Consider the following 144,179-nt stretch of genomic DNA (forward strand, 5'->3'; position numbering starts at 1 on the left):
AACATATTAGTAAAAAAACAGCAGAAGATCAAAAAAAATGTCGTCCAAGAAAGATGTTGTTAAGAGGAAGTTCAGTTAAAAGAGCCTTCAGAAAGGTCTCCATCAACAAGCATAAGGTGAGACAAAAGCAAAATGTTGAATCCGCTTCATAAACGCTGGCGGTACCATTTATATAGCCAAAATCTATGCAATTACATGTGTTTGTACATGTTGACAATTGAATACACTTAATGGTCAAAAGTGAGGAATAAAAACAAAAGAGAATCTCAACTGTGCTGTGTTTTATGTGAACGGCTGCAGCTGTGATAACAGCTAACGTCTGCAGAACTATTTACGCCCCTGCATGAAAGATTGATGCAGCAGAACCCTGATGAATTAGACATGAAGCAACCTCTCAGCTGCTGGACACGTGCTACGTTAGCGCCGACTCCCAGTCCTCTGAGGAGAAGCTTCTTCTCCGAGAAAGCAGCTGCTGATTGGCTAAGATGGCTGCTGGTTTTTTATTTATTTTTTTATTTTTTTTAAAGCCTGAAGAGTACAATCACAGCAAAAGTCACCCTTAAACATAGTGATTTCTTACACCACAGTAAACAGAGACTTATTGTGGTTCCTTCTACTTTTTAATATCCAGAAAGCTCACAGGTCATCAGTACATTTCTACATCAACACCAGTCATTCAGTTTATTAGATTTGTCCTCTGGAGGCCTCAGTGCAGACGATGAGGCTGATATTGTAGATGATTTAACAAGGATGAAGTGTTTGTTGATGAGATGAGTTATGAACTACGAACAGAAGGGATGGCAGAGCTGTGAGCTGAAAACTCCAGGTTTTTTGAGGCTTTTCTGACTGCAGCTGTTGATTCTAAGGAAACCTAACAGTGACGTGATGTGGGCTTTGGTCTGGGACTCTGTGACTCAGAGTTACATTGACAAATCCATCATATCTCATGTTCTTTTTATAAGCATAGCAGGTTCCTATTAGGCCAAGGAGGACTGTAAAAGCGATTCAGTGTGACTCTTAAAACACATTAAGGTGAAAGCTACAGACTATACCACAGACACAGCAACATGGAGGAGGCTGTTTCTCACACTCTCTCACAAATGCACACACACATGCACAAAATATGCACACTGGTTTTACATTAACTTGTAATGAAGTCCATACGCTTCTCCAGCACAAAAATCGCAGAAACTTTAGCGTCAAAGTCCATTTTATCTTCAATCCTAGTCTCAATGAAGATGATTGTTGGTCTGGCATTGATGCTCCATTCATATCAGAACCAAACACTAATAATAATGATAATCCATTTTATTTAAAGCGCCTTTCACGAAACCCAAGGACAAGTTACAAAACAAGGGTTAAAAATAAACATTAAAAGCACAATAAATATAAAAAGACAAACATCACGAGTGAATCAGGATGATGCATGCGTGGGTTTTCTCCGGCTTTCTCCCACCATCCAAAAACGTGCTTCATAGGTTGATTGGCAACTCTAAATTGACCATAGGTATGACTGTGAGAGTGAATGGGTGTGTGTTTGTGGACATTCTACCCTGCAACAGACTGGCGACCTGTCCAGGGTGTCCCCTGCCTTCTCCCACAAGTGGTCGGGATAGGCTCCAGCAGCCCCGTGACCCCGAAAGGGAAAAACTGTTAAGAAAATGAATGAATGAATGAATGAATGAATGAATGAATGAATGAATGAATGAATGAATGAATGAATGAATCAGGATGAGAAGGCAGAAATTAACAGATGAGTTTTGAGTTTAGATCTGAAAGTAGGCAGAGAGTCTATGTTACGCAGATCGGGAGGGAGGGAATTCCAGAGTTTGGGGGCCGAGCAGCTGAAGGCTCGGCTTCCCATGGTGACGAGTCGGGCCGTAGGGACAGAAAGCGGAACAGAGGAGGAGGACCGAAGAGAACAAAAGGGGGTTTTGATGTGGATGAGGTCGGAGAGATAAGGAGGAGCCAGGTTATGGAGGGCCTTAAAGGTGAACAGGAGGAGTTTGAATCGGATCCTGGAGGTTATGGGAAGCTGTGCAGCTGGTGGAGAACCGGGGTTCTGGAGATGATGCGGGCAGCTGAGTTCTGGACCAGTTGAAGCTTATTGGGGATTTTTTTGGGGGGGACCAAAGAGGAGAGAATTACAGTAATCTGAACGGGAAGTGACCAGACTATGGACGGTGAGGGAGGGGCGTAGACGATTAATGTCACGTAGATGGAAATGGGCAGACCGAGCAATGTTATTGATGTGGGACTAAAAAGATAATGAGCTATCTAGGATGACACCCAGACTCTTCACCTGAGGGGAGGGGGAGACAGAAGACGAGTCGATGGAAAGAGTAAGACTTGTGGCTTTGGAGAGGGTGGGTTTGGAACCAACGAGAAGTAGCTCAGTTTTATCACAATTGAGTTTGAGAAGGTTTAAGGTGAACCAGTTTTTGATTTCAGACAGACAGGAGTGGAGGGAGGAGGGTGGAAGAGAGGAGTCAAGTCTGCTTGATACATGGAGCAGGGTGTCATCCACACAACAGTTAAAATTAACATTAAATTTACGGAAGATATTGCCAAGAGGTGGAATATAACTGATGAAAAGAAGAGGACCGAGGACAGAACCTTGGGGCACACCACAAGAGACGGAGGAAGGCTGAGATTTAAATTATTAAGCTGAATGAATTGGGTGCGGCCCGAGAGGTAAGACTGAAACCAACGGAGGGGGGTGGAGGTGATGAGGGAGGAGAGCCTTTGGAGGAGGATGGAGTGAGAAATGGCATCAAAGGCTGCACTCAGGTCAAGGAGGATGAGGATGGTGAGGAGGCCAGAATCAGCTGCAGTGAGAAGATCATTGGTGATCTTGAAGAGAGCAGTTTCAGTGCTGTGTGAGGGGCGGAAACCGGACTGAAAAGATTCCAAAAGATTTTTTTGTTTTACGTGATCATAAAGTTGGAAGGCGACTATTTTCTCAAGAATTTTGGAAATGAAGGGAAGGTTAGAAATTGGACAGAGATTACTGAATAAATTGGGATCTGAACCAGGTTTTTTCAAGATTAGTTTAACAGCTGCCAAAGTGATGGGGCAGTATGATAGTGAGAAATGAATAATGGCGGTAATAAGTGGAAGGAGAGAGGGGAGGCAGGCCATAACTAAGGATGTTGGGAGCGGATCAAGATAAGGTGGTGGGTTTGGATGTTAGGATGACAGAGGAAATGTAATCGTGGTCAAGCAGTTGAAAGGAGGAAAGCAAATGATTGAGAGAGAAAGAGACAGGGATGGGAGGGAGGAGAGAAGAGCTAAGCTGTAACTTGAATTTTCTGATTAAAGAATGACATGAGGGAGTTACAGGTGTCAGTGGAAAAGAAATGGGGAGGGAGAGAGTCAGGGGGGTTGAAATAATGTTCATCAGAGAAAAAAGAGTTTTGGAGTTGACTTTGTTTGTGGAGATGAGTTCAGAAAAGTAGTTTGTTTTTGTGATACAAACCAGGTCCTTATACTGAGTGTTCTTTATAAACGGTTAAGCCAGTTCTTTTATAGAGTCGCTCAAGCTGGAGACCTTTGGCTTTCATGTGACGGAGCTCACGGGTGAATTTGGAGAAGGAAACAGGGCGAGTCTTGACAGGAGCAAGATGGTTGAGAGAATCAGAAAGAAGCTTTCAAGAAGATACAGGTTCATCAGGGTATGGTGTGTTAGGGATCGGAATATCACGTATGAGTGAGGTAAGTGCGTTCACATTGATATTTTTAACATTACGAAAAGAAATCATACAGAAAATGCATTTATACCATTGTCTGGATGAATACTTGCTTCTGACTGGCTGCAGGGTGTCCATTAAAAAGTAATAATGGACACCTATAAAAAAGTTCTGGGTTAGGGTGTAAAAATGTATCCACTTAAACCTTGTGCTATCTTAGATGACCCCCCCCCCCCTTCCATTGACATGTTCTCCCTACCATGACAAAGGTGGATAAAGGTGGAAAGATTTCATGTAATCCATGGACACCAGTGAAGATCACAAATCATTGAAGAAAAAAGGTTCAGAGCACTGTCTAGTGGGTCTAGATGACCCAACTCCCAATGTTACAGTGCCTAGGATAGCACAAGGGTTAATTGATAAATTCAAATCTATTTCTACGATCCAAGCAGATGGATCTGTCTGTGGAAAGTTGGAAATCAAATTCGCCTAAACCAGTAGAAAATAATTCACATTGAAATAAATCAAATATATCGATCTTGGAAAATGTCATTTGGATTGAGACACAGTAGGTTTATTTGACTATAAAGTAAAAACGAGCAAGTGCATCACAGCAGGCAACACACTCGTGATGTCATTAAACACGGATCAGTCCATCATTCCAGTCCAATGTGTGGACAGACTTTGAATAAAGTCATATGACCATCCAGTGTCTAGAATGTTCTAAGAATGTTCCCTTTGGATTCTTTGGATGTGGAAAAACAACAGTGGTGAACTTTAGGAAACTAACATGTGAATGGATTTGACATTCATTCTAGTTTACTTGTTGGTTTGGACACAGATTTCATTTCCACTCTATCTGGAAGAAATCCAAGAATCTCGAATTTCTGTCTGAGTCTCACTGCTGAAAGTTTGGATGAAGATGATCTGGATCCATTTCAGCTCAGAGAATCGCATTGTTCAGAATGAACCAAATTTGACAAGGTAGACAAAAAGACACAAGTGATTAGTAATATAGCGTTTTTCAACCTATTTGGTGAATTTGATAATGACAAATTTTGTTTGTGGATACACAAATTACTGTCAATGGTAAAAAGCAATCTAGGAAACTACTTGATAACTTTGCTCTTTTAAAAGAGGGGTCCCCAAACCTTTTCTTGTGAGGATCACAGCCTTTTTTTTTCTGATGGGGGGGGGGGGGGGGGGGGGGGGGTAACAGAAGAAGTGTAACAATTGCAGGTGGAGCTGAAACGTAGATCGTAATCTTAATAACACTTTCTGGGACCTTGAAAAAAAACGGAAAAAAAAAGTCAGGCAATGAATAACAACCCTTTTAATTAAATAAGCAACACTATTTATGAAACAAAACACAACCAAATAACTCTGTGTCATCTTCACAGAAAAATGCAAAGAAAGAAAAAGCTAAATAATAATAATAATTTCATGATCATTTCAAAAACATCCTCTCCCGTCACAGTCTCTTTGAGACTTTGGAGAGCTGCCAGCTCCTCTCACACCTCAAAGTTTGGGCTAACTTCACGAATAAAAAGAGCAGCTGTGTTGTGTCCTGCATGTCCGTGCTCTCATCCAGCGCTACTGAAAAAAGGTCAAATTATTTCATCTTCAATGCGTCTAGTGATTGTTCATACCGACAGACTCAAGGCATGAAATACTTCTTTCTTCTCGAGGCACACCACCTCAGCAACAAAATTCAACCATTTCTCGATAAATTTTCCCATCAATAAAAGGTTTACCGCTGCTTCCTCTCAGTGGAACAACCGAAAGCTGGCCAGAACGGACAACTTGTTCTCCTGAACCTGTCGTACAAATGTATTTTACTGAGCTAACAGTTCATTTTTTAGCTTGGAGAGTTTGTCTGCTCGCATTTGGCTTTGCAAGCTATGGTCCCTGTGATGCGATTCATAGTGTGTTGGAAAAATGTATATAATCATCTCATATTTCCTTTTATGCATTACCTAGCTATATACAGTGGTGGACAAAATTGTTGGTACCCCTCAGTTAAAGAAAGAAATTCCACAATGCTCACTGAAATGACTTGAAACGTTCAAAAGTAACAATAAATTAAAATGTATTGAAAATGAAATCATCAAAATCAGCCATTACTTTTGAGTTGTTGATTAAGAGAATTATTTAAAAAAACAAACTAATGAAATAGGGCTGGACAAAAATGATGGTACCCATAACTTAATATTTTGTTGCACAACCTTTTGAGGCAATCACTGCAATGAAACGGTTTCTGTATTTGTCAATGAGCCTTCTGCACCTGTCCACAGGTATTTTGGCCCACTCCTCATGAGCAAACTGCTCCAGTTGTCTCAGGTTTGATGGGTGTCTTCTCCAAATGGCATGTTTCAGCTCCTTCCACTGATGTTCAATGGGATTCAGATCTGGGCTCATAGAATCCACTTCAGAATAGTCCAACGCTTTTCTCTTAGCCATTCTTGGGGTTTTTGGCTGGGTGTTTTGGATCGTTGTCCTGTTGGAAGACCCATGACCTGCGACTGAGACCAAGCTTTCTGACACTAGGCAGCACATTTTTATCCAGAATGCCTTGATAATCTGGAGATTTCATTTGACCTTGTACAACTTCAAGACACCCTGTGGCAGATGCAGCAAAGCAGCCCCAAAACAGAACTGAGCCTCCTCCATGTTTCACAGTAGGGACAGTGTTCTTTTGGTTGGATGCTTCATTTTTTTGCTTCAAAATATTAAGTTATGGGTACCATCATTTTTGTCCAGCCCTATTTCATTAGTTTGTTTTTGAAATAATTCTGTTAAACAACAACTCAAAAGTAATGGCTGATTTTGATTACCGGTATTTAATTTTCATTAAATTTAAATTAATTGCTACTTTTGAACATTTCAAGTCATTTCAGTGAGCATTGTGGACTTTCTTTCTTTAACTGAGGGGTACCAACAACTTTTTCCACCACTGTAGGTAATATAATCATGCATGCGGAAGTGTTTGTGTCCAAGTTCTGTTTCACAGGAAGGTGAAGGTGAAACTCTTGGGACGAAACCGACTGTCTTAGCGTCTTCTTAGCGTCTGATAGTGCAGCTGTGTTTTTATCTGTTTCCCCTCCTTAGAGCTCAGCGCATATATATAAATTAGGGAGTACCCAACAAACTTAATAAAAGGGGAAGAGACAGACCAGAGAGGAGAGAGATTGTTGCTGGGTATTATCTCTGTTCGCTCTCCTCGTAAAAGGTACCTTGGTCTGTTGTCTTTCTTTCCTTCTGTTGTTATTCTGATGTTTTAGGTTGTTTTAACCCAACATATAGTGTCAGCGCATTATGTTCTTTGAATACTGCCAATCCCTCTTGACAAATGAGACAAACAGACTTTTCATTGCATTGAGCAAAAATAATAGTCATTTGTCCACTGCAGGTAAATACTCTGCATTTTGAATTAATTCTTCTCTGCCTAACCTTTTCGCCGTGACAGAGTTCCCTGTTTATCGTGTTTTATAAAATACCCGTGTTAGATAAAAGCAGGATTACAGATGCTTTTAAGGATATGAAAATACTTAAAACACACGTTCTACACAGTCTCAGACAGACACACTTTTCTCTCTTGTTTAAATTCTCAAAGTTCAAACCTTCATAGAAAAAGATGTCCAGGATTAATGAAGGACAACAAAAATTTGCTTTGATCAAGAAGACTGTAGTGATTTGGAGAGCTGCACGAAGCTTCACAGCATGAAGGAGCTTGATTGACAAGGTCTCCAGCCAATCAGGATGCAGATCGAGGCTGTTGAAAGAAAAAGGAGTATGAAACATTGCCCTTGAAAAATCCGATATACCACAAAAGGTGAACAGCGATAAAACAAGCAAACACCATATGCTGTTCTACTTGACAGAGGCAGGTCTAGGAGTTGTTAGGGTTTTTTTAGAAAAGGGCACAGACTGCATAAGGGTGGAACAGAATGCCACAGACTGTGTGTATGATTCTCCATTGCATGGCCAGACTTAAATTGAGTAAATAATTTGTCTCTGATATTGTTCAGGGGCCAGGCCAAATGTTGAACCCAGCAGAAAGAGGTGAACTTTCCTTCTGAAATGATGCTTTGTACCAATTACCATGACATTTAGCATAGAAACCACTTTGCTCTGCTGGTTAGTCCTCATGCACCGGCTGCAGCAGAGCAAGTTGCGGGTTCTGTAGCCATTACCGCCACGTGTCACACTGCGTATCAAATAGTCCGCCTCTTGTCAAAAATGTTCTTAATGTCAACAAAATTAAGATTAAAGAATTACTTTTTAATTTAAGATTTCTTTCTTTTGTAAGGGACGGTATAATAAGTGAGAAAATGCCACTTGAAGTGTTTATCATCAGAAATTAATAACCTTCACTGAAGAAACCGTCCTGTGCTTTGCCCTACATGGTTTACGCCTCTGGCATTAGTTTCTGATCAGAGACAACTTATTGGGTGGTATCCCTGTAGGTGCCATGAATTAAGTGTGTTCTTTCTTATGTTAAATGAATATAGATTTGTTTTTTGATTATAGGTTATTGTGTAGGTAATCAGCTGGTGGGTCACATGGTTGCGGGCGGTGACCTTAATTGACTATAACTCACCTGTGGTTTTTTCCCTGTGTAAGATGGAAGGGGGGGTGAGCTGGGTTGCCGTATTTTTTGTTGACCGCTTTATGCGTTTTATACGCTTCATACGCTTTATACGCTTTTGTGCTTTTCCCTTGATTCCTTGTTTTTTCTATTTTTGATCATAATATTACAAGTGAATTTAATTACCTTCATTTCCATTATTAAAAACTACAAAAATACAAACTTCGTTATGCTCTATGGTTTTTGAGCGCGTCATTCAAAACCCGGACCCACCCAGCGTCAGCCTCTCAGCGACTGTTTGGTTTAGTCGCTACAATCCCTTTATTTACAGCACAAATCAGTGGAAAAAATAGAAGGTATCATTATTACATACCTTTAATGATGGCAGGTGATGATGACCACACATTCCTGAATCATTGGCCTCTTCAAGTAGCTTTAGAATAAAATTGTTTTCTGTATGTGATCTGCAACCTGTTCTGCAAACAAGTCAAACAAGGTTCGCACACATTTTTGCAGGCAGACCTTTAGCCGATTCGGCACAAAGTGTCTATTTTGTTTTGAATGGGGATAAATAAAAAAAAAGCTTTTGTTTCCTTTTTATGAACACAATATTGAGTTAATGTTAAAGTTCCATTAGCGGTTGAACATCTAAGTGTGTAGGATTTGTTCTCCACATTTGACCCATCCCCTGAGGGAGCAGTGGTCTGCAGTCACAGCTGCACTCAGCAACCATTTTCAATCATCTTATCTCATCATCAGAGACTCGGTTTGGCTCTTTTGGCTTGGTTCTCAAGCAACTCTGAATTTATCATCACGCTATGTCTTTTCCTGCATTAATGCCTCTTTAAGCAAATATAATTGGTTTGCATGCTTCTAAGCAATAATTCGTTTCATGTTTTCATAAAACATATTTTGTAGAACAAACAAATGCCACAGTCACTGGTGTCTAACATTTCATTGTTAGCGATTGAACACAGAAAACAAATCAACATACATAAAGACCAAAGTATTACATTTACAACATACTCTTGTTTTGAGTGGATGTTGGCATTTAGAAAGCTTCTTTGATGTCTGTGCAGGTTTTTTTTGTGCTCTGACAGTTATTTTCATTTGACAAAATCTGCACTCTGCTTCATCATCTCCAATAACATTGAAAACACCCAGATGCTGCTTTTTTGTATGTTTTTGGCCTTTTGTTCATTTTTTTCTGTGAAACTGCCTGGTACCACTTGAATTTGAATTTGAATCTGCTCCCCTTCCATTTCACTCAATGGTAAATGTCTAGTCTGTCCTCACAGCCCAAGTAATGACCCTTTAAGAATATCTAGTTGTTTTATGAATAAATTTTTACCAGAGCTGAGCAATCACTCAGTTCTCCCCTGATGGTAGCCTTCTCTTTTCTTTCACCACAAACCATCAGCCGTTAGAACCTGCTCATTTGAACAAGACATCAAGACACCAAGACACCAGTTATAGCCCGGTAAAAGACTTGCTTTAGAGCAAAAAGTCATGACTGGTTACTAATGTCATAACTGTAAGATTCTTGTATTTGTTCTCCTAGAAAAGTGATGCTAAGAGGTGAACCTAAGAAGATTCAGCCTTTAAAAGAGGTGCCACTGCAGCTTAACTGAACCTATCAGTGGAACCGAGGGCTTCATTCTCTTTTCCAATGACATTTTGAAACACACAAACAAAAGTTGATGATAGTATTTGTTAAAATAAGAAGAGGACTTGTGGATTGTTACCCTAGACTATCTTCTAGTAATTCTGGACTGTGATGCAAGGTCAGAAGAATGCCCAGACTTTCCTTTCCCTGGCCATTTACTCCGGGCCAACTGAATCACGTACTCTCTTCATTATGTCCTGAGCATTGACTGCACAAGAGGACTGAACTGAGTGAGTGTGACATCATTCATAGAAAAAGGGTTTAATTCTGTTTCTAACAAAATGAAGTCAATTCAGTCGCCTTTTTATTTTATTTTACTATACCGCCATGTTGAAGCCAGACTTTGTCAGTAAGCAGTGATTGGTCCGAATCGGTCTGAGTCTTCCACTCCAGATTCTGATTTTTTGTCATTTGTGCACAGTATTAGACAAGCGAAACCAAATGAAATGATGTTGCTCCAGCCACAACAAAACAGGATCTAGCTATTACAGTCATAGAAGAAGCACAAATGCTGATCAAAAACTGGTCGATAAGACAGATTCAATTTAAATAAAAGACAATCAATACAATAAATACAACCAGGAAAGAGATTTTGAGCAGAATTAGATTTTGTGCAAAATGGCATGTTCAAGTTGAAAAGAAAACAGAATTAGACATCAATGGATGAATAGGTAATTTTAGAACCTGAGGTTTTTACAGAAGTTCAGAAATCTGAAGGCCTCTCTTCTCTGAAAGGCAGGCTGTGGTATCTCCTGCCTGAAGGTTGGGAGGAGAAAAGTCTATGAACTGGATGAGTGGGTTACTGTTGGGGTTGAAAGCATGCTCTCGAGAATCTGTCATTTAAACGTTTCAAACATGACATGCAGGAGGCAGCAGACACCTTACTTACTGCCAATTTTTTGACCCAGAGTCCTCTGGTATTACAGAGACTGTACCAGACAGCACTAAGTATGGCCCCCCGCTCTCCACACTCTCAGATTATCCTCCACAGGACACCACTCAGTCGAAAGCCTTCTCCAGATCCACAATACACATATGGACTGGATGAGGGTGTAGAGCTGGTCCACTGTTCCATGAAAAGGACAGAAACCACACTGTTGTTGCTGGATCTAAGGTTCGACTATCTGACAGACTCTGATCTCCGGTACCCTGTCATAGAGTTTCCCATGGAGGCTAAGGAGTGTGATTCCCTGGCAGTTGGAACCCACCCTTCGGTCATGCTTCGTGAAAAGGGGAACCACCACCCCTGTCTGCCAGTTCAGTGGTGCAGTTCCTGACTTCCACGCAATGCTGCAGAGACATGTCAGCCAAGATACTTCCAAAGCATGCAGAGACTTGAGGAACTCGGGGCGGACTTCATCAACTCCTGATGGACAGCACCACCCCAAAGTCCCCAGTCACTTTTTTCTCAGCAGAAAGCGTGTCAGTAGAATTGTGGAGGGAAGTATTCATTCCACCACCCAACACTATCCCCAGTTGAAGTCAACACCTGCACTGAAAATCTTGCCTGCAGAAAACTGCTTCGCCCCCCTGAGGCACTGGACGGTTTGCCAGAATCTTGTCAAGGCCACCTGATAGTCATTCTCCATGGCCTCCCTAAACTCCACAACAGCCCGGGTCACAGCTTGCTTAGACTTCTGTTAAAGCTCAACAGCCTCCCTGTTGAGCCCTCGTTTAAAAGAGAGAGAGAGCAATCTCTCAAGACTGCAGGTCACAGCAAACCTACCTGCCAACCTGTGCACTGCCTGGATTGGTTACAAGAAAGCCTATGACTCAATGCCACACACGTGGATCACTCAAAACTTGGAGCTGTACAACATCAACAGGACTCTAAGAGCCTTCATAGGAAACTCAAAGAGGCTGTGGAAAACCACCCTTGAAGCCAAAGGTGAACCACTTCCATGAGTATCTAATAGATGCAGCTTATACCAGGGTGATGTTCTGTTCCCACAGTTGTTCTACGCAGGTCTGAACCCCTCAGTCAAAAAATCAGCAAATCTGATTGCTTGAAAATGGATTCCAACCCAGGAATGGGGCCAGTATTAATCACCTCCTCTACATGGATTACATCAAGCTATATGCTAAGAGCGAGCGTGACAGCGACTCCCTGATCCACACCACCAGGATCTACAGTACTGACATGGGGATGTCATTCTGGCTAGAGAAATGTAGTTAGATGGTTATAAAAGAGAGGCAAGGTAGTCAAGAACAAGACCCAGGCAATAAACAGCTACGCACTGCAAGTTATCAGATGCGCTGCAGGAATTATAAGATGGCCAAAGGAAGAGATACAGACCACGGATGTTAAGACACCAAAGATACTCACCGTACATGGAGGGTTCCATCCCAAATCCAGCACCCTGAAACTACGCCAGCCATAAAGGAGGCCAAGGGCTAGTCAGCATGGGAGCCACAATCAAGAGGAAACATCCATCCATCTTCAGAACCCTCTCAATCCCTTTCAGGGTCATGGAGCTGCTAAGCCAACTCAGCTATTGTTGAGTAAGGCTGGCATACACCCTGAAAAGATTGCAGCCCTCTTGCAGGGCCACACACACACAAGCAGTCACATGCAATTTAGACATATCGATTAACCTCTAAAACAGGTTTTGTGAAATAGACGTCCAAATCTACCACACCAGACAAGACCCAGAGCATAGGCTGTGCTCCTGAAGAAACCCCAGTGTTGCAGGGTGTAAGATGCTGGCAGGGAAAGCATACAATCAAATGGCTGGAAAGTGTGAAAGAACATTTGTGTGCACAATATGGACCGTGAACCCCAAGGTCAAAATAGGAAACATCTGTGAAAGTTGTGAAGAATGAGAGAGCAAATGTCCTGTGGGACTTCCAGATCCAGACTGACAGGATGGTAATGGAGAACCAACCAGACATTGTAGTGGTGGATGAAGAACAGAGGAAAGCCTTTTGGTGGATGTGGCAGTGCCAAGCGATGGGAACATCAGGAAGATGGAACATGAGACTCAAGGAAGAACTTGAAAAGACTTGGACAGTGGCGCCTGTGGTAATTGAAGCACTAGGGGCAGTAACCCCTAAACTGGAGGTGAGGCTATAGCAAATCCCTGGAAAGAGCTCAGACCTCTGAGTCCAGAAAAGCACAGTGCTAGGAACAGCGAAGATACTGCAGGACCCTCAAGATCCAGGTCTCTAGCGAGGCACTACTTCTGGTAGATGAAAATACAATTACATATATAAGAAGTGTGAAAACCTCAGTTAAACTTTGCTTAACTAGAAGGAAGCACGATTGGGTTACAGAAATAGTAGGGCAGCAGAATAGTAAATCATTGAGAGAAAGTTTTTTAGCAGTAATGGTCTTTCTTTTGTGTCAATTGAGGCATCTGAGAAAACAGAACACGTGTAAAATGTTTTTAGATTTAAGAGTGAAAGGAAGATGATGTCAGCGAGTGGTCTCACTTAGAACTTATTTTTTCTTGTTTTGCAAAGGAATGGAAACTGAATATTATGAGAGGCCAAACAGGACATAATACATACTTTGTCATACAAACTCTACTATACTCTTTCCACAAAGAGTGGAAGAGTATCCAAAATGGCAGCCATCTGTACAAATGGCCACCATTTGGATTTCTATTGTAGCTAAAATATTTTTCGGAAACAGGGGAAACTAAGATACATCTAAGTCAAATTTGGTGCTTGTACCACATACTGTACAATTTGTGTGAAATATCAACCTAACTGGCTCAGCAAAAAAAGGAGGTGCTCAGCTACCCCCAGACATATGCTCAGTCTGACTGCACCCAGAACAAACTTCCTCTGCCTGCCAGTCTTAGGTCAAGGGTCATCCAGTGGTGTAAAGCACCTAATTTGTGTAAAACTGTTTTCTGTTGTCCAATGGTGCCTGTGGTTGCCCACTCTGCAAAGAGATCTAAAGTACAATGTCCTCCATTGACTTTGTAACAGGCCACCACAGTTTTAACAGTGGTGACCCATTTTATTCCTCTAGCTGAGATTCTCCTTAAATATGTGTTCATATTAGATGGCTTACCAGAAGATGAGGCGTCAGACAGTGGTATCTTGGTATCTGTGAATCTGTTCTTACCGGTCACCAGTTTTCTGACCTCAAGAAAAGGTCAGAAAACTGTTCCGTTGGCCCACATCTCTGTTTGATGTTGTCATTGGACTTGGAGGAGGGCTCCAAGGCTTCTGCTGCAAACAATTCTAAGGCTGGTATTTTGTCGGTCAAAAGGAGTGGCTCTCCACACCGGCCTTTTTCTTTTGTCTGGAGGGTAAATAGTTTACTCCTAGGTCCATTGGGGCCTTTTCCTGTGCTTTGTTATTTTTAGTTTACGCTTTCTATTTTATTTCATATTCATTCTGTAATTTGTTATTTTTATATTCCATTTAGTTTTCTTTATTTTAGGTAGAATAGCTTTATTGTGTAATTATTTATCTACTCCTCATCTCTCCTTCAAATCTATTCTAAAATCCCACCCATGCAATGTTTACCTGTCAGACAGATTCACAAAGCATTTCACTGGATGTCGTATTGCGTACGTTTGACCATGTGACAAATAAAATTTGAATTTGAATATAAATACACTAACACTCACTCACGCAGAAGACTATTTGTGTTGTGATTTAAGCTCTTTATGATTTCTCCATTGTCCTGTTCTGTCTGTCCCTCTCTCCTCTTTTCCATCCTTCCTCTGTAATGGACCATACTGAATCATTGATGAGTTTGAACACACACACATCTACAGTTCTCCACTCACACACAACACAAAGTTTCAGTGTGTCTTCGTCTGCAATCAATATGTCCACAAAAAGCCTTTCTCTGACCCCCCCTCCTTTCATGGCAGATCCAGCTCATCTTCTTTGAACTTGAAACTGTTAAGAGGTTTTAATGACATATGTACACTAAAACAAACAATGTTAGTGATTATATTCTTGAAACTTTTTGATAAAGGAAATAGTGGCTTTGGGTAAACATATGTGGAAATATCAGCTTGTGCTTGTGTGGGGGAGTGTGGGTAGGAGTCTATTTTGACTAATTAAAAAACAGGTAACAGAGTAATAAAGTGTCTTGGGGACTGTAATTTCTAAAACTAATTTGCTTTGGAAAGCAAATGCAAATAGAAATGCGTGTGTGAAGTTCTCCTGGGGGAGTAATGGTGACTAAAGTAAACTGTCCCAGGAGCCCGGACAGCCTCCTCTCAGGCTGATGAACCATTGATTTCTTAAACCACTATTCTTCAGTTTGTTGGGACTTAAAATTACTAACCCTTGTTAGAATCAACAGTCTTCATCAGACCAACCAAGCATGTGATGCTGTGGAATGCACTGCCAGGTTTTCTGGTTGGGATTGTTCATGTTTTAATTAAAAAAGGTTTGTAAGGTCTAGTGACTCATTCATTTTCCCCCCCAATAATTTTCTACCGTTTTGTCCCTTTCGGGGCCATGGGGCTGCTGGAGCCTATCCCGGCCACTTGTGGGTGAATTCAGGGGACACCCTGGACTGCTCGCCAGTCTGTCGCAGGGCCACCTATCACACATCCATTCACTCTCACACTCACACCTAGGGACAATTTAGAGTTGTCAATTGACCTATGAAGCATGTTTTTGGATGGCGGAAGGAAGCCGGAGACCCCGGAGAGAACTCACGCATGCACGGGGAGAACATGCAAACTCCCACTAGTGACTCATAAGGACTTAATACTGTCTGTCCTGCAACAGAGAAGTTAGTCAATAAAGTCATTTTTTATGTTGTTCAAATACTTTTTTACATGTACTTTTCATTTAACCTTTATGTTACCAGGAGGATCAGTTGAGAAGAGTTTCTCACTTTACAATGATGACCTGGCAAACGGAGCCAACAGAAGTGGAACAAGCAAAAGAAAAACAGACAATGAGAATAAGAAGAAGCCAATGATGAAGTCTTCAGGTGTGGAGAGAGGACAAACCGATCAGTTTTTAAACCGTTCCCAATGGAGGATGGAAATGGCTGTACTAGTAACAAAACAGATTGCTGGGTGATAGAGCACATCAAGCCTATTGAGAAAACACTTGGGTGGCATTTTATAAATGACATCACCATAAATGAACATGGGGAATATGGTCATCCTCACTAGAAAGTACTTGGCTAAGTTTAAATGAAACACTGTTACGATAAAGGAGCCCCAGTCTGGGTTTAACTTTAGCCTGAGAGTGAGGAGTGCAGCAAGAGACCAAGGTATTTATTTGTAGGAGCTGACAAACTCCAGTTATTTGGAGAACAAGGTCACGCCCAAGATCGAACCTTGGGGCACACAATGCAAGATGATGAGAGGGTTTGACATGAAGTTTTCTGACTTCACTCATTGTGCATGGTTAGTGAGATTGCTGGTAAATCATTTGATGCAACTTCTGGGCAGACTGATGCTGGAGTTCCCCTGCAAGAGGACTTAATGGTTTACAGAATCAAAGGTATATAAATGCAGCTATGCAGACTTGTTTATTGTCTATTGAGGTTATGATGTCATTAAGGACTTTCAGTGTAGCTGACAAGCAACCCTGGCCAGTTTTGAACACTGACTGCAGATCTGACAGGATGTTGTTAAATTCAAAGAAGTTGGATAGCTGTTTGAGAACAAGCTCTCCAAGAGTTTAGCCAGGCATGGCAGGATGGTTATAGACCTGTAGCAGTTGGAGTCTGAGCTGGTCCTTCCCTTGAAAAACCAGTCAGAAGGAAAAACAGACAGAATGGTCAAATACACAAATGTGTGATGAAGCAGCAGTAATGTGGGCAGCCAATTTCAAACACATTTGCCCTAAGCCATCCAAGTCAGCAGATTTGTTTGCAGTGTGGGGCAGTGTTAGGAGCTGGGGTACTGGAAAGTGCCCTGTTAGGGGGGCTCCATTACCCTACAATCTAGGACTTCAATGCCCACATGGGTCTCTAAAGTGGCACCTGGAGAGGCGTGATTAGAAGGAATGGCCTCCCTGATCTAAACCCATGGGGTGTTTTGATGTTGGACTTCTTTGCTCGCCATAGTTTGTCCATAATGAACATCATGTTCGAACAACAGGATGTCCATCAATACACCTGGCACCAGAACACCCTAAGCAGGAGGTTGATTATCAATTTTAAACAGCTTAAAACAGGTACCAAGGGAGGCTGGGGACATTGAGTCTGAGTGGACCATGTTCTCCACCTCTATTGTTTTTGCTGCTGTTTGGAGATGTGGCTGCAAGTTCTCTGGTGCCTGATGTTGTGGCAATCCCCAAACCCAGAGGTGGACACCGGAAGTAAGGGATGCCGTCAAGCTGAAGGAGTCCTAGCAAACCTGGCTGACTTGTGGGACTCCAGAAGTACTGGCATTCTAAGCGAGCTGCAGCCTGGGCTGTTATGGAGGCAAAAACTCTGCCCTGGGAGAAGTTTGGTGAGGCCATGGAGCAGAACTATTGGTTGGCCTCAATGCAGATGGGGAGTGGTTGACTTCGCCTGGGGACATTGTTGGGTGGTGGAAGGAATACTTTGAACTTGAACTTTGAAAATGATCCAAGTTGTTCCGTTTTTTTATTTCATTCATCATTTTGTCTTTTAACACCTAAACACTTTTTTTGTGTTGAAATGCCTTTGTAGGTCTCGGTTTGCGTTAAGACAAAAAGCAAGAAATACTTGCTGTCAGTATTATAAGTTCATTAAAAGAGTTTCTGAGCCCTGAAGTCAAAGTCTGATAATATCTCGCTAACTTCACTGAGCTGTTTTTGTTAGCTGTTAGCCTCCTGCTCAAATTTCAATCGTATTCCGCTGCACTTTACGACAGTAAAATGTTGAGATTCGTTCATGTGAACGCTTCTGCTCCCCAGTTGTTTGTGGCTTCCTAAGCATTGTTTCCCATGCTGAACACAACGTTTGTCATCTGGTGTACAGTAGTCTGGACTATATTGTTTTCACCAGTATTCAGCTTCAGAGATGTTTCACCTTTGCCCCTGCCAGGACTGCTCCACTACTCAGACATTGTTTTTTTTACCCTCGTTGGAGATATAAATATTGTGGATCCTAAAGAACTTCCAGGTCAACCGCTCTACCAGCATTACCTCATATTGGTCCACACCTAGCCATCATCCCCTGAGCTCCATCCAAGCAGTCAACCACAGCATGTTTGCCAACACAGCCAGGCTGCCTGCCACCTCCGCTCCGCATGAGCACACCGCTGTCAACTTCGGCCTGCTCAGCTGCCACACTCAAGGACAAGGGACACTTAATCCATGAACATCTCACCAATCACAAACTGGATTTCCTCTTTTTAACCACAACATGGCAAATGACTAATGACTTTTTTCCCTCAACAACTCAACTCCTGATGGATTTGTTTATGTTTCAAATTTTCGTGGCTCCTGTGGGGGAGGTCTCACGATAATCCACTGTGAGACATGGAAAGACACACCCGTCTCAGTGCCCGTTTTCTCTGTTGGAGTGTACTGTGCTACAAATATCTGGATCCGCTCAGCAGAGAAATTTCTTCAACATTAGATAGTTTTGGCTTCCTACAACATGCTTATATTCCCACCCATGTTAAAGGTCACACTCTGGATCTAGTTTGCTGTTCTGGCCTGACCCCCTAACTGCACAGCTGCTGATCTCAGCATGTCAGACCACTTTTTAGTTTCTTTTACTGTTTCCTACCACTTTCCTTAATCAAACAGTCCCGTCTCATTCTTTTCAGAACATAAAGAATAGTGACATCACTACTCTCTCTTCTAGTATTTCCAACACTGACATCTTAAATTACTCACTATGTCCTGAACATCTTGCTGAGCAATATTATAACACCCGTCATAATTTTCACCTGCCCCGGTTAAGACCAGATCAGTCCTCTTCACAAAATCTTCTCCCTGGTTTACATCTGAACTGCGCCTCATTAAAGCTCATGGTTGCCAACTTGAGCGCCTCTATAGGAAAACTGGCCTCAGTATCCACCAAGAAAGATAAAGACAATTCCAAAATCTTATTTCAACTGTTCAACAGCATCTTTTAAGTGCTACCCCCCCCCCCCCATGCACACACACACACACACACACATCTTGTCAGCTGACACCTGCGAGGCGCCAGCAGTGTTTTTCAACCAGAAAGTTGTATAAATAGTCTTTTAGCTCTGACGCTTATCCTCCCCTCCACTCTGAACCCATCCCTCATTTGCTGCCCCATGTCCCTTTTTCAACTTCCATTGCTCCCACCATCTTCACCCTCATGATGAAATCAGGCCCAATTCATTAAAACGATAATGTTCATATAGTCTATAGTGCTAATAACTTCTTAGTTCTTTTGTCATCACACCCCCGATATATTGGGAGCATACCTGACAGTTTCGACTGAGACGTTCCGTCTTCACCAGGTGTTTGGGTCTGACATACATAAACAATTGATTTTTGCAGAGTCACCCGTGACAACTATGCCTAAGAAACCTTCGCCACCTGGAAAAATTGGAGCCAAAACAGGCACGCCAAGGAAAACATCTTCGATTTAACATCCGCTGCCGGGATGAGGGGATTATACCAACCAGCCTCAACATAAAGAACCCGATCAAAACCAATAATGCAGAATAGATAATAAAAAGAGTGTGAATGGCTTTGGTCAAAGAAAGGATCAGGTCCACCGAAAACAAGATAAATTACCTGAAAACGCAACTTAAACTAAAAGTACAGGACCTTATTCAATGACAAGGACACATACTATCATATCTGCACAGCGTACACAACAGTCAGATTGAAAAAATAAAAGCACGTACATAGCAAAACTGAAAAAGCTAATAGTCAAAGCGCGGATCACAAAGAACATGACATAATAAACGACTGATGGATATGTAATCTTTTGCAACACAGACTAACCGAAGCCGAATGTATATACCTTTTTAATCCTACATCAATAACTCTGGAACATTCTTTCACCGGATCTGAGAAACTCTGACTCCCTGTCCGTCTTCAAATCCATACTCAAAAAGCATTTGTTCGTCAAATCACATTTTTAACACAATTTCTGTCTCTCACATCTTTTTGTATCGTGTTTTGCCTGTTTTATTTGTACAGCGGCCCAGGGGTACTTTTTAACCCTTGTGCTATCCTAGGCACTTTAACGTTGGGAGTTGGGTCATCTAGACCCACTAGACAGTGCTCTGAACCTTTTTTCTTCAATGATTTGTGATCTTCACTGGTGTCCATGGATTACATGAAATCTCTCCACCTTTATCCACCTTTGTCATGGTAGGGGGAACACGTCAATGGAAGGGGGGGGGGGGTCATCTAAGATAGCACAAGGGTTAAATAAAATGTATTCTTCTCCTTCTTCTTCCTTTTTGTGATCAGAGGGAGACGATTTTTCATGTTTTCATTGAGTGTGAGAGGCTTTTAGAGCTTTTCACTTTTTTACATCTCTATTTGCTCTTTTTAATGTGATTTTTTCCATTTTTTCTTTTATTTATGGGTCAGGGTAAAAAAATTGGACAAGGAGAAGTGACAACTGCTCAATTTTATTGTTGGAGAAGCCAAACTTCACATCAGCAAGAAGCGCAAAATAGCAGATGAAGCGGATTCAATCCGCCGCTACAAAGTCCGTTCCAAACTCAGGCTGGAAGCTCCTTCTTAAAAATGTTGAAGTGTTTGTCCTGTTTTAAAAAATTGTGGTGCTTTAACAATATTTTTTGTTATGTGTCTACTGGCGAACTGTTATGCTGCTATTTGATGCGACTAATTGTTTGTATTCTTGTTATCTGTGTTCCCTGATTAAACTGACGTTGTAAAAATCAAAAATCTTCTTTTTCTTCTTATAATATGCAGACTTCTACTAAGGCATTTATTTGAAATAATAACCTTGAAACATACAGCGCTAATCAAAATAATAAGAAAATAAATATCTGATCCTGATCAGAAGACAACACCCAATTTGATGGACACAATATAATCTGGCCCGATTGGTATGAGGGGAGTAAAGCTCTTCAGCAGCCCAGTCACCCCGAAAGGGACAAAATGGATTAGAAGATGAATGAAGGAACAAGACCATGTGACCTGGCCAATGCAGCAGCAGTCTACCGTCCTGTTCACTGATGAGTGTTCAGCAATCGGAAGATGTCTTCTCAGTGCCCTTCCCGTCAATTTTAACTGCACCCTTCCCTTTAGTACTCACCGCATTGACCCAACATCAATATACACTCCAATACACACATATACAACGAAAAAAGTAAAATCCAACATCACAACACAGTTGTCTCAACGAGCTTCACAACAAATTTGTACAAAAACATAGAATCAGTTATAAAATATGAACAATACCTGATTGGTAAATTAAACTAGAGAGACCCTGGACATCCCTGCCCTTAGACCCTCATTCTCGATTAGGAAAAACTCCTAAAAAAGCATAAAAAGAAGAAGAAGGCTCTGGGATGTCCACATGACGGAGGGATCCTTTCCAAGGATGAACAGAATTAGCTCATCTAACTCTACAACTACCTGTTTGAATGATGGGCTTCATCCAGATGGAACTGGGGGACGGCTGGGGGACGAGCCAGAGATGATGTCCACTGCCAAGTGTAGGAGCAGGAGCAGAGACAAGCCAGATGTCAGAACTCTGCATCCCCCCTCTGGTTGCCATCGGGAACCATCTCCAGAGTTCTAACCACACTTCCTGGATGCTGCACACCTGATTGTCATTTATTTAATCAACCACAACATTTTTAAGCTCTGAACTGAGCTCAATGTGAAGGATTGTTTGTGCCACTCTGCCTTCCTTACCGAGTGTTATATCTGGACCTGATCTTCTGACTCTGTTTGCCTGCCCTGCCTGCCCTGACCCTTGCCTGGATTTTGAACATCCTGTCTCTCCTCTGATGATTTTATGGCTGTTATTGACTCCTGCCTGCTTGACCCTGATTAAGCTTGGTGGACTTTTAGCTGAGCTAATAAACCTGCTGCCTTTGGATCCAGACGTCTGCCTGTTCTTGTGACAGCAGCAGGAGTTCCCAGCCTGACGTACTCAGCAAAGTTTGCTTCTTTGTTGCTGGAGCACGGTCCCCAGCTCCATCGTCTAACCTCTGTAACCTAAGCCATGGTGTCACGGCTGCCAAACAACTCGCCTGTCAGCAACACATCCGCCGCGACTCCTCCGATCACTCAGTCATCAGCGGCCGTCGGAGGCGGCGTGCCTGGAACAACCGTCGTTCACGCACCGGAACCGTGAATGGCGATTCCGGACAAATATAACATGATGTACATGAACATTTTTACTCTACTGGTTAACTTAGTGGTCTACAACCTTAACATTTACTGCAGGCCACTTGTGTGCACCGTACAGGTTTTGCTCGCAGACACATATCCACCTGTGAGGACAGTTGTGACTGAAGCTGGAGCTGAGTGCGCATGTCCTTGGCACTACAAAATTACTCCACTCAAGTGGATGAAAATGCAGTCTGACATGAGCAGGCTGGAATAATGCAGCCCTGGTTTTTCTTTGCTATCTTTGTTTAGTTTAATGTTATACCCACACCCTCAACTGTACAGTGTGGCGAGCTGGCAGCACCGTTGGGGGCCGCCTTTTTTTTTGCCACCAATTTACCCCTTCCTCATTTAATCCCCCTTAAATACTGCTGGAAAGATCGGCTCCCTATGAAGTACTTCATTTCTGGAACACATAAAATATCTACCAATGAACCAGCCCCCAACAAACTGGAAACTATGAACTGACATGTATTCAAGCTTTAATCAGCAATGAACGTACTAAAGTTCCAAATAACATCCACATAACACCAAATAAGGTAAAAAGGTTTTAGGTGATACTGCGGACCATAAACTCCTTCTTGACAGACTGGAAAATGGATTATCAGATACATCCATGGGTAGGTCAGATCTCATCTTGAAGGCAGGGATCTTTTTTTTCTATTTGTGATCATAAATCCGAGAGTCTCATATCATGCGGAGTGAACCAGGGTGTGATTCTTGGAACAATGCTTAATGCCACAGACCTAAAGACGGCACTCAGCTTTAGCTCTTCATCAAACTCTTATGCTCCATCAGCTTTTCTTCTGCTGCTGCTCAGAGCAACTCAGAGTGGAAATCCAGTGCTAACATAAAAGCACTACTAAATCAGCTTTTCTTTTTTACTGTACTTCATTTAAATAGAGACTCAGAAATCTCCTGTTCAGATTTCAAGAAACTGATTCTCCATCTTTTGCAGGCTGGACTGCTGTAACTGCCTTCAAAGATCGGCATCTAGTTCAAAATGGTACTGTCAGAGTTTGGAGCAGAACGAAGGGAACCAACCATGTAATTCCTGTTAAACCCACTCTGATCATCTTTTGACCTACTTTCAAAGTGTTCCCAGTGGTCTTTTAATTAGGATGATGCTGTTTTTAACCAAAAAAAAAAAAAAAAGAGAACCTGTGTTGTTTTAGCACATAGTTTCTGGAGAGCGGCAGGAGTTCATCAGAAATTCAACTTGAGGTGTAGCTGGACTGTTGGCAAGGAGTAACCCTAACCCCTTTCAACCTCCCCATTGCTGAGAGCTCTCTGTTTAAATGTTCTCCCACTAGCTTACAGCCCCTCACACCCCCAAGCTAACATTACTGGTGCAAAAAAAGGGTGAGCAATATTGGAGCTATCCAGTCATGCAGTTTTGATCCAGAGTCCATAATGCTGACCCCTCATGTCACATGACCTCCCCAATAGCAGTTTCATGAACACGGATTTTCATCATATCTGCTCACAAATACAACTATTCCTATAGTTGTAAGACCACATCTTGAGCTGACACTTCTGTGTCCTTCCTGGTTTTCACCACCTGAATGTAACATTTGGGTTTTCTTCTGCCTTTTGATGGAGTCCATGTCAGCATCTGTGATGATGGCCAAAGGACTGTGGTCACCCCCTGCTCCAGGAAACAGCACAAATCTGTCAGACCACCTCCCTGCATTTATCCAGAACATCTATGATCTGCTCCTCTGATGGATTCATCCGCGAGGAACCAAGGCAAAAGGGGAAAAAAAAACTAATTTCAGCTCATTTACTGTGCAGCCGTTGTGTTTCATGAACTTTAAATGAGATGAGTTATACAGAGTGGCTAAAACACTTTCGGAGTCACCAATTCTGCAAGTTGGTCCATGTAAAGCAGACTTTGGTCTGTAATGTTCATCATAGAAACACTTCAACAGTGAGAGACAGAATAAAAAAAAATAATCCAGGAAATCACTGTGATTTATAAAGAATTTATTTATAACACTAACATTAAAGGGCCTATACCATGCAAAAGAAACCTTTTGAGCTTTTAAGTGTGTTAAAATGTTCATTCCTAACAAAACACAATCCCAAAGTGTTATTTTTATCCATTCATTCACTTCTGAGTACCGGTATTCCTCTAAAAACCTGCTCTCTGAGCAATAGCCCCTGCCAACCCATGAAACCGGGTGGGTTCTCACATTCTGACGAAGACCAGTGAGAACTGCCCCTTCCAGGAAGAATCAGTGCTGCCAGCACCGCCCCCAGGCTAACACACACCCACTTTCTCCACAAATCTAGTGGCTCTAGGTCGACGTCATGAAATGGGCGGCACCCACAAGGAGCGAAAGGCGGGGCCTCAGAGATCGAGTCGACTTACTTTCGGTAGGAAAATGAACTGCAAAAATAGCTCATATTTCATTTTAAAAAATCAGCTTTTAGTGAGGCAAAAAAAATCAGCTTTTAGGGAGCTGGTTTAGCTCATGCTGGTTTGCGGCACCTTCCGTCCGTGAAACCAGGGTTCAACTCCAGGCTGCTCCCTGTTCCCTTCTCTACCTCTGTGCCGGTTCCAAGCCCAGTTTGAGAAGGTTGCATCAGGAAGGGCATCCGGCATAAAACATTGCCAAGTTTACCATGCGACTCGTTCGCTGTGGCAACTCCTGATGGGAAAAGCCAAAAGGGAAACCAACCAGCTTTTAGTGAGGCAAAGGTAATATATCATCATATATGTGGATATAGTTTACTCTGAAAGGCTTAAGAAAAGCGTGATATAAAGCAGGGGTCACCAGCCTTTTTGAAACTGAGAGCTACATCATGGGTACTGAGTCACATGAAAGGCTTAAACAACAATTTTGCTCAGTTTGCCTTTAGTTATTAATTATTATTAATGATTTATGATACTTATACATGTGCAGACATTGATCACTTTAATGATTTCTCACAATAATTATCAACAATGAAAACAAGGCAGGAAGCAGATATCAATATTCAGCCCTTTATGAATCTCAGTAATTGTTACATTTTCAGATGATCCCTCACATCACTACATTTCATAGGAAAAATGGCCCATTGTCACTACGTTGCTCCATGTTTCTCAATTACGTAATTTTAAATGTATGTAATTTGGTTTTTCTTTAAGTCTTGTGACATTTAGAACTAATGACCAAATCTGCAGCTTTTTAAACAAAATGATAACTGCTTAATGTCATGAACACACTTTATTATTGAACACATTTCTTTAATATTTTAATCCAACTTGCCTCTGACAACGTCTGGTATGCTTCTTTGTTAGTGGGAAGACTGACTGTTGTTCACCAGTGTGTTGAATCTGGTGTGTAACTTGATACTGCAGCTGTGAGCGGGTCTGTCAGATGTTTACCAGTGAGGCGTGTTCTGTGTTTGTTTTTGATGAAGTTCATGTCAGAAATGCTGATTCACAGAAGACGGTTGAACCAAACAGACTGGCAGCCTTCGCAGCTGCGGTGCAAACACCACGGTGCTTATCTGTGTCAACAAGGCACCAAACGTTTGGTGCAGCCTGGTGTGCTTTGAGGTGGAGGTCATTCTGTAATGTTCTGATTTCAATCTCCACCTGTCCAGCATCCAACTTGAACGATAGTCGCTCAGCAAAAGATGCTGTGTCCACATTCATGAAAGATTAGAAATGAATGACACACGTGGCTCTTGCAGATCAAGGTCACAAAACCTATTCTCAAACTCTTGCCCAAGTCTGTTTGTAACGTCACAGAATTTTCTGCCACTTTGTCAAATGTCTCAGATGCTGAAGAAATGCCTTTCAGCACCGACTGCACAGAGGGAAAGTGCAGCACTCTGTAAATCCACAGAAAAAATGTATATGTTGTCTTTAAATGTATTAAAGCGCTTATCGGATCAACAACAGTTTTACCTTTGGCTTTCAGCTCGCAGTTCAAGTGGTTTCCTAGTAATGCCCCTCAAAAATGGAAGGACAAGTGTCCACTCTGTGTCCTCTAGCAGTGATACAGCTTCGCCTTTGGACTCTATGACCTTTTGCTGAGCCATTGGATTTCTGTGTTGCAACTGGCCTCCATATTCATCTGTAGTGATGGGATTTTTGGCTCTTTTTAAAGCTATTCCAAAGACTGGCTCATTTGACGCTTTTAAGATGTAATCATTTACAAAGCCCCAACCTGGAGTTTCTTCATTTCATCAAGGAAATAGTCACAGAGATGATTGACGGGCTGAGATCTGGATCAGAATAATTGGAATTCAGATTTTCCACCAATAATTGAGTTGAAATTATTTTGGAAATATCAATAATATCTTCATTTGACAAGATGTTAAAGTCTGATATGGATTCATTGTAAATATTCCACTGTCGGCATATACAGTGTGCATGTATGAGGAGTTTCTATGTGTTCTTTGAATTATGTTATTAATGCAACAGGTTAACCAGAGGTCTGCAACCTCTAAAACAGTGTTTTTCAACCTTTTTTGAGCCACAGCACACTTTTACCTTGACAAAAATCCCGCGGCACACCAGCATCCAAAAATTAAAAATAAAAGGAAAAACTCATAGTCTGTATTGATCTACAGCCCCTCTGCAATCTCACATGCATTTTTGTGATAATTGTGGCAGAAAAAGCTGGAAGTTGCAGCTGTTTTTTCCAAAAGTTGTAATAAAAGTTAAGGTAGAAGATTTAAAAACTGTTTGATGTGTGTTCGTTGTGGTTTAAAGACGTTTAACAAGGACAACTCATTGTGCGCTGAGACGCTGTCACTTTAACCCAATGCATCATGGGAGATGTAGTGCAAACAGCCGCAGAACGCAGAAATACTTGCATCTCTGATCTTCATTGTTTTGTCCACTGGTTCTACGGTCTGACTTTAAGCTTCCTTTCAAAATAAAAAATGTGTTTAAAAAAATTCTTCTTAAGCAATAAATTGACTTCCAACTCTGTCGTTGAAGAACTTTACTCTGAGCAGAAACTAAAGGCACTGCTGTGCAGCAGAAGATAGGAACATAAACCTCTAATCTAATAATCTAATGATTATAACAAATAATGATAAACAGTTCTGACAATCATCATTAATCATCTGACATGTTTGAAGGATTGATGAAAAAAGGCCTCTTAATCTAGTGTCATGTCAGGAGGTTAAAAACAAGTTTATTTTGCTTTGATGAGACCACCTCATTAAAAAAACTTAAAAACTGTAACAAAATGAAACAAAAAAAAAAACCATTATTGATACACAATAAGAAATAAATCTGGCCACACTAAAGCTCTGTGCAAAAACTTCTGGTGAAACATTTTAGCACAAGAACATTTTTAACAAAGAGAACAACACTTAAAATCACGACAACAACTGTAGATGGAAACTATGAGCCTTCCTGCCACCTTGGCAGGCTCTACTTCTCTTCTCCTTCCTGCCCCGGTGGCTGCACACACTGTGATTCAGAGACTCTCCCCTCTTTCCTTTTTTCCTGAAGGTACTCGCTTAAATCGAGTGTTCACATCTCATGTGATATTTGCATCTGAAGTCAGAAGGATGAGCTTGTTTGAGCATTTCTGTGAACCTATAAAACTCAGTGCAGAAAGGAGAAAGAACAAATGATGCCGTGGTAATGCAGACATTTGGGAAATCAGCTTTACAGTGAGTGATGAAACCTGTTTGCCGGCCGATCACAGCATGAAGCCCCGTCTGCAGTCACTGCTACCAGCTTCTCCAGTGGTACCTTTTTCTGCAGGAAAGACTCCCTTATAAATGTCAACTCCCCTCGTAGCTGTCTGTAAGGGTGGTTGTGTCAGGAGTCTTCAAACACCATCCTCAGAAAAACCAACAGCTGACACCATTCACAATCTCGTTTAGATTATTTATTAGTCAGTAACTCCCTTTTGAAAGAAATTAAAAGTTCCAACATTCATCCAATTATTATCAGTGACCATGCACCAGTTTCTGTTACTATTTCAAGGGAAGTACCCAGACCCTCGGGTTCAACCTGGAGGTTTAATACGTCTCTTTTAAAAGACCAGGAATTTATTGAATTCTTTAAAAAAGAGTGGGCAACCTTCTTAGAATTCAACAATACTTCTGAAATATCACCAAGTATTCTTTGGGAAGCAGCAAAAGCAGTCATGAGAGGGAAAATCATCTCTTATTCAACGCATAAAAAACGCAAGGAGAAAGCAGATTTATTAGAATTAGGAAATAAAATAAAAACTCTGGAGACTGCTTATGCTGCTTCTGGACAGGAACACATACTGGGGGACCTGAAAAATTTAAAGCTGCAGTTAAATGACATCATCAATAAACAAACACAATTCCAGATACAAAGGCTTCAACTGGAAAGATATGAAAACTCAAATAAATCTGGCAAATTTCTAGCTAATCAGCTTAAAATTAATAAAGAAAAATCAACAATCACTTCGATTATGGACCAAACAGGGAATGTCACCCATGACCCGGTAAAAATTAATAATGCGTTTAAAGACTTTTATCAAAACTTATACACTCCACAGATCAATCCATCAGAACAAAGCATCAACTCATTTCTCAACAATATAAACCTGCCCAAGTTAAACGAAGATCAAATCACAAATTTAGACTCTCCGCTCTCGTTGTCTGAGCTTCATGAAGCTCTGTTACTTATGCCTAATGGTAAAGCACCAGGGCCTGACGGCTTTCCTGCAGAGTTTTATAAGGAATTCTGGGAACAACTGGCACCAACGTTTTATAAAACGGTAAAATTTATCAATGAAAGCCAATCTCTACCACCTAACATGAACTCTGCCAACATTATCCTTCTTCTAAAACCAGACAAAGACCCCACGAGTCCTTCAAGCTATCGCCCCATTTCTTTAATTAATGCAGATGTAAAAATTATCTGCAAAGCACTAGCACAGAGAATAGAAAAAGTCACTCCTCACATAATTGACTTTGATCAAACTGGATTCATCAAAGGCAGACACTCGGATGACAATGTCCGCAGACTCGTTAACATAATAGACTTTGCCACCATCAAAAACCAGGAAATGACTATACTATCACTGGATGCTGAAAAAGCCTTTGACAGAGTAAATTGGAAGTTCCTCATTGCTGCCCTCCATAAGTTTGGGTTTGGAGAATCATTCATCAATTGGATCAAAATATTATATCACAACCCCAATGCATCAGTTAGAACTAATAAACAGACTTCCAACAGGTTTTTTCTTGGAAGAGGAACTAGACAGGGTTGCCTACTCTCCCCCTCTCTTTTTGCAATATTTATCGAGCCTCTAGCTGCAGCAATAAGACAGAATGAGAGTATTAAAGGAATTAAAACCAAACACAGCCATCATAAAATTAGTCTCTATGCAGATGACATATTACTGTTTTTAAGTAATATACATTCTGTAAATGAAACGGCAACAATCATTAATGAATTCTCTTCTATATCAGACTATTTCATTAATTGGAATAAATCTGTTTTATTACCACTGAACAGTAATGCGGAGCAAGGACTCACAATACCAGTTAAATCAGGCAATATAAAATATCTAGGTATTTATTTTTCCCCCAAAATATCAGAACTGGTGCAGCTAAACTACACCCCATTACTGAAAAACATACAGGACGATCTAACACGCTGGACCAACCTGCCTTTGTCCCTTATGGGCAAGGTAGCCACGGTTAAAATGAAAATCTTACCCAAAGTTAATTATCTCTTCTCAATGATTCCCACACAACCGCCATTAAAATGGTTCAAAACATTAGACTCATCCATATCAAGCTTTCTATGGAACAATAAACCTGCAAGAATTAGTCTAAAAACTTTAAAATCTGCAAAAAGCTGTGGAGGATTAGAATTACCTAACTTCCACAATTACTTTCTTGCAAATAGATTACAATACATCTTAAAATGGTTAAAAAATAATCCAGAAACCAACTCATGGTTAGACTTGGAACAAGCGTTATGTGGAAAGATCAACCTGTCAGATCTTCCATTTATTAGTCAAATAGTTAAAAAACAGGATCGTTTCAAAAGTATTAATATAAATGCCACTTTAACAGCCTGGTGGGAATTTCTCAAAATATCAAAATCATCAATTCAACCGTGCAAAATGACACCCATCTGGAACAACCCAGACATCCTCATAAACAAAAAAATTATCCACTTCCCAGCTTGGCAAGCAGGGGGCATAAAACAACTAGAGCACATAATTATTGATAGAAGATTCATAACTCCCCAGGAACTTCAAGACAAACATGGAATATATAACTTCTTGGAATATCAGCAACTTAAATCAATTATTACTAAAAAGTTTAAATACAGAGACAACGATTTAAAGCTACCAGATGTAGTTACCACTCTGATCAATTTCTCAATGAATAAAACTCTCTCCAAAATATACAAACTTTTATGCAATTTAGATAACAATATTTCACTTCCGACAACAAAATGGGATGCGGATTTAAGCATCAGCACAGATGAAAGTTTTTGGTCAGAACTTTGTCTAAACACCTTTAAAATGACAAAAAGTCCAAATCTGCAGCTAATCCATTTCAAAACTCTTCACAGAATTTACTACACTGGACAGAGGATGTTCAAGATGGGTCTCACTAACTCAGACATTTGTCAGCACTGTGACAGTAATCTACCCGACAATTACATGCATGCACTATGGTTCTGCACGCCTGTCCAGGCTCTCTGGCAGCAGGTATGTGCCGATCTATCAGTCTGGCTTAAGGTTTCAATCACAGCTTCACCGTCACTTTGTGTGCTTGGTGACATGAGTGCCATCGATGTAGAAGGAGGATTAGGCTCTATCATTTTCATAACTCTTTGCATTGCTAAAAAAACTATTTTAATAAATTGGAAAAGCAAAAAAAATATAAATATAAGTCAACACAGAAATCTGCTGCTTGATCATATCAGCTTGGAAAAAATGTCAGCCCAAAGTTCAAGTAACTTTGAAAGAATTCGGTCTCTCTGGTCTCCCATAGCTAACTCCGTGACTTAGGGGGTGGGGGGGGCCTGGTCGTCGCTGCTCCTTGCCCTTCTGCCGTGGGCCGGGGTGGGGGTCGGGGCCTCCGGTGCCTGGCCGGGGGTGGTGGGGGCTCCGTTGGTCGGGGGGTCGGGTCCGGCGCCTGGGTGGGGCGGCCTGGGGCGCTGCGTGGTCCTCTGGGCTTGGGTGTGGGGGTGCGTGGTGGGGGGGTGGGGTGGTGGTCTGGCTTGGCTTGGGGGGGTGGTCCCTTTGGCTGTGCTGGGGGGGGTTGGCGGGGGGCGCTGCTCGGGGGGGGGGGGGGGGGGGGGGCGCTGCTCGGGGGGGGGCCAGCGGCGCTGGATGGGCTTCCCGTCTACACCTGGGGCTGGGATCGGCCCTTCCCTGGCTCTGGGGCGGGACGGGGCAACCCTCTTGGGGCCCCCGGTCGCTCTGGGTGTCATCCGCTTCGGCTGCGGGGTCTGGGGGTGGGGTGGGGGTCTTGTCGGCCCTGTCCTGTGGGGGGGCATTCTGGGGGAGGGGGGGGGGGCACTATTGGTACGGGGCAGGGGGGGTTGACGGGTCGGGGTCTCCGCTGAGGCCATCGGCGGTTTCCCCGGCCGGTTGGCTGCCTCGGTCCCGTCGAGGCTTGACCAGAGCTCTTCTAGGGCCGGCGTTTGGGGGTGGGGGCCTGGGCTTGCTCCGGGGGGGGGCGGCGCTTTCTGGCTCCCCTCTCTCTGTGTGGGGGTGGTGGTGCTGGGCCTGGGGTGTCTGCGCCTCCGGGGGTGGGGCCCCGGGGCTGGGTGGGCCTGGCCCCCTTGCTGGGGGGGGGCGGGGGACGGCTGTTTGACCACCGGGGGACAGTCTATCATCTGTCCCCAACTTACCCCCTTCCTCATATAACCTCATAATAGGGTGAGGGGGTGGGGGGGCTTAGCCTGCGATGAGCCTTGGGGGGGGGTTTACTAGGCAGTGGCCCCCCTCCTGTGGTTGCCGTATGGAGTGGGCCCCCCCTCTTTCGGTTTTATTTGCACCTTAGACATGTAGGGCCCTTGGTAGGGGGGTGCTTGGACATCACTGCCAGCAAGCAGCGGATGTCCTCCTAGCACCCTACCCGCCAATTTTAACCGCACCTTAGACATTTAGGGCCCCTTGGTGGGGAGGGTGAGGGGACGTCACTGTGAGTAATCAGGAGATGTCCCCTTAGTGCCCTACCCGCCAATTTTAACCGCACCCCCCTTAGTACACACACCCCTCCCCCCTCAATATATACATCCCAACATAAACACACACACATGCACACACACACTCTCTCAAACACACATACACGCACACACATTTTGCAAGGAAGGTGGGACCTAGGACCATCTGTCCCCTGCCTCTTCCCTGGTGGGGGGTACGGGCCCCTTTGCAACGGCGGCTGTGTCCCCGGGGTGCCGGCTTCCTGGGCCCGGCGGTGCTCTCTCCGCCCGGTGGGGGGGTTCACATTACATCTGAGCCGGGGGTGTTCGTGTCCCTGGGGGGTGGGTTCTGGTCCTTGCTCCTGAGTGTTGGGCCCCGCCAAATTTCCAACTGTGGCCGAGCCTGGTCGGGCCATATTTACAACACCCCTTGTGGGCCCTCTTTTTTCCCCGGGGTTCCCCCCTCCTGGGCGGGGGCGGCGGGCCCCTGCCTCGCTCCTCCCTGGACCAACCGTGGGCCGGGCGGATGGCTGCCTGGAGTGCGGAGTGGGTCTCCCTTGGGGGGTCCTCGCTCGTACCTGGGGTTGGGGCGGGGGGATGCCCGGAACTCCTGGGTGGTGGTGGGGTGCTCGTCTGGGGCTGTGGGCGTCCTTCTCCGGTGGGGCCCTGCGTTGGGTTCTCCCGGCGCGGCGGGGGGGCTGCTCTCCTGGTTGGGCTGGGGCGGCGCCCTCTTTCCCTCCGTGCCTCCCTGCTCTCTGGCTCTGGGGGCCTTGCGGCGGCCCTGCTGGCCCTGGCCTGGGTGGCGGGCTTGGTCGCCCGGGCGGCGGTTGTTCCCTGCCGGTTCCCGTGTGGCGTTGGGGGGATTCCGGCTGCCGCTGCTGGTGCGGTGGGGGTCTTGGGGTGGGGATGGCTGGGCACTCTCCCTCCTTCTTTTCACGTTCCACCATCCATTTTAGAAGAACATAAACACTCACCTGAGCACAGGTGTTAGCTCAACAGACTGAATGACTGAAATATTTCACACTAGTTGGTTTTAAGGATAAGTATGCGTGTGAACACTATCTGTTTTGTGTACATGTCGACAGGTGGACATTTTTGCAACTAACAGGTGTGTTTATAACATTTGAGTGTGTGTGTGGACAGGCTCCGCCCTTTTTTTGTTTTTTTTTACATTTAAACCTTACCATAATGATTAACAACCAGTAAACTTGTTGCTTTATGCTGCTTCATGGTCTTATCCCCCTTCCCCTCCTATTATCACCCCCTACCCCCCCCCTCTCTCTAACGTCCCTCTCTCTTCTTCCCCTCTTTCCTTTTCCGTCCGGTCCAACACCAAAGATTTTCAGACATGTTTGAAATTAATAAAGTTTGGCCTCAATTACAAAAGGGGTTTATTCAGACATACCTTTGGTTTGTCTGAAGATTAATAACCCCTCTTGTTAAAGTAAAATATGTCCAACCCAAGAGGCCCTCAGCTCTCATCTGTCTGCCCAGCTGTTGGACAGGACAAGTTAAAAAAAAAAAAAAAAAAAAAAAAAAAAAAAAGAAAAACCAACAGCTGAGCTGTACTGCTGCTGTCCACAAACAGGTCGCACTGGATTCTAAACCAACAACACTTTGCCAGATCCAGGTCCAGCTGATCAAACAAGTTAGCAGACATAGCTGACACTCTGTAGCCATAGAGCCCCCAGTTTTCTCGTCTTAGAGTACAGTGTTATCATCATTGTTTCTTTGACAACTTACTCTGAAAATGCTTTCTTCTTCTTGCTCAGACAATGTGCAGCTCACCCAAAGCTGCCTTTAGCTCACGGGCTTTTCCTGCCCGTTGTGTGCTTCCTGGTGGGCAGTTAAGCATGGTAGCTTTATTGACACGTAGTGAAGTATCTCTCCACATTTTTTTTTTTATAAGACAGACATTAGGAGTGTCTCTTTGTGCCTTAAAGCCTGTGTTTCCTCCTTCATCAGTTAAGAGCGAGAGGTCATCTTCCTCCAGGAGAACACCTGCTGCAGATGCTAGTTATTCTCCAAAATTATCAATCTCAGTGTTTCAGGATATTTTCTGTCCGTTTCTGAGTCAGCTGATAGATAGATAGATAGATAGATAGATAGATAGATAGATAGATAGATAGATAGATAGATAGATAGATAGATAGATAGATAGATAGATAGATAGATAGATAGATAGATAGATAGATAGATAGATAGATAGATAGATAGATAGATAGATAGATAGATAGATAGATAGATAGATAGATAGATAGATAGATAGATAGATAGATAGATAGATAGATAGATAGATAGATAGATGACTTTATTAATCCCACAATGGGGAAATTTCATTTGATATTTGAAATTTTATTTAATTTCATGATACCATTTCTCCGTGCAGGGGCACAAACTTCGGTTCAGGAACGGCTGGAAATAGCTGTGAAATATTCCTTAGCAGACCAAAAGGAAGACGATGGGCTTCCTTGTGTCTTTTATTTCCACTCTCCTCCTCAGAAATTCTTGCAGCACCTCCTTCACACTCAAAATCTCATGCAATCTTCTTGTTGAGCTTTTGTGATAAACCTGAGGAGTCACGTGACCAAAAAAAAAAAAAAAACGTTTAAAACCGCAAATATTGGAACGCGAATATGCAGGGGAACGCTGTGTAATAAACAAATGCAAGTGTGAATTAAAAGGAATAGCAACAGAATAAAAGTAAACTTTAGACTCAGCTCACTGGTGAGTTGTGCTCTTATTAGAAAACACCTGCTGGACACACTCATGTGGTCTTTGGGGGCGACCTGGTGTCCGTGGGCACCGTGTCGGTGACCCCTGATATGGACCCTTTAAGACCTCTTCACCTTTTTATGTTGAACAACCTGCAAACTCTAAGACTTACAAATAATTTTTTGCCCCACTGTAACTGAACAGCAAGTCTCCATCTTTTCTCTGATTAACTGGTTAAAATTTAACTGTAGGTGAACAGTAAGTTTGCGTCTTCAGGTGTGAGGTTATGTATTATTAAGATCCCCACAGGCCATGCAGTGATGTGTTTCTGTCCGTCATGGCTGAATACCCCCATGTTTGCTACACCTTAGAAGTAAATGTCCAAAATGACCTTTTTAGAGATGTAGTGGAAGCTGAGAGCATCAGGAACACAAAATGTTGAGTTTTATCTCTTTCTGTTCTCAGAAAACCCCACTCCCCCATCACTGCTGTCACTGGTTTGTTAAAACACAACTAACGTTTGGACTTTTGAAAGATAAAGATGATTTGAAGGTTCATCCTGTGGTTTTACTAAAGCAGACTTCAGCTGGTTGAGCTGATGAATTTGGCGAGGAATGAAGCTCCACCCTAAAAGTACGGTATGTAGAACATGCTGGATCCTGGATCATGCAGAAATCTGCACAGGTCGTGCTGTCCCCGGCTCAGGTGGCCACTTGCTGTCGAGTTTCAGCTTGCCGTTTAAATGTTGCAACACGCAGCTCGGGTGTCCAGCTGTGTGAGTGTAGACAGTGTTTTGTTTGACTAAGTGATTCACCTGCTTGTGTTTCCTGTGTAAGAAAAAGAAACTGCCATTATTTACAGAGGAAGGTGGTTGGAAACTCGATTGAAATGGAATTTACAAATACTTCATCAATACTTCAATCAAACTTCATTGTTCTGAGTTTAGTTTTATTCATATTGGGTAGAGAAAGAAACTAACCTCAGCTTAAAAAATAAATAAAACTTGTTTTGCATCTTTAGCATTTCTCTCAGAATCTGATGTAACAACAATGTGATGTGCAGCACTTTCAGATTGAGCAGATTCCAGCCCAGCATCGATACCTTTGGGCTCATAAAATGATGAATACATTGTATGTTTTGGCAAAATCTGTAGATGTGTTTATCGGTTTAAGCGTCATCCAGATCCATGACAGTTCCTGTGAAAATGAAAGTTTGAATGCTGAAAGCTAAAGCCATTTGCTGACGTGTGGCTGAGCACTACAGGAAACTTTTAAGGCTAAAATATTTCCGTCAGACAACTCATGCAGTAGAAAATGCTTTATTTTCCAACACGTAAGGGTCAAGGAGAGACGTCGTAAGGATTTTCCTTTTTTGAAACCCCAAAGCCTGCACACTGCACCGGGCCCCGTTAGTGCGCTGCTTGCATGCAGCCTGACTGTTGGTAAACAGGATAATTAGATAACCAGAGTGTAGTTTGTGTGGACATCTGACATGCAGTAATCACACCTCACTAACAACTGGAGAGTGGCGTAAAGGACACCGTACGACAACATCACCAGTATGTCATTATCCTCACCATACATTTACAACACGCACAACAATGGTACATTTCATTTTCCTAACATGCCTTAAGGTGGCGGTGCGAGCTTCACGTCTCTTTTAAGATGCAGTCGCCTCTTTCTATGACCCTCCACGGGTGACTTAGGCATTAGGATGTAAAGTAAGTTGAATAGGGCGGACCTGGTATCACCTGTAAAGACCCACTCCAAATGAAAATGCTGCTTTTGATGCAACTAACATGATCTTACAGCATTTTTATCATGATGGAGGACACATATAAAATCATTGAAGCATAAAACTGCATGTCTTTCTTTGTCCAAATCATGGTGAATCAGAAGCAGATAAAAAGATCCTGTTTGAAAAGGGTCTCAGTTGTGACGCAGCGACTGAAATGGGCGGGCCAAAGTCCCTCTGCTCCTCTCCATTCTGATGTTTTCACTGGCAGACAAATAGATCCGTGTGCCTGTGTTTTCCTCATCAAAGCTCCAATGTTGCTCGCCAATTTTGTTGCTCTGTTAATGTTAGCTTGAAGTTGTGAGGGGCTGTAAGCTAGCTGGAGAGAGTGTGATCAAAGGGATGGTGGGATATCTGCAACAATTCAGAGGTGGGTTTCTGATGAAATTTACTGCACTGCAGGAACTGTCCTAGAAAAAAGACAAGGGATCTTTCATTTTGGCTAAAAACGGCATCTTCATATTTAAAGGACCACTGGGAAGACTTTGAAAACAGATTAACGATGGTCAGAGCGTGACTATAACCCTTATGTTATCTTAGATGACCCCCCCTTCCATTGACGTGTTCTCCCTACCATGACAAAGGTGGATAAAGGTGGAAAGATTTCATGTAATCCATGGACACCAGTGAAGATCACAAATCATTGAAGAAAAAAGGTTCAGAGCACTGTCTAGTGGGTCTAGATGACCCAACTCCCAATGTTAAAGTGCCTAAGAAAGCACAAGGGTTAAAGGCAGAAGCTAACAAAATCAGTGTTAAGTCGAGTTAGACCTTTGATTCTGAGAAGGGCTTAAACTGTTCCAGCATTCCTGAACCAGCCCCCCTTTTGTCTGAACCAGTCCTCAAATAGTGGGGTGTGCCCCCATGGGGGCACTTGGAGCAGTGCGGGGGGGGGAGTGATCTCTCACAACATGCTTGATAATGAGACAAACTGGATTGTTTTTGGGAGCACAACCCAAACAGAACAGGATAAAAGAAATGTATTTAGCTAACCAAAAATCAAGGGGAGAGGTCCACCAGGATCCAAGCCAGCTCCACGCTATGCAAATCTGGAACACAGTAATATGGAGGAACAGCAGCAGGTCAAAACTGAGTTTTGTTCATTACAGAAACCTGAAGGTGGAGTGAGATGCCTCAGAAAATGTCTTCGGTGGAAATCCAACAAATAAAATCCTCCACAAACAGGAAAAGTTCCACGCAACAGAACCATCTTTGTTCAGACTTGATCTGAGCCATCCCAAAAATTCAAAAGGGGAATCCAAAGTCCTCAATGAGGCGGCCATGGTGCAGACGTAGAGTGGTCGACCTCTGATTAGGATGTAACAAGTTTAGTTCCCGCCTTGCCCGTCCATGTGTGTCCTTGAGAAGGACACTGATCCCCAGGTTGCTCCTGGTGGTTACAGCTTGTAAGGCAGCCATCAGAGTGTGCATGTGTTGTGCACATGGGTGAATGGCTCTGTGACTGTAAAGGACTTCAGGACTTTGAAGAAGCAGCAAAGTCCAGGTGTCCACACCTCACGGCCACAGCGAACCTGCAGAGCGAACAAACAGGCACTGGAGTGAGCAGAAGTATTTATGAGCAGGGGAACTGATGGATGAAGCTTGATAACAGGAAGAAAAGTTTTTGTCCCAGCAGCCTGAGAAAAGGAAACAACGTATGTCTCCTGAAAGCTAGGATGAGGAAAAACGACAAAGCACACGTAGCGTTTCGCTCCACTGTGGCTATGCTGGAAGACGAGGAAAGACAAGCAAGTTCACTGATCTATAAATGTTGGCAGATTGATGAAGGCAAATTAAAGCGTCACTCAAAGACAATAAAACCCTAAATCATGCTGACAATTGGAGTTCAATGACCACATGACACGTACAACGCCACTTTGTGAACCAGTGGCGTTCACCAACAAGCCCTGTTAGTGTCAGACGTAGCTTACCAACACGCTCAGTGCAAAAAAAGAGCATCAAATTGATACAATCACGTTGCAAACAAAACTTCCTAAGTAACAAATGGAAATATTAAGTAATTGCTTTTACAAACTTTTTTTTTCTTTCAAAAAGTATGTTTGCATTTGCATCACAATTGTTTTCACATGCATTGTGTGTCATCTCGCTTTTTTCCTATCGTTGGTTTTGCTGAGATAAGTTTCAGTTTAGCGTGACATATACAGTATCTGCCATCAAACAGCTGCTGATTGGTCCAGATTCTAACCAATCAGGTGTCAGTGTCTGGTATTGACGGTGCTTGAAGGCAGACATGGTCTTTGGACTTTGTGTCGGTTCTGTTCTATCGGGGTTCTGCCGTCTTCAACCATCCTGACCCGTTTCTCTCAGAGTAAAACCCAAAAGGAGCAGCTAAGCAGCTAAAATCTAACAGGTTTTGTATTTATTTATGTCAGTGTAGACACCAACGTGTTTAAAATGTCTGCAGCAGAAAAAAAATGCCCGAGTTCCGACTCCGTCCAGCCGGAAGTAACATTTTATTACATTAAGATTTGGATCTGAAATATTGTTTTATTTTGTTCATTTTATTTAAAAATAAGATGCCGTGAAAATGAACCAAAATTCAAAAATGCTTTTTCTGTTAAATACATTGAGTCTGCTTTGGTGAGCCATCATTCTTATGATTATCACTACTGTTAATCTATTCCAAAACACGTGTGCAGCATAAAATAATATGTGCATTAAATCTTTTATTATTTTGTTTTGACAAACAGATCTTAAAGAAAATCAAACTTTTTACCAATAATTTGCTCTGCAGGATTCACAGATCATCACATAGACCTGTTGATTTAATGTCAGCAGATAAACTTTACACACTGTAATAAATCCAACTTAAATTTTTTGACTTGACAAAATCTTTTATGTTGTAATAACTCTATAATCTAAGTTCTACTAATCAATTCAACAATTTAAGTCAGTTCAGCAAGTTAAGGTAGTCGTACAGTTCAACATTATTTATTGAGTTGACTGTTCTTATATATCTAAGTTGCAGTTCATTACAGTGTGATAAAGTTCTGTGAACTTATCTTTTTTAATTGTGAAATGCGGGAATGCCAACTTTTGGAGTTGCCATTGTCCACTGATTGAGTGGTTTGTCAAGAAGCGTCTGCAAAAGTTTTAACTCTTATTTAATGACATAAGTATTAGCAAGTACATAAAGTAAGTTGTATCCCACAATTCCTTGCGGTGCCGATCTAACAGCAGCATCAAAGTTACACCTACTTAATTGAATTAATTTGAATGAAAGTAAAATAACTGTCTGATAACTACATGTTATTTTTAAGATGACTAAACTAAAAAATATATTTATCTTAACTTTAGCAAATAATTAAGTTAGATCAGAGTAGTCAAAATGGTCTTATCACCCTCTCATGGTGGAAAAAGTATTATCTGAGCTTCTTCATCCACTAAATCATCTTCAAATGGACACGCCATGCTGCTTCACCTCTCTGAAAACAAACTAACCTTCAACTAAACCTGCTCCAGACCAGGTTATGTTCAGAGCATGAGTTGCTATGGCAACTTGACATACCCTGAAACATACCTCCATTTTTGGAACCGAAAGCTGAGGTTATCAACTTCCTTAGCCTCAAAATTACCGTTATAACTATAACCTGCTTTCTGGAACACCCCCCAGGGCTTCAGCCATTTTGTAAACGTTTTGGTGAACTGGGCCTTAGCCCCGCCCATGGCAACTAAGACTCATGGGAAGTGTTGATTCCCACACCTTGAGTTAGCGAGCTGTGAAGAGAAGTGACGCCCATGTTGTTGCAGTTATAGAGTATGGTCAATTGTAAATATTTGTCCTGCTGCACACATGCAGGTAAGCTGTGACTGCTAACCTGTGCCTCAATGATCTTGAAAAGATCTGGGTTGCATGTAGAAATGTCAAATTGTGGCAAGGTATAAATTATGTGTGATCATGAAGCTGAATTCAAAGGCAAGAACAGACGTGTGCTTAAATATCAAATTTAAGTTATTTCAACCTTTGATGAAGTCACCAATAATTGGAATTTACAGTTTTTACAGCCTAAAAAATTAAGTTTGTACATCTAAGCCTGAGTTGTGAAAAATTAAGATTCAGAGTTAGGATTACGTGACATTTCAGGTCACTGTAACTTACATCTGAGTTGGTCAAAATTACGATTCAAAGTTAATCCAACTTGAATTTATAAGTTCATACAACTTACAACTGAGTTAGAAGAACTTACATAAATGAGTTTGAAAACTCCAACACAAAACTTAAAATATTGAGTTTAGGTCCTTAACTCAAAATTTTACCGAAGTTTGTTGCCTTACAATTTTAAGTTCTACGAACTTTTCTTTTTTTGCAGTGCAGTTTCAGGAGATCCTCGGCCACAAAATCACAAATCTGACTTAATAAAAAATACTAAATGTTAAAAAGTAAAAAAGAAAGCATGAATTGATTGATTTTTGACTTTTACCAGTTTCTGTACATGTTCTGTATTTCTGGTGCTCAATAAAAAAGATTAAACTGAAAAAAAGAAAGTTGTGTTTACAATGTGGTGCCATAAATGTCACTTCATACCAAACAAGCTGAAAATAATATGTTCAGTTTTTGTGGATGTGTTGTTCTCAATGATATGAGCAGTCAATTTTTAATTCAATTGAGTTCTTAGCTTGCAGTTTTTTAGCTTTAGTTGGGTTCAGATTGAATCACAGACGGTTCTTAATATATTTAAGAATTCTTTTTTCTCGTTCAATCTATGCATTGTTTGTAAGAAAGATAAAATAAATGTATTTCATTAAGTGATTGCAGAGGAAAAAAACAATTTTCTTTTTTTTCAAATACATTAACTCAAACATCAATAACTGAATTAAACACTAAAATTTAAGTAAACTTTGTACTTGAGAAAATGGAATAACTTTAAATAAAACGTTCTTGCTCGTATGTGCACGTATGTAAGTGCGTGTGCATGTGTGTGTGTGTGTGGGTGTGGGCATGTGTGTGTGTGTGTGTGGATGAGACAGAAAAAATAGTGATGGGAGAAGGGAGTCAGGGATTTGAGTTAAAACAGAAACAGGAGTCAGTGAGACAATAAAAAGGAAAAAGGGAGAGGGAGGGTTGAACAAGCGAATGGGAAGAGGTGGAGCTGGGGAGAGAGAGAGAGAGGGAGAGGAGGGATGACAGGAGATGTGGTTGTTGCCGCGGCAGCAGAGCAGCACTGATCTCATACGCTACAACAACTCCTCTTTCTTTTTTTCTGTTCTTCTTGGTCCTCCCGCACTTATCTGCCTGTTTCAAGCTGGAAAGCTGCCTGCTCCTTCCCCTCTTCCTCCCAGCCTTCATCTTCATCAGCTGTGGTAAGTAGGATGAAAACTGCTCCAGATACACTGCTGAGAATAGAACCAGAAGAAGGGAGTGGAGAAGTGAAAGAACAGGACGGGACAGCGGGTGGAGGGAGGGGGCGGAAGAGTTTAGAGCAGAGGAAGATGAGCAGACAGAAAAACTTCTGACTAGTGAGCAAAGAGGACAGATGATGAAGAACACGAGAAAAGGACAACAGGAAGGAGTGGTGTGTGTGTGTGTGTGTGTGTGTGTAATGGACAGTGGAAGTGTGTGCATAATCCAGGTACATGAATTAGTAATGAAGTTCTGTTTTCTATTAACAGCTTTTAGCTGCATCACACACACCGAACACACACACACGCACGTACATACACACCGAACACACACAGACTGAAGACACACTAAGCAGACGCGTGTGTGCTTATGAATGTTCACATGCATATTCAGCATGTGTCCATCAGAATCACTGTAAGAATTAATTCCTGTTCTCTGAAACTGAACACATTTCAAGTCATTCCTTCAGGTTTTACTCTGATAAGCAGAGAGCTTGTGACTGCCGGGGAAGTCTTTGTTTCTTTTCACAACCTCTGAATCCAAAGATTGTTGAAGCTTTTAAACTTAAAAAATAAAGCAGTTTGGTTGCAGGTGAAAGCACATCAACGCAGTAGAATTTAGAAGCAAGTGGAACTTCAGGTTATTCGATATGTGTGAGTGAGAAGAGGGATGGATGAATGGATGGATGGATGGATGGATGGATGGTTAGATAGATGGATGGATGAATGGATGGATGGATGTGTGTGCATGTTGGATAAAAGTCCCCTGTCCAATGGAGTTTTGGAGCAAAGGCTGTGAAGGTTTTGGTTGTGGTGTTGGCTCTGGTGTTGGTTCTGGTGTTGGTTCTAGTGTTGGTTGTGGTGTTGGTTGTAGGATTGGTTGGGGTGTTGGTTCTAGTGTTGGTTGTAGGATTGGTTGGGGTGTTGGTTCTGGTGTTGGTTCTAGTGTTGGTTGTGGTGTTGGATGTGTTGTTGGCTCTAGTGCTGGTTCTAGTATTGGTTGTGGTGTTGGTTCTGGTGTTGGTTCTAGTGTTGGTTGTGGTGTTGGATGTGTTGTTGGCTCTAGTGCTGGTTCTAGTATTGGTTGTGGTGTTGGTTGTGCCGTTGGTTCTGGTGTTGGTTGTGGTGTTGGTTCTAGTGTTGGTTGTGGTGTTGGTTCGTGTTGTTGGTTGCGGTGTTGGTTGAGGTGTTGGTTCTGGTGTTAGTTCTAGTGTTGGTTGTGGTGTTGGTTTTGGTGTCGGTTGTGTTGTTGGTTGTGGTGTTAGTTGTGGTGTTGGTTGGGTTTTTTGTTGTATGTGTTGGTTGTGTTGTTGGGTTCTGGTGTTGGTTGCAGTGTCGGTTGTGGTGTTGGTGGTGGTGTTGGTTCTGGTGTTAGTTGTAGTGTTGGTTGTGTTGTTGGTTGTGGTGTTGGTTTTGTTGTAGGTTCTAGTATGGGTTGTGGTGTTGGTTGTGTTGTCGGTTATAGTATGGGTTGTGGTATTGGTTGTGGTTTTGGTTCTGGTGTTGGTTGCGGTGTTGGTTGTGTTGTTGGTTGCAGTGTTGGTTGCAGTGTTGGTTTTGGTGTTGGTTGTGTTGTTGGTTGCAGTGTTGGTTTTGGTGTTGGTTTTGGTGTTGGTTTTGGTTGTGTTGTTGGTTGTGGTGTTGGTTGTGTTGTCGGTTGCAGTGTTGGATGTGTTGTTGGTTTTGGTGTTGGTTTTGGTGTTGGTTGTGTTGTTGGTTGTGGTGTTGGTTGTGTTGTTGGTTGCAGTGTTGGTTGTGTTGTTGGTTTTGGTGTTGGTTGTGTTGTTGGTTGTGGTGTTTGGCTGCACATCAGGATCACATTTGATGCAGTCAAAGTTTTCATTGTTTGTCATCCTGAGGCTCATCCGTCTTTTCTGTTTGGTAAAGGGAAAAGTAGTTAAAACGTTTTGAAACAGAACATCAATATTCTTATCAGGAGCCAATGGTCATGAGCTCAGCTGTTTTGATCATTTTTGTTTTTGTTCACAGTCTGAAAGCAGCCGATCAAAATGCATTAGACATCTTTGAACTTTGTTCACACTAAGGTGTGTGCAGCAGCCCTTTGGTTCTGGCGGAGCGGCTTCAGTGCCGTGTTTGTGGAGTGACATAAAATGAAAATGTGTGATCACACGGGTAAACATGCGACCCCATGCTGAAGTGCTGCTCAGTGAGGGTCTGCCAGAGATGCAGAACATCCGGAGGAGCTGCAGCCTTCCTGTGGATCCCTAATGATGAAGAGATGAAGAGAAGCACTGGAGGAAGAGCTGAATGATAATCTTGAGAAAAGTCATGACTGATAACTCTGAAGGCCACGTCACGGCACACTGGCTGGGCAAGGCCGACAGCGCCATCGGGGGTTGATCGCTCGCCTGCCCCAGGCTCCGCTTATAAATTCAATTCTTTCTGATCCAGAGCCGGGGCTGTGACACCCTTGCAAGGTCCCTGGAAACGGCACCAGAGCGATTACAGAAACTCAGAGTTGCCCTTTGGCCTGACTTTAACACCAATCACACCCACACTGCAACCAGAGGGGGGCACAAGCCAGTGCCGGTCCGAATGTGCCCACATAAAACTGAAGCCAAATCAATTATGAAGACAAAGAAGACATCATGTTTGACCCGGTCAGCTGTGTGACAGGAATCCAGACCAAACCGCATAAACTGAACACGCTAAGGGTTTGAGCAATGACGGCTGTTCTTCCATCAGGAGACTTTATGGGGGCTCTAGGACTGGAATGGTCAGTTAAGATTTTCTTCAGGTGTGTGTTCAGAGTGTTCCTGTTGACCACCTCAATATGAGATTTAGCTCACAATAGACAAACGGACATATCAGGAATTTATTTCAAGTGGGATTTTTGTCTCTTTGTATCTGAGCTGCCCTTCAGGCCTTTGTCTGTTTGAAAAAAGTTTTTAATTGGATGCAGAAGAATGAGGTCACTGACATGAACTCAGCCCAACCTAACTGATAAATAAATTAATAACAAACTAACAGACCTTGTTGCTAAATTTGATTCAGCCTCAGACGGTGTGTCTTGTGGTGAGTTTAGTGACTTTTCTCTAGTGTTTTTGGGACCTATTGTGTGTTCTTTTAGTAGAGGGCAGTTATGGACGGACCCCTGTCTGCAGCAGAGACCCTGGCATTCAAACGGAGGATTAATCTGCAGCTTCTCTGTTGCACACAGAGGAGGAGATCTTCCCCTCCAGGTTTAGAGTCCAGACTTCAAGTGTACGGCGCTGCACATGCATCCTGGATCTAGGAGCGCAGAAATGTAGGAAAAGAGTTTGATTCAAAGTGAGCGGACAAACAGAGAATCCAACACCAACAAACTATTTCAAGTGTACATGAATAAAACTTATTGAAGATGAATTCAGACATAACAAATGTAATTTGCAGTTTCACAGAGTTTCTTCAACTTTAGTTAGAGAAGAAATGATTGCCCTCTAAAAGTTTGGTCTCTTTCAGTCTGATTATAAATCTAAAACTGCATCTGTCACAATAACACTTTTTAAAAGTCCATTGAACTTGGCGTGGAAATCCTGCATGCAGGTCAGACGCTGAACGCAGCTGCAGTCGCCTCTGTTCTGTTCTGTCTGAAGGCTGGTGCAGCACTGACATGTCTGTGAAATAACACTCCACCTTTCAGTCTCTGCAGATCCGACCACCTCTGCAGACCAAATGTGGTTGAATCATTTTGTCCTCTGCTGAGAAGAGCGTCTGAGTTTCAGGATTGATAACCTGAGCGGCTGTTCTCACTCATGTTTGTTCCTCTGCAGAGAACCGTTGTATTGACATCTGTCATTAGACGTTTCCAAACACTCCATAAAGAAATTCAGACACTCAGAGAAACAGATAGCTGGGGGCGCCCGTTTCAAGTCAAATGCAGCACTGCATCAGAAAGACCCGTCTGTGGTTCCTGCTGCAGTAATGCTTATGAAGCCTGAGATGGAGTGTGTGTGTGTGTGTGTGTGTGTGTGTGTGTGTGTGTGGGGGGGGGGGGGGGGGGGGGGGCAGCAGAGCACTTCTCAGAGCGTGTTTGTGGAAAACCTGCAGAACATCACAGCTCCAATCTGTGGACCCACCTGCGGGACCAGCAGGACCCACCTGCGGAAAAGGTTTGGCGGAGCGACAGCGTGATGAGAGGAGTGCGGGTGAGCTGGCAGAACTCAAAGGATAACTTCTGATGGGATATAACAATTGAACAGGATCAAATTCTACTAGCATCTCTGTGAAAACTCAAACTGGTTGTCCTTCAGATCTGCTGTTGAACTGCTGATGTTGACTGAGGTAAGACACTGAACATCAGCAGTTTGGAGCTGAGGTTCTGATGGAGCTCTCCTCAAAGGCCCGGCACACAGATCCACGCACCAATGTGCAAATCCCCTTTTTCTGTGTCCGCACGGCAGGACAGCTGCTGAAGATGGTCAGAAGGATTGGTTGACCCTGCTTTAGTTGTTTGGAATTTTTGGCCTGAAACTTTCCTGACTTATTTGGTAAAAGGGAATTTGTGAAGTGAAGACTAAAGAAGTTGTCCATGCCTGAAAGTGTTCCAGCTTTCTTTGGTGACAGAAACTAAACTAGTCCAGCTCTACTGAAAGCTCGCAGGAACCTGGAAGAGAGTCGTCACAGACACGGCCAGGGCCCGGTACTCTGACATCAGCACACTCGTGTTTGCGGATGTCAGAGTACCGGGCCCTGGCCAACTACAGAAATAGTCGCCCCCACACGCTCCACCTCTTCTTCAACTCAGCCTGGAGGAGAGTAACGTTTTTACTGTGATCAGTGGCTAAACTAAGCATTAGCCTTTGAGGCTGGCCAACTCTGGTCCTGAAGAGCCACCACCCCGTCTGTTTTCCAGTTCAACTCCTTGATGCTGAATACCTATGTCAGGTGTGTTCAGTCAACCAGGAAGTGAAATCCTCTGAGTCAGCTAATCAGCAGAGAGCTGAACAGGGAGACCCGGAAATGTCAGATTTTACATGTTTGAATTTTAGGAATACCCTCAAATGATGTGGATTGGGTAGCTTTTGTGGTTTCTTCAAGCTCAAATTTGAAAACGATTTCTTGTAGGGGTGGGGTGGGGTTTAGGTGATATGAACCGTATAATTGACTTGACAATGCTTTCCTTTTAGGGGTGTAACCATTTATCAACTTCATCTGTAAGTCCAGTTATATTCCAACGATACAACCAGTTGATTGGTGTAATGTTCTAATAATGTTCCCCTTTGGATTCTTTGGATATGGAAAAACAACAGTGGTGAACTTTAGGAAACTTACATGTGAATGGATCTGACATTCATTCTAGTTTACTTGTTTGTTTGAACACAAATTTCATTTGGAACAATAATAGTCTCACTCCCACTAAGTCCATCCCATACAGACCACTGATGATATTTTATTAAAGCTTTAAAAAGACACGATCTTTGCTTGATTTTCCTTTATCACCATTTCACTAGCAAGCATGTGTTGAAAATTCTGACAGACTGAGATCACTAAAAGTTCCTGGCAGATTCAAATACATTTTTTTATATAAGGCTCTTGAGAAAGAACTGACTCAAACATTACAAACAAGCAAGCATGTCATAACCACACATGCCTAGTAGGGGTTCCCCATGGCAACATGTTTAACCCTGTAAAGCCCTCTACATCAAAGATTTAACAGAAAATTCAGCTGTTTGAATTTTAAGACATTTTTTAACCATTTGATGAAATCCACAAAAACGATATACTTTTTATGAGATATAGATACATTGAGTGATTTGTTACGTTTCTGCTCACAACGGTGTTTGAAATCCAAACACATTGAGTGTTCAGGATAAAATCTTATCTTATTTACCCACTGTCTCTAATTTGATCCATACAACATTTAATTAAACAAGTAATCATTTAAGCAAATGAAAAATAACATTTGAGGTATTTTTGCCAGAAAATTTCGAAAATTAGCAAAACAGTTTTTGCGATTTCATAGAAGCAGACCTTCTACTGCCCCTAGTGGCATGCTGATGAACTACAGGGCCCAGTTATGTACAATAGGTTTTTGAGTAAAGTTTGGATATTGCAAGGGAGACAGGAGGGGTTTCAGAAATGTGTGTATCAACAAACCATCCCACTCATGTTAAGCCACTGACACAGGTCAACATTGTTCCTGTCAGAACATGTCCATGTTCCATCATGCACTGCTGAACTGCAGGACTGAGTTCACATAACGAGGGCTCATTTACAGGTGGAAGCAGACGATTCACAAAAAAACAACAATTCAGCGGTTTTAAAGGGGTTAAAAAGTAGAAAGAGATCCATGTCAGGTCAGTGTGTAATCTATTTGTTACATTTCTCCTTTAGATTCCAAAATCAAGAGAGACAATAAATATATTTTGGTTAGTTTTTAATATGGCAGAGAAAAGGAAAACACACACTGACCTTCTGACATGAAGCTAGAGGGCTTCTAGCAAAGCATAGAAGCTGCTGTGGAAAGGTGGAACCCCTTTTAGCAGCAGCTGACCTTCAGGTGGGGGTTGTGGGGATGCAGAACCTGGACAGGTGAGAAGGAGCGGCCCGTGAAGAGGCTCAAACAATGAGAAGTTTACCCAGAAGTGCAGGGAGGCATTAAAGAGCGGATGATGGAGGGATGGGAGGGAGAGTGATGATGGCATGGGCAGAGGAAGGATGGATGGAGGCGAGTGGGTGGATGAACGGGTGATGACACATTTTCTGTTCAGTTCATCCTCTGCTCTCTCTGGCTTCTCTGTGTTTCAACAGTTTCCTGTCAGCTTGTGCGCACGCTTGTGTGTGCAACTGTGTGTGTCTGCAGCAGTGAAGTGCTCATGCTCATCAGATGGTTACGCACAAACACTCATGCTTGCAGCACTTTGTGTGTGACTGTGTGTTTGGGTTTCTTCTGCAGGAATGACACAAACATCGGATCAAAGAAAATCTAGAATCTGTTGATGAAACTATTTGCAGTTTTTTGTTTTATTTGACATTTTAGATACTTTTCCAATGACTTTTGGTTCTTTGTGTTTAACGTGAACCAAGTTGACACTCTGCTTAGTGGCTGTGGAACTCTGAATGTTGAGAAGAACTCACATCCTTCAGTTTCTTTCGTTTTTCCACATTTATTCTTAGCACATTAAATCTTCTTGGTATCAAAACAAAAGGCCTGGAGATGTTAACTTTTCTTGTTTTATTTCTCATATTTGAGAATGAGAGTGAAATCAAGTCCTTTAAAATCGTTGTCATTTTTTTAACTTACTACTTCTAGGTTTATTATTCTTTCAGCAGACTTTGGACTAACATTCAATCATGGAAAACCTCTCACGGCAGTGGTGGGTCTTCTCTCTGCCGGCCCAAACTCCTTCAGAAAAGTACAAGTGGATTTTTTTTTTTTATAACTGAATTCTCTTAGCGTTTTAAAAAAGCAAATCATTTTTTGTCAGTTTCTGTTCTATTCAGATCAGGTTACATCCCTTTAGTTCAGCTGCTGACTGTGCTGTACATATGCTAGAGTACTTATTTAATCACACTTCATACAAACATTTTACCTTTTGTTGTCAGGTTCTGTAACAAATCTTCTCTGGAGACCTTTAGAATTCCCCAAACATGAAATGCACCCCAAGAACTCGTGATGACGTTGGAGAAAACCAGCCCTGACTGTAAATATCTTCTCTGGAGCACAAATCTGAGCGACTGTGGCACACTTCATGACCACCACCTCTGTGCATAAAAAACAAACAAAAGGGTCATTTAGGTGTTAAAAAACAAAGAAAGGAAATTCATGTTGGGCAGTTAAGCATTTGATTGTTATATTGATGATTGTACTCAACCTGCTCTATGCAAGACAAACAGTGGGTGAGATGCATTATGGGAGTTTATGTTTGCAGAGGTGAAAAAAGGAGGCTTTGCTGCTGGAGTTTATCTTTGTTCTCTTCTAAGTCAAACAGGAGTGCTTTTCTTCTAAATCCATACATCAGCCTCTGTTTTACGTTGTGAGCCCCATGCCGGGTCATCTTTAACACAAGCCGAGTGCTGCCTGGACTTTGATTAGACGTTGCAGTATAAGCAGAAGTCAGAGATAAGGCTGCAGCTATTGGCTTTATCTCCTGCTGGTGCTTCATTAGTGATCATGGCCGGCTCCAGTGGACTTTATTGGTTGTTTCGGTGAGCAAAGGTCTGCAGAGATGTGGCTCTGTGGCTTCCAGACGACACTTCACTGCTGCATTCCTGCCAGCTTTAATCTGTTTAATTCCAGTAACCCTTGTGCTATCCTAGACACTTTAACATTGGGAGTTGGGTCAACTAGACCCACTAGACCAGGGGTGTCCAATGCCAGGATTCAAGGGCCGGTGTCATATATGTTTTCCAATCAACCTGCCGTTGAAGCTCCTTATTGGCTAAACACACCTGATCCAGGTAATCAGCAGCAGATGAGGCAGGGTTTCTGGAAAACCAGCAGGGTGCCGGCCCTTGAGGCCTGGATTTGGACACCCTTGCACTAGACAGTGCTCTGAACCTTTTTTCTTCAATGATTTGTGATCTTCACTGGTGTCCATGGATTCTTTCCACCTTTATCCACCTTTGTCATGGTAGGAAGAACACGTCCATGTAAGGGGGGGGGGTCATCTAAGATAGCACAAGGGATATCATAGTAAAAATGACATCAAAGGTGACACCCGATTGCATGTTAGGAACAATTGTGTTGAACAAAAACATGCTCCAATGACAATACATAGAGAGTCAGTCCACTCACAAGTGCTGTGAGTTTTATTTTAGATTACAAACCGTGAATCAGAGCCATAAATAAAACTCCTCAGTGTGTTCCTGCTCACTTCCAGGACAGGCCGGGTTTGACAGTGAGGCAGGAGTTCAAGCAGAAACCCTGAAAGCTAAAATCATTTATGAATCTCACAGAGGAAAAACTAAAGATGGAGGAGAGAGCAGAGAGGGAATGCAGGAAAATGTATGTTCACAGATAAAAAGAGAAAAAATCGTGAAGAAAGTGGAAAACTAGCTTCAAGAATCTGTTTGTGATGACTTCAGGAAGCCATTTAGAGTTGATGAGAGTCATGCAAATGACACACGATGGGGCTGTAAAAATGAGTCTCCTGCAGACCTTCTGAACCTGAACCTCTTCATATTGATCCACGATTAGAGAGCCCTGCTTCCTCATTATCGATCAGTAATCAGATGCATGTTTTTCTGCTTGCGCCTTTGACAGTCAGACATGTTCTTGTCCTCATATTGATCATCTTGTGGAGCACAGCAGGGTTTCATTGAGCCTTCTCTGACATCGGTGGAAATCAGGAGAAGCTCCGGCTGTCATTACCTGGTGACTCAAACACCATCCTTGTGTTAACAGCACTTGTGTGAAGGTCTGCTCGTGCACACTCGTGCATGGCCCTCCTGTTGGGCAGCTTCCTGTCATACCCCAAACTCAACCCTCTTCTTTTTTTGCATGACCCTTGAGTTCATTTATTTTCAACGATAAAAAAACAGTCTCTTTCAGGAAGATCGTACAAAAACACAAATCAGATGTTGTTAATGTGGAGAAGCACCTTAAATCCTAATTAGTTCAATTTCTGGATGCAACTTTTAACTTTAACTGTAACAGTTTCTTCTCCTGTCTCAGTAATCTTACATGTTTTGACTTTTAAAGGGGGAGATGATGTCATCAACACTACTGTATCAATGCTCAGTCTGTGATTGGCCAGTGGGCCAAAGGATTGGTTGCTCCTCACTCCACAAGTGACTCTGTCTTGTTTCTGTTGTTTTCCATCTGTGAGGGTTTCTTTGTTTTACCTGATGAGTTACACGTTAGCAGGAATTGGTGAGCTTCATTTGTTTACTGTCCTTCAAAGCCTGAATCTGCGTTTTCTCTGCATCGGCTAAATGTTTTTGAGATGTGGAACATTTGTGAGAACTCTCTTTTTCTCCATATTTCTTGAGTGAACAGCAGCATGGCAGTGTTGTGCATGATTGTTTCGTTTCAAGGTTTCCATTCAATTATGTTTGGAAGTTCAACAGATGCCAACATTGTGCTGCTTGGCCTTCTCCACCGTGTGTGTGTGATTTAAGGATGGTGTCGTGACACACAAATACCCCCCCAATTGCTTTTTATAAGGAAGACTCAAAGGCTTTTTAGTCGTTCGTCCTGTTCAGCTGTAGATCCACTGAAAATGTTGGACTGTAGAAGGAGAGGGAACAGAAGCAAACTTTAGAGTCTGGTCCACACTAATCTGGTTCTTGTTAAGTCACTGGTTCACTACTGCAAACTCTGTGAGACTCTTTTTTCTGTCTTAGTTTATGATTTTTCCTGCTTATCACACTTCTAAAGTCTTAACCAATCAAAAATAATTGGATTTAAAGAAGTTGAGCATCTGATCAATGGTTGTTGGTTAGAAACCTTCAAAGGCAGAGATGATCTGGCTATAAAACCTGCTGCACTCTTTGACTAGAGCCAAAAAGAATGTTGGTTTGAAAAGGCATCAGGACCAGAGATCTGTACAAGAGCATGATCCCACCCTTTCATAGATGAGCAGAGACTGAATGAGGCTGAAAACAGGAGCATTGTGGGAAAAGGGAAGAAACTTCTCCAACTAAACGTTACTTTTGTAGGGACAGACTTCAGCCGTTGACATTTCCGTCACCATCAGACTGCCCTGTCAGGACGGGGGGTCAGAAAAAGCCTCTGAATCATCCTGAGCTTTTTCAGGGTGATAACTAAAGCCAGCTGCTGACACATTACCAGAAAGGTCCAGAGTGAGAGTCGCTGTAGCACAGAGCTCGTTGGAAAGGCTGTGGCTGTGTTTAAAAAGCATCACGTGGCTGCTGTAAATATCAGATGTCCACTTAGAAAGCATGCAGTCGGCAGGGATCTCCTCCTGGAGCTGACGACGTGGCCGCTCTAAAACAGCCTCTGGGCTCTGAATGTGTTCCTGTAAAATGAACGTGGCTGCTTGAACAAATGCTTTGTTCAGAAACAGAGTTTGAAATGACAAAAACCACAGAAAGATGTTAAAGGAACTGTAAAAAAAAAAAAAAAAAAAAGTGATGTGATTTAGAAGTGATGTGAATTGTTGCAGTGACAGCAGAAAGGTCTGCTGGAAGTCTGGAGAACAAAAATCAGCCTTGGTATCACAAAGTAAGTATTTGAGCGAATTTGACACCAGCTGAGACAGAATCCATTTACCTGTCCTCATTTTCTGTCTTGTAAAAGCATCAGGATCGCGACCAACGCGAGGTCAGCTTTGTGGGTTTGTGACCTCTTAAATGTTTGACTTCGCCCAACAACCAAGTCCTTTTCCTTGTTGTTGGTTTTAGGTTTTAAAGTCAACTTTTAGTTTGTTACATTTTCTGTTTAGATTTGGTTCTGTTTTCTGATTCACAGCAGCTTTTAGTTTGTAATCCTCCGCTTTGGTTAATTTTATTCTGAGCTTTTTCGTTTGCTTTTAGGTACTTTTTTCTCTCACTCTCAACACTTTTCTAGAACTCTATGACCTCTGTGGGAACATACATATTTTGATTTGATTTGATTTAAAAAGGTTTATTTGAAGCAATCAAATAAGAATAATACACATAAAAACATTACAATCATCAGTTGGACATTCATCCAATGACGTATCAAACTTAGGAGTCCTGCTCTTTGACACGTTTAACACTGTACATCTGTGTTGAGCTTCATGGATGGGTCTCATTTTAGCATCCCAACATTATCTGTCTTTAGAAACAAGTTCTTAGAAAAGTGAGAAATTCTTTGTTCCTCAAATATCTTATCTTTTGTCTTGCAAGAAAAAGTTCTCGTTCGGAAAGTTCTACAAAAGCAAATGAACCTGAGCTAAATGACGTTTCCTCCTCCACAGAGAGATTTCATCGGAACAGGGTACACTGATGCAGGGAAACCGCCAAACCAAAAATCTTTTCCTTGTTTTAAGAAAGAAAGCTCAATTTCTTCATGCAGGAAACAAATCTAATGGTTAAACCCTGATGGCGACATGATTTTAAGATCGGTTCCTCACAGAAAATATAAGTTCTAAGGCATTTCATTTCAGACACTTTTTACTCCACTGAGGTATTTCCTGTAAGAATTTGGACTAAATCAGTCCTTTATTGAGGGAAGACTGAAATGTCTAATTCCTGTAGAGTCTAAGGTCAGCTGTGAATAGGTTCATGTTTTATGGTGGGAAGGTTTGGATGGGGAGTCAGCTGGGATTGGCTGAGCCCTCCAACCTCTGTTTGCTGGTTCTCTGTTGGTCTCACCTCTCTGAACAGAACACAAGCCTGTGAAGCTGATGACCAGTGTCTGGAACACAGATAAGAGAACCGGGCTTCAGTAAAGCTCTGGATCATATTGTTTAGAAGGCTGAATGCTGTTCTTCCTCATCTCATCCTCTGCTGGAGTTTGAATAAGAATCTCAAACTGAGTCCAAATCCTCAAGCGTACTACACAGCCTCCTAAAATTGATAGTTTCTCTGTGGCGGTGAAGCCAGCTCCTCTGAAAAGCATGTGGATATGCACTCTAGTCTGCAACCAGCTGGTCAAAGAACACATGAGGGAATTCTGAAGGAAACAAATGAAAACTTTACAGTATCTTCATGTAGATGTGATGGAAAAACGCACATGTGTGTGCGCGTTGTGGTTGATTACCTTTGCTTAGTGGTGACTGAGGCAGTCGAGCTAAAGTGCATTCATAATTTACAGACAGACACTGGAGATTTTAGAGGGGGGGCACATAGAGGACGGTGTGTGTTTGTGTGTCTGTGTGTGTATGTGTGTGTGGGTGTGTGTGTGTATGTGTGTGTGTGTGTTTGTGCGTTTCAGCCTCGGACAAAATGTTCCAGAATTTACCTAGAAAATGTCCGTGGTGCAGATTCTTCACGTGCTTTTAAATGACAGATCTTTATTTGTCATAGTCATACATACAATGAAATTAAAAGTGCCTTCTGGTCAGTGCAGCATTCATCCATTTAAAAAAACCTCAACAACTTACTACTAAAATAATAAATAATACATAAAACTACATAAAAAGTGCCTAAATGTGTTAAAATGGTTAAAAACCGGAGAAATAATAAAAATATGTAAAAAAAATAATTAAGAAGCTCCCAAACTAACACAATTTGCAAGAAGAGATCCAGGTTTAACATGTTTATGGCAGCTGTAAAAAAACTGTTCTGAAATCTTTTTGTCCTTCCTCTGCTTGACCTGCAGCGTTTGCCTGAAGGCAGCAGGTCAAACATGGAGTGTCCGGGGTGTGAAGGGTCTCTGATGATGTTTTTTTGCTTCGTTGAGGCAGTGGCAGCTGTGGAGGGTTTCCAGAGAGGGGAGAGGAGAATGATGCAGTCTCACTGTGTCTTTGTGTTGGCCTCATACAGCTGTTGTACAGCATAGATACTAAAGTACCACAGTACCACGTCACGTGAAATTATTTTAAAATTCTGGTCCACATGCCACAGCATGAGATTACACTGAACATCAAACTGGAAGTCTGTGGAAAAATCATCTTTGAAAATAGAAATCTGGGGCCTCATTTATAAAGGTTGCGTACGCACAAAAGAAGGCGTACGCCACTCTCTACGCAATAATTGATATTTATATAAAGCAAACTTGAGGGGAAAATGTGCGGTCCTTCACGCAAGCTCTGACCCAGGCGTACGCACAAAAACGGGTGAAATGAGAAACGGCGACACCGTCGGCAGATGGAAGAAACACGTGAAAGTGAAAATGACAATACTGCCTCTCATAAATAACATGAAGATTTCACAAAGCAAGTCTTACAATTAACAGCCTACACCAACACCCGTTTGATCGATCAGCAGTGAAAAAAAAAAATCAAACGAAAATTACAACAGAAATTCAAATGAACACATATTTGCAAAAAGAAAAGTGAAAAATGTTCTGCAATATTGGCATGTTGTGCAATTCATCCTCATAAATAATATAGTTAACAGAACGAAATAATGTACAAAACTGATATTCTCGTTAATGTGTCCGTCTGGCGGAGCAGATATAGGTGCAATTAGACAGACAGACAGATGGATAGATAGAGATGCATTAATTGTCCACTGGGGAAAGTTGTTTACATAGTAAAACATTTCTTCATAAGCTATGGAATTATGGTTTTCATGCATGTATTCATGCCTTCAGTTTGTTTTATTTTTGATAAAACAATGTATGGCGTATGTCTCAACCATTCAGAAAGCAACAAGAAATTACATTTGCGCTGATCAATTTCCCATTTCCACGTCGATTATTACCGACATCTGTAGCTTGTCAGATGTAATTAAATGGATGGAAATAAAATGCTCCATCACGATGCGTAATGACGCACAATGGCTGATCTTGCGCTCTTAGAAGATGTGGCAAATGGAAGAATTCGGAGTGAACGCATCTTTAGACATCAAGAAGACTTGCTGACAAACGAGGACGAGTGGCTTATGAGCCGGTTCAGACTTCCTCGAGCCGTCCTGTTGGACCTCTGCGGGCTTTTGGGGGTGTGTCACCTGGTGCATCTGGCGCGTCGTGTCCCCCTGCGCCTCAGTCACCACTCCACTTAAAAGGGATTCCCCAATAATAGCCGCCAGTCTCTCATCAAGAGGGGTCAGCTCCGGTGTCCCCTTTCCCCCACCCGTGGCAGACACACTCTGGTGATGCATCGCCAGACGTTTTTTCGCCTCGACTTTCATGTCCGACCATCTCTTCTTTATTTCGGCCACGGTCCGAGGTTGTGAGGCTACAGCATTTACGGCGTCTGCCACCGTCTGCCACTCACGTGGCTTTTTGGCATTAGTAATGCCCACACTGTGCCCTCCAAACAACATTTTTCTCTTCTTTTCCACCTCGCCAACGATAACTTCTACTTCACATTGAGTGAAGTTACGTTTTTTTGATTTTCTCTCCGTGTTTGGCATGGTTTCCCAATCAATGAATATTCATTTGTGGGCGTTTCACGGACTATTTATGGGCAACTATGGGCGTGTCATGAGGCCGCAAAAGCTGCGCTGCATTTAGAATTGATTGTGATTTATTAAGGGAAAGATGCGTAGGATGTGCGTGCGCACGGTTTTATAAATCCGAATATTTCTGTGCGTACGCACGTCCTATCTTTCATTAGTACGCCACTTCTGACGCAAATCCTACGCAAAGTTTTAAAATGAGGCCCCAGACCTGTGATTTGATGCAAACAAGGAAGTGACCTGACTGTGATGAGACAGACTGATAACTTTAATCCTAAACTTCATTCTCTGAAACATAAAGTGCTTTACAGAAAAGACACAAAAGTGTTTAAAAAGAGATACAAACAATAAAAACAGGACGTCAACCCATGTTCTAAACTCTTGAGCTCAAGCGTCACTACGCACGTTTTTAAGTCCAGTCTCTACATACAAAATGAACATTTCTATGTATTTATTTATTTTAATTGACCTTCATTTAACCAGGAAAGTCCCATTTAGATTAAAAACCTCTTTTCCAAGGGAGTCCTGGTCAAGAGGCAGCACATTGCAATACAAAAATAACACAACAACAAACATTATTAAACCACATACGTCATAAAAAGCAGTTGCACATCATTGTTTCAGTCTCTGATGCTTTGAGCTTGTTCTTAAAAACATTTAAAGAAACCAGTTCAGTTAGTTTGCTGTCTTTCTGCAGCATGTTCCAGGCAAAAGGAGCAGAGTGGACTTTTCCCCAGCTCTGTGCAGCAAATGGAACAGAAAGCAACAAGGCGTGAGATTCCACACTTCTTATTCTGATTTAAGAACAAATTTAGGGAGGCAGTGATCCAAGCAAGGCCTTGTAAATAAGTACAGACCAATGTCCCTGCCTCCTAGTGGCCAGAGAAGACCATTGTACTCTGGAATACAGCTTACAATGATGCATCATGACCTTCTTTGAGTTTGAAAACAACATTAGTTTATTCTTGTCAGCATTGAAAACTAAAAAAAAACTAAATCACCCATTGATTGTGTTCTAAAAGTTCAACCAGTTGAATCTCTTGTCTCCTAAATCGACAACGCTGAACTGTGAGCAATGAAGGACTCAGATTTGATAGTGAGGTGTAGGTAGCATCCTTTTCAAAAAACGGAAGTGCCAACCGTTGAAAACATGATCACAAAGGATAAAATGAATGGTTGTGTTTTGTGCCCAGCCGGAATTCTATGACACCAAATATGTCGAATCAGAACAAAGCTGTGAAAGAAAAAGCCTGAAGGAAGATTCAGGGGATTTTGAACCACTTCTACACCGTTTTGTGTCAAGTCTCTTCCCGTTGTTGGGGACGGACATGTGAACAGTAGATAAAGAAAAAGAAGCCCCTCTCTGCTTGTCCAGTGTGAACACCAAGGGCCTGGACATTCAAGAAGGTGCAGTTAGCGCATTCTTGAACGCGCTTTACATGACTGATATGAACGTAGCTTCAGAAGGAGAGGTGTTTGATCATAACTGATGCTGAAATCCTTCAGAATGAAATCATTGCTCACACAGGTCAAAGGGTCTGATCTGTATCTCTGCTGAGCTCACATGATAAATAATGATGGACAGTTCAGAGATCCAACCTGCGACTTGCAGACAAACCACAGAAACCCAGAAAAGCAGAGTTTTGTGCCACAGCAGAAGGAGGCGGTGATGTGAGCTTCTCCACAGAGAGAGGAAACCCTCTGAGGAAGAGGCAGCGCGACTTCATCTGAGCTACTTCACAAACTTTATTGTGCTGTTGTTATTGAATGAAGATCACAGAGGAGAAATAAAGGCTGACAGATGGTCCTTAGCAGACTTCATAAAAACATCTTTAATAACCTGCAGCTTTATTTCTTCATGTGGACAAACAAGCATCTTCGGCGCAGAAATTACACTCACACTTTGTGTTTTTTTTCACCCGTGTCTCTTCTGATAGCACATATTCCTACTGACTGCCCTCTGCTGTCCTTTCATTGGTTAGCTTAGGCTGTTCAGAAATGTAATCATTCGAAGGCATTTTAGAGTTTGCAATTCAACAGAAAAAGTGACAAATCAACCCTTTGACATTTTTATCAGCTCTCTACTCTCTGGCCTTGGTTTGGTTGACTTTAACCCGAGTCAAGAGATGAGCGGAGAAGGAGGGATCAGGATAGAGGATGTTTCTGTGATCGCTGCAGCGCCGCACAGTGATGTTTCAGCGGCAGATCTCTGCTGTACTGAAACCATACATGTGCTGGTTCAGACCCAACAGCAGGCTGCTTCAGGCCGCCTTTTCACACTCGGGTTCATTAAATTCTCCGTGTTTCATAAAATGTTGTGTCTTTCTATCTTTAACATGTTTTCACTTGTTTTTTTTGGCATTTTTGTCTGCTCCAGGGACCCTGAGTGCTCTGTAAAGTGGCAATTAAAAGGTAATTTAAGAATAATTGGATCAGATTAAACAGTCATGTTTTGCATGAAACTTCTAAGTTCTAAACTATACGATTCAGAGGCAGGACTGATATGCAGTTGCAGGGAGAAAAACATTAGGTTTGTGACTTGTCTGTATCTGTGTGGGGGAACATTACATTTGTTTAATGTTCCGAGGAAACATTCGACCATTCCCACAAGACACCATCACACATGTGCTGGACAGGTGTCCATGGAAACGCCTCCTGGGCTCAGGAGAAATCTGCATACTTGTGTTCATGTCTTCTTTCAAGTTGCCATCCCTCAGCAAAAAGTAGTCTATTTAAGTGTTCAATGCTTAGTCTATACTAAAAGTGATGCAGGATATTAGAAGTTTACATTAAAAGTTAAAAATGCATTTTTTCAGCTAAATCCTTAGGATTCCCAGATCACTCACAGGCCTGTTGATTTAGCTCAATGTCAGCAGATAAACTGTACAGTTTATTTTACAGTTTTAGGAGATCCTCAGCCAAAAATTCACCAATCTGACTAAATGAAAATGAATTCATCCTGAAAAAAAAAGAAAGAAAGTATGAATTATTTTTAAAATGATTCAAAATGAATTGTTCCTCAGCCAAATAGACAAAATCGAGGCTAAAAAGAGCTGGTTTGGCTCTTAAACCTCTGTAGTAGTCGCCATGTTAGATAAATACGACGATTTGATTGGTTAGAATTTAGGCCAATCAGCTGTTTGATGGTAGCTTTGTCACGCTAAACTGAAACTCACTCAAAATCTAAGATAGGGAGAAAGTGAGATGAGACACAACAAGAAAACATTTGTGTTTTAAATGCAAAAATATTTTTTAAAAGAAAAAAAAAAGGAAAAATTCAATATTTTCATTTGCTACTAAGAAAGTTTGGTTTGCACTGTGTTGTCATAAATATCACTTCCTAAATTGATCTCCACTTTCTCCTCTCACTCTTTCTCCCTCCTGCTTCCCGTGTGTCCCCTCTCCTCCTGGTTCGCGTCACAAAGTCTTTTTTATGTTTGTGTGTTTTCTGACAGGAGAGCCGTACATGGACAAGAAGCAGAGAGACCCCTCCCCTCAGTTTACGGACTCCAAGCTGGAGTCTCTGCCGACCGCTGTTAGGGAGACGACTGGAGAGCCGTGACGACGGAGAACAGGGAGAGGAGGAGGCTGCAGGTCCACAGTCTCCTCGGCGAGTCAGCGACTCCCCGTTCTGTCTCTGCTGCATCTTCAGGGAGCATCATCAAGTTATTAAGAGTCTGAGAGAAAGGCTCAGGTTTTAATGCCGTCTTTCCTGCTTTTATGTCCTCTGATCAAAATTCCCACAGCAATAAACCTGAAACAGCAATATCAAAGAGTCTTCAGTTCGGAGACTTGATGAACTGCTTTTTTTAAAGTGAACCTCAGCGTTTGAAGATGCAGCATTTGTTTTGCACAGCACAGATTCACAGGAAGAGTTGCAGCTGAACTTGAATGAGTACTTTGTCATAACTTAGAGATTTTAATCAGAGGAAGAGTGCTTTTATTCCAGAGAGCTGCAGACAGGAAGTCATCTTATTCCAGACTTCCTGTCCTGCTGAAATTCAAGAAGAAGCAAAAGTCCAACAGTCTCACCTGTCACCTGCAGCAGCGTTCCTTTTCAATGCAGATGATGGCTTGACGCGCCCACCTTCCCCTCCTCCCTGCCCCCCCCCCAACATGTCTGACCTCTGCTCCAGTGGCTCAGGGTAGTCCGGCAGGCAAAGCCAAGAGCTTTAACCAAGGGGTCCCGGTCACACCGCCCCCATACCTCCTACTTCTCGGGACAGCACTCCCTGACTCTGCTGGTGGGGAGCTCTGATGCAACATGGCGGCCGGCGTGGCGACATGGCTGCCCTTTGCGAGGGCAGCGGCTGTGGGCTGGCTGCCGCTGGCCAAGAAGACCATGCCCAAGCCTCCGGTGGACAACTCATCAAGGTCGGATGAGATTTTGTACGTCAACGTCAGCGGCGTCCGCTTTCAGGTATGTGACACCAGGGGGGTATTCCAGGAAGCATGTTTAAACTACAGTACCCTGACTTTAACCCTGAACTCTGGCTGAAATCCACCTGAACTTGCTTACTCTGGGTATGTCCGTTCCAAAAGACCGGACATGAGATAGCGTAATTGCGCTCCACTTGGTATCCCTGGGTTAATGCACGTGCACAGCAGGTACATAAAGACATTCTCAATAGATCACCAATTTCCGGAGTCACCATGGAAACGCGTGGAGAGAAAAAGAGAGAGCTATACTTTAGTGAGACAGAGTCTGAGATTTGAATGACGGTGTATGAAAATTATACGTCCATCAAAAAAGTAACACGGCTGCATCAACAGCAAAAGAAAGAGTTTCTGCTTGTAGTAGAAGAACAGACAAAGTAAATGCACGAGTTTCTGATCTCATTTCCAATTACATTGTGATGTATAAATATGTAACTTATAAAACTTAAATGAATTGATTCAATTGGTAACAAGTACTTGAGTTAAATTTATTCAACCTAATATCTTACTTTTATAAAACTCAATATTTTTTTTACAACTCAAATTTACGTATTTATCTAACTAAATGTCATATTACTCCAATTCAATAAAATATTTTTCCATATTATTTTTTGTACTTCTTGAACTCTCATATGTCTAAGTTTGAGCCTGCAGATATACTCATTTTTATAAAATTCAAATAAACGATACAGTGTGGATTTACAATACGTACCATGGATTTAAATGTCATAACTCTGACTGTAACTTTAGTTCTTCTTCCTTACTATTGTATTAGTGACACTAAATAATCTCATCATCCTCTTCTTCCCTCTCACTCATGGTGCAGAAAGAATTGAACACAACAGGGTAAAATAACTCGGCAAAACACAGTATAACAGCTACAACTAAACACATTTAGACAAAAACCTACACTTGTACCCAAATCCGTCCAGACAGGCAAAGGGAATGGTATCCCACAATTCCTTGTGGTGCCGATCTAACAGCAGCACCAAAGTTACACCTACTTAAATGAATTAATTTGAATAAAAGTAAAATAAATGTCTGATAACTACGTGTTATTATTAAGTTGACTTAACTAAATCAATGATTTATCTTAACTGAAGCAAATAACTAAGTTAGATCAGAGTAAAAAAGTTTCTCTTTCCAACATCCATATGTGGTCTTATCACCCTCTCACGGTGGAAAAAGTATTATCTGAGCTTCTTCATCCACTAAATCATCTTCAAATGGACACGCCATGCTGCTTCACCTCTCTGAAAACAAACTAACCTTCAACTAAACCTGCTCCACACCAGGTTATGTTCAGAGCATGAGTTGCTATGGCAACTTGACATACCCTGAAACATACCTCTGTTTTTGGAACTGAAAGCTGAAGTTATCAACTTCCTTAGCCTCAAACTTACCGTGGGAGCTAGCATAACCTGCTTTCTGGAATACCCCCCTGAGCATGTGATGTCATAAAAGCTCAAACAAAAAACGGGTCATGTGACCTCAGGGTTTTACCCTCATGTGTACTGCATGCTACCCCATTCCCACCAACAACACTAACACTATCCTGAAGAAAAAGATTTAAACAACTGTCAAAATACAGCAAAAAAGAACACAGTACATTATAAATGCAGTGAGACTTTCAAAGTGTGGTTGAACTTTGCGGTTGGATCACGTATGGCGTAAGACAGGAGACAACACATGTTCTTTGACATACCTCAACTCTTTGACCTTTCACACTATAACTGTAAATCAGCTGATTCTGACAGAGACAAAAGCGTTTTTTCACCGATATGCATCCCTTTACGACTGAAAAATGCTGCTTAATGGTGCAAAGCCGCTTTTCTCTGCAACCGAATCAGCTGAATTACATCGACAGTACTTCACTACTCTAAAGTTTTGCATATCAGCACAAAGCCGCTTTTCTCAGCTTCAAAAGCTGCTGAAATTGTGTTAATTGGTTAACAACGATTGGTTTGACGAGTTACAGTAGTCAACAGAATGAACAGTAAACACTGGAGCTAGAGCGCCTGTGTTTACAGGATAACCCCAACAGATAGTTGTGTGCTGCTACTCTGAGAAGTTTCCTGAATCTTTTCTGGGCTCACATTAACTAACCTGCTGTTAGCCTGTATTTCTCACAGGAGTGTCTGTGCATTTGTGATTCTGCCTGTCAAAAGGCTAAAGACAATTTTAATGTAGTCCATCAACTTTCCATAAAATGTTCTGGAGGTTCCTCCAGAATGCCTTCAGGAGGTCCTACGCCAGATTGACGTGTCAGCATCTCTAACACCTTTACCTTGTTGACTGAAACTCACCTGTGACCTTAGAGGGGCTCTCAGACAGGAGCAGCTCCAAGCTATGGAATGACACATATGGACATGATAAGGAGATCAGAAGGAGTCACAAGACATTTTCCTAGTTTAGCTGCAAATAAACATGAACAAATATGTGATGATTACCACTGCTTTGCTCTTTCTGACACCACAGTGAATGTCTCCCATGAGTTTAGTAGTAGACTTCTGTTTTTACACAAGTGGATAGTTTTACTCCTCAGACATCTGAGGATCCATCTGGAATGATGCTTCAAAAAGGAAACATTTTCACTATGTATCCGCTATCACTTAGCTATGTCTCTATATGGACAAATGTATGAAAAATGAACCAAAGAATAAACATGCATCAAAGGATGTCGTTATTTCAGCCTTCTGGCATCATCCCAGCATGGAGGAAACTGACTTTTGTTCTACAGACTAGAAAACATCTGCCGACAAACCTCAGAGAATTTCCTGTAAAGAGCCCAAGTGTTGCAGTCACGGTCGTTATTGTCATTGTTGTTATTATTCCGTACAAAGCCCTATCTAAAGACTTCATTACCCATGAAGCTTGGGGTTACCTCTAACTTTTATCCAGGTTCTGCTCATAACGGCGTTGCTGGTTTCTGCAAGGATCAGAAACTGCTGTGCAGATGATCTGCAGATGATCTGTTGAAAATCCATCTTTCTAAATGAGGCAGTGTTGTTTTAAAGCTGTTACCCGTCCAAGTGTCACCGTAACTGGACTTTGTCAAGAAAACTGTCAAGTCCAGAGGGACTCCAGGAGCTCCATGTACTGCAGCTCAGCTTCCACTTCCAGCTTCTCATCCAATCCGTACTTTGATCAACATTTGTGCAGAAATAATGATAAATTAGTTATACAACACAAACAAATCTTTGGGTCTGCCGGGCCTTAAACTGAACAGCCATTTCCTTGGTGATGGAACACGGAGAAGTTCCTGTGGGGTTTGTGACCTCATCCTGGTTCCTTATGAAGAAAATCAGCAGCTTTAAGTTTCTGTGAAAATGTAAAAATCCAATGAGAACCGCTCTTTGGCCAGGAGCTATACTAGCCGGACTTCAGCCGGAGTTACTGACTGTTTACGTCTGACATGTCAGCAAGCCGTAAGCAGAGCTGCTGCTCTTCAAGTGTGTAACGTGTCACAGATATTGTCCGACTATTTCTGCAATTCAAACTAAACAAGAAACCAGGAAGAACTTTGCTGATGAGGCAAACATCCTCAACAGCCTAAAAGCCTTTGGTTCTATGGGGTTTTGATGCAGCACCAACACCTGTGACGAGTGTGTCTTTAAATGCACTTCTCTGCCTTCTGCAGACGTGGAAGAATACTCTGGACCGGTACCCGGACACACTGCTCGGGTCCTCAGAGAAGGAGTTCTTCTTCAACGAAGAGACACAGGAGTACTTCTTCGACAGAGACCCTGAGATGTTCCGGCACATTCTGAACTTTTACCGCACCGGGAAGCTCCACTACCCTCGATACGAGTGCATCCAGGCTTTTGACGAGGAGCTGGCCTTCTACGGCATCGTGCCAGAGATCATCGGAGATTGCTGCATGGAGGTATGGCTGTGCTGGCTGCTGTCCTCCTCCTCCAGCCGTCAGGGTCTATGGTTCATTCCAAGTAACAATATAAACTCTGTCACGACCTCGGTCGTATCTCCACTGAGAGTCTCTTTCTTACTCCTCAGAAAACATTTAAGAAGCTTCAGTCCCATTAAGCTGAGCTTTTAATCCATACATGTTCGCACACATTCCCACATTTCTCCCAAAAATATGTCTCTAACTAAGATCTGCATCATGGGTTCATCAATCCCAGGAAACGCTGGGCCCTTAAAGACTCAACAGATTCAACTTTTGTCAGAGGTTTAGGAAAGACTGAATCTCAAAACGCAAAAGCCTCCAGATGGGCCAGGAAGTACAAAGCTTTGTTCATCCATCCATCCATCTTCAGAAGTTGCTGAACACCTTCAGGGTCACGGGGTTGCTGGAGCCAATCCAGCCACAGTGGGGCGAAGGTGGGTTCAATGCAGGGAGACTTTATTTTTACAATGCTCTAAAAAGCACACAGACAAAACATGGAACGGGCAGGGATGGGACCACATCCTCCACACATGAAGGGGGCAGCACTGAGTTGATTCCTAAGAGCCTTCGATGGGCGGGACACAGCTGGGCAAGTGGCTGAGGCAGTAAAGTCTTTCAGAGGTGTGAGTACGGGTCTATACGGGAGGTACGGGAGGTTGACTGATGCCGTGACTCAGAAACCTGTCATGAAGTTCCAAGCCCTCCTCCTCCTCCTCCCACAGTTCACACTGCAGTGCACATCTATAGATACCGTTCACTCAGTCCAGAACCAGAACTCTCAGTGGACAGCCAGGTGACATTCCAGAACAGACTTGGCAGAGGAGCAGAGATGAGCAGATATGTCAAAAACATTTAATTAACCTTTGTTTTACCATTGAGATAAGATTTCTTTTTCAAGGGAGACCTTGGCCGAAAAGCACCATCACAATAAAAACATGCAGTTAAAATGAACAGGCGGATGAAGAGAGTGATGGATGGGGAAGTCAGAGCAGAATCCTGACGTCATAGTTTTGGAGAAATTTGATCAATTCTGCTATTCATGTTTATTTGGACAACACTGTTCTGAGCTGGAACAGAAGAGCAGCAATGTTGCTGCACATGCCCAGTGACTCCATTCTGCCTGGACTCTTTGTCACAGCACTGACAGCAGCTTCCAGCTTTGGATTTCATGCCACGGCCCTTTTGGATGGGTCCTCTGCATCATTTGCTTAGTGTGCTTAGTGCACATTTAACTTTTTCTTTCCCCCTAACACTTCAATTTAACGTTGGACACTCTGCTGCTGCACACATTACGCCTCCCCGGAGAGGAGCATTGTCAGCCAAACAACTAAAGTGTAAAAACATTGATGGATCTGAGGAAGAGTACTTTCCTGCGCTGCTTTGGAGTCCCATTATCAAACTCAATAAACTGCAGTAATAAGCCTCTGAAACAGCCTGACTGGCCTCTGAACTGCAGGCTAATCTGGGTGAGCCCTGTGTCCTTTCTACGTGTTAGTCATTTCTGCGATGAATCACAAAGAAGTCGTTTGGTTTCTGCTCGTTCTGCAAAGAGGAAATCTCCATCCAACCCATTCATTTGCATTAACTTCACATGAAGTGGTTTGCATTGGCAACTAATAATTATTTCTCATTTCCTCTGATTCGACAAACCTGCTAATTCTTCAGAGATGGCCTTCTCAGACAGTCTGAAGTGTTTGGCAGGTGGGAAGCCTCACCTGAGCTCTGGGCGGAGCAAACATGAGAACTCAGTTAGAACAAGGGTCTTTGAACTGAATCCTGGTGTGGTTGTCTTCAGTGTGAATGCAGATGGACTTTCCAAGGACAAAAGGAAAGAAGTGATAGATAAAAGTCATTGATGAAAGGAATATGCAATAGAGAAAAGAACACAACATGCATCTGAAGAAGGGGAAACCATCGTTTAAGGTTACATGGTAAAGTGAGGAGGTGAATACATGTTAGTCTTTTTTTCCTTTGCTTTTTTCTGTTCCTCCACTTTTTTTGGGGGTAATTTTGCCCCGAAGAGCAGCTGCTGCAAATGTATGATGCTTTCAGACTAAGTCTCTTTAACCCTTGTGCTATCTTAGATGACCCCCCCCCCCCTTCCATTGACGTGTTCTCCCTACCATGACAAAGGTGGATAAAGGTGGAAAGACTTCATATAATCCATGGACACCAGTGAAGATCACAAATCACTGAAGAAAAAAGGTTCAGAGCACTGTCTAGTGGGTCTAGATGACCCAACTCCCAATGTTAAAGTGCTTAGGACAGCACAAGGGTTACGAGTGCAGTGTGAATGCAGATCCCACCACATTCCCCGCCTATCTATCCTCAAAAAACATCAATATGAATCACAATTTATAGTAACAGACATGCAAAATTCATTGATCGTTGTCAGAATACATGATCACATTGATCCAGTAAACTTCACAACACATTCCTGATCAAGTAAAGAAAATCTGCATCTTATTGATTGTCAGGGAAATAAAAAGTAATGCTGTTCAATTTCTATAGAAAGTTCTTCACTTTTAGCTGAACAGAGTGTTTCACTATAATTGACATTTAATGAAAAAACAGTAGAAACTAAAAAAATTAAGATAAAAAAAACATGACCAATTTTGATCATGTAAAAGCAACAAAATACCATCATGCTCTGTGATAACATGAATGAGCAATATAGGACAAAATGTAAACCACTATAAAAGAAATTACATGAAACATTCAAATGAAACAATCTACTGAATTTAAGGCTGTATTCAGACGAGACACATTTGGTTTAAATTGAACCAGAGTTTATTTCCCCCGATAATCCAGAACACATTTTCAGTCTGAATACACCCAAACCGACCCTGTTCCAGGACCAGGAACCGCCCTCTGTTCCATCTTTGGAGGTGGTCTCGGTTTGTTTCCAATCGGCCTGAGTTTTGGTTCTCTCTGAGAATCCTCAGTCTGAATACAATTTGTCCTCGAAGCGGAACAACTGGACCAAAACGGCCACCGGAGCTTTATGTGATGGAAAGAGAGACGGGGACAAACATAAAGAAAAGATGAGACACAGCAACTCATTGGAATGTCGTCGGATGAATGCAGGATCATTAAAACCCTTTTTAACATGATACACATCACTTCTCATTGTTACCCCGACAATCTATATGTCATAAACATTTCTCAGGGTTCCTTCTTAGTTATTTTCTTCCCAGTAACCTCCTAGCAGCACGCCTCGACCGTACCAAAGTAAAAAGTGTTGTATCTGGCGTTTATACAGACATCAGTGAAATACAAAGTTTGAACAAGTGAACTATCTCCACTATGTTTGCAAAGCGCAGGACTTCCATTATTCTTTCTGTTGTTGCTTTGCCCCAACCTCGTAATTCTTGGTTAATGACTGAAGAGATCTTTAATAATGTGGTTTTGGTTTGAAACATACGCAAGGTTCAGGACTCGATCAGGACCGAGTAAAGTGGGCTCGGTCCGGACAAAGTCTTTTCCAGTCTCCACACACCCTGAAGTGCCATGTTGAAAAGTTGAGTTTGAAAGCTTTTGCAGTTAAAGTAGCTCTTCCAAAAGCCTTGCAGCTTCTATGTAGAAGGCTGTGTATCTCTAATGGCTTCTAGACCCATAGAGAATGTTCTAGCGGACTGGAAGACCTAAAAGACTGTCCTGTGTCCAAACACTTAAGATTTTGGGAAAAAAACAATGACCGACACCTAAAACTGGTGACATTGAAGTGACTGAAGGACAAGAGTGATGTGGACTTATTGTCTGGCTTCTTTGAGCCAGCAAGTAGCAGTGTTTTATACAGCCTGCCATGAAGCAAAGAGCCATCATCATCATCATCATCATCATGCTCATTAGTTGCATTTGGAAAATACCAAAGAAAGAAGATTAAAAAGCATTTGGATGAAGGATAATTTTAGGCTTGATTCTGTGTGGTTTCTTGGTTTTCCAGCAGGGTAATGCCTTCACTCTCACACAATCTGTTCTGACATTTAATAATAAACATTTTTTTCCTGATTGTATTTGGATTTTTGCACTGAAATATTTTCTTATTTCATATTTATATTTAGGTGACACTTAGGTGAACTGCCTAAGGTGCTGCTTTCTAATACGATCAAACAGGTGTAGATTTTATTTTGGCTTTTTTGTTTGGGTGTTTTTTGAAAAACAACACAATGCTGTTGCATGCCTTTCTGTGAAACACAATAAACCGGTTTATTTTACTAGCTACTTTGTACAAAGACTTGTGTTTCTAAGTCTTGTCTTCACACAGGTAGAAACTGACCCTGGGCTTTCTTTTTTTCTTCTTGCTATGAAGGAGTACAGAGACAGGAAGAAGGAGAACCAGGAGCGTCTGGCAGAGGACTCTGAGGCCAATGAGGGGACAGATGCCCCCCTCCCACCAGATAGCACTTCCAGGGAGCGTTTGTGGCGAGCCTTCGAGAACCCCCACACGTCTACCATGGCGCTGGTCTTCTACTATGTGACAGGTTTCTTTATTGCCGTATCTGTCATTGCAAACGTGGTGGAGACCGTGCCCTGCCGGCCCCCAAAGGGCAGCGTCAAAGACCTCCCCTGTGGGGAAAAATACCAGCTGGCCTTCTTCTGCATGGACACAGCCTGTGTGCTGATCTTCACCTTTGAGTACCTGATGCGTCTGTTTGCTGCCCCCAGCCGCTGCAAGTTCATGCGCTCTGTGATGTCGGTGATCGACGTGGTGGCCATCATGCCCTACTACATTGGCCTGGTGATGCCTGAGAACGAGGACGTGAGCGGTGCATTTGTCACCCTCAGAGTCTTCCGCGTCTTCCGGATCTTCAAGTTCTCTCGCCACTCGCAGGGTTTGCGGATTTTGGGCTACACTCTGAAGAGCTGTGCCTCCGAGCTGGGCTTCCTGCTCTTCTCCCTCACCATGGCCATCATCATCTTTGCCACAGTCATGTTCTATGCTGAGAAAGGCACCAAGGGTTCTACGTTCACCTCCATCCCAGCCTCCTTCTGGTACACCATAGTCACCATGACAACGCTGGGGTGAGTTGGCATCAGCCTAATGGTGTGTTCATTGCCTGCTGCGGTATCTGACAATAAACAGATTTTATTCAGCTGCTGATGGCTGTAGCGCTGGTAAAACGATCACCATGACAACTGGAGTGCGCTCTCTTTGGTGTAAAGAGTCCGCGTGGTGTCAGGCCATGGATCTGTCATTGTTGTTGGTCACGGTAGAGAGCCTGGCTGTCTGTTTGCACCATGAAAAGAGATGAAGAGTGTTTGCTTCCCACTCGTTGCTTGTCGAGCACGTTGGTGTGTCCCCACCTCGCCGCCGCCTACGCTCATCAGTGCTGCTAGTGGAGGGAGAGCGTTTGTCTGTGAGAGGATGATGGTGCGCTCACCCTGCAGCTCTCAGGCATTCAGCTATTATCTATCGTTCAAACAACCTTCTGAAGCATCAGAAATAGAGTGTGAGTCAGAAATTTGCCATTAGCTCCCAACATACTGCCTAATACCACAAACCAGTGTTTCCATCCAACTCTACCTGTCTGTGAATGGAGGCGGAGCTTGAGGTCAGAGGGTGTTAATGGCAATGTGTGAATTTTATTGAGTGACTCAAATGCTCAAGTCAGTTCTGAACTGTAAAAAAGTGCCAGACTGGTGAGCAGCATCTGGGACCTAATGTCATACATGTGGGAGATGTTGAGGATTTTTCTTGAGGTTTGGTTCTCTTACTTTGAAAATGGCTGCAGTGACACAGGTTTGGTCAGAATCAGTTTGTTTCCTTCAGTTTTCCTCTGACTTCTCTACCTCACAGTTCTAATTTGAAAAAGGCATTATTGGACTGTGATATCTCCAAGCTTGTTTTTATTGCACCTTCAGATTTATTAAAGTCTTTTGTTTTCCTTAAGCCTCTGCCTCCCAAGCCCTGCATTTAGGAGCACTGCTGCTGATAATTACAGCTGAATGAGTTTTCTGTGGGCTCTTGTCTTAACTTATTTCAGAGTTACAAGAAGAACAGAGGTGGAAGCACAATGAGCAGAGTTGTACTGATGTTTTTGCCCTGTGCATGCATCCTCCAGGACCCACCTTTTACACGCTGGCTGTCCTCCCCCTCCCCTTTTCACTGACTAAATTCTTCAGCCATCAAAAGGAAACTCCAGCTTTTGTTCATCTATTTCCCAGAAATGATGTCAAGCTCATCAGCCCTGTTTGACTAATAATTACTTTCATTTTCTGGGCTTACACTATATAGATAGATGTAAACTTTATTAATCTCCCAAAGGAGAAATTCAGGTGTCCGGCAACAAAACACACACAACCACACACGATAAACAACAGTAAAATGACAGTTCACAAAATAAAACATCAGTTCATTTCAGGCAGGTTCATTGTCTAAGGTTCATGGGTTTTTGTGAATGTTTTATTGTTGTTGTAATCGCTGGCTGTCTAGTTTAACGTGAGGCTTCTCTGAATGTTTGTGACGTCTGAAAGTGAAACAGGGAAAAGAAAAACAGGTTGAGATTCGCAGCTGATGGGCGCAGACAGATTCAGTGGAGATTGATCTCAAGAATGGAGAAACAAGACACTGATGTGCTTTTATTACATTATTGCTCACTTTAGCAGTGAAATGACTTCAGTCACCAGGACCCTTCCTGCAGTGAGCTAATAGGATTTTAGAATGATTTCTCTCAAGACAAAAGTTGTCTTAAGTTTCCCACTTCGATTTTAGTACTAATTATATTTTGAACATTTTTGGTCATTTGTGCTCCGCTGAAGTCAGGTTGCTTGACCAATGGGCTTCAAACAAGAAACCTATTTGGCTCCAAAAACTCAGATAAATTAAGTTTTTCATCTCAAAGAAATTGTTGACCCAGAATAGCATTTTCAGTTGAGTTTATTGCTCAGCTGAACATCAAACCTGTAGGGTCGGGCTTTTTCTACCACCGTCTCCTCTTCTGCAGGATGGAAACACTGCTCCTACACCTTTAAAAAGAACCCTCAGCACTTGAAACAGGCCCAACAAATAGAGGATTTTTTATTGACCTATGTAGACCACAATGTGTCTTTTGAAGAGATGTATGTACATTTATTTTCTATTGCTTATTGAAGTTTTCCTCATAGGAAATAAGTGAATTCATAAATTGCCTTTGCAAAAGATTCACATTTAGTGGGTTTTTACTTTGGCAAATGGGTGACACTATATTTGGCGACTCAATAGTCCTCCACTAAACAGCCTCTTACAACAACCAGAACCTACAAGTTTGAATTAGCCAAAGTACAAGCAACAAGCTAATATATCTGTCTAAAAATAAAATAAAACAGGATTTGCAAGATTAGCGTTACAAAAACATTTTTAAAAATCCGTGATCTGGTGGTGGTAACGGTCTGACAAAAGAACAATCAACAAAATGCAATTAAAATATGTAGCAAAAACATCATACAAAAGGGAACAGAACTATAGATTTTCTTTACATAAAGTTTATTTTCTACAACACGAGGAAAGCCTCAAACTCTGGGAGACCACTGACTCCACCGACACGAAATATAACAAAAAACAAGTCACAAAACAACTCTGACCTCACAAAAATCAGGAAGGATTCAATCTTCCTTGGTGTATGTAATCTGGGATTCTTTCAAGGTCTGCGTTTTTTCTTCACTAATTTATGAAATTCTTTTATTAATAAATGTATTACTAATTATTCGATATTCACCCCAAGCTCAGGTCCTCCCGAAAGCCTGGAAGCTTGTGGATACTGCACAGTATCATTACTGTTTCTAGCACTTCACTTTTCTGGACTGAAATCTCAGAGGTTTTTCTGGGGATCTGTTGTAGCCACGCCTCCAAATTTGGCGGTTAATGGACTGAGTGGTCAAATTACCACAGGCACCACTGTCACCTTCATTTTCCATGCTTTCTCCAGTTCTTCCCTGAGTCCCTGGTATTTCTCCAGTTTCTTATGTTCCTTCTTCCTCATGTTGCCATCGCTTGGTATTTGTCATGGTCAGCTAGGCTGAGCAGATCCAGATGCTGGAACCCGGAAGGACCACAGGAGACTGAAATGGATTTAAAGATTTATTGTACCAGTCAGTTGATGATGATCGGATGAGGACCAATTGGTGAGTATGGATGTTGATAATCTAATGGCGTGGCAACTCTTGTGGAGCGGCTGGGAGTAATGGCGTGACGTGAAGTTGTGGCGAGGCTTGGAGTCAAGGCGTGGCTGGAGGCTTTGGATCTCTGATGATTTTCAGTAGGCTCGTGTGGAGATAGGACCCAGGTCGGGACACATGGAAACGTTCCTGTAGATGAGGCAGAGAACTAGATTTAGCAAATAAGCATGGATCAAATAAAAAAAAAAAACATAGCTAGAGACCAGGTAATGCACCAAAGAAGGGGAACGAACTGCCGAAGAATCTGGAAAGCAGAGCAGAGAAGGGAGGGGGGAGGAGGGGACTCCCGGAGGCACAATGACAGTATTGTCACATCCTTTGAAGTGGTGTCCATATTTATATATTCCCAAACTGGAGGAGGGACTACAGCAGATTCCTGGAAAAACACCTGATATCTTAGTTACTGTGCAGGGCCCCCAAGATCCCAGGCCTCTGGTAGAAGACCCAAGCTGGGGGTGAGGAACCACCCCCGGAGGGGGTGTTAGAGCAGCAGAAGACCACACCGGGTACCACTGCTGTCAGCTAAGAACAGGAAACTGAGGCTACAATTCACTCAGACTCACCAAAACTGGACAATAGAAGATGGAAAAACGTTGTCTGGTCTGATGAGTCTCCATTTCTACCACAATACATTTTGATGGTAGGGTCAGAATTTGGCTTCAACAACATTAAAACATGGATCCATCCTGCCTTGTATCAACAGTTCAGGCTGGAGGTGGTGGTGCCATAGTGTGGGGATGTTTTCTTGGCACACTTTGGACCCCTTAGTACCAATTGAGCATGGCTCCAATGCCACAGTCTACCTGAGTATTGTTGCTGACCATGTGCATCCCTTTCTTACTATAGTGGACCCTCTTCTTATGCTACCTCCAGCAGGATGAGGCACCATGTCATAAAGCTGGAATCATCTCAGACTGGTTTCTAGATTCGAGATTCAAGGTTTTATTGCCATTTGTACATGCAGTACATTGGAATTTTTCTTTGGCATCTCATGTCAGGGTAAATATACAAAGGACAAAAATTTAAAATAAAAAAAATTAAGTAAAATTAGACAACAAAAGTACAAAGTATAAAATATAAATATGAGTAAATATGAATATTGTAGCTTTCCAATCTATGCAGAAGAATTATTGCACGTGTGGAGTTAATTGTTTATTGCACTCAGTGTCCTAGCTGGATGGCATGTCTTATGATTCAGTCCACTCTTCCCTCTCTGATGTCCTGTGTCAGCATTCTTATTGCTGCCTGGAAGAAGCTGTTGTGGAAGTGTGTGGTGTGTGCGTGGATGCTTTCGGGCCTGCGACTTCTGAGGTTGTGGCTTCTGTGGTTGAGTCCACACACTGGATCAATGTATGGGCGGGTTGGTGTCTATCTTTGATGATCTTTGTCACTGTCCTCCTGCTGTGCTGTTTTTAGATGGTCTCAATGGATGGCAGGTTGCAACCGATGATTTTTCCAATGTGTTGATGACCCTTTAAAGCATCTTCTTGTCTTTTATGGTGGTGTTTCCAAACCAAGCTGTTATTCCGCTGGTGAGGATTCTAGAACATGACAATGAGTTCTCTGGACTCAAATAGCCTCCACAGTCACCAGATCTCAAGCCCATAGAGAACCTTTGGAAGGTGGTGGAACGGGAGATTGGCTTGATGGATGTTCAGCAGAGAAATCTGCAGCAACTGTGTGATGCTGTCATGTCAATGTGGACCAAACTTTCTGAAGAATGTTTCCAGAACCTTGTTGAATCTCTGCCACCAAGGATTAAGGCAGTTAAAGTTCCAATAAACGGGAACTATTTGGTGGTTTAACCCCCCAATTCACCTCCTTAATGCAGAGTGTCAAGCAGGGAGGCATTGGGTCCCATTTTAAGAGTCTTTGGTATGACTCTGCATGGATTTGAACTCATGACCTTCCAGTCTCAGGGCAGACACTCTACAAAAAGGCCACTGAGCTGTTTCTGAAGGCAAAAAGGATTCCAAACCAGCACTAGTTAGGTGTACTTACTACTGTAAGGTGGTCGGTGAGTGTGAATTTATAAAATTCAAATAACCAAATACCATAAACAATCTTCCAAAACAAATTTTATTTCGCTTTATATATTAACTCTTTTTGAAAATGAAGACAATAATGAAGGTGGCTCCAAACAACAAACACTGACCATGTCAATAGTTAGTATTTCCCCCATTTGCTGCAATGACAGCTTGACAGCAATGGTTCATGCTCCTCACTAACCTCATGATGTTGTTCTGAGTAAATGCGTTCCACTCTTCCACAAGTACGACATGCAGTTCTACCAGGTCACTTGGGGGTGGGGTCCGATCATCCAGTCTCTGCTTCAGCTGGTCTCAGACCTGCTCTATGGGGTTCAGGTCAGAGGTCATTGCTGGCTGAACCACATGAGGAACTCTCACTTCCTGAAGTCCAGCTGTGATAATTCTGGCGCCATGTAGTGGAGCATTATCATCCATGAACGGAGAGTTGGTGGTGTTTTAGTGGAATTATGGCAGTGCTTCTCAAATAGTGGGGCCCGCACCAGGGGGGGCGCGCAGTAGTGTTTAGGCACAGGTAATACGGGCAATTGCAGGGGCACAAATTTAACATGGGGGCTGTGGTGACAGCAGCTCAGTGCTTGGCAAAAAATCTGCACCACAATCGGTTTCCTATTATCTGTTATATGACAGAGTTTGTAACAGCCTGAAACTGTGAACTGTCGTCCCTGCAGCTGCTCCTGTCACACACGAGAAGGAAAGGGGAGGGGTAGTGGGCTCAGGCTGTAAACTGGGGGGGGGCACGTGGAGCACTGCTTTACACCAGGATCATGGCATGCCTTTAGATTCCTCAGCTCATGCTAATAATGTCATTCTTTATGAACTATTGTAGACATTTTGATGACGTGTCTTTATTTTCCATCAATGCTTTCTTTGTCTGCCTGTGGTTTAGTTGGTGTCAGTATTTGACATAAAGACAGCAGGTAATGCAGGAAAACAGCTGCACTTTATGACATCAGAAATAAACAATCATCATTAAAAAAAAAAATCAGCACAATGTTTTTTACCTATTTCTTCAGACTAAAATATATTGGTGGTTACTGTTTCAGATCAATTTACATTTAATATTATTTATTGATTGAATTATTTTTCTCAGCATCAAATGGTTGAGTTGGTCAAAATGTTTCTAGTTTAAATAAGGACTGACAGATTTTTTTTATTTCAGGCACTTTAAGCTTTACGTTTTAGACTAAAACAGGGTTTCTGTGGCTAAATAAAGTTGATATTTGTTGAAAGTGGATTTATATTGCTGTTTTTCTTTTGTTAATGTTAAAATGTACAATTTTAGGTATACATACACAATTTTTGTAGATACTAACCTGCGAGTGTGTGTGTGAGCGGGGGGTCAGGGGGGGCGCAAAACTTTTTCCTAGGGGGGGCCTGGCAAAAAATGAATTGAGAAGCACTGAATTAGGGAATGATGATGGTTCTGTGATGTCTCTGAGGTAAGAACGTGCAGTGACTGGACCATCCACCCAAAGGTTTTGCTCTGACTGGTGATGCCAGTCCAGACTGTTGCACCTCCTCCACCAAACCCTGGGGACCATGTTGACCTCGGCGTATCTTTCACCTTGTCTTCTCAAGCGACGCTGATGATCATCATTTCTGTTGCTGCATTGTCCAGGTCACATGGATTTGTACCGCAAATGTTCACAGTGGTGTCAGTGTATGACACCACTGTGAATGACAGCATCACATGTGCCTCATAAGTGGATCCAACTTACATAATCCATACAAATGCAGATCATTATAACACATGCACAACAACTCCATGAAGTCCCTTAAAGTTCCACTAACATGGTCCAAGCCTTAGTGGCACTGCGAGCCATACCTGGACTCTGCGGGGTATTGGGGGTTGTAGTTACGTTTCCAGTTTTTGACGTTACCTTCTGTTTCCAGTTCTTCTCGTCTCAGGGGTTTTTCTTTTCAGTCTCTTTTTCTCTCCCACCTGGGTCTCCTGTCATCTCAATGGGTGCACATGTACTTAACTGTCTCATCCTTCCACCTGTTTGTAATCCGTGTGTTCCCTCCACTTGTCGACAGATAGTTTTGCGTGCCTTCTTGAGTGGCGTGAGCATTCTAGCCTTTTTTCCAGTGTTCTGTTAAGAATAAAGGAAAGGTTGTTTTTTTTTGTTGGAACTTCCTGTGTCCTGCGTTTGTGTCTGTACCTGGATCTTGACAGACTCCCCTCACAATGTGGCCACTCCTCTCTACAACCCTCCATACCCCGGACAACCCAAAAACCTGCAGCACCTTTACGGATCCACCTCTGTATGAGTGCATGTGACTGAGGTTTATGATGAGGACCACCAAGGCTGAAACAGTCTCCAAATGACCTGCTCTAAAGAAAAAAAGACTGTTAGTAGTTCACTAAATTCTATTTTGGATTTATGAAAGGGCACAGCCAAATATAGTGGCACCCCTTCATACACTTATCTGGTGACACCCTTTGGTGACTCCTCCAATTCTGTTTTTTTAGGTGGATGTGTCTGAGGAGGGTTTTAAAGTCTATTTAATGGTACTACAGCTAACTGAACACTTAGTCAAAGAGGCTGATCTGAGGATCTGGTGGCCGCCCTTACAGTCTTTCCACTGGTCTTCCTCAACCTTTCCCAGTTCCTGTACAGTCCTGATCTCACATTTCATCAGATTTTGCCAACTGGTATTCTGTCTCCCATGGGATCACCTGAAGTCTTTTAAGGGAGTAGGTTCATCTTGTCCTTTTTTGCCATAGTGAATATCTGCAATTTTCTATGGGTTCTTAAGGCGCCCATAACCTCAGAACTACAATCTCAGTCCAGCTGCGAAACCAAGTGAAAGACCCACCAGCAGTGGCTGAGTTTCTGTATTCTATGTACTTTGTACTGACTTTCTTTTCTGATGGTCTCACAGTGTCGATGACGACACCAAAACGGTTTTTCAGCTGTGCAACTGTTCTTCTTTGAAATGATTTCAAAACGTCTAAATGTCTACTTTCATGTCTGAATACAAAAGTTCACCTACATTTACTTCCTGCACACAGTGGAACCACGCATTACATTAAAGGAGATCTGCATTGCTTCAGCACATTGGCATGATTGGTTTAACTGTTCTCAGTTTTAGTAGTAGTATGCGCATTCTTTTTAGCCTTACATCCTTGGTTTTTCTTTGTTCTCATTTGGCCTGACTTTGGGTGAGAGCTGATGCCTGAATCCTGGAACATCATACATGTCAAAGCTACCTATTCTGAACCTAAAGAGACCAAAATAGTGCAGATTTTGGTTTGGGTTCTGCATCCGTTGCGTCTGGTAAACTACCTCAAATCCAGGAGAGGATTGGATCCCTTGTTTTGCACGACCACATCCAACTCTTTTGGAAAATAAGAAGCAGCTTTTCCTTCTTTAGCCACCGTAAGATAATGACGTTTCTCACAACATTAACGTGAAGCTGCAGCCTTCAACTGTCTTGAATTTGGTTGATATATTGGTAGTATTATTATATATCAACAGTAGTTTAAAATGTGGCCAAATCCTCTTATTCTGTGGGGAACTTTCTTCTTTATTATCCTCATGTTCCTCGCCTCCATCCTCATCCTTCATTATCTCCGGGCTCCCTCCCTCCCCTGTTTTCCCCTCGCTTCTCGTCACCGCTCCAATCTGCTCATTTGTTTCTCTTTGTTCATTTTGTTATCACTGTTTTTCATTGTACTGGTTTTATTGCTTTGCTCCTGTGTTTTATCACTGCACAAATAAACTCTGTGTGAAATCTGTTGCCGGCCTGCATGCCAGAGGCTTCATCCGTGAGGGAAACAAAATCTGCCAGCTGCAGCCCGGAAAACACGGAGACTCTTGGTGGAGTTGAGAAAATCCATATTTTCCTGTAGGTACACCGATAAAAAAATAATTGTTCATCTCACAGGGGAAATCTGTCGCTCATTTCATGATAAGCTTAAGGAGGAGGACGTGTCAAACCTGCTGAGACAAAGATGCAGCGCAGCGGTTCCTGCCGTAACCTGCCTTTGCTCAGGCCGGGACGCTCAAGGGAGAGCTGTATTCCAATGTTCGTGACTGACAAGCAAGAAAATACAATAATGGTTCAATAAAACATGAACACGCTAAAAGACTTTTTCCACAGTGACTGAAAGGAGCGTTCACTCTGACAGGTTCGATCTGACCCAGAGCTGGTTTCCCCTGACAGTCCTTATGGTCTCTCAGGTGTGAAAGCTCACCTGAACTCTGTTTTGGGCCTGCCATGCAAACGCTGGTGTCCGTGAGAGTGTGGGTCTCTGTTCATCTTTGAGTCAACCACATAGGGCTGGGCAATATAGAATGCTTCATATCACGATATAGTTATTTTCATATCAGGTAATAGTGACATTTATCGCGATATAAACAAAATAGCTATATTTGTCTAATTTGATCTGCTCAAAATAAAAATGTGTGATCACCAGCAGGTTGTTTAGGTTGAAATCTTTATTTTCATCATACTTTAAACATAACAAATGCACTAAAGGACCACGATTAAAGCAAAAGCTTTCAAGTTTCAAAAGAGAACATAAATTAAACAGAATGTTAAACTGTTTGATCCGGAGCACTTAACCATAAAAAACAAAAATTAACTCTACCAATAAATTCTAATGTTTTAAGTTTTACAGAACAAACATAAAATTAACAAACATTTTTGGCAATATCCTGTGAATAATGTAGAAACTAAAAGCAAAGTCCAGAGTTTCTCCTGGTAGTCAGACTGTTGCTGCTGTTCAGGTCTGATCGTTGTTGTTTTTGCTGGAGAATCATCGTTTCTTTCAGTGACATTGAACATGATTGGTGGATCTGCTTCAGCTGAAAGAAAAGGTTGCTGCTGTTTTCAGTTTTAGCAGGAACATGCCTTTGGCACTATTTGCAGTGCATGTTACTCTGTTTTATTGTCAGATTTCAAAGTAATACTTCCACACAGGGAGGATCCAGCACAACATCTGACCGGTCACAGTTTTTGGTGGAACACTGGTGTTTGTACCAAAACTGTTCAGCCTGCAATAAGTGTTCGGGAGCCTGACACTTATGATGACGTCACATTATGTGATTGGCTGTACGTTGGTCTGATGACGTGTAAGATGGTGATTGGTCCGGACAGATTACAGTACAACCGTGGAAGAAGAAACAAAACTCTGTCATAGAGCGAGATGATCTTCTAAACGGGCTTTAATTATTGTTATGATCATTATTAAGTGCATGTTCGCTTATAGTTTTTTAAATCCAATGTAGCCAGTGCACAATGGACCCGGAAGAAGAATTAGGTTTATGCTAATACGTGCTAACAACACTTAGCCATATATGAACTTGAACTGGAATAACATCAGCCTTTATTTTGTCTGGACCCGACTGGAAACACAAATTCACATGATTGTTTGCACGGTTTCTCAGGACTGTTCCTTCAGAAGCTGCCTCCGCCCGTCCCAAAGCCGCTCCTCTGCTTGGAGATTCAAAAGTCCCGGGAGAAGGTTTGGTCTCCTTCAGTTTTTGATTAAATTCCGAGAGCGTCGTGTGTAAAAAGCAAACCAGATCAGACAAAGAGTGAAATTTTGAGCATTTTCTGTCCATTCAAAGTGAGTCTAGGCTGAAAACAGTAAAAACAACGCTAATGCAGACAGATTGTTCTCTGAACAAACACAACTAAAGGGAGGAAACGACAACACTTTATTTGGCCTTGGTCAGAGCTTCAGGAAATATTACCCCCTAATGAACAGCTGTTGGAACTGCATACAGGTGGTTTAGTTTATTACAGGCACATTTGTGAAGCTGCTCACTTCAGAATCTATGTTTTCATAAGCTGTTGTCCTGTAATCGTGTTGGAAAAAAAATAGAAAAATACGTAAAAAGCTGAAAATACCGTACAGCATCATTAGTGAAAAAAACACAATCTTGGAAGCAAATGACCTAAAGAGCATTTTAAAAATATGAGTAATTTTAACATGATTGATGTAAAAAATAAGAAATAAAAAAAGTTCAAAGTCAGAATGATAGTTAAAAAGGGACAAGAATGTCAAGTGGAACATAGAAATTGAGAGAAAAGACAGAGCAGCTGACAGACCACATACTTATGGCTGTTTAAAGAATTCTTCATCATTCAGGATTCTTCTTCCGTTTCCTGTTCTTCTTTATTGATTAACTTGTGAATCATCTCGTCATTTGGGATCAGCACAGAGACCCACGTTTACAGCTCAGGAGCTTCATCTTCTGCCTCCTCCTGAACAACATTAGCGTTTATTTAAAAGCAACTTTCACTGCCGCCCGTGTACTCTGGCTGCAGAGAGTCTGTGCTGCTGCGGAGCACTTTACCATCAACATTATTTATAGGAACAAGACAGGAAGCATCCATTTCCTTGGAGAAGCAGGATGTATATGGGGCGAGAACTATGCAAAGCCTCATAAACCAGCCAAGATGGAATTATAGATCATCACAGCACAGAGCACACTGCTAATGTCTTAAAGATAGAGATGTACAGCAGAACAGAGAGAAATCTGAGAATATTGACGTCCGCAAACAGAATGAATCGCCGTTAAACTCTGGCCATCGGACGCCTGTAACACAGTACAGGAGCTGCAGTTTATAGCAGGGCTTGCTGGTTCTACTGACAGTTTTGGTACAATCCCTGTTTTTTTTCCAGGAATCTAGAAAATGGTCATGCCATGAGTTTTTGGAAATTTAGTCCAACAGTTTCAATTCTACTTGCAGCTAGGAGTGACACTGCAGCAAGCAATGCATGGATTCTGCTGTGTTTTTAAAGTATCACAGTAATGTATCACCTTTTCTAGTCATAAAGAAGGCATCATTACTTATTTTTTGTCATTTTTTTCAGTGATTGTTCAGGATTTCTTGTCTTAGAAAAGCCTTATTTCAGGCGTTTGAAACATCGAGGCCAAAAGAAACTGGCAGAAAAAATCTGATGACAATGAGGCCGTCCAGCATTCCTTCAAAACACAAACGCAAGGGTTAAAGCTCCTTTTGAACAGACATAGATCGCAGAGATAGGAGTCCAATGTTGAAAGTGAGGCTTGCAGTTGGCTCTGTATGGACTTCCTGAATGTGTGTTTCTGTTCCTCTCGGTTCCTCTACAACATGCTGTTCATCTTTAAATAAAACCTTTTGCTTGTCTTTTCTGGATCTGAAGCTGATTTCCGTCCGCTCATTCCTCCCTGTTTGCCCCTAAACATCAACTTCTGCTTTTTTACTTTCTGCTTTAATTCTCTCTTTCAAACTGCTGGAGTTTCTTCTGACTCTTGTTGACTTGTGACTTTCTCTTTTTAATTTCTCTCATTTTGTTTTCTGCAGTGGAAAATGTTAGATCCAGCTGACTGAGTTCCACCCACACCGTTATTAGTTTTATGTTCCTTGTATAGATGACAGCTGTCATGTGGAAGTCACCCTTCCTTTTACTGTCACCAGATTAAATCTGTTGACATGTTTGTTTTTGATCATTTCTATGCATTTCTTTAGAAAATGTGTTTGCCTGCAGCTGCCTCTGGATTTTCAAAGGGGGTTTTAATGCATTCAGCTGTTTCCACCTCAGGTTCAGCCCTTTGTGCGTGTTATGGTTTTACTCTCTGAAGCAGAACGTAAATGGATTACTCTGAGCTTTTAAGCTTATCAATTAGTTCAAGGCTGATTGAGTCCATGCAGATCACAGAAACTCCACGTTGTAGTAACATTTGCAAGGCGGTGTGTTCATGATGACAATGCCTAAAGGCACCAAAGGAGAAGTTCACTTATCCCCTCGCTGTAAGTCACATGCTTGCTGCGAGGCAGACAATATTCATGTCTTCTACTTTGATCACTGTTTGTTACTCACTGTCCCACCTTTAAGTAAGGACTCCATCTTTAAAGGGACTCATGGTTCAACAGATTGACCAGGCTGCAGCTCTGAATAGAACTCGGGATTCTTCCTGTCTCGTTCTTTAATAATGTAAAATTGTAAAATTGTTAAGAATATGACCTTAAGGAATGCCACCACAAGGGGGCACAATTCAGTAAATTGTTTATCAGTCAGGGATGTAACAATGCATTTGAACAATTTGATTCATATCATAATTTGCAGTTGCGGATACAATCTATAGTTGATAATTGGTTCATTTTTGACGATGAAGATCCAGTGAAATGGATCCAGATCATCTTCATCCAAACTTCCAGCAGTGAGACTCAGACAGAAATTCCTGCTACTGAACAGTGAAGTTTTCCAGATTCTTGGATTTCTTCCAAGTGGAAGAAAGTGGAAATGAAATCTGTGTCCAAACAAACAAGTAAACTAGAATGAATGTCAAATTCATTCACATTTTGATTGACTAAAGTTCACCACTGTTGTTTTTCCACTAGGTCTGTCACTTATGATTATTTCAGCAGTCGATTATTATTTTTCCGATTAGTCAATGGTTATTCAAGGATTCAAAGAGTATTTATTGCCATTTTCAGTGAACAGAGCAGTTTCACAGAATAGGAATTTGCTGCGATGAATGGCATAAAAGACTTAAGAATAGAAAAAATGAAGAACAGTAAGCAAAATTTAAAAAAATGACCCAATGGTCAGAACAATAAATAGAAATAAAAAGTGCAAACAGAGGATGATCAAGGTGCAGGTAGTGGACTGGTGACTAGACATATTAGTGAGAAGTTTAGGGGGGGAGGAGTTAAAAAGTGTTCATGAGTCTGACTGCAGAGGGAAAGAAACTGTTCTTATGTGGCGTCAGGTTCTGGTCCTGATGGACCTTAGCCTCCTGCCCGACGGGAGTAGTTCAAGTAGACCATGTCCAGGGTGAGAAGGGTCGGCTGCTATCCTGCCTGCACGTCCCCGGGTTCTGGAGATGAAAAGTTCCTGGACAGATGGAAGGTTGCAGCCAATCACCTTCTCAGCTGAGCGCACAAAACGCTGCAGTCTGTTTATGTCCCTGGTTGTGGCTCCAGCGTACCACACTGTGATGGAGGAGGTGATGATGGATTCTATGATGGCCGTATAGAACTGCACCATCATCTGGGCCAGCAGCCTGGCCTTCTTCAACTGCAGGAAGTACATCCTCTGCTGGGCCTTTTTGAGCAGAGAGCTGATGGACGGCTCCCACTTGAGGTCCTGAGTGATGATTATTGTTCATATAAAGTGATTGGCCATTTTTTTATTACAAAAGGTGATCGTGCTGGTGGGTTGGCGTCATGTATGGTACTGCTAATGCTCAGCTATGGTGCGTTCACAAAAATTCTAATTTAAAATGAATAGTTCATGAATTTCAATTTCACCTTATAAAAGAAACAGAGTTTAAGGTCCCAGGTAAGCATTATCCTAGCACAAAAAAGCCATCATTGCCTCAAAAGCTATACGGTTCCTGATTCCTGCTCTAAATCATTATCTAAGCTTCCCATAGAAATACCGAGGAAAAATATTATTATGAATATGGGTTTTACTTTATTGCAATTAGTAAAATATTCTAGAATCATTTTTTCTCCATTAGTTTGCAATGTGTACAAATGGGGTGTTCATTGATTGCGCGCTGACAGTTCAACCAGTTGAACTTTTTCACTCGCAGCAACTCAGCACTGACCAATCGGGGACTCAGATTTAGTAGTCATGTGTGGGTGGTGTCCACTTCAAAACACAGAAGTCCCAACCATTGTAAACATGATTATGCAGGAGACATTAATTATTGCAGTTTGTGTCCGGTCAGATTAATGTGACTCCAAGACGGACATTTATAGGAACAGAGCGGAGAAAACAAACTGTCTGGAGCAAGATTTGCTGGGATTTGCACCACTTTCACTTTGCACACTAAGCCTCTTCCTATTGTAGATGGTGGACGAGCGCTAATAAACAGTAACTACACAAAAGAAGAAGAATCATCCCCTGTTGTTACCTGCGTCGACAATACCAAAATTGGCACAGACAATTTTTAATAGTCTAATAGGTGACAGCTCTGGTTTCCAAAGAATCCAAAGGGAAAGTTCTAAGAACATTCAAGCACACTGTATGGTCACATGACTGTACTAAGTATTTCCACACATTGGACTGGAACTATGGACTGATCAGTTTTAAGACATCACGTGTGTTGTCCGCTGTGATGCCTTTAGTCGTTTTTTTGTTATAATATAATATGGTATTTTTTTTCATCCTGAAATGTTTTTTTTTACTGTTTTAGATCACTTCAATTCGTTTCTGCCTCAGGCAGATTTGATCTGGTTGGTTCATAGAAATAGAAATCAATTACTTAAATAATCTATACACCTCCATCAGTCCTAATTCTTGGTAAATGCAGAGATTTGTCAGAAAAGTTTCCTGACAAATAACCAAAGCCAAAGCAATCATGAGAATCGTGACCTATAGGGTGCTCATAAAACTGAGCAACTGCTGGTGGTAGAAAGACAGGAGGAAGGCAGCTTTGAGAAAAAGGAAAGACAAGAGGGAGGGATTAGATTAGAAACCTTGAATGTGGAGACTTTGACAGGAAAACTAGAGCTGGTCGACATGGTAGAAGAAGACAGATGGATCTCCTGTGTGTTCAAGAGATCAGATGGAAAGAGAGCAAAACTTATAGATTGGAAGCAGCTCCAAGATGTTGTACCACGGAGTGTCAGTTACTGAAGGTGTAGGACCCAATCTGGAGGAGACCAGGCTTGGTGGCAGAAGTGAAACCATCAAAGAAACAGACTGAAACATGACGGAACCAAAGGAGCAACAAAAAGTGACAAACCAAGGAGGAACTGGATGCAGATATTTAAATGCACTAAGGACAATTAACTGAAATGAAGACAGCTGTGAATCATGACAAACCTGTAACTGGTGTGACTAACAAAAGGGACAAAAACAGAACATGACCAAAACTATAATACAACATAAGAATGTTCTGGAGGGGAAGAGAGGGTCAGAGAGGATGCGTCTGATGTTGAATGTTGTCAGGGTTTTTTCTCTTGAGTAGGAGGTGATCTGGAGGAGAAGGAGAAATTCTGGAGAGAGATGGACGAGGAGATCCAGGGTTTAAGTTCTCAGGGTCAACATCCCAGAACAATGTGGGAAAGAAGTGGAGAGGCGTGTGAAAGCAGGTTGGAACCGGTGGAGAAAGGTTTCAGGTATGATGTGTCTGGTTTCAGTCTGGATTCACTAATAAGCTCACTTGCAAAAGTAAGAAGCAAAAGTATTTAAACAAAATAATCTGGCGAAGATAGTTGAGCTGTGGATAGGACTCTGGATTTGTCTTTGTGTTGATCCAACACAAGGTCATGTTGTGACTGCGAGCCCAAACATGGGCTTTGTGCTTTATGTAACCAATCATACTTGTGTAATGTGATTACACACGTGTTCCCTGCAGATTGTATCAGAACGGCATAACATTTACAGCAGGTGGTTACGCATGCCCTGTCAGGTGATTCTGGTCAATGCACGCAGGTCTGGCATCATGAGGTTACCTCAAGAGTCTGACTGTAGCTGCAGGAAGACAAAAGCATCATGGCTCAATGAGCAATGCTATGATGAGAACATTTGCCATGGAAGGACGTGCAGGTGCGTTCTTCTGGGGCGTGACGGCGTGTGTGTGACGGTTCAGCCTGTTTCCATGGCTGAGGCTGAGGGCAGACTTGTCTTTGCTTTGCCACATGATTGGTCTGAGCGTTTGCTTCCTGTCTAACAGCTTGTGGTTTTGTGTCGCGGTGGCTGTTCCAGCTTTTGTCTTAACTCTGAGTGTCACATGAGCCCACCAGCGTTCATGTACAGAGCGGCAGAACATGGCTTTCCAGGGCAAAGGTGCTTTGCTGTTTTGGGTGTAGAAGGGTTTAAACAAATGTCTTGTTCATGCAGGTTTGAATGCACTTAGTGTCTCAGACCTGAGGACGCAGGTAACTTGGTCTCCAAAACGAGTTCTGACACACTTATCCCGCTTAGCCTAAGCCAAACCATTTGACATTTACTGATAATAATGGCAAACATGAACTTAAGCCTAACCCTTTATGAGGTCCTACACACACAAGCACACAACAAGCGCTGTCGGGTCGGCCCGTTGCTATGGCTGCATACTGCAATCTGTAGGCAGTGTGGCAGCAGAAGGGTTTTGTAATCTGATCAACATGTGATTCAGGTGTCATAAATGTAGACTGATGGTCTGTGTGAAGCACACACTCACTGGAGGAGAACAGTTCAAGTGTGTGCGTCTGCTGTAGGAACCCCCTCCTCACTGCCTTCAACATGAAAACCACAAACCAGTCCTCCAGTCAGCCAGTTTGTCTCCAAGATATGCATATTCTGACTGTGGTTTTGTTGCATTGTGGGTAATGTAGGAGTATATCAGAGGTTTAGCGTTTTGCTACTTTAAAAACTTTCAGCTCATATCACAAGGATAAATTAAATGCGAAGCTGAGCTGCAGTACACACACACACACACACGCACACGCACACACACGCACACACCCCCCACACACACAATTTCCTTCAGTGTGTCCAACAGAGTTATCTGAGGATCAGAGATCATTACCTGCTGCAGAAGCTTCACTTAGGCTGATTTACAGAGACCAGAGCTGCAGGGGTCAAAACAAAGACAGCAGTTAGGGGCAGTTAGGGCAGAAGCTGGGGTGGTTCTGGAAAAATAGGGGAGATGAATGAATGCATAGGAAACAGTATGACCAACATCAATCCGATCTCAATCTCAATTTTAGCCACAAAAAAGTGTTATTTTTTAAAATCTTTCTGAAATGGTTTTATAGAACTCAGTTTATTGGTCAGGGTCAAATACTTATATGTCCTATAGGGTGTTTGTGTTCAGAGATATGCTGACCACATTGAAAATCTTTGATTTTTCATCATTTTCTTAACTTCTTATCATTTTCATGATGATAGGATCTAAGTAAAGTTTACAAAATTAAAAACCTAGAAGTCATGCTTTTATCTAACTGTTCAAACGTAGAAGTAGACGCTGACTGCATCACTAAAATGAATTCAACAGGTCTCTAGTTCTAGTCTTTCCAAAAAAGTCACTAATCCTGGGGTCTGTGTATTTTGACATTAATTTATTTATTCAAAGAAAAGCTTTGGTCTTGAGGGGTTAAATGATAAAGCTAGCACTTAGCACGGTTAGCAGCTGCTGTGCAGCCATCTCCCTCCATAAGGAGCTTCACATTAACAAGGAACAAAAACCCAGTCTTTTTTCTGTTGGAATGCATTTGTAGGTTGTTGTTTGCATTAAGACACACATCACGGCACTGAACCCCACATTGCTCTTGGCAGTCTGGTTGGCGTCTCCCATGGCAGCTCTTCCACCATCAGTGTGAATGTGTGCATATTTTAGATCAGTGGTCTCCAACCTTTTTCAGACAATGATTTCACAGACCGGTGTGAACGGGGCCAGAGTTGATAGGTAATCTTTTTTTAGTTTCCGGTTTCTCAATACCTATTTCTCACGTTAAAATGCCACTAGAAGAAATTTTGTTTTAAAAAAAAAACATCAGAAAATGTGTAGATTGTTGATGTGTAAAAGTTGTTTCTGATTTATTAAAATATCTTTTTTTATATTATGTTTATCCATAAATCCAGATTCATTGTGTATTTATTTTTAACACAGAGGAACATTTTCTGTGTTAAAGTTTCTTAACAGCTAATCTCACCACTAATCTCCCTTCTACAAGTTTCCTCAGATGAGAAACATCTTCAGCAGGTCGCCAACTTTATTTGGTTGAATCTTCATTCTCAGTAAAATGTTTGCTGCTGGTCTAATCTTGATGAAGATGAAGACGTCAAAGTGGATGCTAACAACCGGATGCTAACTTTAGCTGCGACGACTTTTAAGGTGTGATGGATAAATAAAGCTAACTAAAATTACAAACGTATATTTTCTGAATTTAATAATAAAAATAAGTCCACCATGTCTGAAACTTTATTATCTGCGTATGTGAAACATTCAAAAGTCAGTTGCTGATATGTGGCAGGCTCAATAAATCCATATTTGGTTTTATCTGTAATTATCAGCTTTATGTTTCTTTGAAGTTGAAGAGCCTTATTCGGTTTCGTCACTGGCTCTTTTTTCCCCAAAGAAACTTTCCAAAAACATCTTAATGTTTGTTTTTCATTAGCTTTTAGCTTTAGGCTACTAGCTTAGCGGTCCGAGCAGTTGCGTAAAGTCACACAACGCGTCGAGACAGAAGGATGCGGTGAACAGAATCCAGTAGTTTTCCAAAATAAAAATTCCTTCAGTGTCAGAAAAATAAACAAAACGGAAATAATTAAAGTTAGTGTATGTATTTTATTTTCTGTATGCGGCCCGGTACCAGGTGTCCCACAGACCGGTACTGATCCATGTGGACCACTGCTGCAGATGATTGGGGCAGGACTGTGAAGGCCTTTGGGGCTTTTAATCAATGAAGAAAAGCCCAACATTTAGTAAATATACACCAGTTGAAAAGGCTCACGGCAATGTTTGCTTGTTTTCATAGGATTGTAGAGAAACTGTAAAAGAAGAGCTGAGGTTTCAAATAAGGAGTTAACTGAATATTTCCCTCAAGTCAGAAATTCTTGAATATGCTTCTGAACTCTTTGTTAGTGTTTCAATAAATCTTTGAAGGCACAGTTGCCTTTAATAAAAATAGTTGATCTTCATCATTGTTGAGGAAGACTCCTCCCTTACCCTTTAGGAAACTCCTCTGAGTTCTCTGTAGGTGATGTAAGTCCTCAGCGGGTTCTGCCGTGTACAGTAGTAACCTGCCCTCTTTGTCACAGAATTTAATGAGAAACCTGGTGGCCATTCAGAAAGAATGCATTTGTTTGTGTGTGTGTGTGTGTGTGTGTGTGTTTTACAAACGACTGCTTGCCATGCATCTGACTGCACCACACCCTTCATCTTCCTCTCCGTTTGCCTCCTTGCTTCACGAGCTATGCAGTGTGACCACATCCCTGCTTTCATTGCTTTGCAGCCTTCCTTCTGCTTCCACACCTCTGTCCTGCTTCCATCTTTCATGTTTTTCTCTCCATTCAAAGCTGCAACAATTGATGAGCTGTTTAGGCGTCCTAACAGATAAAGATGTTTGCTTCTAAAATCTGCAGCAGGGTAAATGGTAAATGGCGGGTACTTGTTTATACTTTACTACCTTCTTAGAAGGTTTAAAGTACTTTACAGTCACAGTATCGTTCACCCATTCACACACTGATGGTGGCTCCACCTCCGAACACTGGCGCCAACCTATGACCACCAAGAACAATGTGCACACTCAAATCCTTGCCCAAGGACACTTTGGCACATTTGTGTGCAGGGCTGGAACCTGCAATCCTTCGATCACAGATCGACCGCTCCTCCCCTGCACCGTGGCGGTACAGGACCAAAACCTTCTGAATTAACATGTTGATGCAAAGTCCCAGAACTCCAGAGATGAGCAGTGTGACTCACAGACTCCACCCCTTTCTGTGTTCTTGAACTGCTTTAAAACACCCCTCCAAAACCTGTTTTACCTAAGCTTCATACACAAAGCCTCATGGTGCTTCATTTATTCACAATTTTCTTTTTTAAATTTAAAAATGTAGGACTTAAGGCATGACACTAAGATCTGTTCCATCTCAATTTCTTCTCCGATTTAAGAACCACAATCACCTTCATCTCTTTCCTTCTTTGTCTTTCCTTGTGAACTCATTGCCTCCCTCACGTCCTCCTCTCTCCTGACCCCGACTGCCTCTGCAGCTCTGGTTGGTCAAGAGATGCTAGAATAAACATGGAGAGAGAGAGAGAGAGAGAGAGAGAGAGAGAGAGAGAGAGAGAGAGGGGATGGAAAGAACTTTTCCTTTCATCAATTATTTCCTCTGAGCGTCTGAGTGCAAATCCTCCTCTTCCTCCTCCTCCAGAGCGACAATCTGAAACATTTAAAATAACTGGTGTGGTATTTAGACACACACGGCCATTTGTGTGTGTGTGTGTGTGTGTGTGTGTGTGTGTGTTTCAGGTAAAAATAAACACAGAAATGTGGATTATGCACGGCAGAAAAATGAAGCACATTAGAGATGCTTTGAAATGACAGAAGCTTAAAAACTGAGGATCTGCCTCAAAGGAAAGAGAAGAAGGATGGACGAAGGGGGAGGGTGAAAAGAAGCAAACATAGCCCCCCAAAAACAAATCTCCGTCCCCCACAGCCACAGTGAGCTAACAGCTGTGATGGTTTCTGGACCAATTCTGAAGAACGCCTGTCACATCTTCTGGGTCTTGTGGAGGAAGGCTGGGGTAGTTGGTTGGTCTCGTCCTGGGGGGGGGAGGTTACTGATCAGATGGGGTCTGGGTGTTTGACCGGTGAGGATACTGAGACACTAGGGGGGCTCCATCTGGTCGAGTACCTCAGGCCTGGTGGTGCCCCTTGGGGCCAGTTCCCATTTGGCTCCTTCCTTTTTGTGTGGGGTGAGGGGGGTTTGTGCCTGGGGAGTAAGTTTCCCTTGTGATGCGTTCTCCTTGCTGGGGAGGCCTATGGTCAAACGCTTGGTGAGGCTGGCTTACTGGTATTTCTGAGAAAATTTAGGGTCAGCTGACCCAAACTGTCCTTCCAAATATGGCATGTAGGCTCCTCCCTCATTGGTTGCTAATCAGCTCTGAACCCCTAGTTCTTGATCATAATTGCAAACTTGGGTCCTGTGGACATTACTGACAAACAGGAGGTGTCCTCATATTCTGCCCACCAATTTTAACTATACCTTTCACTGCACACACTCCCCACATCAACACTCTACACACACACATTACACTATAGGGCTGTGATTATTGGTGTTCTGCCCTCTACCCCTACCCCATCCTTTGTGGGAGGAGCCACACCTGAGCCAGGGGGGTTCTGTGTCCCCGTGGTGCTGGTTTGGGTCTCACCTTTATGTTCAGAGTCTTCTTATGTGTTCCAACTCCGGGGATCCTGAACAGTCCTCATTTACTATTCCTGTCTACTATTCCTTCATCTCTTACTGGTACCCTCTCTCAAGGGGATTTGCCCCAGCCTGGCTCCCACGGGATGAAAGGGTGGTTGTCTGAAGCATGTGCAAAAAAAACTATATTTGTGTTTAGTTGTGTGCATATGTGAACTAATCTTTATCTCAGCTGTCTATGTGTTGATATGCATGAATGTAAAGTTTTTGCAGCCATGTTTGGAATATCTGAGTGTGTGGATGAGTGTGTCTGTGGACAGGCTCAAGCCTTTTGATAAACACCTACGTGTTAAAGTTATAATGATAAACGTCCAGCAACTTGTTGCCCCTTTTTGTTTGAGTTTCTACCCCCTGTTATTATTTCATCATCCTCTAATGTCTTTACTCCCTTCTTCCTTACTTGTCTCCCCATCTCTATTATCTCACTATCCCTCTCTCTTCTGTCCAGTCCAAAAAGAAACACACACAAATATGATAAAAATAAAGTTTAGCCTCAAATAAAAAAAGGGGTTTATACAAATATACGTCTCTTGGGTCCAAAGATCCATAACTCCCTGTTGTGACAGTCATATCTGTCTAACACCAGAGACCTTTGGCTCTGATCTGTTTGCTCAGCTGCTGGACAGAAAAAGTAAAAATACAATTTGAAGAACCCACCAGTCAGAGGCAGCACAAGTTTGAAACTGAAAACAAGACAAGAGCAAAGGAGAGAGGAGCTGAAGGAGCAGAGACCCTGAGCATGTCGTTTCTATTCCTGACAGCCGTCTGTGAAAATGAAACTTTCACAACAAATGTGAAAACACACACACACAAACTTTTGTCTCGTTCATGTTTTCAAACAAAAAAAGAAAATCATGTCGACATAAATGCTCAGGTTTTCATCAACATCTGAGTGAACAGAGTTTTACTGGAACATGTTGACAGCTTTTCTGTTTTCTCATTTGTCTAGCTGACCTGTCACAGACTGCACACTCATGCACATACACTCATTCACACGTTCACCCACACATGTAAACACACACGTGCACACTCATGCACATACACTCATTCACACATTCACCCACACATGTAAACACACACGTGCACACTCATGCACATACACCCATTCACACACAGACAAACACATATAGAATCACATGCACAATAAACAAATTAATATTAAGTTAAATAATCTCAGAATACTAACTAGTCTGACAATAATCCTGTCCAAAGAGGAATGTTTTCAGTCTAACTTTGAATGTAGAAACTGAGTCGGCCTCTCTTCCATGAGCTGGGAGCTTATTCCATAAAACAGGGGCTTGGTGGCTAAACGCTCTACCTCCAACTGTACTTTTACTAACTCTGGGAACCACAAGCAGTCCTGCATTTAGGGAGTGAAGTGTTCTGTTTGGGTGGTAGGGCACTATGAGGTCTTTGATATAGGACGGGGCCAGTCCATGTAAGGCCTTATAGGTGTTAGCAGGAGGATTTTGAACTTGATTCTTGAATCAACTGGGAGCCAGTAATCCAGTTCAGGCTCATAGAGAGTTGTAGAGAGCAGGGACTGCATCTTAATTGGAGCATAGGTGCGTATTGCAGTTCCCTTGAGGCACGTGCAGGCACCTTTAGGGACGTCATGCAAATGGAACATACCATTGTTGTGCATGTGGTAAGTGGATTGTAAAGTATTTGTAAGGATAATGGATACACACTTATGACATATGGGTGATACTGCTGAATGGTGTCCTCTACGCAGCAGTCTTTGTTAGTGAGGTGGGCACACTGGCTCCTTACTGACCATGCACAATGCTGCACGCATGGGATCTGCACGTGATATACGATGCCTGTAGGATTCCCATAGGATGCTCGTGGGACGTCCACAAATTACACTCTGGTTGTCTAGTTTTCTCATTTCTAATAGCCAGACTGCATCCAAAGGATGTGCGAGGGGCACACACCTTTCACTTGAACAGCATTAACAGGCTCCTTGTGTAGCGAGCAGGGTTTGGGGGGTTTAAAAGAAGGACAAATCTGTACGACTTGCCTGTGTCTCAACTGCTTCACTCTTACTTACTCTGAAGTGTAGCTACTCTGCCACCTGTTGCCCACAGGAGGCCCTACGGGTTCTTCAAGACCTCTATCACTGATGTTTCATGCGGGCTCGCTGCATGTCTCATACAGATTTTTCACCTGCAGACAGCCCGTATCTATTCGTGAGGGGACTTAGGCAAATGTTAAATCACTACAGAAGCTCGTGACACTGTGAGATGTGGCGGGAGTTATGATGGAAGCTGTCGGGATGACGGTGCTGTTAAAGATCTGAAGTAATGGTGGGATGCTGCTGACGTGAATGTACAGTAGAGTTTGATGTGTATGACTGCTGCTTTAAATAAACTGCACAGACCTGAAAATAGACTTTTTTTCTCTCATCTTTTATTCAAACACACTTCGTCTTCACATCTCCTGTTTCTGTCCACTCTTTTCTCTATTTTTCTTCTCTGTTTCATTGTTTCCATGGACTTCTTTCAGTTTATGAAAAGCCACGTGTCACTTAGAGACAAGTCCTCTGCCTAAGGGACGCCATGGCCTGTGTGAGAATCGAACCGGTAACTTTTCCATAGACATGTGTCCTCTGAGCTGAAGCTGTAGAAGCAGAACATGTTGCAGAATTCATATTTAGTTTGAAGTGACTGAGTTGATTTCATATTTGTTGATATTTAGAGCACAATCTGTAATTCTGAATGTTAGAAATGTCAATGATTGAGCGGTGATTTGTCCGTTTGACCTTCATGCAGTCATTCCAGTCAGGCTAACTGTTGTGGCAGTCTAGCGGGAACAACCACAAAGGACACCAAGGATGAGAAACACAGTTTATTAAAAAATAAGAAAAGAAAAAGTCTGTGTCCTGTAAAGCAAAATGAAATAATTACTGTGCTGGTTCAAACAGACAAAAATAATGGGATTGGAACCTTGGCCCTTTAAAAGCTCCCTGCTGAGGCTGCCTGACCAAATCTAACTACTCAAAAGAAAGAAAGAAAGCCCCCAAATCAAGACTACCAAGGCCCAACCTCAAACCAAATGAACAAAACCCAGCAGTAAAAGAGTGCTGAGGACAACAGAGGCTTCCTCTGACTTCATACCTCGCAGGTGCTGATCAAGATTATCGGTGAGCAGAATGACCGGGCAGCGCAAAGGGTGCAGCACATAGACAGCAGCAGAATTTGAATAAAAATGAAGGGAATATCAGAAAGAGACTATAGGCAATAAACAAAGACATCTGAGAGGAAGACAGGAGTCTGCATGAAGTGAGCTGAAGTTCCTTTACCAGAGAAGAAGAAAACATGGAACAACCATCCCTCCTCCTGCAACTTTCATCATCACTTCATGATTAAAACATGGCAGAGAGTCACACCAAAGGAGGCAAGGAGAGGAAACCAGCAGAGTCAGGAGGGGCTGACGAGGAGGAGCGTCAGCGGGATGGAGGGGGAGGAAAGACGAGGAGGAGAGCGTGGATGCTTTTAGCAGCCTGCTGTCACCCAAAATAGAAGTTCTCAGAGAGGAAAGCAAACCAGAGATCCATGGTCGATATCGCTGTCCTTCAGAAGAACAGTTCAGAGAGTTGGAGGAAGAGGGGCCCCTTATGGAGCTGAGAGGAAGAGGCACCAGCAGTTTGACCCATTCTGAGTTCACAAAACCATCCAACCAGTCTTAATGGGTGCTGGGCGGTTTTTAGAAAGACTGTCAGGAGGAACAGAGCCATGAGTTTCCTCAACTACTTACAGCAGGTTTACACGTCTGTGAGCATGAGCACCATGACAAGAGAAGGAGGAAGAATCGATCTATGATTGATTTTTATAAACAGGATAATCTGAATAAATGTATCTGTTTCTGTAAATCGTGAGATTCTTTTTAAACCCACAATTTATATGACTGTGCTGTAGTGCCAGTGGCTGCACCAATCAATACCAAAGAAGCCCACCAACCAGCTCATAGTGGGAAATGACTCATCAGTCCAGGACCGCTCAGCTTCAGCTGAACCACTTCAGTGTGCCTTCCTTGTTCTTCTGCAGGAACATGCAGCATGGCTATGGGTTTTCTGCTCATTAGTGGTTGCTTGTGTCTTTGCCTTGTTCTGTCTCTGCTGTCGGTGTGTCGTCTCCCTGAAGGTCAGACCAGACAAAGACACTACCTTGACTGTTGATGAAAGACGATCATTGTGAAGTTTTAGAGCACCTCTTTATATTTGTTCAGAAAATCTTATTTGGATTTATGTTTTATGATTTTAGAAGCTTTTCTAATTAAGACGTTTATTTTGACAGAGCCATTAGTTCACATAACTTCCTGTTATAAGTCATGCGGGCTTAATCCTTGGTCTTCCATTCTCATCATAGAGGCAATGCTTTTTCACCGAAGAACTGTGGAAGTCAACGGTGAATCTTATGACGACTGTCTTCATTCAACACGGTTTAATGTGGCGTTTAGTCAGCAGTTTGGCACGCTCAACGCCAACATTACAACCGTGTTCCAGTTTGCTCGGTACGACAGACGGAGGTGAACGTTTTTGGAGGTTCTCTGCTTCTGCAGCTTTAATCACTGATCAGGTTAATTGCCCTTCTGCTCTCTGCTCTAAATTAATTTCCAATAGGCTGTCTGCCTGAATATTAAATTGTGATTGACTGGTTCCCCTTTTTTAAGTAGGAGATACAGATCAGTCTGGGCGTTCACTCTGCTGACTCAGCGCTAATGGATATCTGTCAGCTTCAGTCAGAGCGCAGCATTCTGCTCCTCTTCTCTGTCAGATGAACTCAGATTTTTGGTTTTGGGTCGTCGTCTTTTCTCTGTTCTGTCATCCGCTCTTGTTTCTTTCCTCTCACCTGTTCTTCTGTTCATAGCAGGATGACATAATCTGAACCATGAAATATTTAACAGTGAGAAGCTCAGAATAAACGGGCTGCCCCCCCCCCTTTTTTAAGCTATGGTTTATGGCTCAGAAACATCATTTTTGTTGTTTTAGAATGGAAAAAAAAACTCCTCTTGTGTTGTCTTGCTGGTGAGTTGTGCGTTGTGTCATGTGCTGCCAGAGCTATGTAACCTGGAACTCCATCACAGTTTCTGCACTTCAACATTCTTTCTGTACTTGTGGTTCAGATGCTCTGTTTTGACCTTTGACTCATTTTCCACGGTATATGCGGTGAAAATACACAAATATTTTGGAAGTTGAAAACTTCCAAAAAGTACTGGTACAAATGCAAATCCACTGTTGAAACTTTCCTTTTGTCTTTCTGGGCAGTGGAAGGCCGGCGAAATGTCGGGAATGCAGACAAACAAACTTCAATGAATTGAAAGGCAGGAATTTGATGGTGATTGGCTGTGAGGAAAGTGATGTCATTATCTGCTGTTCTGTGTCTAAATAATGGCTGTTGTAAAACACTAAGAGCTGATAAAATGACCCAAAAGGACTAAACACAGCTCTGTAGACACATTAGACGACTGTGAACACGTTTTTTGAAAGACAGACATGAACGTTAACAACCATCAACACACTGAACTCCAGCTTCTCCTCCATCTTTCTCTGCTTGGATTGGGTTCACTTCCTGCAGCTGACGTCATTTGACTACAGTCTGATGAATGTCTAGTGTTGGACTGAAGACCTTTATCACTTCAAAGTCTGCATGTTTTCACCATGCGTTGGTCAATAACTCCTCCCTTTTTGACGGCCATTTTAACCCTCATGACATCACAAACTCTGATCAGACAAAAAGAGGAAGCCTCTCTGTTTTAATTCTGTTGTTGGAACAGTCTTTCAGAGGAAAGCTCCGCGTTCAGATCATTCTGGGGTTCCATCAGAATAGCAGAGACTCTAAACAACAGCCTCCCTCACCCCATTTTGTTTCTCTGGCTCTGTGTCAACCCTTTACTAGAAGTGTTATCCTTCTTCTGCTGCAGCTCAGAAACTTGGCTTTGTTTGTTGTGGATAATGACCCCATAGGGGCTAAAAGGAAATAGAGTAAAAGTATAGATCGAACAGAAGGCAATGAGGACAAATACAAGCAAACGTTTGAGCCTCTCCAGTAATCAGCCACAAAGGCTGTGATGCCACCGTCCATTATTGTAGATTCACTGATGCAAGCTGACGTCTGGGCTGCTGTAATCACCTCTGTGCACGGTCAGAGGGGGGAGGCTTCTCTGTGCCGACCTCTGCTGGTGGAACATGGTCTGCTGAAGAGGCTCCAGCCAGGCGGAATGCCTAAACGACAGCTGAGCTGGATTCTGACCCGCTCTGAGCTCTGATTGCACTTCTTCCACATCCTTCAGCTCAGGTATGGCTCGGTCAGGTGACTAACGGAGCTGAAGCATCACAGGATGTTGATCTGGACCGGTAGTCCGGGTACAGTGAACACAGAAGAGAATAGAAGAATCTTAATTTGGTTGTAATCCTTTCAGAGCTCTTAAGTCAGGTTTAATAGCATAGAAATGGGTCTCTTCCTCAGGAACTGTGACCCCACCAGTGGGAGGGGACAATAGGTTAGACTAATGTTGAAATAAAATTGTGGAGCATTAGGGTTCTGACACTTACGAAAGTCTTCCAGTTCTTGGAGACTTCTGGGATGTCTGTTAGACTCTTCCTTTCAGGTCATTCCATAGATCAGGGGTGTCCAACTCATTTTCACTGAGGGCCACATTAGTGTCTGTCCTCAAAGGGCCAGATATAATTTACACATGTAACTCAATTTAATGAAAAATAAATGCAACTACTCCTTAATGTTAAATAACTCATTTATTTATTTATTAACTTTCTAAAGTGACAATTACATTTGCATAGAAACATATGCTTTCTTGTTACTCTAGCATAAATCCTTTTACATTTGATTCTGTCAGGTTAGGTTACATGAACAGTGTTTAAGTCCTAATGTATAGTTGACCAATCAGATATTTCAAGTCCAGTTCCCCCTAGATATGAATAAATACACACCAATTTTTATTTTCTTATTCTAAGAAATTAAAGACTTGTATTCTCTCACGGGCCACATAAAACGACACGGAGGGCCACATTTGGCCCCCGGGCCTTGAATTTGACACATGTGCCATAGATTGTCATACATGTGGAGGTCAGGTGATTGGGAAGGCCAAAGCAAAACCCCCAGCGTCTGCCTCTTAATGTAAGCCAACATCCTCTCTTCAATGCCAGCTTTTTCACAGATATCATCAAGTCAGAGTCTGAAATCTGCTAAAATGTTGTTGAATCCATTCTTCCTTAAACTTGTGAAATATTTCCTGTGCCGCTGGCAGCAATACAACCGCAGAGCATGATTGATCCACCTCCATGCTTAACAGCTGGACAGAGGCTCTTAATAAACTCTGAGACCTCTCTCCTCCAAATGTACCTTCACTCAAAAAGTTCCATTTTAACCTCATCAGTTCCCAGAACTTGTTTCCAAAATGCATCAGGCTTGTTTCTATGTTCATTTGAAAACTTCAAACGTTGAATTTTGTGGTGAGGACATCGAAGAGGTTTTTCTCTTGATGGATCCTTCATGAAAAGCGTATTTGTATAAGTATCTCTTTACAGTAGAACAGCGTACCACAATTCCAGAGACTGACAGGTCTTTCTGGGGGGATCCAAGAGTCAAATGTGGGTTCGGAAATGCTTTTCTCACAATCCTTTAGCTGCTATGTCTGAGATGTGTCTTGGTCTTCCAGATCTCGCCTAAACTTGCACTGTTCCTGTTGACTAGCATTTCTTAATTCCATTCCAAACAGAGTTAACTGGCATCTGAAAAGGCTTTGTGTGCATCAACTATTTTCAGTTTCAGCATTCTAGACAACTGTTTGGAGAAGCCATGCTGCTGATTGTTGGGGAAAGATCCAATGACTCTGATTATTTTAAATCTTTCAGATTGAAATCGTCTGATGCCTTTTAAATATTTTTCTATCTTTCCTTGCCTTTATCTTTATGCACAACTTTATTTCACGTTTGAAAGTGGCTGCAGGCGGCAGGGATCCACTGCTGCATTGAAATCCCTGATGTTGCTGCTGGTTCCTTTCAATATGGTGCCTCCTCTGACTGAAGACACGCCTCGTACTGTCATGGTTTCCTTTCTGCATGTGAGTTTTTTCTGTATTTTGGCGGTGATGAGCCTCCATACCTCTGCTCTCTGCTTTGCCCCTGCCTCCTTCTAATTCTGCTCATGCTCGCTGCTGCAGAGATGCCGTCAGTTTCTTTTCCATTTTGTCATTTCTTTTTGAGCTTGGCTCACGGTCCATCCAGTTTTGTCCACAATCAAATTCCGGTCTCCTGGAATGTGTGTTTGATTGTTATTGCTTTGTGAATGTGCAAACAGGGGTTATTGTTTTTCAAGATTTGATCCTTTCGAGGAGTTTTCAGAGAAGGAGCCATAGAACTATGATCTACCTGAAGAGTTGGTAACAATCCTTAAGACTTGCTTTGATGCCAAGTGAGCCGTCCCTCTCCCCTTTGGCGTCTTCTTCTTTCAGTGGTTTTCCTCCATGACAGCCTTGTCTTCAGGAGTTCCTAGTCTTCTCCTGCTTTCTGTCCCAATGCATTGGATCACTGCCTCTGCCCCTTTCGCTGTGCCTCCTTGTGGAAAGAGTGAGGCTCTTGTGGAGATATTACTTCCTGTCTCTTGGCACAGACATACCTGTCCACTTCTTTTGCAGACTCCCCTGAAGCTTATGTTGGAGGATCTCCAAGAATTTCCTCCTTCAACCATTTCAGACCAATTTATCAACCTTCTACCAGTAGGAAAGAAGTCCTGAACTTCTCCCCATGTGTGAAATTTTAGGTTGTTTGACCACCGGGGGGACAGTCTACCAGCTGTCCCCAACTTACCGCCTTCCTCATATTATATCTCTTATTAGGGTGATGGGGGGGGGGCGTTCAGCCTGCGATGCACCTTGGGGGGAGGATTTACTTGGCAGTGGTCCCCCTCCCATGGTTGCCGTATGGAATAGGCCCCCCCCTCTTGGTTTTATTTGCACCTTAGAAATGTAGGGCCCTTGGTAAGGGGGGTGCTTGGACATCACTGCCAGCAAGCAGATGTCCTTTAAGCGCCCTACCCACCAATTTTAACTGCACCCTCAAAATATACACTCCAAAACACACACGAATACATGCACACACACACCCTCACAAACACACACACATGCATTATACAAGGAAGGTGGGACCTCGGACCATCTGTCCCCTACCCCATCACTGGTTGGGGGTATTGGGCCCATTGCAATGGCGGCCGTGTTCCCTTGGGTGCTGGCTTCCTGGGCCCGGCAGTCCTCTCTCCACGCAGGGAGAGGGGTCCCTCAGTTCTATGGCAAGACCAAGAACCGGGGATCACATTACATATGTCCCTGTGGTGTGGGTTCTGGTCCTTGCCCCTGAGTGCCTGGTCGTGCCATGTTTACAACACTTCTTGTGGACCCCCTCTTCTCCTGGGTGTCCCCCTCCTGGGCGGGGATGGCTGGCCCCTGCCTTGCTCCTTCCTGGACCAACCGTGGGCCAGGTGGGTGGCTGCCTGGAGTGTGGGGCGGGTCTCCCTTGGGGGGTCCTGGCTCGTACCCGGGGTTGGGGCTGGGGGATGCCCAAAACTCCTGGGTGGTGGTGAGGTGCTCGTCTGGGGCCCTCCCAGCACTGCTCTCCTGGTTGGGCCGGAGCTGCACTCTCTGTCCCCCCATGCCTCCCTGCTCTCTGGCTTTGGGGGCCCCCGTGGCGGTCCTGCTGGGCCTGGCCTGGGTGGCGGATGTTCTCTATCTGCTGCCGTGCAGGTGTTGGGGGGTTCTGGCTGCCGCTGCTGCTGCGGCGGGGGTCTTGGTGTGGGGATGGCTGGACACTCTCCTTCCTTCTTTTTACATTCCATCATCCATTTTAGAAGAACATAAGCACTCAATTGAGCACAGGTGTTAGCTCACCTTTGCACTAATATTTTGCATGATTGAATGAATGAAATATTTCACACTAGTTGGTTTGAAGGCATAAGTATGCGTGTGGGAACATTTTTTGTATTGTGTACATGTTGACATGTGAACATTCTTGGAGCCAACAGGTATGTTTATAATATTTGAGTGTGTGTGTGGACAGGCCCCGCCCCTTTGAGATTTGTATTACATCTGAACCTGATGATAAACATCCAGCAACTTGTTGCTTTATGTTGCTTCATGGTTTTTACACCCCCCCCCTCTATAATCACCCTCCTAACATCCCTCTCTCTTCTTCCTTCCTTTCCTTTTCCGTCCGGTCCAACACAAAAAATTTCAAATATGATTCAAAATGAATAAAGTTTGGTCTTGATTACAAAAGGGGTTTATTCAGACATACCTCTGGTTTGTCAGAAGATTCATAACCCCTATTGTTAAAGTAAAATATTTCCAACACAAGAGGCCTTCAGTTCTCATCTGTTTGCCCAGCTGTTGGACAGGACAAGTTAAAAAAAGAAAAAGAAATTCATGTAATGGTTTACATGGTTTCTCAGAACTGCCCGAAGCTGCATTTCTGCAACAGTCGCCTCTGTTAGCGCCAAAACCGTCCCAAACTCGCTCCTCTGCTTGGAGACAAGGTCCTCCCAAGAGACACAGTACTCCCAGGAGACCCGGTTCTCCTGAGTCCCCCAACTCGCTGACGCAGAGCAGACAGACAGGACTGCGGTCCAAAGCCTCCTCTGGAGCGCACGCCCTAACAAAGCCCGCAAACATGAAGCTACGAGTTCAGCTGCTCTGCTCACAGACTCGGTTCACACGCGTGAACCCACAATCAGAATGAACTGTTTACATGTACCACGATCGGATCAACAATCAGCATAACCCACCACCTTCCATCGGAAGGACACTTTGATCCGAATGAGTCTGATCGGGGCAGAGTATTCTTAACGGTGTTTTTACATGACGCATTTTTAATTCTGACCAGGCGTTTACTCTGATTACTTTTACTCTGATTACTTTTGTCCATGTAAACGCAGCTACTGATTTCTTTTCTGGAGATGCTGCTCTTCTTCAGGATGAGTTTGTTGAGTGGTTTGTTTTGGTATAAGTTGTAACCTGATAAACTTCAGTCATTTGGTTCCTGGTATAATTACCACCTTCACACAAATGTGTGTTCGTGTTCTGTGTGTGTCATGGGTGAGTGCATGCATATGTTTGTGTGTTACACAAGTGTGAATGTGTGAGCAGGAGAGAGTCAGAGAGTCAGTTTAGACTGAGGCTCTGCTGATTCCACTGAGAGATTTTCCAACACTCATGTATGGCTTCCTCTGGACTTTTATTGATTTGCTAACATGTTCCATAATTACTCCTGGGTAAAGTCAGAACTGAAGTAAAACTGAACTGATCTACTTTTCCGTGAGCAGACCTGCCCCTGGAGCCCACACAGATCCCAGAAACACACTGACACTCACACATTCTCATCCACTCCATAGCTGGAAACTGGTTTCCTAGAAGGCTTCTTATCCATCGGTGTTCATCAGACTGGTAAATCTGTCTGGACAAATAGGATAAATGCTCAAAAAAAGGTTTGACATCCAACAGAAAATTTCAATAAACTCAAGTGTTTACATTTTGACAACACATATCATGATTTTAAAATAAGGAGCATGCCAGGCATCATGATGAGTCCTGGTTTCAGAGAAAGGATTTAACTCTGGGATTTAAAACTGAATTATGAGATAAGAGCATTAAAACATCAGAGGAGGTCGTGACCTTTTTTGTACGGAGCTGAGAGTAATCCTGTGCTGCAGATCTAATGTCAAAGCTCCTCACCTTGACTGTCTAATTCACAGTGAATTTGACAATAATTGTCCCATTAGACATTTAAAGTGCTTCATTTTACAACAGCACAGACAGTAGGGGAGTTCAGCCTCATTTAATCCTCTGAAATTAGAATAGTTCCCTCTTTGCATACAGACCTAAATGTAAAATTTAACAGCAGCTCTCAGAGATGCAGCTTCCTTTATAGATTCAAGTAATTGTGTAAAACCGTATTTGACTGATTATCATATTTGTTTGTTTTATCACTAAAGCAGCTAAACATTTTTTCCCAAACGGTCCTTGAGTAAGACAGTGACACGACTGTTTTTTCAGTGGATTCATTCAGAAACTAACTTCATGGAGGATACTGAACTTTTTTAGGACACCAAGCATATTTTCCACGTCACAAATACGTACATTTCAAACTGCTTTTTTTCGTCTGCTCCACATTCACAACAATTTGAAGCAGAAAAATTCTCAGTAGCAATTTTCTGTTCTTTATACATTTTCTCCAACATGAGAAAAATGCTACAGGCACATGTTAAAAAGACCAAAAACAACATTTTCATTGGAGTGGGTCTTTAATGAAAGGAGATCCAAGTTAACAAAACGTGGCCCCCGAATGGGTTTGTCGACAGTTTCCAGTAAGTAAGTACAAACAATAAAGCCGGAGACCAAAAAAAAAACAAATTCTACTTTTCTTTTCCCTGTGCTAGCAGGTAGTGTTTTTTTATCGCTTATAATGAAGGTTTTCTCTTGCTCTAATACAGCAAAATTCTCATAAACTCATAAACAGATTAAAGGGATGATGAAGATGATGATGATGCAATAAGGGATCCAGATTACCATCCTATCCTCTCTGGTGCTGGTTTAGCTGTAAAACAGACCAGCTGAGGCCTTGACCTGCGCTTTACAGGTTTCTGTCTGATACAAAAGAGAAAATCTGTCATGCTGAACAAGAAAACCAATGTCTCTCCCATGTTGGCATTTATCTGTGGCCCAGTTCAACAAGCCAACATCCATGACCATTGGACTCTCCTCCTCCACAGAATAATGAATACTCGCCCAAACCCTCACAATCAAACAGTGAAAACATTTACTTTGCGTTGTTTGACTCCAGTATTTGATTAATTTAAATAGGAGGAGCTAAAACTGGACAAAGGCCACCAGCCAACACAAAAGGACAGAATTACTACTGTGGAAGGTAGCGTGACGTGAAATAACAACAAAGGAGAAACCAAAGTGAAATGAAATGGAAAGATCTGTTCACCGAAGCTGAGATTTTCTAATGTTTTGGCCCCTCCTCCATGTTCAAGCTGAAGGCCAGCTGAAGCTCTCACTGGGCGTTTGTTGGAATCATCGTGTGAAAGAGGGACTTTTGTTTGGATTTGTTTTTGTTTCTATTCTACTTCTCTTCTAAAATCTTGAAAATACAAAAGGGGCTAACTTCCGCTGCCCATTTAAATGAGTTTGACTTGAAGATGATCAATGCATTTAACATTTGTACCTATTTACAGCCCAAAAACCCCTTGGCTCCAGGCTGGCCACATGCTCACAGGAAGATACATTTTCCACCACAAATCCATCACTGTAGAGTCGTCAACATGTCTGATCATTTTCTTGCAGTTTTAATTCACCAGATCGATTTGTTTTCAAAAGTTCAATGAAAACCCCGAGCAGCACAGCATTCTGCGTGAGTCCCAGGATAGATCATTGTCAAAACATTCCCCTGTAGAAAAATGTGCTCTGACTCGTCTGAAGTATCTGGCAGCGCCACCAATATCAGCAGAAAAAGGTTCCTAATGTTCATAATTTATCAGGAGCGCCTCTTAAAATAAATCTTGCAGCTAAAGGGGATCTGTAGATTTATATAAAAAATTTCTGTCTGTGAGCTGAATCACACAAACTGTGCTGGCCTTCTCCCCACTCTCTAATCTCCTCCTCCTCTTCCTCTTCCTCGTCTCGCTGCCTGTGATTTATTGCTGAGTACAATGAAAGGTGAAGGCCACAGGAGGCAGAGAGCTGCAGAAGAGAGCGGTTTTGCAGCAGTGTGACTGTTATCTGGAGCTACTGATCTCCATCCAACCACTTGTACATCTATCTATCCACGATGGGCGCAGCAACCTTCCCTCTGCATTCGCTTTGTCCCCCGTGGAGATGTTGAATCACAGAGAGCCCGGGGCCGTAGCTGTGTCCACCAGGATGCCGCGGGAGCTCAAGTATTCAGTTGTAACCACTTGTTCACCCCATAGTCCAACTTTTAGGAGCTTGTCCCTGTGGAGGATATTGTTTATTTAGCAGAATGTACTCCAGAAAAGCATCAACACACAAGGAGACCAGCAGAAACCACAGAGAAATGAAGCTGACGTGTCAAACAATAAAACTATGGGAAAGAGTAGCTTCACCTTACAGAGATGTTTTGTAGATAAAGCAGAGGAGTTGAAGGTGAGACTGAACCAACAATCAGCTTTGAACTCCCTCTTGTTTCTGTGGTGATGGACAGACTGACAGATGAGAATCGACAGGAATCTCTGTGGATCATGACGTTTGCAGATGACATTCTGATCTGTAGTGGGAGCAGGTGGATGTTTGCTTACAAGTAATACTGGAGTCAAACCAAAAACTAGATCAGTTAGTTGAACTTAAACTGACTTGTCACTGCATTCCAGCTGTGTCAACCAACTGTTGGTTACTCACATAGTTAAGGAACCCATTTGTCTTCTTCTGCTCAAATTATTTCAATCTCAAATAAAACATTATTTTGTAAACACTGTTAATTTAACGTTTATGTTACTTCCTAGACGTTCAAAATTTTCCCCAAAACATATTTTCCATGTATGTCAAATTCAACTTTTACACTTCAAAGGTACTTCTAATAAATGTTATGATCTATAACGTTTGTTATGATTCCTAATACCATATTTAGGGCTTTTAAATGCTATTCAAGCGCTAAGTGTCTGTCCTGGCACACACACACACACACACACTGGCTGATAGAAACTAGGACATTAGACAATCAGAGTGGAGTTTGTGTGGACATCCTACAGGCACTCACAGTACGCATCATGTGTGCACTCCGTACGTGCAGCGTTTGTGTGCGATCAGGAATGCGCCGGTACTCTTACTAACTTATTAATATTGGAGGAGTGTCGGTGTACTGGGACTGTATGACAGCATCACTAGTATCTAATAAGCTCATGTACATTACCCTAACAAATATGTCAAGATGCACTTTCACACGCACAAAAATGGTACGTTCCATTTTCACAACGTTCCTTTATTTTCGCTGTACAAGCCTCAAGGGAACTGCAGGCCACACCTGTGCTCCCCTTAAGAGGCAGACGCTCCTCTCTACGACCCTCATGGACCCGGACAATCCAAAACCAAGGGGTGAATATGACTAAGGCTTTGCTGAAAGTGGACTTGGACTTTCAGTGGACTGAAAGTATGAAACTGGACTTTGCTGATGCCATTAAAAGTGAAAAAAGCGTTATGCTGCATTTTTACCGAACGCGATTACAAGTCAAGTTCGCCAAGTCCGTTTCTCTTTTGCCGCATGGCGATTTCTCTGCCCGACGCCTGTACAAAAATGTGTTCATAAGCCTGATGCTCCAGCAGCGTGTGGGAGGAGCTACTGCCAAATGTTTTTAGCTTGATCGCTACATGGAGCGGTGTTTGTGTTTATCTCATGTCTGGGTTTACGCGATCATTCTGAAAATCTGCAGGAGCTGCCGCTGAATGACAGCCGCTTACACAGCATTTCCGTCTCTCTGTGACCCGGTTTGAAGACTGACTGTCCCACATTGACCCGAGAGGGGAAAGAAAGAAACACAAAAATAAAACTAGAAGACATTTTTGTCTCAATGAAAATAAGAAAAATGTAATACATTACTGGAGACCCGAACAGGCTGCCTCCCCAATGCTCCAGCTGCTCCCCTGTCTCTGCAGGTTAGCCAGCCCCCCAGAGTCGCCGTCGCTGATCCCATGAGCTGATCAAGTCACTAAACACGTCACATGGCCATATATGAGTCACTGATTGGTAGATGCGTGGCAGTGACATTGCTAAAGTTCAGATATTTACCTCTGGCCATGCTGCTTGAATCACGCTGCTGTTGAACTGCTGTGTCGCTCAAATCACGCCGCAGGACTTCGGATCGCGTCTATACCATTGTCTTAACATTAAAACTGGCCACTCCTGATGGATAAATTGCGTTTTGTGTCAACACAGCTTTGGAAGGATCAAACAAGAAATGCTCACTACAAATGTTCCAAATTCAGAATTAAGGCCCTGGGGAGGAACCAGGACACCCTGGAGAGACTACGTCTCTCTGCTGGTCTGGGAACGCCTCGGGGTCCCCCCCAGAGGAGCTGGAGGAAGTGGCTGGGGAGAGGGAAGTCTGGGCATCTCTGCTTAGACTGCTGCCCCCGCGACCCGGTCCTGGACAAGCGGAGGAAGATGGATGGATGGATAGGCCACACAGGCGGACGGCTAGCCTTTCTCAGCTCTCATGGTGTTCCCAGTGACGTTCCACTCATCCTCGACTTTTGGGCAATCAAATAGCATCAAAGCTAAACTTCTGCTCTCAAGGCTGTGGCTGGGGGTGTCCATCTTTAAACATTTGACTATATTTGACTTGAAGCTATTCTAACTGACTACCTGTCATTTTAACCAACAGGACCAAGAAAAAATCAAACTAAAAAGTATGCCTTATTCCATATTTGTTTTCTTTTGGGGAGTATTTTTGCTGGAGCACATGCAGCAACATGGAGCTTACACGGTCACTTTTTACTTTGCTCTGGTTTAAAATGAAAAATTCTACAAAACTATAGGAGAAAAGGCTCCACAGATTATTAATGAGTGGCATCTTTACTGACACAGTGGTGCAGAAAGCAGAGTTCTTCAAAGATGTACAGGCAAAAGGACGTTTGATTTAAAAGGAAGCAACACTTTTCGTGTTTGTCCTCATGGTGTCGGGGGTGGGTGAGGGTGGGTGGAGTCTCTAGATTAGCGATGTTTCAGACATTTGTTGAATAAAAACGTAAAACAGAGGAATATGAAGAGAGGAGGCAACCAGGAGCTGCTTGTTGCTTTCTACTGTCCTGTGTGTGTCTTACTTGGGTTGTTTTAGAAGATTCTATCTATCCAGCAATGTTCTACGCCCACCTTGTCTTTTCAGGGTCACAGCGATGCTGGAGCCTTCCCTGCTCCTGTCGGGCAAAGACAGGTCACTCCCAGAACAGTTCACCAGTTCATCACAGGGCTGTTAAAGAACCCGAGTGTTAAATTCCATATTTTACCTTATAAAGGAACACAAGCTGGATTTTGTGACTTTTCATTAAAACAAACTCAGTGGCAGGTATCTGAGATATCTAGAGCGACTGATGTGAAGGTTGCATCCTTTCCTCAGGTATGGGGACATGGTTCCAAACACCATAGCGGGGAAGATCTTTGGTTCCATCTGTTCCCTCAGCGGTGTGCTTGTGATCGCGCTGCCAGTGCCCGTCATTGTGTCCAACTTCAGCCGGATCTACCACCAGAACCAGAGAGCCGACAAGATGAGAGCTCAGCAGGTGACATTTCATCCACTTTCCCATCCAGATTCTAATCCATTTGTGAAAAGCAGAAATCCGGACGATCTCCAACTACGCTGGGATTTAACTGTTGTCCACTCGGTTTTTTTTTGCACAGAGCAGAAGGTACTGAAGTGTTAAAAAAGTCAGAAAAAACGAGCTGGTCTGCAGGAAGAACAGAACAAACAGAAGACTGCAGGCTAGCAACTGTGTATGAGATCAGTCAGAGTGGTTAGTTCAGGAGCAGCTTGGGAAAAGACAGTCACACGAGAAACCTTGACAGAGATGTTGACTCACTGACTGCCTTCTGCTGATGTGACATGAAAGTGCTGCAGAAAAAAACTGTGTAGTGTTAAACTGCAGCGTTTGTTCTCGCCAGCCTTCAGCACAGGCCTTCTTTTATCTCATTTATCTAATTCAGTTTTTCTGTACAGAACAATCTCAAATGCAAGGTTGTTTCAAAGTGCTACATGGAAAGAACCAAACATCAAATCAAGCAGTTGTTAAAGCCACAATTCTGGAAGCGTGTTGGAGGAATGTGAACATCAATGAAATATCGTCTTACTTTCCTCGCAGCGCATGCTTGCATTGGAAGTTCCTCCCTAGCAGACATTGTGTTACATCACAATGTCAATATTTGGATGCCTGTTAGGCCATTTATCACATGAAATAAACTGTTGCAAAATCCTGCTTCAAATGTTCAAAAATGCTAAAAAGTGTTTTTGTGATTCTGTGTGCATGTGTGTGCATGCGTGTGTGTGTGTGTGTGTGGGTTGCACATTGTGTGACTCTGCTCCTTTTGGTGTTTCTGTTTGACAGAAAGTGCGTTTGGCTCGGATCCGCATGGCAAAGAAAGGAACAACCAACGCCTTCCTCCAGTACAAAGAAGATCGAGGACTCGGGGTGAGACGCAAACACACGTGCACACCCCCAAAAATGCACACATGCAGTTATCCACACATATCCTCCCCCCATCACGCAGGAAAACCAAGGGGTTGGAGGATCAATGGTTCAGGTAATGTGCAGAAGTGTTGAGCAGGAGATTTAAGTAAGCTAAAGACCCCCCCCAGGTTAGGGAACGAGTCACTCTCCATATGGAGAAGGATCTGGGCCACATGTGTCAAACTCAGGCCCGGGGGCCTAATTATAATCCTCCCATGAGATCATATCAAATGTACATTAGAGCTGGCCCACAGTATATACCGTACCGCTAATACTACAAATCCCACAATGCTTTGCCAAGCGCTCCTTTTTTCCATTACAGTCATTGACAGCCTTGCTCCAGTCAAATGAATTTCTCCCTCCACAAAAAGACGGACAACAGGAGCTTTGAAGACATTCCTGCTAAAATAGGAGGTTTTCCTCAGAGTCTGACCCCAGACTTTGATGAAGTAACATCTGAGAAAAGATGCCAGGAATCTGGCTTAGACCAGAGTGCAGAGAAAATCAGAGAGCAGCAAACTGAGCTGGAATATCTCTGTTTCTGATGCACTTTTCCTAATGCAAGGCCTGGAATGTTAATAGTTCAAATGTTGGAATTTGTTATTAACATTATTTTTGGTTCTTTTCTTGTTGACTTTGAAAAATATTTACTTTAATAAGGAACTTGAAAGAATGCGGGAAGATACATACTTTATTGATTTAAATAAGAAAGGAATCCCACTGATGTGTCTTTTATTTCAAATTGAATTTCTCATGTTTGTAATATCAAGCTTTGGTTGTTCCACATTCTGTGTTTAAGCCAAACTAAAGTTAGTTTCCATCTGGAAAGGTTAAACATCAGTTCATTTTTCAGTAAATACTGAGTTTGGCCCGTGACTTTACTTTACTGCTTAATTTTGACCCACTGTGAATTTGAGTTTGACACCCCTGATCTGGGGGTGTGTGAGGAAGAAGTGAGAGGGGGGGGGGGGGGGGGGGGGCTTGACATGGCTGGGTGGGTGCGGTTCCTGCAGTAATAGAGGGCAGAGGTCAAAGCCGGTTTAGCTGTCAGTCTCTGTTCCTACTGAAACAATAATAACAGCCAACATTTCAACTCTTCATTGAGTCATTTCAGACTCATTTCTGACAGACATTAATTCTCTTTTGCCATTCAAAGATTTTTTTGTGTGTGATACAAGTGAGCTCTACCAAATGTTATGTTTTATTCCAAAAGTAAGTCAATGTGTTGAAGTCAAATCTTACAGTGGTAAACACACCACTGTCGTCTCTAAAAGTTCCCAAAAGGAGCAGATGCCCTCTGAATCTGAGACAAAAAAAAATCATTTTTTTATCAGGTTTTTGCTAGGAAGGTTTTAGCAGAGTTAGCAGGTCAAAGAGCAGAGTGTTGGATGTTTCATGGGCACTTTTTCTACTTTCCATTTGGTTGAAAATTGAACTGATGTGTGAATGATGCAGGAACACTGCAGAGGCAGCCAATGAAGCTAAACATGAGAGAATAATATTCAAGTTTGTGGAACTTGTTTGTTAACTTTAAGGTTTGACTCCAGGGGACGTTTGTCCTGATCTTTCAGCTCACTGGGACCGGCCTCACCTCTCTTTAGGCTGTTACTGTTGTTCAAATTTCCCTTTGGCAAGCTGCACATGTTCGGTTTCAGAACAGTTTTGGACCTTAGCCTTCCAGTCTAACAAGATTGAGGTTGAAGCCATCTCTGCACTTTCCTGCTTTTCTTCCTACTCACTTTCTGATTCGTTTCATTCTACAGACTCAGTCAACATCACTGACTGAGGATGTCATGTGCTGAAAACAACCAGATGGTGGGGCTGAAGTGTGCTGTCAGCTCCAGCTACAACAAAAGATGCCGCTTCACACACATGAACGGTTTCAGAACCTCTTAAAACCCTTGAGCCACATTTCCATTTGTCTTCTGCTGTGATCCGTCTGTTTCTGCTGAGCAGTGGGATTCAGAGATGCTCTCTGGATAAACCTTGATGCTCGTTCAGGAATCAGTGGACAGATATATCCTGCTTTGTGAAAACTGACAGCTTTGGAACAACCTGAAAATAAACTGGATGGTCTGAGATCTGAAGAACTGTTTTTTTCATCCCTCAGCTTCTTCGTGAGTCAGACTCTTCGGGCTTTTTGAGAAAGAGGAGAAAGCATTCAGTAGGTTTAAATGTTTGGAGAGAATAAAGCTTTAAGCTCCAACTGGGAGAACAGATCTCACAGGCGGAACTCACACTGATATCCTTCAATCCTAATTCCTCCTTAGCCTTTGGCAAGAATGAGGGACGATTAGATTCAAAGCGTGAATAACAATGTGGTGATGGTGGTGTGGGGGGCATAAGAGGCATAAGAGGGGGGCATCAAAGGGGCGTAGCTTTTCTTAGTCGTCATTCCAGAGAGAAAGAAGCGGTCCAGGATGACAGGAGAAAGAACCAGGAGGAAAAGAATGAATAATCAGATTTAAAAAACAGACACATGATAAAGAATTAGATTAGCAAACAAATGGACTTCTTCATGACAATAGTGACAGAAGAAAAATGTAAGCAGCACAAAAACAGGTCACAGTTAAAAAAACACTCAGAAACGCCTAATTCTGTCTCTCACAGCTATAATTCCAGATGATCTTCTGAAAAGGGATAAAAGACAACAAATCAAAACATCTAAAATGCATCTGAGGTATTGAGGAAGACGGAATAAAGCTGCAACCACAGAATGATCAGGACATGTCAGTGAGGCAGAAATTCACAGAATTTATGACTTATAATATGACTTATAATAGATGAACCCACATTTGTCTTTCTTCTTCTTCCACTCTTCTCTTTGGGGCTGTTGGCAGATGGGAGTTGGGTTAAGTGACACGAATGAGAATTAGGAAATTTAAAATGGCAATAATTGAATTAAGCTTTTCTCACAGGTCAACAACATGACAGAAGACAGATAATGTATTTCTACAATTGTACAGACGTCGCTCTTAAAGCTGCATCCAGTAAAAATGCAAACATAACATGATGAAATATGCAAAGGGACAGAATTTCTCAGTCAAACCTCTCAATTATTTTTTTAAATAGTTTAATGATTTCTGCTCATCTTTGACTATGTAGGCTGCTTACGTGTCATAAATGTACAATAGCTGCTAAGTTTATTCTAAACCCATTTGTGGCCTAAAACTTTAGCATTCTAACAATTCACGCATATCTCTGCATGTCTGATGATTCTTCATCATAAACCAACAGTCACTGCTTGGTTCTCGGTGTTCTGATGACTTGCAGGATCAGATGATCACCTCCCCTTTCAGAAAGAATCTGGTACCTCCTCTGCTAAAGGAGGCATTCTTTCCACTGCAATACAGAGGAATCTGAGCATGTCCATCAAAAAGAACACTCTATGGAGGGTTGCACATTAGTGTAGTGGTTAGCACTCTCAGCTTGCAGTTAGAAAGTCCTGGTTCAAATCCTGACTGGGTCCCATCAGTGTGGAGGCTGCCTGTTCTCCTTGTACATGTGTGGATTTTCTCCAGGTGCTCCGGCTTCCTCCATGGTCATATACCATGTTTTGGGTCATTTTTATTCTCCCTCGCTGTGGTTGTGATTGTGTGGTATTGTCTTATTGTTTAATGACAGATCTAACTCTATTTCTTGTTTTGTGTTCATGACGTTTGGGAGTTTGTTACATGTCTGTGTGCTCTCAGGACCGGGACAGTGACAGCACGGCTTTGTGCGTGAAGAACAGATCGGCGTTTGAGCATCAACACCACCACTTGCTGCACTGTCTGGAGAAGACAACAGTAAGGCCCTGCCTCCATCTCATCTTCCTCTCACCTTCCTCTTTCACTCATGTCACACCCAGAATTCCACCGTTTAGCTTTTGCTAATGCTAACTATAAATAGTGGAATGTTGGAAATTGCTCAGAGTTTTAATAAAACATGTAAAGATCGTCTGTGAGGCTCTGACTCTTTCGTTTCTCAAACACATTTGGTTTGCTTATTTTTAGTCGTTCCTTCATGTTTGTTTAACAGTTCCATATTGGTTTCAGCTGAATTGCAGTTAGGTTTCTTTGGGGTCGGTCTGACCCCCCTCCACCTCTTCTTTACAGAACCACGAGTTCACCGATGAAGGGACCTACAGCGAACTGTGCATGACCGACTCAGTGGGCTTCAGGACCAGTCGAAGCACCTCCCTGTCCAGCCAGCAGGGGGCACAGAACAATTCTACAGGCTGCTGCCCCCGCCGGGCCAGGCGGAGAGCTGCAATAAGACTGGCCAACTCCACAGTGTCCGTCAGCCGAGGGAGCGTCCAGGAGCTGGACACCCTTCACCTCAAAACCACGTCGATCCCAGCACAAACGTAAATGCAGATATGTTCTATGGTTTATGTTTTCACAGCTTTTCTCACTGGGACAGTGCCAGACCCCCATTCCACACCTCTCCATGCTTTTGGTTTGCCCTGCTTCCACAAACACCAAATGTGATGGATCCTCAAGGGCAGACCCAGCGAGCAAAACCTACAAAAGCACCTAAGTAGAGTTAAAAAGAGTCAAGCTAAATGTCTGATTTTTTTAGACAGCACTTTACAAAAAATTGCTTTAAAGACCCACTCCAATGAAAATGGTGTTTTGGGTGTTTCAACATGCTCTTATAGCATTTATCTAACACACACAGGACACATGGAGTGATGAAGCATACCAATGTGCACACACCTTTAGCATTAAACACACTCAAAGGGCATCCGCTAAAGCTCAAAGAACTAAACCGCTGCTTAACTGGTTACTCTGATACAAAGTTCTGTCAACGTTTTCCCCTAAATGAACAGCTTAACCAAACAGTGTGATGCAACTGATTACATGTTAGGTGTAAAAGTTAATATAAGCACAAATGCCTGTTCCAAAGAATTTGATGATGTTCTTGTCCATGCCAAGAGTTTCTGATGTCCTGTTTCCCTTCTTATTTCTCTCTCCTCAGTCGCTCCAGTCTGAACGCACAAGGTGTCAACCTGAAGCTGAACTGTGGAGAACAAGATTTTTCTGCCGCCATTATTAGCATCCCCACTCCTCCTGCCAATACACCAGATGAGAGCTTACCCCCGTCACCTGTCCCCATCCCTGGCATCCTACGCAACACGCGGGCCACTACGTTCACGCATGAAACCGTCAAAATCTCTTCCTTATAACATACGACTGTCCTCCTCCCTGGCTCCCACCCCCAGGCTCCAGCAGTTTCAACTCCAATAGCCCCTTCAACGATTGCTGGACTTGGGGCAACACATGCTGACATCTGTGTACTAAATTGATATTTAGTGGATACTTGTGCAATGGGTTGTTTTCACCTTCTTTTATAGGGAACTACAACTCTGATTGACAGACGTGGAAATGAGCAAATCAACAGTTTACTGTCAGAGAAAGTCAGCCTATGTGCAGGCTGACACCAGGAGCGCATCGGTTTCATAAAAAAAGCATTCCCACATCAGACGCACCATGCATTTGAACCATTCTATGCACTTGCACAGAGCTTAGATCGCACTATTGAAAAACAAGCCATGAATTCCTGAGAGCTGGTCCGGTTTCTTCAGTTCCACTCGGCTCCTGTTTGAAAATGATCCAGAAGGACATCCGAGCACAGCAGTCACACCTGAGAGATCCCTCGACCTGTGACCACTCGAAGGTTCAACCCTCCTTTGCTGAAAATGACGAGGTTGAAGGTTGAAACTCAAGCAAAGATCAGGAAATACTGTATGACTGTGCAAAAAATCTTATTCTTAACGATAGATTAACAAAAGTAACTTTTTATCTGCAGCTGATCTCATTCTGAATCAAGCCGTTTGGAAAAGGAGCCTCTTAAGGACAGACCTCTGAAGCTGATCAGTCAACGCACAGGGGGAACTGTTTCAGCAGCCTGCACCTTTCAGGAACCAAACTTATTGGATCTCTGTAACACAACAAAAAGGAGCCATGGAGAGAAAGTGTTTGTCCCAGACTGGGTCTGATCTGAACGGGTCTGGTATGACCCCTGAATATTTTGTCCCAGACCAGGATCCAGAGCCTTTTTCTCTTCCAAATATGCAACATACAACAAGCAGGAAAATAGCATCAACAAATGAACAGAATATTATTGATAACCATGTGTGTATTTGAACCTCAAGTAATTATTGCAGGGAACATACTGTAAAGCAGGAAAGCATATTCTGTGACCTTTTGACAGAGGATGAACAGCACAGACTCAGGAAAATGGGAAACACCAAAAGCTCCTCAGTGTTCTCCTCACATTCGTCCTAATGAGACTCTAAGGGTTGTTTCAGAGTTCCTGTTGGTGGCTTCAGTCGAAGAGCTTCGAGGATGAAACACAAATGATAGCATCACATCCCATTTTAATTAACCAGTTGGAACGAGCTGGACATTCATGCTAAACTGTAGTTTGTAAACTTCAACATCTGCCTCCAGCCTCTCATGGCTTCCCATAAACTACACTTCTAAGATGGAACAGATGTTTGAAGGAACAAAGAAACATTCCCTTCTGCTGCCTGATATAATCATCATCAGCCAGCACTGTCTGCCTCTGACCGCTGAAGAAGTAGACCTGTGGAGGAAGAGTTAGTGGCTTGACTTCTGGGAGCCTCACATTTAGGAGTGTATTTGACCAAGTCCCCTACTCTTTTGTTCCTGATAGGTTTGATTAGATGGTTTTGCCTCTCCTTCATTGGTCTGTATATCTGAGTGCATTAATAGGAAGATGAGGCTTTGCTGCTGGAGTTTATCTTTGTTCTCTTCTAAGTCAAACAGGAGTGCTTTTCTTCTAAATCCATACATCAACCTCTGTTTTACGTTGTGAGCCCCATGCCGGGTCATCTTTAACACAAGCCGAGTGCTGCCTGGACTTTGATTAGACGTTGCAGTATAAGCAGAAGTCAGAGATAAGGCTGCAGCTATTGGCTTTATCTCCTGCTGGTGCTTCATTAGTGATCATGGCCGGCTCCAGTGGACTTTATTGGTTGTTTCAGTGAGCAAAGGTCTGCAGAGATGTGGCTTCCAGACGACAATTCACTGCTGCATTCCTGCCAACTTTGATCCTGGCACCAAACCAGAGCTAAACCTGCCAAAAGGAGTGCTCTATTGAGTTTGGAATATTTACTATCAACTGAAACTTCTCTGTATCAGAGCAACGTTTTTGGTGGCAGTATTTGTTCCATCTTTGAAGTCAAAAAAAGGTTATATATCCTTTTTCTTCTCAGACTGTCTTTGGAAACTTGAGTTTCAGGGTTTACTATGACTGATTCTCAGCTCCAGATACCTGGTTTACTGATAGGTTAGACAACATCCACTGTGCTGTCAGCTGTCCTTCCATTCGCCCTTCAAGTGTCCTGAGAGGCTCATACACCTGTCAGAGTACATTCAGATCCAGCCCCGAATGACTGAGCCACACACTTCCACACAGGTGAGGTTTTGGAAGTGACGGTAGGGAAACTCAGTGTCACAAATGAGCTGCTGCTGTCACTTCACTGACGCTCACCATCAGCCACATCACTGCGGAGCTTTTGGGTTACGCTTTTCCTCAGAGACATGAAGACAGCAGGCCGGACCTACATGCTGTAACATATTTTGTATCATAAAGTTTCACCTCCATCTTTCTGTCCAATCGTCCAAAAAAAAAGAAAAGGTAGATAAAGGAGGTGTGTTTGCCATCCGTCCCTGCATGAGCCTCGTACAGTAGAAGTAGCCCTACTGACCTGCTCCATCAAGAGAAAAATGAACAGCGGCGGAGGAAATCTCATTGTATTTTCTTTTGCATGACATGTTGGTTTTTCTGGTTTGTTTTCTTCATACTGCTGAACTTTCCATGAATGTTTGCACCTCAGAAGAAACAAGCAGATTATATTCACTCAGGCATGTTCCTGAGTGCGGCTGCATTGTTTACGAGGCCGTGAGTTTGAATGATAAGCTGTCACAAATATGCATGGATACCGTTGTAGGTATTTTATCTGTTTTCTCCTACAGCAAGGATGTCGGGGTAAGGCTGAAGTGGCTTCAGGACAGAACTGAAGGGCTTCACGAGTTAGTTCTTCACTTTGATCTGTGGCTCCCAGCAGGCCTCCGCCTTCACAGCTGAGCCCCTCACCGCAGCAGCATGGCCTTTCATCAATACCACAAAATCATCTCTTCTAGCATGAGGCTCACAGCTGGAACACATAGAACATTTATTTATCAATTTAAGTAGAATGCAAAAAAGATGTCTTCATAATTGGAGTTTTAATGCAGTAATTATGTGTGTTAATCGGCATAAATAGGGGTTTAACGGTTCATTGTAACCCTTGTGCTATCCTGGGGGGTCAAAAAGACCATTGACGTGTTCTCCCTACCATGACAAAGGTGGATAAAGGTGGAAAGATTTCATGTAATCCATGGACACCAGTGAAGATCACAAATCACTGAAGAAAAAAGGTTCAGAGCTCTGTCTAGTGGGTCTAGATCAGTGTTTTTCAACCAGTGTGCCGCGGCACACTAATGTGCCGTGGGAGATGGTCAAGTGTGCTGTGGGAAATCACCCTCATTAACTGATATAAAAACATTTCCCATCTCCGGGATTTCAGCTCTCTGTTCATCAAAACAGGCCCTGATAAAACACTGAGTAGTTAGGAATATAAAAGATCGTAAAATACTTTTTCTTTGCGTTTATTTTATTTTATTAAAGACATTTTGATAAGAATGATGGTACCGCGATTCAGCTGCAGCTCCGGCTGTATTTTAGAAAAGTCCCGGCCCTTTAACTGTCTCCACCAATCATTCTTAGGGAACTTAATCACATGTCATCAGTCTGACCAATCAGAAGTGGTTAAAGTCTTCACTTCCTTGTCCCGATTTAGCTCGTAAAATCGCTCAGTTCTAACAAAAATACCAGCTAAATCTCGTCTTTATCGGTACAGCTTTCCACAGAATCCGGTATCAGACCGTGGAACAAGTGAACAAAACAATGAAGCTCAGAGACGCGATCTCCGCCGGCCGTTTTTTGCACTACATCTCCCATGATGCATTGGGTTGTGAGAGTGAAAGCGCACAAGGAGATCTGTTGTTAAACGTCTTGAAACCAACGAACACACAAACTGTTTTTAAATCTTCTAACTTAACTTTTATTGCAACTTTTAGAAAAAAAACAGCCGCAGTTTCCAGCTTTTTCTGCAACAATTATCTCAAAAATGCATGTGCAATTGTGGAGGGGCTGTAGATCAATACATACTGAGTTTCTCCGTTTTTTTTTTTGTAATTTTTGGATCCTGGTGTGCCGCGGGATTTTTTTTAAGGTTAAAGTGTGCCGTGGCTCAGAAAAGGTTGAAAAACACTGGTCTAGATGACCCAACTCCCAATGTTAAAGTGCCTAGGATAGCACAAGGGTTAACACAGATTGGATTTGATATTTGTGGTTGCCGATTCAATTCACTTTAGATTTTGGTTCATTCTGAACAATGCGATTCTCTGAGCTGAAATGGATCCAGATCATCTTCATCCAAACTTCCAGCAGTGAGACTCAGACAGAAGTTCCTGCTACTGAACAGTGAAGTTTTCCAGATTCTTGGATTTCTTCCAGATCATCAAGTGGAAATGAAATCTGTGTCCAAACAAACAAGTAAACTAGAATGAATGTCAAATCCATTCACATGTTAGTTTCCTAAAGTTCACCACTGTTGTTTTTCCACATCCAAAGAATCCAAAGGGAACATTCTTGGAACATTCTAGACACTGGATGGTCATATGACGTTATTCAAAGTCTGTCCACACATTGGACTGGAATGATGGACTGATCCGTGTTTAATGACATCACGTGTGTTGTCCGCTGATGCAATTGGTCTGTACCTCAATCCAAATGGTATTTTCCAATTTTGATTCGATTATCCATTTATCTCATTTTGAAACCGTTTTGTAACCCTTGTGCTGTCCTAGGCACTTTAACATTGGGAGTTGGGTCATCTAGACCCACGAGACAGTGCTCTGAACCTTTTTTCTTCAATGATTTGTGATCTTCAGTGGTGTCCATGGATTACATGAAATCTTTCCACCTTTATCCACCTTTGTCATGGTAGGGAGAACACGTCAATGGTCTTCTTGACCCTATAGGATAGCACAAGGGTTAATGGTATTGGTCGATTTGATTCGATTCTGCCTCAGACAGATCGAGCTGGTCCGATCCTAGGAATAGACATCGATTCATTGATTAATTGCTACACCTTTAGGCATAAAGCCTTGCGGTGTTTTGTAAGGGCTTTCCAAAAGTCTTTAGTTACAAAACTGCTCCAACTTGATGGATTTTTTAAAATCGACCAATCAGCTTTATTTATATTGTACCACTTATCCAAAGTGCTTATCGGTAGGCCCAAATCTGATCCCACACCACAGTATGTCATAAGAAGCACTTGTTTACTATTATATACATTAACATGACAAGTTGGTCAGATCTCAAAATGAAATTAACAGAAGAAGATCAAGATTCTGGGACCGGCTCAAGTGGCTTGGATAGGCTCCAGCAGCCCAGTTACCCCAAAAGGGACAAAACGAGTTTAGAAGATGAAAAAAAGATCAAGGTTCAAAATTAACAGCCGCAATAGAAATGATGAAATCCTATATCATTTGAATACCTACCTTAAAGCCCAAAGTGCTTTACAGTCTCAGTCCCATTTGCACATTCACACACACACTCACACACTGATGGAAGCTTCGCTGCCCAACACTGAGGCCAACCTATGACCACCAGGTGGAATGTGGGGTTCAGTGTCCTGCCCAAGGAAACGTTGACATATAGGCGGGCAGGGAGGGAACCACTTTCCTATCAGAGGTCGTCCGCTCTAACTCTACACCGTAGGAAACACTGTCATCTAACTGTTAAAATTGACGTACGTTTGTGTACATTTTGAAGAGCTGCGTCATCAGGGGTCTAAACGCAGAGAACACTTGTCCAAAACCCTCCCACCTACCTGGTCCAACGCCTCCATTGGAACTGCAGGCTGCACTGTGAAAACCAGGCTTCGTTTTCCCACGTCTGAGTTCACTGCTCTGTTGGGTCTTTGCTTTTTGTCTTTCTTTTTGGAAGAGTCTGAGATAGGCTTGGGTCACTCTGAGACTGTGCTGAGTTAAAGCAGATGTGTGGAAAATAAAGCTTTGAGTTTTGAAGTAAAAATACACGTTTAGATGTGACAAGCAGCAGATTCTGTTACTTTCTGATTTTTTTTCTATAACTCAGGGTGGGAGGGTTGCTGATCTGCAAGGATCTGGGTCTTTCTCAATAACTTCCATGAAAAAACAACGAAGGTCTGCTGTGTTTGGAGCAGAATCGTCATGCTGATCCAGCCACAACCAAGAGCTCCCTTAGTGAGCACAGGAACTGGACCACAGATCAGTAAAAAAGTAAAAAGGAATAGACGTAGTCTGCTAACAATTTGAGCGACTTTGATTTACACTCTAAAATAATTACTAATGCAGAATGTATTTCTTTCTTAAGTTTGAATTAAATGAAAATGAAGACCCCCTTGTTTACAGTCTTTACATTTCACTGGCGTGTAGGAAAACAGAGTTGGCATAGCTGTAAAAGTATCTGATTTTAAAACTTTAGCTTTTCCCTTTTTTTTTACCATGACACAGTCTCTGGCTTGTTCCACTTTCGCCGGTTTCAATTCAAAACATAATCTTTGGTTTTGTAAAAACAGCCACGAAGTACATGCTAGGACAAATGCAACTGGACCAATTGATTAAGATAAAGACAGCGGTGGAGGGTTTTTAAGACAGGAGAAAGAGTTCCACCTTACAAGCCGCATCATCCTGTTCACCATCAGCCAGTATTGTTAGCTCCGTGCTTAACAACTAGCAAATGAGCAGAAAAAAGCTGAATCATGCGGAGTCTGAACAGACTTTTATCTCATAGAGGTCAGCATTGTAGCAGCAACACTTTCAGTATTGTTACTGTCTTCAGTCAGCATCAGCTTTGGAAGAACTCTGATGTGATCATCTAGCTGCTGTCTGTTCCATGGAGGACTCGGTCTCTTCCATGCCATAAGCACACCCTACCTCCCAAACCCAGATGGAAAATCTACGGTAAAAAATGTCGGCATGAGGAAATAGAGACCAATGATCTGATAAGGCTCCACCACCATCACCTTCCAAACCCACTCCACACTTGCTCTTTGTATTGAAGCAGAGGAAGGAACACTATTCAAGATGCGGATCTAACAATGGAAAGAGCACGACCAGCACAGGTTGAGGGAGTTCGTGCTAATGTCACCCTAAGATGGACAGATTTAAAACTAGGGAAAAAATGATTCCATGTTCTTGCATTGTTCTAAAAAACAAACAAACAAAAAAAAATCTTAAGATAGATAGAACCCTTTATTAGTCCCCCAAGGGAGCTTCAGTTATATGTTGAAATAAATGGTAAATAGTGTATACTTATATAGCGCTTTTCTTCCTACAAGGCCCAAAGCGCTTTACAGTCTACAGCTTTACAGAAATAGGCATCCTGTGGGCCGTGCGACATTGAGGATCCCTGGACATTCCCCTCAAGTAGCCATTTTGGTGCATCCCGCAAAATGATATCCCCACATCTTAGATAAGAGCTTCAGTGTCAGCTCCATATATCTGAGTAAACTCTCCTTTTTGGTGACCTTAGTTAACCCTGACAGAGAGCATGTCATGTTTGGGGCAATGGCTGGGACCCACAGGTCAAACCTGCTGGCATCTTCTGCTGATCTGAACTGTGTGATCAGAGGCAGCTCTCCACCTGAAAGGTCAGAGCACATGTCCTGTTCATGAAGCCACAGAGAAGATGGAGCGTCAGGTGAAGCAGCTGAGGTTCAGTCTCAGTGCGGGGAGAGTGAGTGTTGGAGAAACTGCATTAAAGCACACAGCTGTATATTCCATTCCACTAATAAAGACAGCAGAAATACATTTGGTCTACTGTGTTTTTTGAAGATCCAAAAGCACAAACTTACTAAGGTGGTCTCATCAGGGAGGGTTTGTTTTAGATCTGTAAGACTTCTGCTAAAGACTCTAGCTCTGCTGCTGGTTATTTTGACGCACAATTCCTTTTACGGCAACCTAGAGGGAAAAAAACACAATTATAAATATGTCACACATGCTTCCCCTACCTTAACCCTTGTGCTATCTTAGATGACCCCCCCCCCCTTCCATTGACGTGTTCTCCCTACCATGACAAAGGTGGATAAAGGTGGAAAGATTTCATGTAATCCATGGACACCAGTGAAGATCATAAATCATTGAAGAAAAAAGGTTCAGAGCACTATCGAGTGGGTCTAGATGACCCAACTCCCAATGGTAAAGTGTCTAGGATAGCACAAGCGTTACACATCTTCAGCATGTTTATATTCACCATATAAGTGCAAAAGAAAATGAAATGAACAGGCACCTTTGAACTCCCCTAGAAATGTGCATATCTAGTTCCTGCCTATAAAACCCTTTCTTGGTCCGTTTTATAACGGGTCCATTTTATGACAGATCTGCTTTCATGCTGATCCGAGATAAGCAACAAAAAACCTTAAGTGTAAAGAGGAGTAAAAGCAGCCAAGGCAGACCACAGGATGCGTTTAGAGGCTCACATTTCCAGCAACAATCCACAAGAAGTTTGGCGGGGCATTCAAGACATCACCAACTTCAGGGGCTGTTCCTGCCACATGGGCAGAGGAGCTTAACTGCTTCTTTGCTCGCCATGAATTCACCCAACACGCCCCCTCCACCCCAGACCCACCCCCAACCCCCACCGGCCACAGCACACCTCCACTCACTGTACAGGAGCATGATGTCAGACGGGTGCTCCGAGCAGTGAACCTGCCTGCTCACATACTGCAGTTTGGTTCGGCAGCTGCACCTTCACGGATAAGGAGAGACTGCAGAGAGTGGTAGAGACGGCTCAGAAGATCATTAGGTGCCCTCGCCCCACCCTGACTGACATCTACTCCGCACGCTGCATCACCATTTTCCACCTACTGTACAGAAATTTGGGGTAATATCTGTTGTGTATTCTCTCTTTTTACTATAAAAACGAGCCGTCAGAATTATTCATAAAGCTGGTTATCTTGATCATATAAACACTTTATCGATCAAGGAGGCTTTGGGCTGCAGTCCGTCCGGCTGCTCTATGTGAGCGAGCGGCCAGACTCAGGAGAACCGGATCTCCCGGAAAGCTGTGTTTCTGAGCAGAGGAGCGGCTTTGGGACGGTGTGTGAGCTGGCAGAGGCAGCTGTTGAATGGCGAAATGCTGCTCGGCAAAGTCCTGAGAAACCCTGTAAACAATCTTGAATTTGGGTTTCCAGTGGAATCCAGACAAAATTAAGGCTGATGTTATTCCCACAGATTGCAGCATTGACCACATGGATTTAAACTACATTCAAGGCTAAATGTTGTTAGCATGTATTAGACTAACCCTTCTTCTGGGTCCGTCCTGCCAAGAATAAAGAACTGGCTGCGCGGATTTAAACAAATATGAGTGAACGGCCCTTAATAATAATCATAACAATAATAAAAGCACATTTAGAAGATCATCTCCTGCTGCTTCCTGCTGATTTAGCTGTTCGAGGACAGCTGCAGCCCCATTAACAGCTCTATAGCGCAGATTTCACCGTGCTGAACTTTCCAGCTTCTGGCATCATTCCCCAACCTCTTGGTCCACATTTTTCTGTTCTTGCTTTGTCCCTCTTCTTCCAGCGCCAAATCCACGCAGCAGTGACAGAAGAAGAGTGAGCACTGACGTCATCGCCCCGCCTCCCCCCTGGAGCTGTTGACTGGAAATTAATTATGCGACACTTTTTGCATGTGGATGTCAAAACGAAAATGCAATCCCATCTTTGCATGATCAATTTTATCATGTCACAGAATGTGCTGCGTTGAAGAAGAAAAGGCGGTTTGGCAGATTAATTTTTCTTTTGAGTCAACAAAGGCATTTCTGGTATTGACTTTGATTTTTAATTATGAGACACAAATCCTTCCATGGGTTTGATGTTTTTGTGTTTAGTCTTTTTCATAATATATTCCCATATTTTTAATGCTTGAAATAAACCAATAAATTAAATCGAATTAAACCTGCCAGGTTGGAGGAATCAATGATGCACTGCTTTCTTGTTCACCTGATGATTTATCCAGGGCGAACTTACCATAAGGCAAAGGTAGGGGGCCCCCAACACTCTGAGGCCCTTAGCTAGACAATTAATAGAAGTGTCTCTAATACATTTTATGCCCATCATTATTTAACTGTCAATAAAAAATTAAAAAACACCCAACTTCCCTGAAATCGCATAAGCCTGGTCGTGTGAAAGTATTTCCTCTTCCCCTTATTGAAATGCGTTTCAACCAGGAACGTGTGGTCAGGGGGGGCAGGTGAAGCACTGCCTCATCATCCTCACCTGCTGTCATGAGATACAGCCTACTGAAATTAAATAAATGTGTCTACTAATATGGTCCACCATGAATGCAGTTCATATGTTTGATTCTAGTCATTTTGATCATTTCTGTCCTCAGAATTTCTGTACTTAAACATTTCCTGCTCAATTTCAGTATAAGGTCTGTCCTCACGGCCTGCAGCAATCCCATGCAGTGGGTTGATTGTCTCTGTTTAATACTTTTAGTTTACTCAGTATTTGAAAATAATATAATGCTTTAACAATTTTGTTAAACATTTCTGACATTTTTAGTGCACGTTCTCTAGTTCCATTACATAAAATAATGTATTTCACATTTGTCTGTCATTTATTTAGTGTTCAGATCTGACATGAAGCTGCACTGAAAAGACAGAATGAGGCAGAGAAGAAAACAACTGTGCTTTTGTGATATTGATACAAAAAATAGACCAGTTGTTTGTAAAGCTCAATAATAGTCCAATATTTCATGATTTTCTCTGACTGACTACAACAATAGTGGATGTATATCATTAAAAATATGATAAAGTTGGACTTTCAATCACACTGGGAAGTAATAAATAATGGATGATTCATTATTCCGGTTAAATAATCACTGATTAATATCTCGGGTGGAAAACCACGACTCTATCCAGGGAGATGAAATGATGTTTTCAAGCAGTTTTTAAGAGAGAGGTAGTAGTAGTAGTAGTACAAGATTTATTTCAAATCAAATCAACATTTACATGAAATGAAATATAAGTCTACGCAAGACTTTGACAATATGATTTGAAAGGGGAATGGAAGAAGCTTATGCTTATAAGAATCCAATCCCCCACTCAACAGCACTCAACAACAAGATTAAACAATTTGCCATTATTGTGCTAGCATACGACTAACACAAGACAAAGACAGACAGACACCCAAACACTGCGACCACAGACCACACCTCCTGTAAAAGAGAAAAAACAGACGTCTCAGCTGAAAAAAGAAACAAGATCAAAACAAACCAACAACACGTGTGAACACATATAAACCCGTTTCTTCTTCTTCTTGTTCTCTTTATCTTCTTCTTTTCTTTCCTTCTCCCCTTTTTCCCTCTTCGTTTCCTTTTTTCTCCCCCTGCTTTATGGTCATTAAGAGGAGGCAGTTATCCCAAAAAGTGGAAAAGGCAAAGAGAAAGCAAGAAATGTGTTCCCAAACTTCCAAAGGGGCTGGAAGACAGAACAATTAGGAACTCAAGCGTTTTAGTTTCTATTGCCGTCTTAGGTAAAACCTGACAAATGAAAGAAAAGACAGAAGATCGTCATTTTCTTTCCTCCTAGTAAGTGAGCAGCTAACAAATGTGAGCCTTCATTAAATTGAATGTATTTTTACAGGTAAAAGTAATGCATAGAAGAAACATTACTTGAATATTTAAATGTGATTTCAGTTTTAAACACTTATCAAAACATTTATAGTTCCTTGACAATGAATCTGTCTAGTGGACCAATGAAGAAGGTATTTGACGTATTAACCTAAAAAATGATTTTAAAAAATAGTTAATACAACTGCTGCTGGGGGCCCCATTCTATTTTTCCCCTAGGGCCCCCAAACTGTGGAGTTATTTCAGTCTCAATAATCAGAAATGCACACAACCGGTTTTACAAATGCACACGCTCCGATTCACAAATGTCATTTTATGCAAACGTGAAAAATAAATTCGGAAATACACACCCTGTGTTTCACAAACACACACATTGTGTTTCACAAATGCACACTAAATGTTTCACAAATGCACAATAAGTGTTTCTCACAAATGTGCACACTGTTTTTCACAAAAACATTTTAGAAATTCACAATAAATGTATCAGAAATGCACAGTAAGTGCTTCACAAACATGATTTTTAGGTACACATGTGATGTGAACTCACAGATCATTCGAATTGCAGACTGTGCATTCAAAATCCCGTTCTCGTTTGTGAATCTCCCCGTGTGTGTGAGAGATTTTTCTACGGTGAATATTGAGACTCATCTGACGGAGCGGGTCAACTAATCTCACCATTGGCTAGTGAATCTGTCAATCAAACTCATCGGCAAAGCAGGCGGGTTCGCTTTTAGCCAATCGTATGGCCCCTTACACTTTCTCTACGCTTTCTGCAGGTGGCATAAGCCCCGCCCATGTTTGATTCTGTACCAGTCGGTCGTTAGCGTGTTAGCTTTAGCATGGCTTGTCGGTTTATTTGCCTTCGGTTGTCAAAATTTACTGGCTTGCTCAACTTTTCAGTGGACCTGGAAGCAAGGCAACAGTGGTTGAATAGAACAGTTGACATTGAATCCATCGAACTCTGTACTGGTCATGAGATTTACAATGAACGTTTCACTCGGGATTGTTTGTACGTTATTCTCTTAGCTTTCATGCTAGCGTCATTTCAACACTCAGACACGGTTTTGATCATATGAAGGTGGAGGAGAAAAATCTTCAACTTCCACAGGTTTTGTGGAGAAACTGGCATCACTTTGCTCCGTACCACGCAGTGGGACTACATTACCTCAAGTTCATCTCACTGTCAATCACAGATGCCCAACACACCTCCCCTGCTCCCGAAGTCACTTTGCTGGACCTTAATTTTTTTAATAACTCAAATGTCATTGATTTTATATTGTAACCATATACATATACACCTCTTGGCCAGGTCACCCTTGCAAAAAAGATCCTCATCTCTCTGGGTTTTATAGCTGGTTAAATACTACACAACAAAAGATGGTCATAGAACAACAAAGTGCAAAGATTCACCCTTTATTGCAGAGTAAAATTCCGTGAAAACATGGACAGATTAAAACATCAAAATTTAAGCAAATGTGGGATCTCTACTGATTTGAATTTTATTTAAACTGGAACTAATTTTCATAACATCCTTACATCCAATGAAGTCCCTTGAACAATACAGCAGTATTGATTTGAACTTTGTCTTACTCCCCTCAGTCTCTCTTCTTCTGTATGTAATTCTTCTTCTTCTTCCACTTTCGGCTTCTCCCATCAGGGGTCGCCACAGCGAACGAGTCGCATGGTAAATTTGGCAATGTTTTACGCCGGATGCCCTTCCTGACGCAACCTTCTCAAACCGGGCTAGCTCTAAACACACTGGACAGTAAAGATGTAGGTCCACTCCCAAACGGTCTGAATTAAACAATGGGTTGATGTCGTCTTGCAGTTCCAACATTTGTGGACCCAAAAGAGGACTGTCCCATACCGGGACATTGATCCCAGGATGAGGTTCAGTCATGGATCCACTCTCCTCCCATTCAATCTCTGGAACCAGCATACCCTGACAAAAAAAAAAAAAATACTGTTTATGAACAGCACTGTTTTTTTTAATGTTTTAGATTATGTAGGAACAGTGACCGACTAATAATAACTTATATTGTTGCTGGCAGGCAGACCTCATATCTCCATAACTGTTTATAATTTGCAAATAAGTGAACCTTAACAAAGTAGTGACATTAGTACATCTGATAGCTCATAATGCCATGCATTGTGATGCATTTTGAACTTGCAGATGTGCTATTCTTCCTACTTGATTTAAAAACCAAACAATTTAGGGAAATAGTTTGCACCACACAACAATAATACTTTTCATTCATTTTTGATGAAAATTCCTTGTAGTCATTGTGATTTCATTATACTGTTCTTGATACTTTCCACTTAAGTCGAACTGCACACAAATCAGTTGTCCAGTACAGTGAGATTGAATAAAGCAGGGTTTTTCAACCAGTGTGTGTGCCGCGGCACACTAGTGTGCCGTGGGAGATGGTCAAGTGTGCCGTGGGGAATTGCCCTACTTCACTGATCTAAAAACATTTCCCATCTCCAGGAAATCAGCTCTTTGTTAATCCAAACAGGCCCTGATAAAACACTGAGTAGTTAGGAATATGAAAGATCTTAAAATGACTTTTTCTTTGTGTTTATTTAATTCTATAAAATACATTTTGATAAGGTTGACGGTACCGTGATTTAGCTGCAGCTATAACTGTGTAAGGAAAAGTCGCGCCCCTTTAACTGTCTCCGCCAATCATTCTTGAAGAGTTAAACACATGTCATCAGTCTGACCAATCAGAAGTGCTTAAAGTCTTCACTTCCTTGTTCTTAATTCTGCTGATAAAGTCGCTCAGTTCTAACAAAAATACCAGCTAAAGCTTGTCTTTAGCGGTGTAACTTTCCACAGATTCCGGTGTCGGACCGTGGAACAAGTGAACAAAGGTTGAAAAACACTGAAATAAAGCACTTACCCGGGGATCAGAAACAGGGTTCTGGGTCAAGCCCAACTGCCACAGCTGATTTGGTGTCATGCTTTGCTCCGTCCTGATTGGATGGCTGTCCCACGCGTCACTAAACACATCCAAACTGGCCTGAATGCGTGGTAGGAAAATATAGTGGCAGCAGAATACGTGATGTTACTGATATTGAGCAAGTTTTGGTCCTCAGGAGAGTCCAGGATGTTGTAATATAAACCAGTAACACTCATGAAGACATCACACCAGAGGGGCTCAATCCTGTATTTGGAAAAAAGCAAAAAGAAATATTATATTGTCAGATTTATTTTTAATACATCATTCACTTTTATGTATATATTAAAGCGTCTAAAACTAGGTTCAACTCACCGTTGATTGTGTGTACACTTTTGCTGCAACAAAGCTGTTTGTGTCAGTTGTACGTACTGTGAGCATTAACTCAGCTATGCCCGCATGTTCTCCTCCGTGATCTCCTCTCACCCTGACAATAACATGAAAATCATGTCTCAAACACATAATTACAAATGCATCGCCAATACGGTACACATCAATTTAAAATGTAATGTTCTTATGTATGATGCCAATAAGTAGAATTTCTAGGTTAGATAAATTGCAGGAGTGGGTTACATGTATCTCTGGGAAAAAAATGAGGTGAGAGAGACTGTTAAGGGGGGGTAAAATGTTATTCATGAGGGGAAAGAGTTTTAGAGTTGCCTTTGTTTTCAGAGGAGTCTAAAAAAAGTTGTTTTATTTTTGTACAAATAACCAAGTACTTATACTGCCTGATATGTGAATGAAATATTTCTTTATGAATAACATGAATACCTCAGAGGTAAGCCATAAACGTTCACAGCGTCACTGAAGAAGGCCAAGTGGGTGTCTGCACAGTTGTTGTCTGCCATCTTCAGGTACAGGATACATGGAATACAAGTACAAATACTTTCAACTGACATATATTTACAGGGGCAAAAATGCTAAATTCCCAATTGATAGGTAAAACAGTAATACAATAGGATGATAAAATATGAAATAGAATAGAATAGAAAGGTATTTAGGATGTCACACTTCAGTAAATCCTAGAGAATAAATAAAAACACGACAAACATGGATTAGATCATTTAGCTGTCTGAGATTAAATTACATAATTTTCAAATATTAGAAGGGGGAATTTTTTAAAACACTCTTGCTATGATAGCTTGAGCTTGTAGTAAAGAACAGCTTTAAAAAAAAAAAAAATCAGAGACTAGACACTGATCACAGGAAGCCTGTGTGTAATATTTACAGTAACTTCTACTCAAATCACTGTTGACAGCTGATTTCTCCCATCCGCCCTTTCTGTGACTACTTATCGACTACAAAACAGACTAAAAAAAATGTTTGGGATTCTTGTCATTACGTCATTGGAAGTAAAGATACGGGGATTTTAGTGGCTGTCACTCTGACACAATCTCACAGGGCTTTTCAGCACAATACAGGTTCTAACGTTAGAAACTTAATGAGGCTTCTTTCATTCAACAGTGGATTCACGTCTGTTATATTTCAAAAATGCCGTTTTCATGAATGTCATATGAATTAACTTTGTTGCACATATCCACCCCGTCTTAAAGTCTGGGTTGTGAAAAGACTGTGTCTAACTTTAACCCGGATCGCGTTTACATAAAGGCAGCACACGGAACAACTAACTTACTAGCTAGTTAGCCTAGCATCAGTGTTTAAACAAATCCCCGTCTCCAAATCAATACTTTTTATTAAACTTTCTGTGCTGCTGTAAATCCGGCATGTTTTCCCCTTAGTTCCATATGAATCATGTCAAGAACCTACAGATTGGCTGTATATCTAGCTTGAACCGACGCGCTAGCTTAAACTTCCCTCACACAGGGCAGGCAGACACAATTTGAGTCGAAAGCCGGCTAGTTTCGAGGCCCCTGGTTGGTTGTAGTTACTCGTGTTGTGTGGAGAGCTGGTATGCCAAGTATAAAACTTGACAAAACCATCATAAGTCCTTCCCCGCTTTCATAAAAAATATGACCGCACAGGCTAAGCTAAGCTAATTTGCGGTGGGGGTACTCTGCAAACGACTCGGCTGCAGTGTTCATAAAGCATTCACACATGTCACTTGGCTAAGGAGACCGCTTCAACTTAGTATTCAATAACATTACAGGACGTACAACGAGGGAATAATAATCAAATAAATGCATTACTTACGGGCTGAGACTGATCCCGTTCAGAAGACCTCTCCGCCATGTTTGCCGCCCGCGTCCTCCCAACTGCTGTGCTGAACAGCTCCCTCCCTCGTCACTTTGAAAGTGAGGAGTGTAAGGGGCCATTCGATTGGCTAAAAGCGAACCCGCCTGCTTTCCCGATGAGTTTGATTGACAGATTCCCTAGCCAATGGTGACATTAGTCGACCCGCTCCGTCAGATGAGTCTCAATATTCACCGTAGAAAAATCTCTCACACACACGGGGAGATTCACAAACGAGAACGGGATTTTGAATGCACAGTCTGCAATTCGAATGATCTGTGAGTTCACATCACATGTGTACCTAAAAATCACGTTTGTGAAGCACTTACTGTGCATTTCTGATACATTTATTGTGAATTTCTAAAATGTTTTTGTGAAAAACAGTGTGCACATTTGTGAGAAACACTTATTGTGCATTTTTGAAACATTTAGTGTGCATTTGTGAAACACAATGTGTGTGTTTGTGAAACACAGGGTGTGTATTTCCGAATTTATTTTTCACGTTTGCATAAAATGACATTTGTGAATCGGAGCGTGTGCATTTGTAAAACCGGTTGTGTGCATTTCTGATTATTGAGACTGAAATAACTCCATACCAAACTGCTAGGTCCGCCACTGGATAATGATCTTTTTTTTTTTTTTTTTTCTGTCATCTCAGAACTCGTTCAGGCCACCAGAGGCAGACAGATTTCCGCCTCTTTCCTCTAGAAGGATCTCACTTTTCTTTTGAACGGACCTTGAACGGGCTGAGCCCGACACAGACGGACAGGTGCTCAACACCTGAGCTGGCCGTCCAGTCGCGCCTCACCCGCCCTTTTTTTTTCCTCCAGACTTTATTGACAATCCACGTAACACCTCACCTGCACATCGCACCTGCCGCAGCGCAGGCGCTGACGTCACGAAGTAAACAGACCGCTGATCTCGATCGAGCTCGGGAGGACCCGGACCGTCGGTCGTGCGAGGAGCCAAACAACCTGCTGGCCATAACCGATTTCCAACAATGGTGAGTTTGGCACCGTGACGTCATCGTTTCACCTGTGAGGGTGCTGCTCGACTTATTGTCAGATTTTAAAAGGTACACCTGTTGATCATGACTGGACTTCTCTGCTTTTGGTGAAGCTCCTGAGCTCCATCCTCAGCAGTCCCAACCACCAGGATCTGCTTCATGATCTGTTGAGTTCCTGTTCTAACCTCTGACCCTGTAGGTCTTTAAGCACCTACATGTCTCCCAACCGCTGCATACTACTGAATCAACTCCTTTAGTTTTCTACAGGGGATATTTGGGGCTTTTCCAGGATACCTAATGTGAGGGGGCGGGGCTCTGGGAATTGTAGTTTTGATGGGTTAAAAACAAAAATGAGTGGGCTTTTCTCCCCTCTGGTGTTCTGTAGGTTTGTGAGTTCATGTATTGATGGATCCATGACGCTGATGAGTTCATGTTCTGCTAAGTTCTTGTTCGGATGAATCTATGGTTCTGATTTAGCTCTCTGCTAGTGTCAGCCATCTGTCCACCCTCTGTCTTTTTATTTGAAGTCTGACAGTCTAATCCAGCAAAACCGGGTGTGATTACTCCACTGCATGTCTGTTATTGTGTCACGCTTGTTTTAAAAAAAGAAATAAAAAAAAATTAAGAATGTAGTCAGAATCAATCCTTCCAAGATCAAATCCATGATTAGTTTGTTTGTTTTTTAGGATAAAACAAAGTTTTTTTAGTTAAAAAAAATAATATTATTCACAAAAAAACATCCGTTCTTTTCATTTTCTGTTAGTGTTCTGCCTTATTTGTTGACATGAGTTCCCCATTAAATACTTAGTATTGATTTTATTAGGCCAGCAAAGTTAGTTTAGACATTAGAATGTATTAATAGTCCATTTTATTTCTCCTATAATTTAACCAGATTCTCAATTGACAATTCAAATTCTATATCACAGGGACCAGATGGACTGTAAAAACGGGACATGCAAGCATGTTCCTGCTTAAATGAAGTCATGAGATTGAAAGTAGAACCCAAAGAACGCTCAGTGTGAATCCTAAATATGATAAAGATGAAGAAAAATGCAGGAAAACGTCATGAGTATGAGGAGCTTTACCTACCCATTAAACTGAAAGTGAAACAAAGCTTTATCATCTTTTTCCAGACTTTGTGAAAAAAATGAACAATATTTCAAAGACTTCCTTACTGAGGAATATTTCTGAACTGGAGTTCTCACATGTATTTCTGAGCTGATTAATAATGTATCTATATTTTAATTTTTATACTTAAAAGTTGATAGCATTTATAAAAACATATTTTTAATATTTCAGATAATAAGTGGAACCAAAAAGATGTTTTTCTGGCAGTCATACTGCAAACTCATGTTTGTGAAGCTGGTCTGGTTTCTTCAGTCAGTGATGATGTGCTCTGTTTTGGAGGAGGTTATCTCAGGTGCAGGTTGGTTCTGGTTCTAGATGGAATTGTTTTCCTGCAGACCTTTTGGAATATCACTTAAAGTGAAATGGTTCAGGATTTTGCTTCTCTTTCTCATTTCTGTACATTTTTGTGTTGCTGGTGTCTCTTCTAGTCTTCTTGTTGCACCTGTCGCTCTATTTCAGTTACGTGCTGCTGCTGCTACTGTGCTTCTGCTGCTTCTGCTGCTGCTGTGCTGCTGCCTCTCCTGCTGCTGCTGTGCTGCTGCTGTTGCTTCTGTGCTGCTGCTGCTTCTGCTGTGCTGCTGGTGCTGCTGCTCTTGTGCTGCTGCTGTTGCTGCTGGTGCTGCTGCTGATTCTGCTGCTGCTGCTGTAATGCTGCTGCTTCTCCTGCTGCTGCTGTGCTGCTACTTCTGCTGCTGCTGCTGCTGTACTGCTACTGCTGCTGCTGCTTCTCCTGCTGCTGCTGTGCTGCTGCTACTGCTGCTGGTGCTGCTACCGTGCTGCTGCTGCTGCTGTACTGCTACTGCTGCTGCTGCTTCTCCTGCTGCTGCTGTGCTGCTGCTACTGCTGCTGGTGCTGCTTCCGTGCTGCTGCTGCTGCTGTACTGCTGTGCTGCTGCTGCCCCTGGAGCTGCTGCTGCTCCTACTGCTGTGCTCCTGCTGCTGCTGCTGCTGCTGCTGCTGCTGCTGCTACTGTGCTGCTGCTACTTCTGCTGCTGTGCTCCTGGTGCTGTGCTGCTGCTGCTGCTGCTTCTGCTGCTGCTGCTGGTGCTGCTGTGCTGCTGCTGGTGCTGCTGCTTCTCCTGCTGCTGCTGTGCTGCTGGTGATGCTGCTGCTGCTGTACTGCTGCTGTGCTGCTGGTGATGCTGCTGCTGCTGTACTGCTGCTGCTGCTGCTGTACTGCTGCTGCTGCTGCTGTACTACTGCTGCTGCTGCTGCTGCTGCTGTTGCTGCTGTACTACTGCTGCTGCTGCTGCTGCTGTACTGCTGCTGCTGCTGCTGCTGCTGTACTGCTGCTGCTGCTGCTGCTGCTGCTGCTGCTGCTGTACTGCTGCTGCCGGGGTAGTTGCTTTTCAAAGCCACCAAAACCTTTTTAAAAGCTGTCAAAAGCAAACAAATGCTTTAAGCTTAGAAAAAGCCATGAAAAGATGTAAAAATAATAAATAGCTATTCGACGCAGCCTTTCAAACCTACAAAAGTACTTAATGTAAAACTCAGTTGAAAATCAAAACAGTTGAAGCATTTAGAACAACATTTTCATTTGATCTGATATCTAATTTAGTAACAGGCTGGCGTACCGTCGCTATCCTTTATCGCTTATTGTTCTGAATCACCACATTGATGTCATTAACCCTTATGCTGTCTAGTGGGTCATCTAGACCCACTAGACAGTGCTTTGAACCTTTTTTCTTCAATGATTTGTGATCTTCACTGGTGTCCATGGATTACATGAAATCTTTCCCCCTTTATCCACCTTTGTCATGGTAGGGAGAACACCCCAATGTAAGGGGGGGGGGGGGTCATCTGGACCCCATAGGATAGCACAAGGGTTAACTGCTTTTCTCGGTCTAAATAATAACTGTGAGCAGATAAAATGACCCAAAAGGACCAAACACAGCTCTGTAGACACATTAGACGACTGTGAACACGTTGCTTTGAAAGATAGACATGAATGTTAACAACCATCAACACACTGAACTCCAGCTTCTCCTCCGTCTTTCTCTGCTTGGATTGGGTTCACTTCCTGCAGCTGACATGATTTGACTACAGTCTGATGAATGTGAGGAAGATCTAGTGTTGGACTGAAGTCATCATTTTCTCTTCCATGTAGTTGATAATTGTTCCTGAGTACTGAAAGGAGTGCACCCTGTTGACTGGGGTTGTGTGCAGACGCTGATCCACAGGGCAGTTTCGATCACAGCTGAGGCCATATCCTGCTGAACAGATGTCTGAATGAGAACTGCACAGACCAGTTAAAGGCTAATGTTGGGTGTGAGGCAGCGTGCGTCAGAGGTGCTCATGCACAGAAACTCAGATCCACTCAGTCATTTTCAGTCAGGCATACTTCATTGTTCATAATCAAAGAAGACAGTTACTCTCTCTAAAATCCAGGCCTCTGCCGGGTCGAGGGTGTCAGTATGTTCCAACCTTCAAATGTCACCACATGAACCCGCACAATTTTCCTGTTCATTCCAAACGTTCTCAGCTCTTCTAAGCTTCCTTCACAGGAACATCAACAGCCCACTGCTTTGGTATTGGTGTCCTTTTTGGAAAAATGAAAATCGAAGAGGGAAAAACCTGAAAACCAGAAGCATTGCCTCACGATGGAGGGATCGGATAGAATCTTTTCATTTCACTGAAACTGGAACTTTTCTCTACAAAACAAATGATCTGCTGTCCTCCTCTGATCTCTGCAGGATAAACACTTGAACCAGGTAGACCATTTATTGGAAGCTCCAGACAAGACGCGAGTGGAGAAGATATCTGGCAGGACCAGGAAAGTGTCGTTGATTGTGGGCCTGGTGGTGTGTGCCGCCGTTCTGGCTCTGGTGACCGGACTGCTGGTTTGGCATTTCCACCGTAAGCTGCTTCAGTGACTCTTCTGTCAGACGTGCACAGCAGCAGCAGCTGTGATAAAAAACACATTTCCACAGTGAGAAGATGAACTGCAGTCAGTCATGTTTCTGTTTTGAGCCTCCAGCACATTTCATTTCTCTGAGAGTTTCACTGACACTCGTTTATCTGGCTCTACTCATACAGATATGCCAGTGTCACTGCATTGTTCTCATTTTTGTCTTTGCTTTACTCGTCATCCCTGGCATGGTTCCAAAAAACACTACTTATGTCAACTCAGGAAAATCCCAGAGTTTAGAGAAATGTCAGAATACTCCCAATGAAACAGTTGAGTAACTTTTAGGTGTTTGTGATGTTATCAGGGATAATATCACAGAGTCCTTCAGGTAAACATGAAGGAACTGCAAAGGTAAAAGCAATATAAGAAGATAGACTAAAGCTTAAGGGTTAGAGCATAGAAGTTACAGACTACAAAAGATATGTTTAATAGGTTCTAGAAATGGTTTTGACCCAAAGACCAGAGGCCACTGCCAGAGGAACATGTAATTAAGATTCTTCTCATGGGCGTGTCCTTTCAGGTCCTTTTAAGTTTAAGATGGAAATGGATTCTGAACTTGACTGGAAATCCTTGCGGGGAGGATAGAACTGGACACAATTAGAAAAAGAATTGTTTAAACAAGTAAAAAGACTCAAAGCAATTTCAACAAACCCAACGAGGTTCCCAGGGCTCAACTGGATCCAAACCCCTCAGATGTGAGATAATATTAAATTTGTTTTTTGATTTAGTTTAAATATACGATGGAGAAGAAGTTTCTGCTCCTCACATGAACTCTGAGCTTCAGCTGCTTTCCTTTTTTCTGCAGCGTCATGCATCCCACGCACACAAGAGCACAGCAGAGGACGTGTGTGTGTGTGCACAGCCGTGTGTGTGTGTGCATCGTTTGAATTGCTGGATGCTCTGACTGTGTGTTGCGTGTTGTGCGTCTGTCTTCAGTGCGCCGGGACATCAGAGTGCAGCGGGTTTACGTCGGCTCCATCGCAATCAAAGATGTGTTGTTCAAGACTGAGTATGAGGATCCCAGAAGTTCAGAGTTCCAGAAGATGGCCAGTCTGGTCGTGAAGGAGGCAAGTTCTTACTAAGCATCATGGGAGTTCCCTTTTGTAACTTTAGCTCCCTCTGTGACCTCAGGTTAAACTTTGCTCTTACTTTCTAGGGAACGCTTTCAATTAGATCACATGTTGGTTGTATTTGTTTCTATTTTTATTTGAATTCTAGAAACACTGTTTTTATATCATTTTAAATTGTTAAAGTCCCACTCCGATCATCTTTTGATCTATTTTGAAAGTGTTCCCAGTGGTCTTTTCATTAGGATTATGTCGTTTTTAGCCAAAGTCCAAAAGAACTCTGTACTTGGACATAGAGTTCATTAAAAATTCTACTCTGAGTTTTGGGCGGGATTGTTAGCCTGGGACAAATTCCCATGATTCCTTTGTTTACACTCTTCTCCCACTAGCTTACAGCTCCTCACACCCCCAACCTAACATTAGCTGTGCAAGTAAAATGACGAGCAATATCGTTGCTGTCCAGCCGTACAGGTTTGATCCAGATTCCAGCTCAGACGAGGCAAACAAAGAGGTTTGTAAGTGGATGCATCAGAATGGAGCGGAGCAGGGAGGTTGTGGCCCGCTGATTATAGCTTCTATGGAAAATTACAAGCTTTTTCAAATTGCACGTGAGAAAAATATAACAAGAACATGTTAGAAACACCAAAGCATGATTTTCTTCTGAGGGGGTCTTTAAGAAGTTCTACTTACCATTCAACAGATTTACCATTGTTAATGCAGACTGAATACCTTTTTGTGTCGTAAATGTCATTATTTTATTGCTTTTACTTCATTAATCGTGTAAGGGTTGATGGAGCCAGTTTAGCTCGTGCTGGTTTGCGGCGCCTTCCGTCCGTGAAACCAGGGTTCAAATCCGGGCTGCTCCCTATTCCCTTCTCTGCTTCTGTGCCGGTCCCAAGCCCCGATAAATTGAGAGGGTTGCATCAGGAATGGCATCCGGCGTAAAACATTGCCAAGTTAACCATGCGACTCATCCTTGAAAGAGAGGTTGTTTCGCTGTGGCGACCCCTGATGGGAAAAGCCAAAAGAGACAGAAGAAGAATGGTGTAAGGGTTAATGGCTGAGGAAGTGTGCATTATCAGAAATGTACGCACGCCGTGGAAGCTTGAACGGTCCACCAGGAAAGTGGAGTGTGTTCATTTCTGATAATGCACACTTCAAACCCGCTTATACCAAGGTCACTTACAAAAGACATTAATATTCAACCAGTTTTTAGAAGTTTATTCTTGTTGTCTTTTTGGTTTGGATGGCTTTTTTCACAAAAAGTGGACTATTTGTTACGAGCCTTTGCCGGTTCAGCTGGCGTGATGTGTTTCACAGTTTGTATAAAAACCCAAATGAAGATTGAAATGAACCATGGTGTGTTTGATGTTCTGGATTTCAGCTGAAACTCCTGTACTCTAGTTACTCTGTGCTGAACCAGTACCTCAGAACATCCAGGATCCAGGCCTTCAGGTGGGATTCCTATTTTCTTTATACACCTGATCCAGCTGGCATGCTCTGATCTTCTCAGAGCATTCTTTTGTGAAACGCTAACGTGATTCCTCTCCTTTTTTGGAGGGTTGCAGTGATGGAGATGACAATGGCATTGTGGCGTACTACCACTCTGAGTTCGAGCTTCCTGTGTCCAAGCAGGCCTCCCTGGATGAGGCCATCAAGACTCTGGAGCCCTCCGAAGACAAGATGCTGGAAGTAAAGGGGAGGATGACGTTCCATCCCAAAAGCTCTATGAGCATCAGCCACATCCTGTCTGGAGGTGGGAATGTTGCATGTGCATGTCATCTGAAGCAGCAGGCTTCAGCCATGAGGGTTTGAACCGCTCCTAGCTGCTCAGGTTCAGGCTTTAAGTAGGCCGGCATGTTCTCTAAATAGTGCAGCTCTCCACTCTTGTTCTTACTGAGCCGCATTCCTTAGTTCGCTCAGGCAGGTGTGTCGGGTTAAAGATGGGCGTGTCCAGGTGAATCATAGCTGCAAGCTTTTATGAAGAATGAAACAAAGTCCCTGTGTGGTTCAACACACCCTGGTGTTTTCTCTGTTCACTCCTCTGGCCCCTGATGATCACAAACAGAAACAGTCTGGATGACTGCAGCTCAATTAGTCAAACTAAATGAGGAAAACAAATGTTTTTCATCAAATAAAATTGATAGAAGAATCCCTTTTAAGTGTTAAATGCCATCCAAAAAAGTTCTGAAGAAGCCACTCATTGCATCAAACATAGCAAAATATCAACATCTAATGGTTTAGGCCAAATTGCGCACCAAAAAAAACAACAATAATGTGTCTCTGTTAACACCCCGGAAGCATTTTGCTCCAGTCGGGGCTGTTGGTAGTAGACCGGTTAGTGCCAACACACAGCAGCTTACAATACCTGATGTGAGAAGTTCTTGAGGCTCAACAGCCTTTTGGAGAAAAGAAAGATCTACGATAAAAAAAAAGCTTCACACAGAATCTGAGAGCAGTTTAGGGTCAAACACAACTTTCTCACATTCAGGTGAAGACAACGTTGCGTAATGATCTATTTAGACTAAAGTGTGAGGAAAAAAACTCTCAAGTGGAGCCTCATGTTAACTTTGGATCAAGAATCCAGATGATCGGTGATGGACAAGGACATGCTGATTATAATTAGGAGGAGCCTGTTGGACAAAAAAGACTTGGGGTCAGTTTATACTTCAGACCGATTTGTAATACAAATCTTTAAATAGTTTGCACCAATGGCCTGATTCACAAAAGCACATTTACAGAGTGGGTGGTGCTGTAATGAAAACAGCTAAAGAAGCAAGAGGTTCTGGAGGTTTTCTCCAGGCGGCTGCTCACAGTTCTGTCTGACTGTATCTCTAATCCCCAATGGAGGTCAAACAGTTTAAAGATGAGGAACATGGTTTAGCTCAGAGTTATAGAGGATGCTAGCAAACGAAGCTGTGGGAGGTGTTCTGCTCTCAGGTCATGAGCGTCCCCGCTGGCCTGCAAGTGTCTGCTGAGCAGAAGGGAGGCAGTAAGTGACCAGCAGGTGGCAGTGTTGCAGCACAGACAAACCCTGACCATCAGAGCTGGAGTGGACTTTCAGGATGTGCTTGTGATGAAGGATGGGCGTGGGACTGAACCTGATTCAGATGTTTGTGTTTGCCATGTTGTAGAGGCTTGAAAGTGTCTTCTTTGTCAAAGTGTGGTCTTTGTGTTGGCAGCTCTGGATCCACGCATGGGCAGAGCCTTGGTGTCGGGTGAGACATGCTCAGATTCTTTTTGCATTTGTTTATTTAAGGTAAAGTACATAAATATGTGCATGCAAATACCCACTAATGTTTGATACATGATAAGTATATTTATTATGTCAATAAAGTTTACTTAAACTTACTCAAAATTGGGATTTATTCAGCTGCACTCTACTAAAACTTGAGGTCTTCTTCTGACTTATGTCACTCATTTCTTGAAACAACAGATTGACTTTTTGATGACGTCTCATCGTTTCAGAGAAAGCCACCACCAAGATCCATATCACGGGGGAGGGGGGCCTCCTCCAGTCTCCGGGCTTCCCGGACACTCCATACCCTTCAAACCTTAGCCAGCAGTGGCTTCTCCAGGCCGACCCACGGCACAGAGTCAAGCTGGACTTTCACACTCTGATCCTGGAGGATGACTGTCAGCACGACTTCCTGAAGATCTATGATTCTTTGGTGCCCATCGAGCTATGCGCCTTGACAGAGTGAGAATGAAGGCCCACATATGACTCTCCACCTCTTCCTCATGTGGAACAATTATCCACTTGACCTCTTCCCCTAATATGATGAAAATCCTTTCTTCGCCCCTCTTCTTCAGGGAGTCACTGTTTTTCCTTAATTAGTGTAAATGGACTTGTCACCAAACAGAGAGACTGTATCCTAAAAAACAGCCAGAGCCTTGTAAATGAGAGTCAGAGGACTAATAGGAAGAGAGTCTTTCCTCTTTGTTTTTTGTGATAAGCCATGGTGTCTTCAAGTGACTATCTATTGGGACTGCGTAAAGCTTTTAGGCAGTTCGATCCATTGTTTGCTCTTCTAATAGTGTGAAAGTGATAGAAAAAAGGGAACTATTATTGGGAAAGTCCTGGAAGATTGACCCATTGCTGGTATTTTGACCTGAATTTGTAAATTCCGGTCATAATTTTGATGGACAGCAGTAGGAGACGTGGCAAAAGTGGTAGGCAGTGGGAGCTTTACACTTTTGGCCTATTGACTTCCTGGCACCATGACCTCCAGCTCCTTCAGCAGTTTGCAGCTGAGTGGAAAGCAGCTGGGATTAGACTCAGTATGTCCAGGGCTGAGGCTATGGTTCTTGGTTGGAAAAAGGTCAAATGTGATTGCAAAGACGCTGCAGCAACACACTATTAACACAACTTTGTTCAGCCTCTGTTTTGTCTCAGCCGGCCCTCTACAGGCCTCGAGGGCCGGTGTCCTGCATGTTTTCCAACCAACCTGCCAAAAAACACACCTGATTCAGGTAATCAGCAGCAAAGAAGGCTAGATTTCTGGAAAACCAGCAGGACACCGGCCCTCGAGGCCTGGATTTAGGGACTGCTGTTGTAAACAATGCTGATGGCATAGGCATCTGAAAGAGAACAATAAAGATTCACCATGACGAGCAACAAGCCCAACCTTCCACACAGCCCTAGGTTTACAAGATTATATGACAATTAAACTCTGACTGTAAAAGTGTCAACTCCCTGAAATCAGTAACACAGTCAGCTTGTCTGTAATGCTTTGGAAAATGATCCTTGTGCAAGTTTCTCTAACTTGTAATACTAAGAAATCCCTCTTGTGAAGAAAGCCAGATGTCTTCTCTGACATCCAGCATTAAGGAAAGGAAGTGTTGTTTACTCATTTCAGACTCCTGACACTCAGTAGACCCTTGTTGTAGAATTCCTCAGTTCACTAGTGAGGAGAGGAGGAAGAGCACGACTGACAGCTGGATGGGCGGGGCATCAGCAGTGATGCACATTTTGTGAACACATTCTGCTGCAGGTCACGCTGCGAACCACGCTTCTTCTTTCAGATCAGTTTCTGTCTTACTTCCATCTCCTTCTTTCGTGATGAGGATAAAAACAAATCCTGTCATTTCCAACGTGCCCCTGACAGCTGACCTTTTCTTCCTGTCTTCCTGCAGACAGTGTGGATACCCTCAGGAATCCTTGACCTTCCTGTCATCTGGGAACGTCATGCTGTTGACGCTGGTCACCAACCAGGAGAAGAACTTCCCTGGTTTCAGAGCCTTCTACTCCCAGGTTCCTCTGGATAGTGGAGGTGAGCTGCTGTTAACAGCTGCACACAGGAGTTCACTTTGAGCCCAAACCTCCAGGTGGTGTTAAACAGAACATTTGGATTTTTCCCTAAGTTGTTTAATGTTCTGTGGAGATGAACTCAGAGACAAAAAACTGACCAATGGTTTGCAA

The 144,179-nt window shown here is 42.6% G+C and overlaps 2 protein-coding genes across 3 annotated transcripts in view; both read left to right on the forward strand.

Moving 5' to 3' along the window:
• The first annotated feature begins 41,901 nt into the window (after positions 1–41,901).
• Positions 41,902–118,406, forward strand: kcnd1 (potassium voltage-gated channel subfamily D member 1). Of its 2 annotated transcripts, XM_020701629.2 has the most exons (10): positions 41,902–42,113; positions 59,470–59,504; positions 60,548–61,512; positions 65,170–65,415; positions 69,749–70,461; positions 109,653–109,815; positions 110,635–110,718; positions 114,450–114,545; positions 114,855–115,105; positions 115,720–118,406. In XM_020701629.2, the coding sequence occupies exons 3-10, from the start codon at positions 61,357–61,359 to the stop codon at positions 115,925–115,927; spliced, it is 1,917 nt and encodes a 638-aa protein (XP_020557288.1). In that variant the 5' UTR covers positions 41,902–42,113; positions 59,470–59,504; positions 60,548–61,356; the 3' UTR covers positions 115,928–118,406. The 2 variants fall into 2 exon arrangements, with proteins under 2 accessions (XP_020557288.1, XP_004086380.1); XM_004086332.4 differs by lacking the exon at positions 59,470–59,504.
• A 14,891-nt stretch (positions 118,407–133,297) lies between these two features.
• The window catches only part of LOC101159080 (suppressor of tumorigenicity 14 protein homolog), a 19,148-nt gene continuing 8,266 nt past the window's right edge, over positions 133,298–144,179 (forward strand). Inside the window, exons 1-8 of the mRNA XM_004086366.4 lie at positions 133,298–133,652; positions 137,476–137,638; positions 138,627–138,757; positions 140,142–140,212; positions 140,326–140,513; positions 141,940–141,975; positions 142,226–142,457; positions 143,894–144,030. Of these exons, the coding sequence (XP_004086414.1) occupies positions 133,650–133,652; positions 137,476–137,638; positions 138,627–138,757; positions 140,142–140,212; positions 140,326–140,513; positions 141,940–141,975; positions 142,226–142,457; positions 143,894–144,030 (961 nt within the window). The 5' untranslated portion in view covers positions 133,298–133,649. The remainder of the gene's footprint in view (positions 133,653–137,475; positions 137,639–138,626; positions 138,758–140,141; positions 140,213–140,325; positions 140,514–141,939; positions 141,976–142,225; positions 142,458–143,893; positions 144,031–144,179) is intronic.

The sequence above is a fragment of the Oryzias latipes genome, chromosome 7 (genome assembly GCF_002234675.1).
Source record: "Oryzias latipes chromosome 7, ASM223467v1".
Taxonomy (NCBI): domain Eukaryota; kingdom Metazoa; phylum Chordata; class Actinopteri; order Beloniformes; family Adrianichthyidae; genus Oryzias; species Oryzias latipes.

Coding starts and splice junctions, on each gene's coding strand:
- kcnd1 (XM_020701629.2), top strand. CDS start 61,357: ATGGCGGCCGGCGTGGCGACATGGCTGCCCTTTGCGAGGGCAGCGGCT. Junction 70,462..109,652: donor GTCACCATGACAACGCTGGG/GTGAGTTGGCAT, acceptor TCCTTTCCTCAG/GTATGGGGACATGGTTCCAA. Junction 115,106..115,719: donor ACGTCGATCCCAGCACAAAC/GTAAATGCAGAT, acceptor CTCTCTCCTCAG/TCGCTCCAGTCTGAACGCAC.